This window comes from Lynx rufus, unplaced genomic scaffold (assembly GCF_022079265.1).
Source record: "Lynx rufus isolate CCGP_SWC_20201006 ecotype Redwood Valley unplaced genomic scaffold, mLynRuf1.p SCAF_1, whole genome shotgun sequence".
Lineage (NCBI taxonomy): Eukaryota > Metazoa > Chordata > Mammalia > Carnivora > Felidae > Lynx > Lynx rufus.
The window spans coordinates 239,029,233-239,166,632 of record NW_025814823.1 but is presented as its reverse complement, the minus strand read 5'-3'; the positions used below and the strand labels follow the sequence as shown (position 1 = coordinate 239,166,632).

Here is a 137,400-nt window from a genome sequence, read left to right as displayed (position 1 = left end):
GTTTCCACGTTTTTGTCTGCCGTGAACCTGGGCGTACGAACCTGTCCAAGTCTCTGCTTTCAGACGCTCCGGATGCGTGGCCAGGAGCGGGGTCCCTGCGCCACACGGTCACTCTGTGTTTAGTGTTTTGAGGAACCGCCACACTGTACAGCAGGTGCACGGTCTCGGTCCCCACCGGCGGCGCCCAGCGTTCTGATTTCTCACGGCCTCGCCAACACCTGCTTCTGTCTCTTTTGTATCGTAGCCATTCAAATGGGCACGAGGCGGCACCTTTTTGTGATTTTGATTTTGATGTCCTTAACGGTCGGTGATGTTGGGCGTTCTTTCCACGTGCTTACCGGACATTCTTATAAAGTCCGTTCAATGCTTCTCCTCATTGTTTAAACTGCTCTTTGCTGTTGTCAGTTGTGAGAGTTCTTCACATATTCCGGATATTAACCCCTCATCAGATACACCGTCTGCAAACATTGCCTCCCAATCTATGGGTGCTTTGGAGAGTGTCCTTTGACGCACGTTTGCATGTTTTAACCCTGTGCTTGTAGCTGCCTCTTGCCTTTTGCCACCCCCCCTACATATTTGTACAGTAGCCAACATCCCCGGACACACTTGTGGAACCCCTAGCCCGAGCCCACGTTTGCACGGCGGAGCCCTTGCTCACAGGGACAGGCCTGGGTGGGAGGGGAGGCGAGGGCAGAGCAGCTGGGCGCCCGGGGAAGGCCCTGTGCACAGGGCAGTCCTGGGCAGAATGGGGGCTCCCGCCGGGGTCCTGGGCCTGCCTGCACAGCCCCCGAGTGGGTTAACTGAATACAGACTTATCATGTAATTTTTTTTTTTAAAGTTTATTTATTTATTTTGAGAGACAGACAGAGAGAGTGAGCAGGGGAGGGGCAGAGAGAGACGGAGAGAGAGAGTCCCAAGCAGGCTCCGTGCTGTCTGCACAGAGCCTGACATGGGGCTCGACATGGGGCTCGACTTCACAAACCATAAGATCATGACCAGAGCCGAAACCAAGAGCCAGACGCCTAACCGACTGAGCCCCTCCCGGGCGCCCCATCATGTAATTTTTGATGTTTAAAGAGAATTGGTGTCTCCAAATCCACGACACCACCCCACAGAGAAGCCAAACTGGGCATAAGTAGCAAAGGAGGGAAGTGACGACATGCCCTGAGAAACCACCAAGGTGAGAATTCTCTGGCCAGTGACAAAGCCGAGCGTGCTCTGGGCAGCGCTGCTCCCTGAGAGCTGGAGGCGGCTCCCAGGTCTACACGACGGCCGCGCGCCATGAAATATTTAAGTAAAGAGAAAACAGAGTGTGCCCAGCGGGTGGCGGGTTCTCTGACACCAGAGCTAGGCAGCCCGCGCCCTGGGCTCCGGCTCAGCCTGCCTTCCCCGGCAGCTGAGGGCATCGCCAGGCCTCCTTCCCGACGAGAAAGTTCAGCCAGGGAGATGGGACTTTCCCCTGAAACGTCCCTGGAGCAGAAACCCATGACCCAGTTGTGAAGTTGCACCGAGTGTAGACGCGCCTTCTGGGGTTGGGGGGGTGGTGGGGGTGTGCTCTCCTGGGGTCCAGGAAGAGGGCCCAGCCCAGAGGGTGGCCTGGGGAGCCTGTTCCCTGGGGACAGCGGTGTCTGGGACCAGCACCTGGCAGAGGCTGGGCCAGCAGCGTGCCCGAGCACACTCCCGTCCTCGTCCCGCGGCTCCGCCCGGAGCCCTTGCAAGGCTGGGCGGTCAAACCCTCACCTCCTCCTGAGCAAGAAAGAGCCAAAACACACAGACGCGGACACAGACACACGCACACAACGCACACAACACACACACGCAGATGCACAAACGCACACGACACCCTGCAGCTGTCCTTCCGAGGCTCTGCAGGACTCTAACGCCCAACATCAGCTTCAGAGAAACAGAGAGGTCAGCTTTGCCGCGGGGGGAAACGGGCCTCTGCCGGCTCCGAGGGCAAACGCTAGGGCGAGGGTCCGCCTGACTCGGGGAAGCCCTGGGCTGCCCCCCCCCCCCGGGAGCACTGGCTCAGGGCAGCCCACAGAGGTGAGTGGTGGGGCGGGATGACCTCTCCAGAGACTCTCAGCGTCAGGCCTTTGTCTGATGGCCCCAGACCTGCAAACCGGTCCAGACTGGAGACAGGGAGGTGGCTGACGGGAGTCTGGCCCCTGGGGAGCCAGGCTGAGCTCCGAGGAGTGTGGCCCTAGGTTGGAGGGGCAGGCCTGTGGCTGTGCCTCCCCGAGGCCAACTTTGCTGGCCAACACTCTCTCCCTGTCTCCCTGCCCTTCCGGCTGTGGGCGGTGTCCCATGGCCTCGGGGTCTCCATTCTGGATGTGGGGCCGCTGTGCGATCCCAGAAAGGAACTGCGCCAGGAGCTGGCACCACAGCTTTCCTGGGAACAGGGGCACAGCCCTAATTCAGCCACCTCACCTTCTGGTACCGCGGCCCTGTCACTGCCCAGTTACACTCTCCCGCCTGGTGTGCCTGGAACAGCGGTGCGGCCGGGCCGGGAAGGGCGGGCCGGCAAGCCTCTCACCCCAGCTCCCGCCCCAACACAAAGCCCTGCCGCCCGCAGAAGGCTAAGGAGACTCGGCGAGCCGGGGTGTACCGGGGAAAGGCTGGCTGAGCCCGGGGCACAGGGACGGGGCGCCAGGACTGGGATCTTGTCCTGTCCCGTGGCGGAGAGAAGGGACACCCCGCCGACGTGCCCGTTCTGCACAAGTGCACCAGGGCAAACTCACTGGAGGGGAGCCAGTCTAAGGGCAAAGTCGGAGGCTCAGCCTGGCGGGTTCCTGCTCCGGCTCCAGGGGGCACAACGGTGACTGACGCAGTTGGGGAGCCTCTGAGCCTGGAGGCTGCCACCCTCCAAGGGTCAGAAAGTTCCCCTGGGTCACAAGGAGAAGTGGGAGGGCGACTCGGGACCAGCGCCCGCCCGCAAAGGCGCACCGGAAAACCGAGTTGCTTTTTACGCTCAGTGCACATTGTCATGGGCAGCGTCAGATAATCGGTCTTTTGTCCCCCCCCCCCCCCCCCCGGGGAGGGCACAACGGTGCCTTTGATCCCAACGGTGCCGCACGCACGCCGCTGGAGCCCGATTGTGGACCCAGCGTCAGCCTGGGGACCAGAGCTCAGAACCGTTGCCGCACCTGAGGGCTGAAGTGGGCGGAGGGGGTGGAGGGGGTGGCTCAGCCCCCAGGTGGGGGGAGGGGGGAGGTCTGACCCACAGGAAGAGGGGGAGGTGTGTGAGGGCGAATTCTAAGGTCAGGCGGGTGTCCCTGGCCCCAAACAGCCCCCTGCCTGCCATCTACCGCGTCAAGGACCCTGGTGAAATGCCCTCTCCCGCGTCAGCGTGAGGGTAACAGTATCAGTCGCCCGAGGAAGGGCAGAGGGACAAGCTGACCTGAGCACGTCTGGCACCAGACCCTCTCCCCAGGGGCACCGGCCAGCATACTGGCCACCCAGGGCAAGGGGCAGAGGGGGCCAGAAGGGGCAGTGAGGTACTGGGAGGACCCGGACGGTCAGTTTGACCCGGGGCCACGTCCCTGCCCGGGGTGGCGGGGCCTGGGCCCTGCTGGGCAGAACAGCTCCACGAAGGACGGTGCCCACTGAGAGTCCACGTTCCGGCCACACGGCCTCCAAGGCCCCAGTTCCTGTGGGGAAAACCGTGGCGGGGCCTCAGGGTCCCCCGGGGTGGGGAGTGGAGACCGGGCTCTCTCAGAGGCCACACCGCAGGCTGCCTGCCGCTGCTGGGGGGGTGGGGGTGGGGGGGCTCTTTCCTCACTCGTGCTGTCCCAGGTCCCCCGGTCTCTACTGACCTCAACTGTCACGGCGATTTCCCTTTTCCCTCAGAACAGAGGGACAGTGCGGCCCCAGAAGCAGTTAGCAGCTCTGACCCCTACTAACCGATGAACAGGAACAGCAGAGTCACTGCTCACAGAGAAAACAAGACGGGGCTCCCGAGGGCTCCCGGGTTAGCAGGGAAACCGTGGGGGAGGGCCCTGCCTGGCCCACAGCAGGAGCCCAAACAATGGCTCCCCGGGTAAGAGGCTGACGGGGAGGGAGCGGGACCTGAGAACCCGCGGCCACCAGAGTGACAAGTGTCATGGCGACCCCTGATGGAGACACACCCCAGCGCCCACCACGTGTCCTACCGCCAGGGTCTCGGGGGTCTCGGTCTCGAGAGAGAGGGCATCTGCAACCTGTGTGCACACGGAGTGCCCGCCACTCCCGAGGGCCGCCCGCTCGGGTCTCATCGTAACGTTAAAGGTCCCGAGTCAACAAAGGCCTTGCTGGGAAAGAATCTGAGATCTCCGCTCTCTGTTTGGAGCTGGTCCTCACCGTGAGCGCAGGCCAGGCTCTCCTGTAATATCCTCCCCGCTGGGGGCCGGACTGAGGCCCTTCTGCCCAGAAGCCCACGGACCCCCGTTGACCTGCAGGAAACCTCAGACCCGGCACCTGAGAAGCCACAGGTCGTTGGGACGTCAGCCCAGAGGTGGAGGCCACGCAGTCCAGCAGGGCTGGGTGCCCCCAGGAGCGGCCTGAGGCTGGAGGGCAAGGCCTGTCCTCCCCCTCTGCCCCCTCCCCCACCCAGGGCTGTGGGCTGCCAGGAGGGGCCCTGTCCGTACACCCCAACACACCGACGGCCGAGCCGGGACCACCCGGGGGCTCGCTAGCACTTCGCGACGCCACAGCACCGCCCTCAAAACCCAAGGAAAGTCGCTGGTACAGGCTAGATGATTAAAGGCGAGGGAGTGCGGGGCCCACGGGGAAGAGGACACAAGCCTAGGGACTGACCAGAGGGCCGTGGGGTTCTAGAAACACAGCTCTGACCCAGGCCTCCCTGACCCTGGGCCGTCTTCACTCCGAGGAGGGGCCCAGCATTTCCCCGGCGGTCTCCAGGCGCCCCAACTCGGCCTCCGCACTCCAACGTGACTTCCCTGGACGCTCCGCGCTCCGGAGGCAACGAGGTCAGAGGATGCCAGGAGCTATCACCCGTCAATCCCCGCCCCCCCCCGCCCCGACAATGGCCCCAGGGACGCACACCGCCCTCCAGGACGCACGACAGGGCAGAAAGGCGGCATCGGGGCCACAGCCACGGTCCCCAGAGGAGCGCGCGGGGCACGCGCCACACCAGCTCGACCCCAGCGCTGACGCCGCCGCCACCGCGGCTGTCCCCAAGGCCGGCGCTCCGTCAGCGCTCCCGCAGCCCCGGCCGGCGCACAGACGAGGTGGCCGGGCGCCCTCGGTGGGCGTCCCCGCGGGCCGGCACCTACCGTAGCGGCTCGGCTCGCGGCAGTAGCGCAGGATGGGAAGCGCGTCAACCCTCGGCGACTCGGGGGCGGCTGCGGGGTCGAGGTCCGCGGCCCGGCCGGGGCTGGGGAGATGGTCGCCGCCGCCCTCGGGCCTGGGCCCCGCGTCCCCCGCCCTGCTCGCCGCGGGGGTCACCATGAATCGTTGGGACATGGTGGCCCGAGCGCCAGCACCAGCCTCCTGGTCCCCGGGCGCAGCCAAAGCTGAGGGACTCGAGCCCCGCCAGTGCGCCCGCGGGCGGGGCCCGGGTCCGCGCGGGGAGGGCGGGGGCGGGGCGGTGGGGGGGCGGGGCCCGGGTCCGCGCGGGGTGGGCGGGGGCGGGGCGGGGCGGGGACGGGGCCCTGGTCCGCGAGGGGAGGGCGGGGGCGGGGCCGTGGGGGGGCGGGGCCCGGGTCCGCGAGGGGAGGGCGGGGCGGGGCGGTGGGTGGGGGCGGGGCCCGGGTCCGCGAGGGGTGGGCGGGGCCCGGGTGCGCGCGTGGGGGCCGGGGTCGGGGCAGCGGTGGGGGCGGGGCGGGCTCTAGGGGTAGAGCCCCCCCTCGGGGACCCGGGAGGCGGCCGGGGCGCGGGAGTAGGGGACCCGGCGGCGGTGCGCAGCGGAGAGGGGTGGCCGCAGGGACAGCTAGGAGCGGGGGCTTCAGGCGCGGTCACCGGGGAAAGGGGCACATTGGCTTCGTGAGACACGGAAGTCTTGATCTCCAAGCCAATATGTCCCTTCAGAACAGCAGAGCCTTGGGGGTCTGTCTGCAAGGCCCTGGAGACACCCCTCGCCCAAACCAGGCCGCAGGGGTCAGCGCCAGGGCCTGGGAAACACGGGAGGTCTCCTTCTGGTCTGGGACGGTGACCACCCCAGAAGCAGACGGGCCAGTCGGGGACCACTCACAATGAGGCCAGGGCCAGAGTTTCCTGGAGTGGGCGAGGGTGGAGGCATCCTGGACTGAGGGTCTCGGGGAGGGACCCCCTGGCCTGGCATGCCCCCATCCCCTGCCCCCATCCCCCTGACTCTGACCTTTGGGGTGTTCAGCGCTTGGCCGGGGAGGTCGGTCTCGGTGGGGCAGCTGGCCTCAGCCGCGGACTCCTACCGGGATGGAGCGGAGCTGAGGAGGAGGAGGCGGAGGTGAGGCCTGGGAACAGTGGCCAGGAAACTTGGGGAAAACTAGCCCGTGTGTTTCTGGGCGCCTGCAATGCGCCAAACCCGCCACAGGTTAATTTTGTGTTAATACTGCTACCACTTCATCTTTCAGGAAAGCACTTTACAATTTTCACTGTCTCTTTTAAAATGTTTATTTCTGAGAGAGCGCACGCACTTGTTGGGGAGGGGCCAAGAGAGAAGGAGACAGAGGATCCCAAGCAGGGTCTGCACTGAAGACAGGCAGCAGGTCACCCGGCTCAGACTCAGGGACCAATGAGATGGTGACCTGAGCCGAAGTTGAATGCTTAGCCAGCTGAGCCACTCAGGTGCCCCTATTCAACGTGTTTTGTACGTCTATTTGTTCAACAAATATCCCTGCCACTTTGAAGCACACATTCTGAAAGGGAGGCAGAGATCAGAGCTGTGATGGAGAAACAAAGGGTCTAGAAAGGTGATATTGTAAATGGGGCGGGCATCCAGATGATCTCTGAGCAGCGACTTAAAGAAGGCCAGTGATCAGCTGTGTGTGATTTCTACTCATTTGCCTCATGGCCCATGATAGCTGCTCCTGGTCCAGCCATCATATTTGTATTCCAGCAGCAGAGGGAGGAGACAAGAGAAGGGCAGTTAGTTAGACAAGAGAAGGGCAGTTGCGTTCAGAAGAACACAACTCAGAAGTCACACACGGTACCTGTGCTTGACCCAAGAGCCAGAACTTAGTCATATGGCCACATTTGCCCGTGAAGCAGGCTGGGAAATGTCCCTGCTGAGGTCTGGGGGGCTCTGTTAATGAGGAATAATGAAAGGTTAGGTATTAGGGGCACCGTGAGCACAGGAGGAAAGAAAGATCCAAGGTTTTGGATGTTGAGAACTCCTTTCGGCACCCACCCTCTCCTTACTTCCCCCACCACCACTCACGTGGCACAGAGGGGACAGCAGGGGCCTGAGTCCTCACCCTGGAAGGCACACCTGGGCACACCTGGCCACCGCATCCCATTCCTGGACAACCTCCTTGGGCTCATCTGGGTGCTCTGGAGGCCGTCCAGGCGAGGGGAGGGGTCTCCACAGACCCCGGTTCTCCGGCACAGACGGGGACCGCAGCCCTGCCCCTCCCCCACCGTTCTCAGCCAATATTTTCTAGGCCCTTTCCGCCCATTCTACTTTTGCCCAAGATGAGCATTTGAGTTATTTGGGGGAAGTTTCACCCCAATACATTTATGCTTTGGTTGAAAAGGCACCCGACCTATATAAGTAACTTCGCTGCCCCAGGGCCCCCCCGAGAGCCAGGGCCGGTATGAGGCCCTGCCTGCCCGCTCCCCCAGCCCAACCCTGGGCCCCACGCTCAGCCATGAGCACAGACGGGGCCACACGTGGGGCCCAGGGGCCCAGCCACGAAGGCTGGTCGGGCCCAGGCCCAGCGGCCGCGTCCCCGACCCGGCTGAGCCGTGCAGTCCTGGGCCGTGGCTGGTGGTCCACGCTGGGCAGGCCGGGCCTGTGCAGCGAGGGGTCTGGGCCGCGTGGCACAAGCCACCGCAGTGAGAAGGAGCCGCTCCAGGCCTTCCTCCGCACCTTTATCGCAGGGACCTGAGCGTGAGCCAAGTGGACAACCTGATCTGATGCCCGTCCCCCCGCAGCTCAGGCGCTAACCCTTCCCGTCCACCCCCAGCCTGTGTCATTTTGAACAGAACCTCAGCCATCAGAGAGTCTCCCCTGTAAATATTCCGCGGGTGAAAATGAGCCGAAGCGGAGCCTGGAGACCGGGAGGCGAGGCGGGCAGCCAGCCAGGTCCCAGCATCAGCACAGTCGCTGGCCCGGCCGGAGGAAGGCGTCCACAACGTCTCCTCCAGGAAAGCGGCCGACGGGAATCCGAGGACACCCTGAGCTCCGCTTCTCTCCAGAAAACAGCTCCTCCCACCCCCCTCCACAAAATGAAGGTGCTCCCCCTTGTCGGTCGGACTCGCGTCCCATCTCGCTCCAGCTGGCAAGTCCTGAGCCGTAGTTCCCTGCTGTTCCTGGATAAACCCTTCCTCAAACATTCGAGTCCCGTTAACCTACGGTGTTACTCCTTCCGGGTGCACAGTAGTCATCGGTCACTTCCGTACAGCACCCTGCGCTCGTCTCAAGGACAGTCCCTAGTCCCGTCACCTATTTCCACCCCCACCTCCCCCCTGGTGACCAGCCTTCTCTGCAGTTAAGAGTCTGTTTTTTGCTTGTCTCTTTTCCCTTTGTTATTTGTTTGTTTCTTAAATTCCACATATGAGTGAAATCATATGATATTTGTCTTTCTCCGACTTATCTCGCTCAGCATAATACCCTCCAGCTTCGTCCACGTCGTTGCAAATGGCAAGATTTCATTCCTTTTGATTGCCGAGTAATCCTCCGTTGTATGTATAAAGCACATCTTCTTGGTCCATTCATCCGTCGATGGACATTGGGGCTCTTTCCATACTTTGGCTACTGTCGATGGTGCTGCTATAAGCATTGGGGTCCACGTACCCCTTTGAATCAGCATTTTTATGTCCTTTGGATAAATTCCTGGTAGTGCAATTGCTGGGCCATGGGGTAGTTCTATTTTTAACTTTTTGAGGAACCTCCACACTGTTCTCCAGAGTGGCTGCACCAGTTTGCATTCCCACCAGCAGTGCAGGAGGGCTCCCCTTTCTCCACATCCTCGCCAACATCTGTTGTTTCCTGTGTTATTAGTTTTAGCCATTCTGCCAGGGGTGAGGTGGTATCTCATTGTGGTTTTGATTTGTGTTTCCCTGATGACGAGGGACGTTGAGCATCTTTTCATGTCTGTTAGCCATCTGGATATCTTCTGTGGGGAAATGTCTGTTCATGTCTTCTGCCCATTTCTTCTTTTTTTTTTAACGTTTATTTATTTTTGAGACACAGAGAGACAGAGTGAGCAGGGGAGGGGCAGAGAGAGAGGGAGACACAGAATCCGAAGCAGCTCCAGGCCCCGAGCTGTCAGCACAGAGCCCGACGCAGGGCTCAAACCCACCAACTTCCAGATCATGACCTGAGCAGAAGTCGGATGCTTAACCAACTGAGCCACCCAGGCCATGTTTCTGCCCATATTCTAACTGGATTATTTGGCTTTGGGGGTGTTGAGTTTGAGAAGTTCTTTATAGATTTTGGATACTAACCCTTTATCAGATACGGCATCTGCAAATGTCTCCTCCCATTCCGTAGGCTGCCTTTTGGTTTTGTTGATTGTTTCCTTCGCTGTGCAGAAGCTGTTTATCTCGATGAGGTCCCAGTAGTTCACGTTTGCTTTTGTTTCCCGCGTCCTCTGGAGACGTGTCACGTGTAAGAAGTCGTGCTGCCGAGGTCAGAGAGATTACTTCCTGTTTTCTCCTCTAGGGTTTTCATGGTTTCCAGGCTCACATTTAGGTGTTTAATCTGTTTTGAGTTTATTTTTTGTGCACGGCGTGTGGAAGTCGTCCAGGCTCATTCTTCTGCGCGTCGCTGTCCAGTTTTCCCAGCACCTTTCTTGCAGAGAATGTCTTTTCCTCATTGTATGCTCTCTCCCGCTTTGTCGAAGATTAACTGACCACGTGAGCACGGGTTTCCAGATAAACCCATTTTTGCTGGAAGAATAACTGACTTTTATTTTTCAGGCTCCAAGATTCGTGGCGCAAACCCTGCCCCCAACCCGTGAACCGTTATTCTCAAACAGCCAGCTGGAGGTCGAGCCTCCCGGGCTCGATGATGGAGGGCGACAAGATCCCACTTGGGATCCAGGCTCCGGGGAAAGCGGGGCACCACCTTTGTGTGAAAGGCACCGTCCTCTTGTGAGAGCAGGGAGCCCCCCTCATTCCTGCAGGGGGGCGGGAGGGAAGGGACTTGGCGGCCACTCTGGGGTGTTCTCGGGTTCCCCCAGGGGGCTCGGAGGCTGTGGGATCCGATTTCCCTCTGCTCCTTCGCTTTTTAAATGCTGCCTGGCCTTCCTGGGCCCAGTCCTGGCTCCCACAACGGCGCCCACCCACCCTCCCCAAGAGGCACAGGAAGCCTCCCGTGTGCTCTGGGCGGGCCTCCACAAACGGGCTCCTTTCGGGGTGCCCGGAACCGTGTGCTGAAGGGCTCTGGCCGGTGCACATGCTGGGTCCAAGGCGGCCAGCTCGGGCTAACTCCGCCGACATCGCCCACCCTCCTTCCCTCTGTGGCCCCAGGGGCTGGTTTCCATTCTCACCCTGTCACAGACTCACCCGGAGAGTTTGGCCGATGGTTCCGCAGACACCGCCCCCTGCCCGCCTCTCCCAGGGTCAGGGGCCGCACTGCCCCTGTGGTGCTGGGCCGGACAGGCGGCTCGCTCGGGCCGATGGTGCGTCAGGTGGGACTCGACCTCTTCTGTCACCGCAAGGAGAACACTCCTGGCTGGCCTCTGCCCTCGGAGGGGGAAGAACCCAGAACAGCCCCAGAGCCAGCCTGCAGATTGGGGCAGGCTGGGCAGCCACGGACTGGGCCCCGGCTGGCCCGGCCACGCAGGCCCGAGGGGGTAGTCACAGCGCTGGGCGGAACGGCTAAGTGACACCCCAGGAAAATCCTCGCGAAGGCTGGGTTTCCTCCCGTTTGGAAAGAGAATCGGGAGGGCACCTTCCGCACAGGCCTGGTGCGGAGGTGAAGTGTCTCGGGTCACGGGAACTCATTGCACAGCACCGGTGACCACTGCTCCCGTCACCCACTCTATACGCGGCCGGGACCGGATGGGCCCACGGGCCACTGGCCGTGTCCCGACTCCGTGAAGAGTGCGGTGCGATGTCCTGGCTCGGAGCCTGTGTATGGGGTGGCTGTCACGCGTGCCCTGCTGCGGGGAAGTCCCGATTCCTGCTGCAGCCCGCGGTCACTCGCCATCGGGAGTTCGAGGGACAGATGCAGTGAGCGGGCACTGGGGCAAAGCTAGGGGCGAAGGGCGGGGTGGCCGGTGCTGGGCGTGTGCCGGGGAGTGTTCACACTCAAGACCCAGGTGGCGGCAGGGAGGGTCTAACCAATAACCCACCCTCTCCCCGCCCCTTCCCCCCCCCCACTGACTTTGAAGGATGCTTCCTGGCTGAAGGGTCCACACTGTACCAACAAAGGATCTGTCGGCCATCTGGGGGAGACAGAGCCGGGCCCCATACACACGGGGTCCCCAGGACAACCTACGGGGAGTTGTATTTCTTTTGGTGTCACTTCCCCACTTTTTAACGCCCACCAAGATGGCTCCCGCCAACCCAGCACACCTTCTTGGACAGAAGCAGCTGAGTGTGGCCCTTGGTTCTCCCAGGAGACACTTCTGTGTTAGTTCCCGCTTTGCTTCCGCATCCAGGATGGCATACGGTGCCTCTAACTTTCCTAAACCAACATGGAATGATGGCTAGATGGATGGCGGATGGATGTATGATGAAGGGATATATGGATGGGTGCGTGGATGGATGGGGAGCGGGCGGAAGGGTGGAGAGATGATGGAGGGAGGGCGGGAGGGCTGACGGATGGATAGGGGAAGGGATAATAGAGGAGGAGGATGGTGGGTGAATGGCTGGCTGGCTGGAGGAATGGAGGGATGATGAATGGTGGATGGAAGGATAATAGAAGCATGGGTAAATGTCTGGAACTTCCTTACAGAAGGGCTGACATTCAGTGAATATTCATTCTCGGTAGTATTTTCTTCTGGAAAGTGTTGGAATGGCTACTGCCTGCCCTCCATCCTCAGGGCTATTTGGCTTAACTTTTGTGTCTCCCTTGAATTGTGTGCTAAGGTAGGTTAAACCCTCAAGGAGTTTAGTCTAGCCAAAGAGAGGGGAAAGAAGAAAGGCAAGGAACCAGGCACATGGGAGGCACATGTGGCAGGATTCTGCTGGGGAAGATGCCGGGACTGGCTCCAGACATGGTGAGCTGTCTCTAAGGCTGGCTGGGATCATCTGATGGGAACGGATAGAAGGCAAAGCCAGGGGCTGGGGGAGGCCACACAGGAGCACATGGGAGGGGCAGTTGAGCCGCAGGCAGTGGCCCCGTTGCCCTCCAGCCCTACGGCCATCCCTTCTTGTCATCCTACCCCGCTGGGGGAGCCTGGGTCTGTCCAGATGCCTACCTCGCTGGCTGGACTCCCGCAGGTGCTCGCAATCTGGGCCTATCTCCGTAGCCCCAACCAGACCCGCCCTCTTGCTTTTGCCGGATCTTGGTGTGGATGGATGGCAAGCGTCTAGACAATGAGCCGTGGGGGTGGATGTGAGGGGCAAGGATGGGAGAAAGAGGAATTGCTTTCTGGGAACGATTTCTGTGGGGCTAGGTGACGATGTTCCAGCTAGAGTGGCGGTCTCCTCTTCCGGCCCAAGGCAGGGGTGTGGAAACCCCTGTGCCTGGGTATGTGGTCCATGTGCTTATACCCTGTGGCTAGCACAGTGGGTGGTACCCTGGGCGTTATTTGGGCTCATTCAGCAGCAGTGTCGGTGCTGTGGGGGTCAAGCTGGGCAGGTCAGCCCAGGTTCTGAAATCAGTGTCGGGGGATCCCAGGATCAAGATGCTCAGACGGCCCCATGATGGACACCTTGTACCTCTCCTGCCTGGAAGCCCCCGTCCCCACCCTGGCCACGTTGCTCCCAGGTCACTGGGTCGGCACTTGGCCGTGGGCCCCTCTCTATGGTGAGACCTGCCCCACTTGGACGTGTAAACACGGAAACTTGGGCCACCCGACCTGCTGCCTTGCTCAGCATAGTGACCCGATCCCCTTGGGCTCCTTTGGTCCCTCGGTCCCCTGGGAGGTCAGGTTTCCTGGGCTGCACATCTCAGCCTCTCAGACGAGGGGTGCCTGGGGTAACCTTGGCTCTGGGCCTTCCCAAGCTACTTCCCAAGGTTTGGGGCCCCTAGTGTGTCAGAGCCTGTGGCCCTCAAGCTTCAAGGGGCTGCAGATCCCAGTTGGATTTGCCTCCCATTCTAGGTGGCCTAGGTGCTGCCCATGGGTGGGCAGTCTGAATCTCAAAGGCTTCTCACACCACAGATCGTCTACTCTTTGAGAATGACTAAGACAGGACACATTCAGTACATGCAATCTACTTCTCATCACCCATCCATCCACCCATCCATTCATTCAACATCCACCCATCCACCCATCCACCCATCCAACCATCCATCCATCCATCCATTCATGCATCCAGGCACCCATCCACCCATCATGATCCATCCACCCCTCACCATCCATCTATTATCCCTCTATCCCGCCTTCCATCTATCATCCAGCCTCCAGCATCCAATCATCCATCCATCCATCCACCCATCCATTATCCATCACCTATCTACCCATCACCCATCCATCCATGCATCCATTCATCTATCATCCTTCCATCCATCATCCAACCATCCATCCATCCATCCATCCATCTATGCATCCAGGCACCCATCCACCCATCATGATCCATCCACCCCTCACCACCCATCTATTATCCCTCTACCCCCCCTTCCATCTATCATCCAGTCTCCAGCATCCAATCATCCATCCATCCATCCACCCATCCATTATCCATCACCTATCTACCCATCACCCATCCATCTATGCATCCATTCATCTATCATCCTTCCATCCATCATCCAACCATCCATCCATCCATCCATCCATCCATCCATCTATGCATCCAGGCACCCATCCACCCATCATGATCCATCCACCCCTCACCATCCATCTATTATCCCTCTACCCCCCCTTCCATCTATCATCCAGCCTCCAGCATCCAATCATCCATCCATCCATCCACCCATCCATTATCCATCACCTATCTACCCATCACCCATCCATCCATGCATCCATTCATCTATCATCCTTCCATCCATCATCCAACCATCCATCCATCCATCCATCCATCTATGCATCCAGGCACCCATCCACCCATCATGATCCATCCACCCCTCACCATCCATCTATTATCCCTCTACCCCCCCTTCCATCTATCATCCAGTCTCCAGCATCCAATCATCCATCCATCCATCCATCCACCCATCCATTATCCATCACCTATCTACCCATCACCCATCCATCCATGCATCCATTCATCTATCATCCTTCCATCCATCATCCAACCATCCATCCATCCATCCATCCATCCATCTATGCATCCAGGCACCCATCCACCCATCATGATCCATCCACCCCTCACCATCCATCTATTATCCATCTACCCCCTTCCATCTATCATCCAGCCTCCAGCATCCAATCATCCATCCATCATCCAACCATCCATCATCCAACCATCCATCATCCAACTATCCGTCCATGCATCCATTCATCTATCATCCTTCCATCCATCATCCATCCATCCATCCATCCATCCACCGTCCTTCCATTCATCCATGCATGCATCCATCATGGTACAGGGAATGAAGAAAATTAGAACCTACACAGGGCTGGGGACACAAATGGGGCCCCTGTGGCAGTTCTCCTGATAGAGGTAACTCTACCAGGAGGAAAGCAAGGGGAGTCAAGGGTATGTGTGAGGGGCCCAGAGAAGGACAAAGCTGTGGTGAGCAGTACAATGGGGAAGGAGCATGGGGTCCACCTGCCTATCAGGACAAGATGAGGGGAGGGTCAGAGCAGTTAGGAAGAGACAGAAGTCGTCTGTGCTGAGGCCCCAGGCTACAGGCAGCTTGAAGCAGAGGAAAGATGGGAGACTGGTCCTGCTGTCAGTGTCCTGACCACGTTCTGCCTGTCACACTCCTGAGCTGAAGTGGCCTCTTTCTTCTGTTGTTGAGACATTTTCAACTTGTTCATCTGTCACTTGGGGTCCGGAGAGTGATAATGAAAACAGAGGGCGTGACCTCCTTGATCCGTGCTTCCCGTTTCCTCCACTCAGGCTGCCCTCCACCTGGGTCGTTCGGTGGCTCCCTGTTTCCGAGGCTAACTCCCGTGTGGCTGTCGGGGCTCCTGGGGCTCCTCCTCCCCGCTCTCCATACTGCATCCACCTCACCCTCCCCTCTGTGGATGCCGTGGACGCCAGCCCTGCCCGTGAGGTCCATCGCCGGCCCCCTGGCTCGCCCCCAGAGATGATTCCTCCCCCAGGGTTGGCTCGTTCCCAGCCTCTCCGCGCTCCTCCCTGCCCGGCCCCCGGCTGTGGCTCCCGCACCCCCGGGGCGTCCACGTGTTCTGCCGTGTGGTCCAGCCTCCCGTCTCGGCCCAGATGCGCCGGGGGCCCGTCCCGCACGGGCCGTCTTGGAGCTCCCAGGCCAGCGCTATGGCCGCAGGAAAGGTCGTGCCGCCGACGCTTCCAGGCCTCCGTGTGGCAGAAACGGCCGGGATCCAGGGACCCGCGCGCGCGAGACATTTCAGCCCTGGGCGAAGGGTCTTGCCGGTGGACGGGATCCAGAGCTGGGTGTCCCTTCAGCCGCTCTCGGCAGGTCTCAGGTCACGGCCCTCACCCTGGAGGCGGCACGAGGCTCAGTGTGTGTCCGGGGCCAGACGTTGCCAGCACCAGCCGGCGCCCCGTGGGACTGCAGGCCTGTCAATGGAGTCAATCGGACTTGCCGATGATCTAGCAACGAGAAATCGGTCTCAGCTGTTATTGCTGAAGAGCGTTCTCCCGCATTCGTGTGCCGAAGTCCTACCCCCAGCACTGGACAATGTGACCGTTTGGAGATGATGAGGTCTTCGGGCGGGCCCGCTCCGTACAGAAGGGGCCTCGGGACCAGGCAAACCCGGGGAAGGGCCGCTTGGGGGCGGGGGCTCGTCTGGAGAGGACCAATTCCACATGCAGACTCTCCCCAGGGGCCGTCTCGAGAGTCGCTGCATTTGAGGGGACCGGCCTCCTGGGGGCTCTGTGGGGTCCTTGCAGCAGGGACAGTCGGCCACCAGCATTCCTGGGGCCCCTTCACGCCTGGCCCCTGCCCAGCAGGGCTGCTCGCTGGGAGCTCACCCTTCCTCAGACACGCCCCTGCTCCCCGTCTCCACCTCTGCCCCGTCCGACCCCCCGACACCAGGCCTTCCCCTGATGGCCCTACTTCCGGCCTGTGTTCCTCCGCCGCCTGGCTCAGGGTCCCCTCTCCGGGCCTCAGCCCCGGTCCTCTGGTTCCCAGGGCACCGGTGGGCCTGGACTTCGCCCCACCAGCCCTGGGGGCGTGCTGGGCCCTGCTCCCGGCCGACCTGGGGCTGCGGTGGCCCCTGGCCTTACCATCTCCACGTTTGTTACGGATCCACACGCGTCCACGGCCCACTGCGGCCGTCCACGGTGTTCTGCCAGCCTGGCGGTCCCCTCCCGTCCTCCCGCCCCGAGGGACCTGGCGCCCTCAATGCTCTCAGACTTCACGGAGGCCTTGGACGCTCTCAGGAGCTCCAGTCACCTTCCATAAGATAGGATGTTCTGGAATGTGAGGGTCGCCCAGAAGGGGCAGTGGTACCTGGGAGCAGAAGGCAGAATAGGGGGGTCAGACAGGCGCGGGAAGCCCAGTGCCCTGTGCACGGCGGGCTGCGGCCGCCGGTGAGGCTTCAGGGAGGCGCTGCTCACCTGCGACGACACCAGCAAGGAGAGGAGACTGGAGAAGTCAGCTGACACGTCTGCTCAGCTGTGTTCAAACAACGGCAACTTCAAACACTGAGCGGCGGCGATGCGCCCGTGGGCCCGCGGACCTGCCTCCTGCTTCAACCGTGTTTGGACACAGCAGACCCGGGGACGCCCCGTCTGCCGGCCTCCGACCACCCTCCAACCTGTTTTCCGGTCTCCACCTTCGAGCCGTCTTCCCGGCCACCCCCTGCAACACCCTGTTTTACCGGATTCGTCAGAACGACTCCCCCGAGGTGGAGACCGCGGTCAACCGCCTGGTCCACGTGCACCTGTGGGCCCCCTGTCTCCCTCTCTCCGGGCCCTCTTCTGTCTCCACCACGACCACGTGGCTCCGGAGGGCGTGGGCATCTCTCCAAGACACAATATCAGCGCGACGGCCGTGCCCTCTTCCAGGATGTGCAGAAACCGTTCCCGGACGAGGGGGACGAACCCCGGGCGCCGGGGAAGCCGCCTGCTTCTGGAGAAGAGCCTGAACCAGGCCCGTTTGTCTCTGCGTGCCCTGGTCCCTCCCACACAGCCCCCCAGCTCTGTGACTTCCTGGTGAGCCCTTCCTGGACGAGGAGGAGAACTGTCAAGGAGATGGGCGACCCCCTCACCTACCCCTGCAGGCCGGCTGCCCCAGGCTGGGCGAGGCCAGCATCCCTTTGAAGGCCTCACCCTCAAGCACGACTGGGAGCCTCCGAGCCCGGCAGCCTTTGAGGGGCCCCTGTGGTGTCCCCCTGGAGCCGCGACTGGTGCCTGAGCCTCTCCCTGTGGTCACTTGACAGTTTTCCAACCGCGGGAGCCGGCTCCAGAGCCATTGACCAAAGGGAAACAATAAAGCTCTTGCAGCAGGAAAAAAATGGATGATAACCATAAAGAAAAATACAAACTGAGCTGCAAAGCCTTCCGTGTCCAGGTCCCTCTGCTGTGATAATCCCCAAGAGCCCTCCCGGTGGCACCCCCCCCCCCGGCCCCCGGTCAGCCCGGCTGAGGACATCGCTTCACATGTCGCTCTGGCACTGGGTGACCCAGCTGGGGGCTCAGCGTCAGCCGCTGCGGAGGCGACAGGGTGTGAGGGGGCCTCGGGGAGCTGGCGGGAGGCTGGCCACCGGCGGCAGGGCGTCCGGAGACCCTCCTCCTTCGGCTCCAAGTTCGGCTTCACTGGGCCTTCCCCGGGGTCTGCGCCGCTGAGGCGCCCCGACCCGGGCTTCACGCGGCATGGGCACTGTGGAGGCCCAGGGCCCACGGGTGGTCTTCCAAGGAGGCGGAGGCCGGTCGTGGGCATCAATCGGGGGGGACCTGGGGCAGAGCTGGCTGGGCTGCGGGGCCCCCTGGCCGGTTGCCATAGACGACGGGCTGCAGGTCACGGGTCAGAGGGTCACTCCTCCCGAGGGTCGGTCTCGCACAGGTATATTACCAGGGAGGGCAACATCTGTGGGAAGTGTCCCGCCCCCGGGATCCCCCCTCCGCTGTCCCCACAGCAGGTGCTTGAAGCCCCTCTTCCCAGCCCGTTTCAGGGAGCTCTCTGACCCGTCTTGCGCCCACCTCCCTTCCCACGGCCCAGCGGCCCCTTTCTTGCCTCCAGAGGCCGCCTGGGCCCCAGTTTGGGGAGGGGCCGGGCGGAGGGAATGGCGGAGGCCGCCCTCAGACCCCCACGTGGACAAAGAAAGGCAACCCCTGGTCCAGGAAGCAGGGTCACTCCGAGACGGGGCTCCGCCTGACCTCAGCCTGCAGAACCCGGGGTGAGGGGCTCCCAACCAGCCTCCCCAGGGGCCAGGCCACGTTCTCACAGAATGTGACCCTTTCCCTCATCCTCAGCCACCGTCCTCGAGGCCGAGAAGCTCAAGGGCAGATCACATCTGATGGCCGTGCTCTTCCTGGTGCCCAGTGACGTCACTGCCTCACTCTGTGGTCTGTGAAGCTCGCATCTGTGCGCTGACCGGTAGCGTTCATAACGCCGGGACTTCTCAGTGCTGGTAGATCTGTGCAGCTTTCGTCGCTGGTCTACAAACTTCAGTCCCAAGGGGAGTCCGTGGGGGCCGTGTGTGTGCGCGTGCGCATGTATGTGCACCTGCAGGTGCGTGTGCACGTGCGTGTGTGCACCTGCAGGCGTGTGTGTGCATGTGTGTGCACCTTCAGGCGTGTGTGTGTGTTCACCTGCAGACGTGCGTGCACGCGCGTGTGTGACCTCGTTTTCTCTGAGTGTGTGCGCCCTCTGCTGGTTTATGCAGACAGCGCATCAGCAAAGCTTCCTGGAGGACAGTCACTGTTCCGCCAGGAGAGGAAGTGCACGTAACCCCCTCTCCTGCTCCCCCCCAAGTGCCTTAGACTCGCCCAAGCTTGTTTCTGTCTCATCAGAGAAGCCCATAGGAGGGGCACAGGGCCAGTGCAGGGCTCCAGGTGTCAGGGACACAGGCTCCTCGCTCTCTCTGACTCACTGCTCCGGTGTCAGCAGCAGGGGCTTCATCCTCATGGCCCAAGATGGCTGCTGAGACTCCAGTCATCCCATGTGCCTTCCAGCCAGCAGAAAGGAAGAAGGGGACGGAGAGGGCCTCCCCTCCCTCTAGGAACGCTCCCGAGGGGTTGCACACCTGCCTTCCGTATACTCTTTCTTGTGGACACCCCTAGCCCCAGGGAAGATGGGATGTTGGCTCTTTATTCGAGGAGGAGGTCCTGCTCAAAGGGTCACTGGTTTCTGGAAAACTTCCCCCACGTGCCGCCTTTCGTCCCCACCCCTGCCTGGGCCTCGGGGCCACGAGGACACCTCCCTGGGCTCCAGAACAAGCCCCTCTGCAGGGAGCTGTTTGCCAGGATCTGCGCAGTTATTCCGTGTCGTCTCTGCTCCGGCCCCCCTTGAATCCCGCTCAGCTCTGTGCGCTGGGCACGCACCTGCACGCCCCTTTCTCCCCTGTCTCCTGGGCCTCTGTCCAGAGGGGCTCTGGGGGACTGCAGGGCTGAAGTGGGGGCTGGGACCCACGCAGCAGGTCTCCTCCATTTGCTTCCTTGCCCTGCTGGGCGCCCTTCCCGCACTGCTGGCCCAGTCCCTGGCACGGATCCCCGTGCACCCCTGTGTGGAGGGGTCTGGGGGCGGGGCTGGAGCTGGGCCGTCCGTGAGCCTGTCCCAGACCAAGTCCACGAGAAGCTGTGTCAGTCACGCGTCGGCCGTTCCCGCGCGCATTCGTTCACCCGCCATCCCTCCGTCCACCCGTGCTCCCACCACTTCATTCAGGCACCAGACCTGACTCAGGTGCTCTGGGGTCATCTCCGTCCTGGTGAGGAACACGGACGGGAGCAGAATGGTTCCCACCCTCCAGGAGTTGGCAGATGGGCGCGGGGGCATGACCGGCCATGATTCGGGACCAGGTCTTTAACGTTGTCGTGCCTCAGTTTCCTCATCTGGTAAGTGAGAACACTGGCAGCTCCCACCTCCAAGGGCATCGGTGCATGTAAAATGCACAGGGCTGGGGGGGTGCACGGTGGGGCTCCCCGGGGGCGGGGCACCGAGTCCACGAGGACCTGTGTGGAGAGCTCAGAGGGACGGGAGGCCTCCGACAGCCAACCCAGCTCTCCTGGAAGGGGAAGCTGCAGTGGTGACTTCTCTATCGCCCATGCTGCGGCTGGCAGGGCAGGAGCAGAAGGAGGCTGGGAGGGAGGGAGGCTGGGAGGGAGGGAGGGAGGGAGGGAGGGAGGAGGCTGGGAGGGAAGGAGGGAGGGAGGGAGGGAGGAGGCTGGGAGGGAGGAGGCTGGGAGGGAGGGAGGCTGGGAGGGAGGGAGGGAGGGAGGGAGGAGGCTGGGAGGGAGAGAGGGAGGGAGGGAGGGAGGGAGGAGGCTGGGAGGGAGGGAGGCTGGGAGGGAGGAGGCTGGGAGGGAGGGAGGCTGGGAGGGAGGGAGGAGGCTGGGAGGGAGGAGGCTAGGAGGGAGGGAGGGAGGGAGGGAGGAGGCTGGGAGGGAGGGAGGCTGGGAGGGAGGAGGCTGGGAGGGAGGGAGGAGGCTGGGAGGGAGGGAGGCTGGGAGGGAGGAGGCTGGGAGGGAGGGAGGAGGCTGGGAGGGAGGGAGGTCGGGAGGGAGGAGGCTGGGAGGGAGGGAGGAGGCTGGGAGGGAGGAGGCTGGGAGGGAGGGAGGGAGGGAGGAGGCTGGGAGGGAGGGAGGCTGGGAGGAAGGGAGGGAGGGAGGGAGGGAGGAGGCTGGGCTCTCACTGATGCCGTGCCTTCCCCTGGTTGCCCTGCTTGTCCCAACACGACACTCAGATCCGGAAGACCGTCACTGGGGTCCCATCCATGTCTGAGGTGGGGCTGGTGGCACCCTTACTCTCCAGCGTGTGCTTCTGAGTCTGTGAATGTCACCAGGCTGGCTCCCACGCTGCCACCCGTCAAATAGAGACGCCAGCGTTTACTGTCTAAGCAGAGCGTGAAGTCAGCGAATAGCACACAGCTTAGAGGGGGCTTTCAAAACACATGGTGGCCTTTAACGGTCCCTGTCACAGAGGAGTCACTTAAACTATCACCGGAGGAGGGGAGCAGGCCCAGAGGGGGGCCCTAGCTTCGCAGGTGGCAGGAGAAGCCCCCCGACCCCACGCCCTCTGTGCCCACCTGCACCCCTGTGGAAAGACGGAAGGCAGTCTGGGCAGCTGCATCGGGTTTCCCGATGGGAGAGAAGAAGCAGGCCTCTCCCCATCCCTCCCAGGGGTCTCCCCCGGGGCAGAGATGCGCCATTCCTGGGGTCTGGTCACCCGGGTCACACACTCCTTGTTCTGGGTGTATCTGTGCTGCGGTGGGGGGTTTCTGCTCCACGGGGTCTCCTCTGCTGCCTCCCCCTCCACGGGACCCCTTCCCCCTCCTTAGGGACCCCTCCCCCTCCCCCCTCCTCAGGGGCCCCTCCCCTTCCTCAGGGGCCCCTCCCCTTCCTCAGGGGCCCCTCCCCTTCCATGGGATCCTTTCCCCCTCCTTGGGGACCCCTCTTCCTCCTCAAGACCCCCTCCCCCTCCTCGGGACCCTTCCCCCTCCTCAGGGACCCCTCCCCCCCACAGGACCCCCTCCCCCTCCCCTTCCTCTGGGACCCCTCCCCCCTCCACAGAACCCCCCTCTCGCTCCTCGGGGACCTCTCCCCCTCCTCAGGGGCCCCTCCCCCTCCTCAGGGACCCCTCTCCCTCCACGGGACCCCTTCCCCCTCCACGGGACCCCTCCCCGTCTTCAGGGGCCCCTCCCCCCTCCTCAGGGGCCCCTCCCCCTCCTCAGGGACCCCTCCCCCTCCACGGGACCCCTTCCCCCTCCACGGGACCCCTCCCCGTCCTCAGGGGCCCCTCCCCCCTCCTCAGGGACCCCTCCTCCTCGTCAAGACCCCCTCCCCCTCCTCAGGACCCCCTTCCCTGAAGCCCCCTCGGCTGAGCATATCACCCCCTAGTGCACAGGGTCTGGGGAACCTGAAGGGACAGGGCCCCATCCCCTCCTCCAGCAGGAGGGGCTGCCCACAGAGGTGGTCTGGCTGCCTGCTGGAGTATTTCCTAGGACGGCGGTGGCTCAGAGCAGAGAATGTGCCGGGACCCTCCTTTCCCCGTTACTGCTCAGCCGGTGGCTTTGCTGGAACCAAGGGCAGCCGACCCTCCCCTGGCGCCCCGACCCCTGCACGCTTCTCTGGCTTGCTGCCGGCCGGCGGGGATGGGGGGCGGGTGGGTCCCTGGATGGCCCCGCGGTGATGAGAAAAACAACTCCTTCTGAGCTGCTGCCCGGCCCGTGACGAGTGGCCACCTGCTGGCATCCGGAGTGTGGACATTCGGACACGACCCGAGCTCGGGAGCCCCCTCACCCGTTCTGGCTTGCTCTTCCCAGGGCAGCTTTTAAAGTAAGCACCGAGAGCTGAGCGCTCTCGAGTCAGTGACCTCGGCCAGCGCCGCGTAAGCGCCAGGGGCTCCTACCCCGCCGTCCGTCTCCTGCGGGCTGTGAGCCCCCAAGTGTCCCCCAAGTCCCCGGGGCCTGGAGGGTGTACACCCTTCACTCTGTGGGGTGAGTGCCACCCGTCACCACCGCCAGGGGCCCCTCGTCCCCAGGGGCCTCGCGCCCCTCACGCTTCTCCAGTCCACACGCAGGCTCCGCACGCCCTCTGCGGGCCATCCAGTCTTGCGGGCAGAGTCCCGGATGGTCTGAGTCAGGCGTGCGGCTGTCCTGGGGAGCTTGCCAGGCAGGCCAGCCTCGGGCTCGGAGCTGTGCTGATGCGAAGGACACAGATGGCCCCAAGCTGGTGTGGAGCCCACACCTGCACGTGAGCTGAGCTTTTAAAGTGAGTTTATTTTGAGACACAGAGGGCACAAGCGGGGGGTGGGGGCGGGGGGAGCAGAAGAGAGGGGCAGAGAGAGGGGATCTGTCAGCACAGAGCCTGACTTGGGGCTTGAACTCACAAACTGAGATCGTGACCTAAACTAAAACCAAGAGTCGGGCCCTTCACCGACGGAGTCCCCAGGCGCCCTGGGACGCGAGCTTGCAGACCTGCCCAGCCGGCACATCCGGTGAGGATCACTGAACCTGCACCCAGCACCCAGCACGGTGACCTGTCTCATGTAGACCCACATTCGTTATATTTGCCTGCACCAGTCGCCAATTCTTTCTTTTTTTAATTTTTCAATGTTTTTTTTTTTTTTTTTTTTTTTTTATTTTTGGGACAGAGAGAGACAGAGCATGAACGGGGGAGGGGCAGAGAGAGAGGGAGACACAGAATCGGAAACAGGCTCCAGGCTCTGAGCCGTCAGCCCAGAGCCCGACGCGGGGCTCGAACTCCCGGACCGCGAGATCGTGACCTGGCTGAAGTCGGACGCTTAACCGACTGCGCCACCCAGGCGCCCCTCTTTTTTTAATTTTTAACGTTTGTTTTATTTTTGAGAGTGAGGGGCAGGAGGGGCAGAGACAGAGGGAGACACAGAATCCGAAGCAGGCTCCAGGCTCCAAGGTGTCAGCACAGAGCCCGACGCGGGGCTCGAACTCACGGACCATGAGATCATGACCTGAGCCGAAGTTGGCCTCTCAACTGGCTGAGCCCCCCGGGCACCCCAATGGTGATTCTTTCCAAAGGACTTCCTTAAGCCTGTGGCTCTGGCCCTTATAAACTCTCTGCCGCAGGGCACTTTCTGTCTCCATCTCCCAAGACCCAAAAAAGCTGTTCCAGTGTTTTACGGTTTCTGCCGGGTTTTCGCTGAAGTTGAAGGTCTGTGGCGGGGTTAGGCCTTGCCCCGCTGAACCCGGAGGGATGGGTCTCGGGGGCTGATCCTAGACGGAGTCCCCGGCTGGTGGCAGGGGGAGGGGAGGACCTGGCTTCTCTCACGTGACGCGATGCCAGCAAGGAGCCTGTAGTTGTCCCTGGAGAGACACTTGGGCTCCTGAGCATGGAGAGAGAACCAAGGGGCGCTTGGCTGAGAACATTAGGAAGGTGTGTCCCCGGATGCCCCTTGGACTTTAGGGTCTGCCCTGCTCCCCGCCATCACTGACTCTGCCTTTCCCAAACCGCCGCCCAAGCTACTCCTCTCCCTCCCTCTGACCTCTGACCTCTGACCTCTCTGAGTCGGGGTCCCTCCTCCTAAGACTCTGGCCAGGCTCTCTGCCCTATGTGACAACTTTCTCAGCTCCTTACCTGTTCGGAGAGCTGACTCAGGCATTGCCCACCCCACCCTCCAGCCTCCCAGCCAGTGACCTTGCCCTCTGAACCTTGGCCACCACCAAAGACCACACCCCAGGCCTACCACTCCCCACACCCACCCCCTGCTCCCGGGGTCCAGTCTGACCCCCAGCCCCTAGTCCGGCCCAGAGTCCAGGGCTATGCTGCCAGCTGGCCTGCTCAGTGCCCTTGGCCTCTCCCCAGTCGGACCTTGGCCAGCCTGCCTCAGGGCCTGACATCCTGGGCAGGCTCGCCTCCGTCGTCAACCTTCCCCCATTGCCCTCACCTGTCCTCATGCTCTAGAACCTGCTCCCAAGCACCAACCTTAGACACAGCCCCGGTGAAAGTGCGAGGGCGGTGGGTGACCCTCCTGTCCCCATCCTCCAAGCTTCCTGAATACCGCTCCAGGCCGGCCCCACATCTCCCCCAGGGGTGCTCTCTGACCCTCTGTCTCGAAAGAGGGTCCCCAGGAGCTCTGGGAGCTCCTGCTTGATTTACTGCCCCCCTCCTCCGCCCAGCCCTTCAAGGTGCCCACACCCCCAGACCTGCCGGAAGCCTCCAGAAGGCCCATACCCCCAGACCTGCCGGAAGCCTCCAGAAGGCCCCTACCCCCAGACCTGCCGGAAGCCTCCAGAAGGCCCCTACCCCCAGACCTGCCGGAAGCCTCCAGAAGGCCCCTACCCCCAGACCTGCCGGAAGCCTCCAGAAGGCCCCTACCCCCAGACCTGCCAGAAGCCTCCAGAAGGCCCATACCCCCAGACCTGCCGGAAGCCTCCAGAAGGCCCATACCCCCAGACCTGCCGGAAGCCTCCAGAAGCCTGGAGTGGCTCTTGACCCTCAGACCCACCCCCTCCGCCCCTCCGCAGCCCCTCCCGTGCCTCTCTCGGCCTCTCCCCTACAGCCTGAGGGGCAGGTGGGCTGAGGACCCAACACCTGCCTGTCGCCTGGCTTGTTCTGGTCTCCTCTCCCCTCGGTCAGGGCAACTCTCCTGAAGGAATTAACTTCTGTCTTCATGAGCTCCTGGGAAAGGTGCGGTTTAACGTGAGGAGGTGACGCTCCATTCGGGGTGTCCTCTCCATCTTACTCTTCACTCACCTTTTAAAGACCCACTCTGGCTTCTAGCCGCGGGCGCTGTGACCCGGTCACTGACCCCCAGCCACCTCCATTCTGCGTCCTCCAGCAGCTGCGATGGAGTCGCGGGGCACACCTGCCACGCCTGCACCTGGGACTGGGGGGGGAGGGCGCTGCGTCTTCAGGAGGACACCTCTGCACCTGTGCTGGGGGGGTGAGGCTGGGGGGGGTGGCTGCCTCTTCAGGAGGATGCCTGCACCTGTGCTGGGGGGGGTGAGGCTGCAGGGGAGGGTGGCTGCCTCTTCAGGAAGATGCCTGCACCTGTGCTGGGGGGGTGAGGCTGGGGGGGGTGGCTGCCTCTTCAGGAGGATGCCTGCATCTGTGCTGGGGGGGGTGAGGCTGGGCGGGGGGAGGAGGGCAGCTTTGTCTTCAGGAGGACACCTGCCACACCTATACCGGGGCAGCTGCATCTTGGGAGATGGGGTCTTCTTAGCCCACTCCCCTTTGCCAATCTCGGGTCCCGTCTGTGCCCAAGTGAGCCCATCCCCAGTGCTCCCTCCCTGGGCCAGGGCCTCCCCCTGCCCTCTCCATTCATACTTCTCCCACAGGCGGGACCTTTGAGGGGTCTCCTCACCCCGCCCCCCGGCGTGGAATAATTCTCACTCTCTGGGTGATGAACCCCCCCCTGCGGGCCTGCCCCCTGCTCATCTCTCTGGCCTGTTCTCCAGACCTGACTCCCGTGGTCATCCTTGACTGTGGGGTCCCTGGGGCTCCCCGGGGGCTCCTCTCCACTCCCGCTCACTTCCGCGGACGCAGGCAGTGATCGTGGCCGGTGTCTGCTGTCCCGTCAGGCACACAGGGCGCCCGCACAGAGCGGTGCCCGGGGAGCGCTTGGTCACCCCCGTGGGAGGGCCGCCCCGGGCTGTGGTGTGGGGGGTGTTATGAGCACGGCCATATAGACGCGCCCCCGTTTGCTCAGCTGTGGCCCCTCGTGGAAGGCAGGCGAGTAAGTGCCGTGGGAGCACAGCAAACCCAGGCGGGCACGGTGCGAGCATCACCGCTCCGTCCCGCGGCCCGCCGGGCTCCGGGTGCGTTCTGCCGCTTGGTGCCTTGCGCACAGCCAGCCCTGGTCCCCGGAGAAACGGTGCTGAACGCGCTCCCCACCCCCACCTACATTCCTGAACGTGCACCTGTTCACAGCAAGGCTGCCCCACAAGCTCACCCTGCCTGTCAAAGGTCCACACGAGGAGCCCGAAGCCAAATGTCCTTTTAGTGACCGACGTGCTCACGCGCGGCTGCCCTGCTCCCCGGAAACCAGCTGGCTTGCGCCCTGGTGCCCTGCCGAAGCCTCCGTGGTCAGCTCGAGAGCACAGATGCACTGACGTGTGGGCTCGGGGCACCCCTCCCACAGGCAGAGCCCCTGGACCTACTCTGTGTCATCTGCGTGCACCTAAGGGTCCGCAGTGGGGAGGGAGTCGGGGGCAGCCCCAGGGCCGGGTCCCTCAGGCCCTGAGGAGGGATCTGGAACATCACTGAGCGGTGGGAGTGCGGGAAGGCACTGGGGGTGCTCTGGACTGAGCCTGGGTGGGGGGGGGGGGCGGGAGGATTGGGGAGAAGGGGCCTGAACTGGGAACTGGGATGGTGCCTTGCGGGGTGCTGCGGGGGGACCCCCATAAGGCCGCAGGTGCAAAGGTGGGGTTCCTGGACTCCTTCTGCCACAGCTTGGGAACTCTCCCCAGGGACACTGGGTGGGGACTGGGGCACAGTGCCTCTGGAAAAGTACCAGCCCAGAGTCCACTGAGAAGTCATTCTCCCAGGTTGATGGTTAATCGAGTGCGTCCCCTTGAAAACAATTTGACCGGGTTCTGGGAATGCCCACAGCGGGGAGGACCTAGTGACAGCGTGTGGGCAGGACTGCCCTCTGCCCCCACAGGCCCTGGGGCCAGGTGGACAGATGTGAGGACCCCCCTACATGTCAGGGCCCCCTGGAGCCCAAGGCCCACTGTCCTCTGACTTTCTCTGGGCTCCTGCTCTGGGGTCTGGGCTTTTTCACCAACCACCCCACCCCCACCCCCAGCCCTCGATGGGCCCTGGATCCCCCAGGGGGGAAGGGTGCCACCCTGGGGAGAGGCTGGTGGAACCTCGTGGGGGGCTGGGGACAGGCAGGGGTTGCCGTCAGAGGGGCCTGGTGGCAGCAGCAGGGAGGAAAGGAGCCAGGGGTCGGTCTCCGCTCGGCCTCCAGCCTAGGAGGACTTCATGTGCCCAGGACTCCGTTTCCCCCACCCTGCCACCCTCCTGCCGAGGTCTGTGTGAGGGGAGCAGGGGAGCAGGGGTGTGGCACTGGGGGCACCCATTCCCGGCCCCTCCCCATCCTCTCACGTCATCCCACACGGAGGCAAAGTGTCCTCTCTGAGCCTCACTTGAAGTTCCAGAAACTGCTCCAAGGCATGACTGGAACCCCCAGACCTACTGTAACGTCCCTCCTTGAAGTTTGGGCTCGGCCGTCGGTGGCCTCCCCAGTCCTGCTCGCGGATCGCGCCCCTGGCAGACACTGCCTTCCTCGGCGGCGTCCAGTCTTCCGGAAACCAGCTCCTGGGCCCAGTGACCACACAGGGTAGACGTGGGAGCAGGATGGCCAGGCAGCCCCCCGTCTGCCCTCTCCACAGCCCCGGTCTCCGCTGCCCGCTGCCTCCTGGCCCCGCACACGGGTGCTGCCCCAGACTATCCGACGGTCTGATTTCCCCCTCCCTGGGCCCTGGGCCCTCACACGGCGCTGTCCTGCAGGCCGGGCTCCCTCCCGGGCCCCTCTGGATTCCTGGGCTGCCCTCACCTGGCTGGACCTTCACCTGCATCTGTGTCTCCTGCGGTCCTCAAGCCGACACTGTCCTCCTCCCGGGCACTGATCCCATCAAGAGCTCCAGCTGGGACGCCCTTGGGATTTCTATGTCCACAGGTGGGAAGCCCACCCTCCCGGCCTCTGGGCGCTTCTCACTGAGGGACAGCGTCTCCCCCAAGAGTCTGGCTCGGGGACGCCAGCCCGTGGAGGTTGCTGACAGCCCAGGGGGCTTGGGGGCCATCTCGACCGGGAGGTGGGGAGAGAGGTCCGGAGAGGCCCATCCCAGAACCCGATCACGTGGGGAGGAGGGACGGAGGCCCAAACACATGAGGGGCCAGACAACTACCCAGAGGCCCTCACTCCAGAAAAAGGGGGCCTTGCAGTTTATAACGGACATTTTCAAATAGCTAAAGAAACACACGAAGAAATAAATAGTATAGCCAGGAATCGGACACACAAACCAATACTGTAAGATACCAACTCCTACTCGTTGAATCGGCAAAAATTAAAACGATACCCACTGCTTCCAAGGCATCGCGTGAAGCGGACGCTCCTGCTTCGAGATCTTTCCAGAAAGCAGTTTTCATAGTCTTCTATGTAGAAAAATGTGTCCCCGAAGTCAAAAGATGGGGAAAAGGGTATTTAAACAAAGATGTTTAGTGCAGCGATATTTGCAATATATAAAACCCAGAACGACATAACTGCCCAGCGGTAGAGAAACAGGTAACGAAGGGTCCCAGCACAGGCCCCGCGCGCCGTGGGGTTTTATGGGGCGGGACGAGCACCGTACGGTAAGCACAGACCCCCATTGTGAGTACGTGTGTCAGAACGTATAGGTGGCTGGGGTGCACGCGCACATCTATCAGAAGAAAATGCTGTCGTGGGATTTACCCACACCCCGTGCCCGGTGAGGTAACGAACACCCTTTACTCAGCTCCTTTCTGCATTTGCCAACTAGGTTACAAAAACGTGTTACTTTTGTGATCACGAAAGTTATAGAAGTAGAAATGTGCCCAATTACTACTCATTGGACAAAACTACCCCAGACCCTCCATCCAACCCCATGTCTGCTTTCCCAGCTGCACGATATGCTGGGGAGGCTGTGCCTGGGCCCTGGGCCTCCCGGGGAGGCTCCCCGCCCCCCACCGCCCCCACCAGGGCCGCTCTTATCACAGCAAAGGCAGAATCGGGGCATCCCTCCCAGCCTATCTGGGGGGATGTCCTCAAAGACCCAGGTCAGTAACAACCGTTTCTCTTGATAACTCGCAGTAAACAAACAGGCAGGGATGGGACTCCAGGTGACTCTGGCCTCCCTCTGGGCCAGGGTGAGTGACAGCTGCACTGTAGGGGGGTGGGCAACTGCTCCAGTGAGCACAGCCCGTGGGCACAGAGCCTCCTGCCAATGCGTGCCATCACCTTGGGCACCTGCTGGTGCCGGGCAGCAGGACAGAGGGACACCAACTCTCCGTCTGTCTCCATCTCTCCCCCCTCTGCCTCCTCAGCCCCCTGCCCCTGCAGAGACAGTGCTCCCCCTTCCCCTGGGAAGGCAGAGGCACAGGAAAGACAGATAACAGATCAGAGGCGACTCCGTGGGGGTGAAGATAACCCTTGGAGTCCAGGAATGGGGGGGCGGGGAGGCAGGGAAGCATCAAACATCCCATCCCGTGACTTGTGATGACTCAGTAACTCGGCTCAGGCTCCTTCGTGAAAACAAACCACCCCGTGTAAGACAAAGGTTAATGACTTTGGTGATCACGGGACAGCCCAGGGCCCGCCCTCACCTGCTGTGGCCGGTCCTCAGCTCCAGGGAACAGCAGAAGCCAGCAGAAGCTGGGCGTGTGTCACAAGCAACCAATCCCCTCCCCCCCCACCATGCCAGGGGCCCCAGGGCTTCAGGGTGACATCCTGTCCTTAAAGCCCTGGGGGAGGGACGTCCCAGGGCGGTGCCCCTCCCCTTGGCTTCCTGCCAGCACGCAGAGGCCTCCACCCATTCTCCATGATTTCAAAGGGGGGTATCCTCCTTCCCCGAAGACTAAGGTGTAAAATATCTAATGCCGAACGTGTGGCCTGTTGAAATAAAATCCGGCACACCAAACCACAAAGTTGATCAAGGATCAAATCCACTTTGTAATGGCTTCCACAGCTGTCTGGTCCCTGTCAGCCACACGTTTTGTTTGTTTGTTTGTTTAACGTTTATTTATTTTTGAGACAGAGAGAGACAGAGCAAGAACGGGGGAGGATCACAGAGAGAGGGAGACACAGAATCCGAAACAGGCTCCGGGCTCTGAGCTGTCAGCACAGAGCCCGACGCGGGGCTCGAACCCACGGACTGTGAGATCATGACCTGAGCTGAAGTCGGATGCTCGACAGACTGAGCCACCCAGGTGCCCTCACAGGTTCTTAAACTTATGAAACTAGCAAAGATTTCTGAGTGAAAATTTCTATTGTTAGTGACAATGCAGTGAGCAGGCCAGCATGTGACTCACCGGCCCTGGTCCCCTGGTTCCGCACAGCCGGCTGCCTGGTGGGGGGGGGGGGGGGGACTCCGATTGTGGATTGACTCCCACGGTCCAGGAACAGTTGTAAAAACCACAAACTAACCTGGCTAAACCGAACCCGGCGACCGAACGATTGTGCGCCAGGGACAGTGGCGTTACTCTAAGAATGCAAGACTGTTTCGCGGGGCAAGGTCAAGGCGTGTAATTGCCACATCGAGAGGATGAAGGGCGGCAAGTTGGTAACCCTCTTGCAAACGTAGGAAGGCGTTTCATAGAGTTGACACCCGTTCACAATCACTGGTAAAGCTGCTGCTGGGAGAAGGAAGGCCAGTGGGTGTTTGTGCAGAAGTCCCCGCCGTCCTTGACGGGCCCAGGGGTGACGGCGGGAGCGTGGCTCGCACCGCGTGTGCCCGCGTCGTGCCCGACGAGCTGTCATGAGGCAAGAACAATGAAAGGCAAAAGGATGAAAAACCGTCGTTTCCATCGGTGTGATTTTGTGTTGAAGTTATCTGTAAAAATCAAAGATCACAAGTCCTAGAACCGGATTTCCATGGGAGGGGAGGCCGTCGGGAGGCAAACGCTGAGAAGCCACGCGGTTCACAGCAGCGCACACACACCCCGGACCGGATCTCGCGACAGGCCTTCAGGACCTCCACCCCCAAGCCACGGAGCTTCCAGAGGAGGAGGAGGCCTGGATTCCCGGAGGGACCTGCTCCTTTGCGGGAGGAGAGCCTGCTGCTCCTTGGGCCCATGGCCTCCATCCGAGGGCCGGCAGGCGCCCAGCACCGCTGCAAATCCGGCAGGTTCTCCGTGGGGGTGGCTCGCTGTGGACGTGTGAGCCACGTGTGGACGTGTGAGCAGAGCACGTCCAGGAAGGAGAGCAGAGGGGGACACGCTTTTCCAGGCGCCCTCGCTATAAGGCCACACAAGTAAGACGTGTGCCCTCGACAAAACGTGCAGAGGAGCTGAGGGAACAGCAGAGTTGGGGAGACAGGAGAGACGTAAGAGACAAGAGACAGGAGAAGGGAGAGATGGGAGACGGGGCAGCACCAGGAGTGTGGGCCGAGCGGCCCTGCGGAAGGCGGGGAGGCCACGTCTAAACAGCCCCGGGGTAAACCCCTCTGGAGAACCCACTGCCCTGGAAACAATTCGAGGGGGGGCACTTAGTCTCAGGCAAAACCCCACTGCTTCCAGAATAAAGCGTGAGGGCATCTTCACCATCGATCGTGTGGGCAGGGAGCAGGGAGACGCCAGGGACAGCGAGGCCAGGCCAGCGGCTGCGTGGGGAGGAAGCTCGCGGCACACATGTTCCGGAATGTTTCAAGCCGCCCTGCAGGTTGACGGGAAGGGGCAGAGCCTCCAGAGACAAGGACACTTGAGCAGGCATCTCAGAGGGAGGGAAGGAAGGGACAGCCCACCAGAGCTGAGCCCCCTGTGCGGTTCTCTTGGGGGTGGGGGCGCTGGGGTTCTGGAATGTTCTATGCCTTTGTCTGGGTGACTGTTACCCGGATGTGCCTGCTTTATGGAAGGTCATCAACCCATAAGACAGTAACAAACACACGTACGTACAAATACATTTATTTCGGGGAAAATGGACACCGCGGGGATGAGCCACATTCGGGAAATTTGCTATAATCACGGAAGGTACTCTCAACACACTGAATACTTCTCGTGTTCCACATCAAACATGGCATCGGAAAGAAAAATTTAATAGAAGGTGAAAAAAATGAAATGAGTGAAATTGTACATTGTTTAAAATTTTTTTAATTTAATAAAAGGAAAATAAAAATCGTGCACAGACGGTATAATTTCAGGCAGTGAGGGTGCATGTGTCACTCACACACGTGCACACTTATCCAGGTGACCCTCGGCCCTTGTGCACAGACCCTGCAGTAGAGATCCCGTGTGCAACTTTTGGCTTCTGGAAACTTCCCTCCTCGCAGTGTCCTGCGGCCTGGAAGCCTGACCGATGACACAAGCAGCGGATGGACACGTGTCCTGTGATTTACGTGTCCCCTGTCCCCTGTTCGTACAACAGAGCAGACCAGCCGAGTTAGGAGAACACGTTCATCGTCCTGTCCCGCGTCTATCAGGACCCGGAGTGGCCCGGGGCAGCTGGTGGGCCGTGGGGGGTCCTGGGGTCCACGGGACAAGGGGAGGGGACGCTTAGCTCATCCGCCGTGGGGGGCTGAAAACGCTCAGAGGCCTTTACCTTCTTTTGTAAAAGAAGTTGTTGGGCAAACGTGGGGGAGGGGCCGCGGTCTGAGGTGGGGAGGGGGGGCGGGAGGGGCTCCACTTCGGGGTCCTCGCCGGCCCCACGACAAACCTCCGTTTGCTCACAACGCGCCCTCATTTTTGTTGGGCTTCGAGGGAGGTGTCCACCCCATGCAGCTGAGGGTGGGGCCGTCACTTTTCAGGCCCCGGGACCCGGCACCCGGACAGGGGTCAGGAGGTGGGGATGCTTTTAGCGCCTCAGTCTGTTTCCAACCACGACCGTAGTAAAAGCAAAGGCTCATCTAGTCGGTTCACCTGTTCACCGGAACTGCCTGGCACTTCCTGCCACGAAGACCACTGAGCGTGGCTGCGGGGCTCCCGTGGCCCCTGGGCAAGCGAAGCTGGGGACGGAGGCCCAGGTGCCTATCCGGCCACCTCCCTGGATGCACCCATCTGGGGACAGCCGCGGGACCCCTTCATCTGGCCAACCGTGAGAGCCCAGGATTCGGGCCTTCGGGGGAAGAGAGAAGAAAAGCAGTTAGAGAAATAGCAGGATGAACCGCACCTCAGAAGGAAATGATGCCACCAACCAGGGAAGGAAAGCAGAGAGGGGAGCAGAGGGGCGGGCAACGGGCAGCCCTGCGTGCTCACGTCGCCACTTGACCATGGGGGACCGCGGCCTGGTGGACCCGCAGGGAGCCGGGCAGTGGGGGCATCCAGAGCGCCAAGGCCCTGGGGCAGATGTGGGCCCGGTGGGCTGCAGTGGAGGGACAGGGTCGGGGTCAAGGCGGGTCGGGTGGGACTCCTGGCACTGAGACCCTTGGCCTTAGAGTGCAGGAGCTGATTCTAGGGGGGCAGGAGAGGGCGGGGGGGGCAGGAGGGGGAAAGAGGGGGCAGGAGGGAGTGGGGTGGGGACAGGAGGGGGCGGGGGGGCAGGAGTGGCAGGAGGGGGCAGGGGGAGTGGGGGGAGGCAAGGGAGCACGAGGGCCCGCAGGCTCATGGGGGCTGTGGCAGAGCCCCCCCACCTCCTGCTGGGTCTATGTCTGTGCCCCGCATTCCACACCCCAATTCCGGCCCCCCACCTAGGAGGGCAGAGCCCGGAGAGCCCGTGGGTGGCACCCGGGCACCCGGCCTCGGGGGCACTCCGCTGCACCCCAGGGCAGGGCAGAAAGTACTGCTTTGCTGTGGGGCCCAAGCAAGCTCTGGGGCCTGGCTGGAGCCTCTGTCCCTGTTGTGGGGACCCTGGTTGCTCAGGCCTAGCTCTCAGGCACCTGGCCTTCTCTCGCCCACGTACACTTTCCAGATATTTTCCCGGCAGATAGCCGCGGAGTTGGCTACCGCGATCACGTTTTACAGACGGGGAAGCTGGGGCTCAGAGCCCCGAGACCTGATCTGGGGCCGAGGCTCGGTTGCAGGGGTGGGGGCCTTGGCCGCCACAGGGAAGGCGGTCCGGGTCTGGGTTCCTGTGGAAGCTTCCGGAGAGAGCTGCCCGGAGGAAGCCCTAGGTACACCCCCCAGGGGGGCCTGTGGTGGGGCGGGGACCCTCCCCCACACCAGGGCTCCTGTGGGGAGGGGCCCCCACTCCGGACACACCCAGGACAGAGCCCTGGGCTGCTCCCCACCTCAGCCCAGACTCCTCTCCCTCCTCGCCCTCGCCCTCGGGGTCCAGGTAGCACCTCCGCCCTGTGTCCAGACCGTCCGCCATCCCCGTCCCCACCCCTTGGACCTGGGCCAGCCTGGGGCACCTCTTTCCTCCCTGTTTCTCTGTTCCTCTGTCTCTGGTCTCTCCCTCTGTCTCTCTGTCTCTCCCTCTGTCTTTGTCTCTGTTCCTGTGCCTCTCCGTGTCTCTCCCTCTGTCTCTGTCTCTCCCTCTGTCTCTGTCTCTCCCTTGGCCTTTGTCTCTGTTCCTGTGCCTCTCCCTCTGTCTCTGTCCCTCTGTCCCTGTCTCCGTCTCTCCCTCTGTCTCTGTCTCCCCTTCTGTCCGTCTCTCCCTCTGTCTCTGTCTCCCCTTCTGTCCATCTCTCCCTCTGTCTCTGTCTCTCCCTCTGTCTCTGTCTCTCCCTCTGTCTTTGTCTCTGTTCCTGTGCCTCTCCCTCTGTCTCTGTCCCTCTGTCCCTCTGTCCCTGTCTCTCCCTCTGTCTCTGTCTCCCCTTCTGTCCATCTCTCCCTCTGTCTCTGTCTCTCCCTCTGTCTCTGTCTCTGTTTCTGTGTCTCTCCCTCTGTTTCTCCTCTGTCTCTGTCCCTCGTCTCTGTCTTTCTGTCTCTGTCTCCCCTTCTGTTCCTCTGTCTCTCCCTCTGTCTCTGTCACTTCCTCTATCTCTGTTCCTGTGTCTCTCCCTCTGTTTCTGTCCCTCTGTCCCTGTCTCCATCTCTCCCTCTGTCTGTCTCCCCTTCTGTCCCTCTGTCTCTCCGTCTCTGTCTCTGCGGTGGCATCTGTCTGCCTGTCCTGCTCTCGTCTCAGGAACCAGATGCACCTAAATTCTAACCTGATTCCTCCCTTCCGGCCTCCACCCTTCCCCAGGCCCCCTGTCCTAAGGGCAAAGGTCGGGCTCCTGACTCACCCCTCCCGAGTGACCCTCACCTGCCTTCCCTGGATTGTTCCTCGAATGTCAGCATGAACCAGTCAAGTGGGGTGGGGTCGGGGTCAGGCAGCCCCGGGCCGGAAGGGACGTTATTGTCCAGTGGAGCGGGTCACTGGGGAGACAGATAAGCAAAGGACTCCCAGCCACAGAGCCCATCCCTCTGGGAAGGACCAGGTGGGAGTGGAGGCCGGTCAACAGGGCCATCAGAGAGGGCTCTGCACCCAGCCGACCCCGCAGGCCAGTGAAGGGAGCTCCCGAGGGAACGGCCCCTAGGGGGCTGGGTGTGGCCTGGTCAGTGACCCCAGGAAAAGTGGCAGCGGGCCAGAAGGATTGCCAGGTGCAGATCGCTGGTGGGCACGCCCCCACCCACACTAACTTTGTCCCAAACTCTGCTCTGCCTTCAGGATGGGCTTGGCCGTCATAACCTTCAGGTGGGGTTCTTCCCTTGCTCTCCCAGGCTAGAGGCCAGGCTGGGCTGGAGGGCACCCGGGGCCAGAGGGCACCAGGTGGAGGCTACGACACTCTCTGCGTGTGCCGCGGGCCCCCCAAGCCTCCCTGCTTGACCGCAGCGGAACCCCGTTTCCCACTGCCGTCCCCCCACCCCTCTCGGGGCCGCCCCATGCCCGGCGTTGGGTAGGAGGACAGAAATCCCGCAGCTGCCCGGAGAGGCTGGGGGACAGCCGGGTGAAGACCCGGGGAGCCGAGCGCCCCGGGGGCTGCTGTGGGTCCCAGGGGCCCACCTACAGGCACCCCGCATCTGAAGGGGCTTCGGTACCCAGATGCCAGCGGGGACCCAAAGCTCCCTGGGAGGCTGGTTAGAGCCTGGTGCTCGGGGCCCGGAGGGGTCCAGGCAGCTCCAAACTCCGAGTGAGCAGGGCAGTGGGCTGCTCCCAGGGCCCAGGTCCACCTCGCGGCCCTGGACGGGGTGGGGCGGGGCAGGGACGGCCCCGCACATAGCCTGCTGGCAGAGAGAGCCGGGGAGAGGGAGGGCCGCCCCACCTCCTCCTGCCACTGGGGAGCGTGGCGGTGAGCCGAGCATCCCAGGGTCTGGAGAGCAGCGGTGTCCTGCAGGGAGGGGGGGGACCCCAGCCTCGGGAGCACCCCGGGGGCGGGGGCGGGAGCCTTGGCGGCGGCTGCGTTTGCTCAGTGGGAGGGGCCGGCCAGCGCCTGTGGGGCAGTCCCGAGGGTCTGCGGCGCCTCCACAGATAAGGCATTAACAGTTGGGGCGGACTCACCTCCAGATCTGCTGACGCCAGGTGCTCGGGGCGAGGTGCCAAAGGTTCCCTATAAAGTGCTGGGGCTCTGGGCCTGCGGCCACTCGCCCTCTGGCTCCCGACCCGCCTGGGCCACCAGGGACCGGCCCTGCGACCACCATGGTGAGGCTCGTGTTGCCCAACCCGGGCCTGGAGGACCGGATCCCGTCCCTGGACCAGCTGGAGAGCATCGAGGCCAAGGAGGCCGGCTCCCGGCCCCAGTGGGACAACAAGGCCCAGTACATGCTCACCTGCGTGGGCTTCTGCGTGGGCCTGGGCAACGTGTGGCGCTTCCCCTACCTGTGCCAGAGCCACGGCGGAGGTGAGCCCCGGGCTGGAAGGGGGTCCGCCTGTGAACCACGGGATGGGGCCCCGGACCGAGGAGCCCACTCGCAGGGAGGGGGAGGAGGCCCCGGGGGCCGTGGTCACACACGCCGCCCCCCTGGAGTGCCACCTGCCTCCCCTGTGGATTCAGCCTCCACGTCCGCAGCGGGGGCAGGGCTGGGCAGGGTTGCAGGGCGGTCCGGGCCCCCACAGCGCTCTGCTCTTGGCTCGTGGGGCCGGCGAGGGATGTCTCCCGCCCGGACCCGCACGTCCGAGCGTCTGTGTGCGTCCTCGAAGAGCACACCTGACCTGGGTGTGAGGGGTCTGAGGGGAACCGGCCATTCCTCTGGATGGAGCCCCCTCTCTGAGAGCGGGAGGGGCAGCGGGGGACAGCCCTTCGCAGGGCCACCACGCGGGCACCGCACTCCTGCCTGGACAGAGGAGGGAGCTGGGCCGGGAGCGGGCGACCCACAGAAGGACCCCCTGACCTCAGGCCGCCCTGCCACCCCCAGGGCCTTGGAGGGCCTTGCCTGGACCGCAGGGGTCTCCTTCCACAGGCCGAGGCTGCCCCTCTCCCTCTCCCCCAGCCCTGTGGCGCCGGCTCTGTGCCCTCACCATCGTCGCTTCACCCGCCTCCGGTCCCTGGGGGAGAAAGGGACGGGACCCCCATGAGTCCGTGGCCGGGCCCTGGGCCCAGGGAGGGGTGCCGCGGCCCTGGGGAACCCTGGGCTGGGGCTGAGCTGTAAACAAGGAGGGGTCTGGGGCAGGGGCAGGGGCAGGTGCTCACTGGGGAGACGGGCTTGCAGAGCGGACGGGGCGCCCCAGTGGTGTGTTTGCGGGGCTGTTTGCTTCTTACTCTGAAGCACCCGCAGGCTCTCACCTGGGCTTTGTGATCTAAAAGCATCCCCGGGAAAGGCAGAAGTGCCCGTTCCTGGGTCAGCCTCAGGGGCCCTGAATTTCCCAGGGTTGAGCTTCCCAAGGTCTGGGAGGGTGTGTCTCACAGACCCCTGGTCCAGCTTCCGACTCCGGAAGCGGAAGCGGAGGCGGAAGCGGAAGCGGCAGCCACAGCACCGGGGAGCCGGAGGGAGGAGGGGCCCCAGCAGTGCAGCCTCCGACGTCCGTCCGTGAGCCTGCCTCCCAGCTGCCTCTGGGGCCGCTGCCCCTTCCTTCTGTGACTTCCCGCTCACGTGCTCCCCAGGGCCACCCTAAGAGAGGGTCCCAGCCTGCTCCTGCTCACTTGTAACTGGGAGCCCAGCACCCCGCAGATCTCCTGCCCCCTGCACAGGGAAGGGGGCTGGCTGCACCCCTGCACTGTGGTCCTGGCGCTGTATTCACCCGCGGGAACCGTGCCCCCAGACCCTGCAGACTGACGGGGCTGTCCCCTAGTCAGCCCGGGGAGCGGAGGCCTGCCCTGCGCCCCCACGGCGAGGTTCCACGCTGGCGGCGGGGCTGGGGGTCCGACCTCTGAGCTCTGGGACCCTCCGTGGCTCACGCTCTGTCCCGTCCAGGCCACCCACGCCCACCGGGAGGCCGGCAGCGGAGCCCAGGAGGCGGAGGGCCGCAGGGAGGTGGCCGCAGCCAGTGACCCTCCGCGCGACGCCTCCCACGCCTGCGGCCCCAGCTGTAAGGGGTGGGGGGGTGGCGTGACTTGAGGGAGCTGGTTCCGTGAAGACGTAACGCTTCCAACTACTTCCAGGACTTTTGGGTAATTTGCAAAGTACGACAAATATTCATTTACTTTATTTTTAACTTTATATTTTGGGGGAAAAAAAGTCAGAAAAGTAGACAAAACGACATCCCAGACCCTGATTTCGATTCAGTCGACAACGTTCTGCTGTATCCGCTGTGGCCGCGGCGGTGCGCACGCACGCACCCACCCGACACTCCTGCGCGCACACATCCCGCACTGACGCACATGCCCACACACCCGCGCGCGCACGCACCCACGCTCTCAATGCGTGCACACCGCACGCACCTACACATGCGCGCGGCCCACACCCACGCGTGTGCACACACGCCCCCGCACATCCGCGCAACACCCACACGACACGCGCGCGCACGGTAGGCACCCACACACACATTCACACGCCCGTGCACCCACACACGCACGTATGCATGCATGCACACACCCACTCACCCACGCGCGCGTGCACCCACGCGCAGTGCCCCCTCTGGCGCACGGCGTTAGGAGACTGTGTGGTCACTCGAAAGGTCCCCAACGCTGGGTCTCTCTGACTGGGGTCCCCGGGGCAGCGCTGTGAGGGGCGCAGGTGCAGGTGGTTCCCGGGTGGGCTGTGTCCTCCTCCTGCACCACCTCAGGGGGCTGTGTTTGGCTAGTGCTCGTCCCACCTCAGTGGGAGTTGGGCACCGGGCTCTGCGCTCGCCTGCAAGTGACACAGCTCCACGAGCCCCTGAAGGGCAGGTTTATCCCCACATCACATGGTGGGGTGGCACACAGCCACCCCACGCCCTGACCCAGAGCAGGCACGGGGCTCGCGCCCTCACAGGGAAGCTTCCTGGGGCCGGAGAGAGCGTCGGAGGGGGGTGGGGTGGGAATAGGATGCAAATGGCATTAGGGTGGGACTAGGGTGGGACTGGGGTGGGACTGGGGTGGGTATGGGAAGGTGCTGCAGGGTTTGTGGGTCACGCTGACCTAGGAGGAAACCCGTGTGTGGACGTGGGCCTGGGCCGGGGCGCTGGGCAGGGGCACATGAGCCGAGCCCAGAGCTGGCATCAGGAACTCCTCCAAGGGTCCCTGTCTGTCCCCTCCCCCAGAGTCCCTGCTGCCACATGTCAGACGCGTCTCCAGGTGCACTTCTCTTTAGGAGTTTCCTCCTCTGTGAGCTCAGATAGTATCGCCCTCTGTGCCTTGGGGTGACCCCGTGCTGTCCTCCCGGGCCTGGAAAGGACCTGGGCACGGGCTCTAAGGGGCAGGTCCCAGGGGCAGGGAGGGCAGAACTGCTGGCCCAAGATGGCTCTCTGGCGTTTGGGTGATTTCTGGAGAGTTCAGTCTGGTCTGGACTGTGGACGGAAGGCGGGAAGGCCCGGGGGTGGGGGTGTGGGGGGCAGCAATCCATATCTGCCTTCAGGATGACAGTGACAGGGATGGAGGGGAGGGACCCTGGGGGTGACAGTGAAAGGGCTGGCGGGGAGGGACCCTGGGGGAGGCAGGCAGTGTCCTGGGAGGCTGGTCCCCCACCCGCACATCTGTCGCCATCGCCTACGGGAGCCTGGGGAAATGATGCCAGTTTCCCGGGACCAGTTCCGTGATGAGTGCCACCCACATCCCACAAAGCCCCTGGCGGCCTGTTGAGAGTATGGTTACCCCTCAGGACTAACACAACTGGGCCTCCCGTGGGTCTCCAGACTCCCCGCCCTGTTTCCCGGTTCCTTAGAACGCAAGCCGTGCTTCCGCACCAGCGGGTCTGTCCCCCTTGGGTGCCGTCCACCCCTCCCCCGTGCAGCGGGCTGCCTCTGCGTGTGTGTGCACGCGTGTCCACCGGTGCGGAAGCCTGGGCAGCACAGGGACGCCCGTCTCCAGGGACCTTTGGAACCACATCGGGCGCCACGGTGCCTGCTGGCCGCTCTCCCTCCTCTGCCCTTCCCTGCTTCCTCCACCTTTACCCACGGGAAGGAAAGAAGTAGCTGGGTTTAAAAAAAAAAAAAAAAAGCCACGTATCCCCCAGGGCCTAACATGTAAAGAGCTCTTGGCCTTGCTGGAGAACATTCTCATCCCTGGAAAGAGCACGGGGCCGAGGGGCTGCTCCAGGGGCACAGACGGCTCATTTTGGGGGTGGAGTGGGCATGTGCCTGACCTCTCCCCCCTTCACCTGCTGGCTGTGCCCACCGGGGCGGAGCCTCACACTCAGGGGAGCCGCCCGCCTGGAGGACCTTGTGTGAGGGAGGGCGCCATGAGAACCGAGGTGGCTTCCTGGAGGAGGGGCTATCCAAATGGGGTTTTCCAGGATGAATAGGAGTTTCCTGATGGGGATGGAGGGACCGGAAGGCTGGTGGGTGAAAGTGGCCTCACGAGAAAAGGGGAGATTGAAGGACATGCTGGAGCCTTGTCCCCAAATGGACTTGTTTTCTTGGTAATTTTGCTCAGAGATTTTTTCTTTCTTTTATTTAAAAAAAAATGTTTATTTTTTTTTTAATTTTTTTTTCCAACGTTTATTTATTTCTAAGACAGAGAGAGACAGAGCATGAACGGGGGAGGGGCAGAGAGAGAGGGAGACACAGAATCGGAAACAGGCTCCAGGCTCCGAGCCATCAGCCCAGAGCCCGACGCGGGGCTCGAACTCCCGGACCGCGAGATCGTGACCTGGCTGAAGTCGGACGCTCAACCGACTGTGCCACCCAGGCGCCCCAAAAAATGTTTATTTTTGAGAGAGATAGAGCATGCGAGGTGGCGGGAGGACAGAAGGAGAGGGGGGCAGGGTATCCAAAGTGGGCTCTGTGCTGACAGCAGCGAGCCTGACGCAGGACTCGAACTCACAGTGAGATCGTGGCCCGAGCTGATGTTGGACTTTTGACCGGCCGAGCTCCCAGGCGCCCGCTTAGAGATTCAAATCAAGCCCCTAAGAAAACGTTGGAGAGGCAGCTCTTTTATTTTATCTTAACCCTCACGGACACGGTGACACGGTGACCCAGTGAGCAGGTCCTGGTGGGGTGTAGGTGGCCCCTTCCCGTGAGCCTGTGGCCGGGGCTGGGCCCCCAGACCCAAGGGGATCCAGCTGGTGGGTCTTCCGTTCCCCGTGCCCGTCCTCACTCTTTGATTTTCTGTCATTGTCACCTTGAGGGCCACATCCCCAGTCGTGGCCCATGCCCCTTGCTGTCCTGGAATTTTGACCTCGGCATCCGAAGGGGCCTGTCCCTGGAGCCCCGCGTTGGGAGGGAGGCCACTCAGGCAGTCCAGCACGCAGACCGAGGATGGCCCACTGCGGGGTGGGAGCGCCACTGGGCTCCGCGCGGGGGGCGGGGGGGCTGTCCCTCCCAACACAAGGGCCCCCGCAGAGGAGAAAGAGGCAGGGAGCGAACCCAGGGCAGAGGGGGTATAGGCTGATGCTGGCAGAGATGGCCCAGGAGAGGGACCGAATGCTCGCCCCTCCCCCGCCCCCCGCCGAACGCACCAGTCAGTCCTGAAGCCATCGGTGTGTCCAGACCCTCGTCAGCAGTCCCTACAGCGCAGCTGCGACCTGGCCCGAAGTCCACGCTCTGCTGACCTCGGCTGTGCTGGTCTCTGCTAGGTCGCGCTCGGCCTGAGGAGGGAGTGGCCCAGGGGCCCCGAGCCTGCCGCCTTCACTAATTTCCTGTCTCAACCTGCCGTCCTGCGCTGAGCCAGCCTGGTCCTGGTGCCCCCAGTCCCGGGGGTCCCTGCATCCCCTCATGTGGTCGCGGCTCCGGGTCAGGGCCCTCGAGGCCCTCAGTGTTCCCCAGCTAGCCTCCCGAGGCTCAGATCAAGGACCCCGGCGTGCACTCCCCCCGGGTCGGTGTCTGAACCCTCCGCTCCCGTGACCTCTCCCCTCTGACCCTCGCACCCGGCTCCCCCCGGCACGCGGACGCCTCCGCTGATTCTGGGGGCTGCCGTCACGGCCCACGGACGCCACCGTCGGGAGGTGGCGCGTGGTGGCTCCCTGCGCGGCGGTGCTCGTGGCCTTTTGGTCGGGAACCTCCCAAGTTTGTGTCTCTGCAGGTGCTTCCTACAAACGCCTGAGTCGCCAGGGGTGGCCCGTCGCCCTCCCGTGAGCCGTCCTCTGACACGCTGTCGCTTCTGCCCACACAGGGGCCTTCATGATCCCGTTCCTCATCCTGCTGGTCGTGGAGGGCATCCCCCTGCTGCACCTGGAGTTCGCCATCGGGCAGAGGCTGCGGAAGGGGAGTGTGGGCGTCTGGAGCTCCATCCACCCGGCCCTGAAGGGCGTAGGTGCGCCGCCGGGCTCTGCCGGGTCCCGGGTCCCGTATTGGCAGCAGGCGCCCCTCCTTCCTTCCCCGCCTTCACTGCCTGATTTCAGGGAGAGGAGGGGCCCAGCGCTTGGGCCCCGCCCCCCGGGCCTTCGCAGACCCCTCCTTACAAGCTCAGGTCAGGGCCTGGGTCACTGCTGGCCGCCAGGGGCCAGCGGGGCAGCGGACACCATCCCGAGTCCCCAGGCGCCCAGCGGGTTGGAGTGTGTAGACGCACGGGGAGAGTAGAGACCCCGCCCCTGCCGACTCCCTGCCCTGATCAGGGCTCGGCAGTGGCTGATGGCCCGGAGGTGGGCTGACTGCTGAGGCCACACTCTTGCTCTCCAAGTTTCCTCCGTCCACTCCTTACGGTCAGCAAGGAGGTTCCTCCCCAGCAGTGACACCTCAACCGGCACTGACCCCTCGGCCGGCACTGACCTCTCACCCGGCACTGACCCTCACCCCAGCACTGACCCCTCGCCCGGCAGTGACCCCTCGCCCACCAGTGACCCCTCAGCCTGCACTGACCTCTCACCCGGCACTAACCCCTCACCCCAGCACTGACCCTCACCCGGCAGTGAACCCTCACCCACAGTAACCCCTCCCCCGGCACTGACACCTCGCCTGGCACTGACCCCTCGCCCGGCACTGACCCCTCACCCCAGCACTGACCTCTCAGCCGGCACTGACCCCTCGGCTGGCACTGACCCTTCGCCCCAGCACTGACCCCTAAGCCAGCAGTGACCCCTTGCCCGGCACTGACCCCTCACCCAGCACTGACCCCTCGGCCGGCACTGACCCCTCATGTAGCAGTGACCCCTCGCCCAGCACTGACCCCTCGCCCAGCAGTGACCCCTCGCCCGGCACTGACCCCTCACCCAACAGTGACCCCTCGCCCGGCACTGACCCCTCACCCAGCAGTGACCCCTCGCCCGGCACTGACCCCTCACCCCAGCACTGATTCCTCACCCAGCAGTGACCCCTCACCCAGCACTAACCCCTAAGCCAGCAGTGACCCCTTGCCCGGCACTGACCCCTCACCCAGCAGTGACCCCTCGCCCGGCACTGACCCCTCATGTAGCAGTGACCCCTCGCCCAGCAGTGACCCCTCGCCCACCAGTGACCCCTCAGCCAACACTGACCTCTCACCCGGCACTGACCCCTCACCCCAGCACTGAGCCCTCTCCCGGCAGTGACCCCTCGCCCGGCAGTGACCCCTCGCCCGGCACTGACCCCTCACCCCAGCACTGACCCCTCAGCCGGCACTGACCCCTCGGCTGGCACTGACCCCTCGCCCCAGCATTGACCCCTCGCCCGGCACTGAACCCTCACCCCAGCACTGACACCTCAGCCGGCACTGACCCCTCGGCTGGCACTGACCCCTCGCCCCAGCATTGACCCCTCGCCCGGCACTGAACCCTCACCCCAGCACTGACACCTTACCCAGCAGTGACCCCTCACCCGGCACTAACCCCTCACCCAGCAGTGACCCCTCGCCCGGCACTGACCCCTCACCCAGCAGTGACCCCTCGCCCGGCATTGACCCCTCACCCCAGCACTGATTCCTCACCCAGCACTGACCCCTCACCCGGCACTAACCCCTAAGCCAGCAGTGACCCCTTGCCCGGCACTGATCCCTTGCCCAGCAGTGACCCCTCGCCCGGCACTGACCCCTCACCCAACAGTGACCCCTCACCCGGCACTGACCCCTCACCCAGCAATGACCCCTCGCCCGGCACTGACCCCTCACCCCAGCACTGATTCCTCACCCAGCAGTGACCCCTCACCCGGCACTAACCCCTAAGCCAGCAGTGACCCCTCGCCCGGCACTGACCCCTCACCCAGCAGTGACCCCTCGCCTGGCACTGACCCCTCACCCAACAGTGACCCCTCACCCGGCACTGACCCCTCACCCAACAGTGACCCCTCACCCGGCACTGATCCCTCACCCCAGCACTGACACCTCACCCAGCAGTGACCCCCACTCCTGAGCAGTGACGGTCTGGTCCCTCCAGGCATCGCGTCCATGTTCGTGTCCTTCATGGTGGGCCTCTACTACAACACCATCATCGCCTGGGTCATGTGGTACTTCTTCAACTCCTTCCAGGACCCCCTGCCCTGGAGTGAGTGTCCGCTCAACGCCAACAGGACAGGTGAGCCCTGGGCAGGGCCGGGGAACTGGGGAGCTGCCACTAGCAGGGTGGGGAGGCCGCACCTTTGATCACGCGGGCTGACCGTCCACGGACACTCGCCCTCTGATTTTCCAGATTTTGGATGCCTGGAGCTCAGGTCGGGCAAAACCCAGGGCACACTTAAGGCAACAGAGCATTAAAAGAAGGGCACGTTGCAGGAGAAAAGCCCTTAAAAATGGTGGCTTCTCCGTCAGGAGGGGCGGTGTGGCCCAGGAAGGGGGTGCTGCCCATCCGCCTGGGCCTTGCAGCGAGGACAGCCGTGCATGGGGTTCTGAGTTGCCGGTGGGGTGTGTGTGGGGTGTCCCGGAAGCCACTCCCCGACATTGTTGGGACGGCGTCGTGAGCCCTCCCCGGGCCAAGCCTGTGGGGTTCTTGTCTGCCTGCAGCAGGGACAAGAGGGAGAGGGCAGGCAGTCAAGGCCCGGGTGCACACCCCACACATGCACACGTGTGTGGGTGTGCATATGCGCATGTACACATAGGTCTGCGTGCACGTGCACACATGCATGCATGGGAGGTGTGTTTACGTGCAGGTACACTCGTGTGCACATATTTGTGTGAATGTGCACCGTGTGTGGGTGCATATGCATATGTGGGTGTGCATGTGAGGGTGTGGGTGTGCGGGTGTACGCGTGCATGTGTAGGCGTGCGTTTGTGGGTACGCCTGTGCATGTGTATGCGCGTATGTGCGGGTGTGGGTGTGCATGCGTGGGTGTGCGGGTGTGGGTGTACATGTGTGGGCATGCGGGTGTGTGGGTGTGCGGGTGTGTGTGCATGGGTGTGTGGGTGTGCGTGTGCGCATGTGCGCGTGTATGGGTGTGTGTGCGGGTGTGCGTGTGTGGGTGTGCACGGGCACATACAACGTCCCCGCTGTCAATGTCTCAAAAACACGACCTGTGTTTCTCGTGGCTCGGGCCCCGGTCCCCCTGTTCCCCACCTTGGCTCGCACCCCGTGCCCGCTCTGATGTGTGTGAGTGCCCGCCCCCAGGCTACGTGGAGGAGTGCGCGCGCAGCTCCTCCGTGGACTATTTCTGGTACCGGGAGACCCTCAACATCTCCACCTCCATCAGCGACTCCGGCTCCGTGCAGTGGTGGGTCCTGCTCTGCCTGACCTGTGCCTGGAGCGTGCTCTACGTGTGCACCATCCGCGGCATCGAGACCACCGGCAAGGTGCCCGCGGGGCTGGGGGGCGCCCGTGTACCTTCAGCCGCTGTGAGGGTCGTGACCCCTCCCCCCCACCGCTGTCTGGGCGGGGCCTCTGCTGCCCACGTGCTCAGGAAGCCGTGGGACCCAAGGTATCCCCAGTCGGGAGGCACCAGATGGTCACAGTCACGCAGAACGCTGGGAAGTGGAGGGCCGGGCACACCTCCCTGCCTGGAGTCTGGGGGCCAGGGGCACCCGGGAGGGCGTCCTAACCCGCAGCCCTCTCTTCCCACCCCCCTGCACCTGCCCCGCCCACAGGCCGTGTACGTCACCTCAACGCTGCCCTACGTCGTCCTGACCATCTTTCTCATCCGGGGTCTGACACTGAAGGGAGCCACCAATGGTATCGTGTTTCTCTTCACACCCAACGTGAGTCCCCTGAGGTCCGCTCAGAGGCAGGGGGTGGCCCGGCTGGGGGCGTCAGGGGCCCATCAGCTCAAGTACAGCTGTGTGGACAGAGGGTGGCCGCCACCGGGCCGTGTGTCAGCCAACACCTTGGGAGTGAGGCTGAGGGGTCTCTGTCCTGCTACAGGTCACAGAGCTGGCCAACCCGGTCACCTGGCTGGACGCGGGGGCTCAGGTCTTCTACTCCTTCTCGCTGGCCTTCGGGGGTCTCATCTCCTTCTCCAGCTACAACTCTGTGCAGTGAGTGTGGGCGGGCCTCCCTACCAAGGGCGGGGGCGGCGGGTACAGGGACCTGGGTCCCAGCAGTGGGGGTGGCCACAGGGTGCATAGAGGCGGGCTGGTGACTCCAGAGGGATTTCACCAGGGGGGTCCCTCCAGTGAGGCCCGTTTACGACCCAGCCTCCCCTTGGCGCCTCGGTCTCCGTGACCCTGAGCCCTGGTGTTCAACCCCCCTCGCCCCCAGGCACCCAGGACCCCCAGGGGCGCCCGTCCCTGCAGCCCAGCCCAGGCCGACACCCACACGGCAGGGGCCCAAACCCCCAGGGTCTCCAGGACCATCGGGTTGGGACCAGTGGTCCAGCAGAGAGCCGAGCGAGCCTCGGGAGCAGACGCGGAGGGGGAGGGGTCATGGTGCTGGGCGGGAGGGACAGGACACGCTCCCCCCCCCCCCCCGCCCCGGGCCGTTCGCCCGCTGGGCTCCCACGTTCCCAGGGTCGTGCCACTGCCGCCTCCAGGCCCCGCAGATGCCGCCCGCCCCAGGGAGCCCCGTGCCCCCTCCCCTGAACCAGCCACCGCCTCTTGGGCTGTTTCGAGGGCACGGACACCCGGGAGCCGTCCTCTGCGTCTGGTTTCCGTCACCGCACCATGTCCTTGGGGTCCGGCCCTGCTGCAGCCTGTGTCGGGGCGTGCTTCCTCCCACGACCGAGCCACGCCCGGTGTGTGGATGGGCACGCTGTGTTCACCCAGCCGTCCCGTGGCGGGTCCGATTTTTCCACACCCTCGCCAACACCTTATTATCCCACTTTCTGATGCCGGCCATCAGAAGCATCTGGAAGGAGGGTGTTGGCATCAGCGGGTGGGGGTGGGAGGTCAGGGGCCATGTTCTGGGCCCTCCGGGCTGCAGGGGGGCTTTGGGCGTCCAGGGGGAGTTGGGGGTCCTGGCCAAGCCCAGCACCTCGAAGCCTCACGACCCAGGGGAGTAGGGATTTGAACCCGGGGTCTCCAGGACTGGCGGCTATGGGGGCGTGGGGAAGTGGCAGAAGGGCAGAGCGGGGTCGGGACGCAGCTGCGCCGTCTTCGCTGAGCGCCGACACGGGCCGGGCGGGCGTCCCCGGCCGTCAGTGACCAGCCCGTGCTCTCGCTGCAGCAACAACTGTGAGAGGGACTCGGTGATCGTGTCGGTCATCAACGGCTTCACGTCCGTGTACGCGGCCACCGTGGTCTACTCCATCATCGGCTTCCGTGCCACCGAGCGCTTCGACGACTGCTTCAACACGTAGGTGGCTCGCCCGCCCTGAGGAGCTTGCAAACTGCCTCCAGGGAGCCCCCCCCCCCCCCCCCCGCCCCGGGCCTGCAGCCAGCCTGGTTCTCTTCCAGGAACATCCTGACGCTTATCAACGGCTTCGACCTGCCCGAGGGCAACGTGACGCAGGAGAACTTCGCGGAGGTGCAGCAGTGGTTCAATGCCACGGAGCCCGAGGCCTACGCGAAACTGCATTTCCAGACCTGCGACATGAACTCCTTCCTCTCGGAGGTCGGTGCCTTGGGTGGCGCCCCTGCGGTTCGGGCTCTGGGGGCAGGGGGCGGGCGCCGAGCTTCCCCTGCGAGCCCGGGGCCCACGGGCCCGGCCTCCTCCAGTGCCTCACGTCAAACACGTGAAAACACCCCGTGGGCTACTTTTACTATAGTTCCTCCTACAAAAACGCCAGTGTCCTTATAACCGTCCCGCAACCTCGCCTGATTGGCATATGTCACTCGGGGAGGCTGACGCATCTTAGTACAGCTGCAAATCTGCTCTGCTCTGCCACTGCCTTTGAACTCCAGTCTTATTTTCTTTCTCTTTGATTAAAGACGTGTTTTTAATATCTTCTTTTTGGGAGAGCGCAAGGTAGGAAGGGGCAGAGAGAGGGGGACGGAGGATCCAAAGCAAGCTCTGCACGGATAGGCTGTCTGCACAGAGTGTGACGCGGGGTTCGAATTCACAAACTGCGAGATCATGGCCCGAGCCGAGGTCGACGCTCAACTGACCGGGCCACCTGGGCGCCCCTCTAAGTCTAGTTTTAATGATGAGTAAGGTTTCCATATCGTTAAGGTTTATGAGCCCGAATTTATCAGTTTTAATTCTGCAATTTTCTTATTTGGAGCCGCACGGTATTTGGGGGCATGCCACATGCCGCCAGGGCCCTGGCCACGAGTTTTCCATCAGCAGTGGGTCCCCGCCGCCCCATCCCCATCCCCAGGCCACCAGGCTGCTGCGTCTGCCTCTGGTTTTGCTGCAGTCTGTGCCCCGAGGCTGGCTGGGCTCGCCCGGTCATCCTGAGTTTCCTCGCATGGGCGCACCGCTGCCCTTCGTTACCACGTCCTCCCGAAGTCCTGGCTCGCCCCGCAGGGCGGAGCTGGTGTGTGGAGGGCAGCGGCACGTTTTCCACAGACTCATGTAGATGCCGTGAAGTTACTTTGGGGTCCCTGACTTCTGAGTGGGTCCCCGGGACCGGAGCCCGTGACCTGCAGGGAACACGGGGGCCCCGGGCTCCCGACTTAGCCTCTCAGCCCCACCAGGAACACCCGCTGCCTGGAGGGACGAGCCAAGGCAGAGGTCTCACTGACCCACGTGGGGCCAAAGGCAGGGGCACGGGGTCAGCCGGGGTGCCACGCGGAGCCCTGGCACTTCTGCGTCCGCAAGCCCGTCGGCGCGCACAGCCTGGGCCACTGTTCATAGCCCTAGGGCGTCTGTTCGGGACGCGTGCTCAGGCTAGTAAAGTCATCCTGAGCTCTGACCCAGCTGTGTGGGGAGCGGCTCAGGAAGCGTCCTGTGGGGTGACACCTGTCAGCGAGCAGACGGTCTGCCGTGCCTGCCACATGTCTGTCTGGGCCGCGTGGGGCCCTGACTGCTGCCAAGCAGTGCCACCCGCTTCCTGGTGTTTGAACTCAGTCAGCTTTTAAAAATGCAGTTGGGCCCAAGAGATAAGTTCTGGTGGTTTTCCCGGGTGGCTGAAATCAGCGCTTTCCTTGTGCGGGGGGCGGAGGAGGGGTGCTCAGCAGGTGCAGGGACGGGGAAGGACAGGGGCCCTCGGGGGGGCTCAGCAGGTGCAGGGTCAGGCAAGGACAGGGGCCCTCGGGAGGGCGTGTGCCTTGCTGATGGAGCTGCCCACCCTGCAGGGCGTGGAGGGCACGGGGCTGGCCTTCATCGTCTTCACGGAGGCCATCACCAAAATGCCTGTGTCCCCGCTGTGGTCCGTCCTCTTCTTCATCATGCTCTTCTGCCTGGGCCTGTCGTCCATGTTTGGCAACATGGAGGGCGTGGTCGTGCCCCTGCAGGACCTCAAGATCATCCCCGAAAAGTGGCCCAAAGAGCTGCTCACAGGTATGTGGGGCCGGGACAGCCTCCAGGCTGCAGCCTCGGCCGGGGCGCGGTGCCTGGGTCCGCAGCGGCCGTGTTCTCTGTCCCGAAGGCCTCATCTGCCTGGGGACGTACCTGATCGCGTTCATCTTCACGCTGAACTCGGGCCAGTACTGGCTGTCCCTGCTGGACAGTTACGCCGGTTCCATCCCGCTGCTCATCATCGCCTTCTGCGAGATGTTTGCCGTGGTCTACGTGTACGGTGTGGACAGGTAGGAGGGAGGCAGGAAGTTCCCGTGCTTGGGGCAATGGGAGACGGGCGTGTGTGACGCGGGGCCGAGCGTGCATGTCCCTGGAGAGCGCGCGGGGCATGGGTCGGCGGGGCCGTGGGCAGAGGAGACGGGCCGCCCGGAGCCGTGTGAACTTCCAGCCGTGGGTGCTTCCAGACCCAGCACGGATGAGCACTGATAGGCCACGCAGTCTTGGGGGTGGGAGAGAGGAATCGGCGACCACCCGGAAACAGACCCCTCCGGTCTGACCATGCGATTGAAAATTCCTAACTGAGGGGCGCCTGGGTGGCTCAGTCGGTTGAGCGGCCGACTTCGGCTCAGGTCATGATCTCATGGTCCGTGGGTTCGAGCCCCGCATTGGGCTCTGTGCTGACAGCTCAGAGCCTGGAGCCTGTTTCGGATTCTGTGTCTCCCTCTCTCTCTGCCCCTCCCCCGTTCATGCTCTGTCTCAAATATGAATAAACGTAAAAAAAAAAAAAAATTAAAAAAAAAAAAAGAAAATTCCTAACTGAGGACGAGGACAGCTGTGCCACATGGAGGCGAAGCACTGTCGTGTCTCACAGGCCGCGAAGCCTGAACTACATGAGACGCGGGCGCAGGTGGACCAGGAGGGGCTGAGTAGCCGCGGGGCCGGGGCGCGAGCAGCAGAAGTGAGAGCTGGACACGGCCGGGGCAGGGCGCTCGCCGTGGGGAGCAAGGCTTCCCTGTGGGGCCCCGGGGCTGCCGGCCCGGGAGGGGGGTGCCGTGTGCTTCACTACAACTAGGGGCGCGTGGCCAGGGGAGCTCCGTGGCGCGGGTGCTCTGGGCCTTTCTAGGGGAGACGGTGCCACGCAGCCAGACGGAGCCCCAGGTGAAGAGAGGTGGTGAGTGGGCCTGTCAGTGGTCTGCTCGGCCGGACGCTCAGGGCATCACGCCCCGCTCGGAGGTGAGCCGGGGCCCAGAACGAGGCCGAGGTGCCCTCGCCAGGGGCCGGGCTCCCCAGGGCCTCAGAGACCGCCGGCCGGTGTCCAGCACCAGTGCGCACGCACGAGCCCTGGGAGGCGCGCCGATGTCGGGATGCAGCCTCTGTACCCGCGAGAGCTTGCCCGTGCTGGGACATAACACGCTTCGAACCAGCCCGGGGGCCACCGAGGAACGTGCCCCGCGCTCACTGCTCTAGCAGACTCGGGGAAGAGAGTTGTGATGCAGGCCCGTGACCGAGTGAATGAGGGCACGGCCATCTGTGAGCGCCCCGGGACGGCGCGGAGCCGGACGCTCGTGGGGGTCGCTGCACGACACACGGGGGGACGGACCGGCACAGAGGAAATGCACCACGGCCTCCCTGGCCCTGCTGGGTCCAGCCTGGGGCTGAGGCCTGGGCAGCGGTACCTTCCCAGAAATGTCCTCTGGATTCTCTGTGTCCTGGGCAGCTCGTGGCCACGCTCCGTGGGCACCATGCTCATTTCTGCGGAATGCAGGCTCTGGTGCAGAAGGCAGTCCGGCCCAGGGCGGGGGTGGGGGGGGTGGGGGCTGTCCAGCCGTGGAGTCGCCGCCCTGCAGGGAGGCTGGGACGGGACGGCCTCCCAGCCTGCCCTTCGTCCCCGGAGCTCTAACCCTGCTCAGCGAGGCCTGCCGGGACCCCCACGTGGCGAGTCTGCGGGCTGGAGCCCTGGGCGGTGGCGCCTTGGGCCTCCAGAGGCTAGTCCCTGAGGTGGCAGGTCTCTGTGCACAGGGACGGCCGGGACTCCGGTCAGAGGAAAGGCCAGGCTGTGGCTGCAGACAGGCCAGCCGCCCTCGGCCTTGAGGGGACCGTAGGCCTGACCGTGTCCCGGTGACAGCTTTCTTCCCACCTCCGTGTCCAGGTTCAACAGGGACATCGAGTTCATGATTGGCCACAAGCCCAACATCTTCTGGCAAGTCACGTGGAGGGTGGTCAGTCCACTGCTTATGCTGGTCATTTTCCTGTTCTTCTTTGTGGTCAAGGTCAATGAGGAGCTGATCTACAGCGTCTGGGACCCTGCCTATGTGAGCCGAGGGGCTGCAGCGGAGGGGGCAGTGGGGGTCTTGCTCCCTGTGGGGTTGGGAGCCCAGGGTGCCCCTCCCCTCTGCCACGAGGGCCGGGAGGTGCCCTACGGGGGGAAGGGCGTGTACCCTGTAGGAGACCTTGCTGGCTGTACACGCGGCTGTCACCCCTGCTCTCTCCCCAGGAGGAGTTTCCTAAATCCCAGAAGGTCACGTACCCAGGCTGGGTGTATGCTGTGGTGGTCATCGTGGCTGGGGTGCCCTGCCTGGCCATCCCTGGCTTCGCCATCTACAAGCTCATCAGGAACCACTGCCAGAGACGGGGGGACCGCCAGGGGCTGGTCAGCAGGGTGTCCACGACCTCCATCAATGGGGACCTGAAGTACTAAACGGCCTGGCCCAGGGCGTGTGGCCGTCGGAGTGAGGGGGGAGTCCAGGCCACACACTTGAAAGTGTGTGCGTGTGTGTGTATATACACGTGTGGGTGTGTATGTGTGCACGGATGAGTGTATGCATGTGCATACTGTGTGTACATGTGTGTGCACGCACAGGCACACGTGGACATGTGTGTGCATGCACACGTGAACATATACACAAGTGCACGTATATACATGTGAGCGTGGGGGGGTGTATGTGAGCACGTGTGCATGCCTGTGTGTGTATATATGTTGAAATATGTGTGTGTACACGTGCATGAGTACGTGGTGGGCATGTGTATAATGTATTGTGTGCACGAGTATAAATACGTGCATACGTGTTTGCGTGCACACGCTCCGAGGACAGTCGGAGCTGCGGCGTCCTGGGGAGGCCGCGTCTGCACCGCTCGCCTGCGCCCCTCAGGACCGGCCTCGTTGCCACCCACCTTCACCTTGCTGTCGACCCTTGACCTAGGAGGTACCTGTGAGGTCGGGACACTGGTGCCCCACCTGAGGATGGCCCTCCTCAGGCCCGTTGGCTGTGAACCTGAGAAGACTCGGCTGGGTCCTTCGGAGGCCTGACCACGCCACTGCCCCACCCCCCCAAGCTCCGAGCTCTGGCAAAGTGCCAGCTCGGTGAATTCCAGCGAGTTCCAAGCCAGTTAATCATTGCTTCTGCCGCCGCAGGTAGATGAGCAGTTAGACGGAGCTCAGCTCGGCCCAGGCCGAGGCGGAAACCACCTTTGTGTTTTCCTTAAAAGGAAGTGAACCGCATGAACGCTAGCCAGGTGTTGGAAAGGCCGGTTATACGGTAACTCGGCCGTGGCCACCACGGTCGAGGACAGTCCACGGTCCCAAGCACGGCAAGGACCGGGAGGCCTAAGCGCTCGGTGCCACTCAGTGAAGTCGGGCTCTGGCTCTTCCCTCCCTGTCTCGTGAAGGTTGTTTTCTGGGATTCGACCCGCAGTCTCAGACAGTCACGTGGCACTTGGGGTGGTTTTCTTTTTTTTTTTTTTGAGACAGAGAGACAGAGCATGAACGGGGGAGGGGCAGAGAGAGAGGGAGACACAGAATCGGAAGCAGGCTCCAGGCTCTGAGCCATCAGCCCAGAGCCCGACGCGGGGCTCGAACCCACGGACCGTGAGACCGTGGCCTGAGCTGAAGTCGGACGCTTAACCGACTGAACCACCCAGGCGCCCCCTGGGGTGGTTTTCTTAATGGGCTGGTCGCCTCCACCCTCCACAGAAAAAGCCTGGAGACTTAAGTTAAACTGGACTTTCTGAGGATCCCCTGGGCAGGGGTGGGGACCTGGGTCCTGGCGCCGTGTCCCCCCCACCGGGACGTCCCTGTCCCGTCGCCTCCCATCTGGCGGTGACCACGGAGCGGAGCCCTGCAGCCCCCGCTACGAACCTGCAAACGTCGGGGCGTGTCCGGTCCTGTGCCGTCACCTGGGGAATCCTCGGGGCGGTGCGGGCGGCGGGCTTGCAGCCCCGCGTGCCGGGCCTTCCCGGGACCCCCGCCCCGCCCCGCTCCGGCCTCCACCCTCCCCTCGGCCTCTCCTCCCCGAAGCCTTCCCGCCCCCGCTGTGAGAACACAGTTGCAGTAACCGTCCGTGCGCTGCCCCCTGGGGCGTGTGGAGAGGATTCTGGGGCTGTGACCCGGGGGGGGATCATCCGGTCGTCCCACCCCCGGCCAGTGCCTCGCTCACAGACTCGGCGTCTCTGAAAGTTGGTGGAAGCGCAGGTCTCGTGGGCATCACGTGTACCGGTCTAAATAAATCGCCGTTTCGTATTCTCGGCCTAAACGTTGTCTGGAGGCAGAGGGATGAGCAGATGGCGGAGCCCCAGGCGCTCCGGGCGGCGTGGACTGCGGGTCTGGCGGGGGGCGCCACGTGGACGCCACGTCCACGTCGCTGTGTCCGCGGAGCCCGGGGCGTGGCGAGAGGCCCTGTGAAGGGCAGGCCGCGGCGCCCTGTGAGGTCAGAGGTCAGGTGGGCTGGGCGGGAGCTACACCCCCCCCTCGCCTTCTCACTCCCCCTCCCACCCAGAAAGGAGCCCCTGGAAGTGTGTCCACCAGGGTCCCCGCCTGTCCCGCAGGCGTCCACGGGGCGCCCACGGGTCCGGAGCCTCAGCGGGTGGCCCGGGCTGAGTCTGCTGCGCCTGCCCGTCCCCCTCGAGCCCACCGCGCGGGGCCCCCGGCCTGGCCGAGCCCACCCCTCCCCCGTGCTGTGGGCGTCACACCATCCCACCCGCTGCCTGCGGTGCCGGTGGGCGCTGGGAAGCAAGAGAAGCGCCTCCACCCCCGGCCCTGACCCCTGACACTCGCCCCCCTTGGGGAGTCCCTCTGGGACACGGGCGTGCAGGGGTGAGGTGGACCTTCAGCTCGTGTGCTCGTCCCCGGAAGAGGGACATGTGCCACCGGCCAGAAGTTTGCACTCAGTCTCCGGAAAATGAACGTGGCTTAGGAGTGGACAGGACACCAGAGGCCACCTGTTCCCTCCCTGGACGTTTGTCCCCCGTCTGCACGAAGACCACGCCCTTCTGCGTGGTGAACGCACTGTGCACCTCCACGGCCACCGTGAGGAGGACAGCCTGGTGGCCGTGCCCCCGATGGGCCGCCTGAGGTCACGGCCGCGTGGCGCAGGCCCGCCCCCAGGTCCCACACGCGGGTGCCGCTCACATAACCTTCTTGAGATGACGGTGCAGTGCAGAGGAGAGACGGGGCCGGGAAGGACCCTCAGGTGGCGGGCGTGTGCCGAGGTGACCGGCCAGCGTCCCACTGGGACTGGACAGGGTGTCTGCCATCGGGGGAAAGCGGGCGAGGGCGCGGGGCCTGGGCTCGGCCACTGCTCACGGCGACGTGTGAGGCTGCAACCGTGTCTCAATCAGTTGATGAGAAGGGCAATGATTTTCATAAAACAACCCAACGTGCCCCGGTGCTGGGGGCCTGCAGGTCCCCGACAGGGAGCAGGAAGCCCCTGAGGGCATGTTCTCGAGGTGGTGGCACACCAGCCGGGCAGGAGCCGGGGGGCGGGGGGGTGGGTGGTGGGCAGAGGCCGTGGGGTCAGGGAGCAACCGCCCGAGTTAGAGCAGGAGTCGGGCCCGAGTTACCAATTAACTGGCTCCACTGGTTTTCCTTTAAATAACACGGACATACGTGGGGTGTGAGGGGGACCGTGAGGGAGCGAGTGGCAGGCATGGCGTGCACCCTGGGCCCAGACCCACGCGGGGCCGGCGGCGGGCACGAGAGGCCCAGCTGGGACAACAGGCTGCAGTACCTCCTGAGTTGCATCGGCTTTGCCGTGGGCCTGGGCAACATCTGGAGGTTCCCGTACCTGTGCCAGACGTACGGGGGAGGTGAGCCGTGGGCTGGGCCTCCGGGCCCGTCCCCGGGGGGCATCCCGGCCCTCGAGGTCCAGTCCGAGGGCGTCTCGGCCTTACGGGACTCAGGGGTGCTTTCTGCACACCGCCCTCCCCCGAGTTCCCCTGAGGTTTGCAGGTGCGCGCTGGCCGGGCCGCCTACCGCCCGGCCTTTGCACGGCCAGACCGCCCTCATCTCTTCCCAAGTCCGAGGTGGTGTCAGGCAACCGCCCTGTCACCCAGGGCCCTCGGGAGCTGACACGGAACGTCGCCCGGGCCAGGCTGGTCCTTTTCTGGGGTCCCACCTTGGGCCCCGTCTGGTTTCGGTGCCAGGTCAACTTGCCCTCAAGCCTCCTTCTGCACCTATAAGACCCGAGGGCCCCCAACAGTCCCACGGGGCAATCTTCCTGGGTCCCCCAGGCGTCCAGTTGGCAATGTGGGGAGCGTCTCCTGCAGGGGAGATTCGTCGGCCCCCCCAGAAGAAATGGGAATCTGCACGGGTGACCCCACGCCACCCTTTTCCGATGGGGAGTCGTCCTTCCCGCTTTCAAGGGCACACAGTGGCCCCCCTGGCAGCGGTAGGCAGACAGTGGTCAGGCCATGGTGGGGGAATGTGGGTGGGGGTCTCCGGCAGCCGCGTGGCCGGGCCACCGTCTGGCATGGCTTCCCTGTTTATGAGGATACTGCTTCTGGAAGGTTTATTAGTTTTGTTCTGATTACCAGAAGCTGGAAGAGACCCTGTCCTGGAACCGCTGGCCCACAGGTGTTGGAGCTTCCGTGGGGGCGGGGGCGGGGGGGGGCGGGCGGGCGCCTGAGAGTAGAGGCTCCTTGGCACGGACCACGCAAAGCCCGGGGCGGAAGACCGGCTCGCTCCCTAGGCCCCCGTGCAGCCCCGTGCGCCATGTCGAGCCTACACAGACGGGAGCCCGTTGGCTCAGCGCTGCGACGTGCCGGGACCGTCCAGGGACGTACCTTCCGGAACCCTCATCGCCGCAGGCCATGCGCCGGGCTGCCTTCCCCGAGGGTTCAGGGTGTCTGAGTCCCCGGCACCTGGGCTCTAGGGGGTCCTGGGGTCTAAATGCTTCCTTTAGGCCCTATTTCCAGGTGTGAAAACTCTCGGTGAAATGTCGGGAAATACGTTTCAAAACTCCTACTTTTCCTGAACAAGGAACCCTCACGTGTGAGAATGCCCTATTTTGTCTCACTTTGGCCACTACTGATTATTTCGATAAGAAGATGTAAGTGATAAGCAGATAACAGATCACATTTTTATTTTGCAAGAACTCACGCTCCTGAGGCTGGGTACTTTCTCTCTCATTAGTGATTATTCAGGTCTGTAAAGGGCAACATCGTCACAGAATTGAGCAAAACCCTTGGGCGCACCTCCACGTGATTCTCTCACACCCACCCGGCTTCTTGGTGAGCGGTCAGCGCTTCCCAGCGAAAGGGACGTGGAACCCGCTAGTGGCCTCTTCGCGCACCTGCCGGGGTCTCGGGCTTCAGCCCAGGAACCCTTCTAACCGCGTCTGTGGCAACACAAGCGGGTGGCTCGTCTCGTAAGCGGTCCAGGATTTCCGCACTGCCGCGTTCCGGACTTCCGTTTCCGGAGGCTCCATCCAGGCGACAGAACCTTGCCCGGAAAGTCTCACGGAATTAATCACTGCGGTTGGCCGTCCCGTAGGGAGAGTCGCCAAGCTCCTCTCTTGCACTGGCTTCTGTGTTGGCTGTTGACCTCCCACGTGACCTTTATGGCCGGGTCGTCAACGCGCACGAGACTCTCAGGGCTTCGCAGGCATCGGGTGGGGTCTGGACTGCGTGGGGAAGGATTTCCCGCTGGCAACACCGCGTCAACCCTCCACACAGACAGCACATCACTCTCCTGTCTTCTCCTCTGTCCCCTGGCCGTTCTCTCCATCCTGATCTGCTGATTCTCAGCGGTGTGGGGCTCTGAACGCACGCGCCCTCTTTTCCTCCACCTGCTGAGCACGTGGGATGGGTGCACGTCGCCTCCGGCACCCTCACGTGGTGATGGCACCGGTGATGCACGGGGCTCTCCCAGACGCCCCGCGTGGGCACGTGAAGTGTGGTCTCAGCGGCCCCGGAGACCGGCGGGGACCAGACAAGAAAAGTTCCCGCTTCTCTCGAGCTCGGACGGCGGACGCGTGAGGGTGTTCGCCACGCCAACCGGTTCTCCGAGACTCGGCAGAATTTAACCCGTTTCCGCCGCATCTCCCTGAACTGAGCACAGACCCCTCAGGTCGAGGGCTCGGCCCACGGCACGGCCCCCAGCTCAGGATCGGACCTCAAGTGGCGGGTCCCCTGCTGACCCACAGCTCTTACCTGACTGTGCTACAAACTCAGGGCTGCGCCCAGCCCCACGTCAGGTTCACAGAACTGAAGAGAGCAGTTCGCTACTGTTACCAGATTTTTACAAGGAACACGGCTCAGGAGCCGCCAGACGGAAGGCGCGCACGGGGCCAGGTGTGGGGGTGACAGAGCTCCGGGCACAGCGCCCTCCCAGCACCGCCCGTGTTCACCGGCCTGGAAGCTCTCCAAACCGCGTGGCTCAGGGTCTCGTGGACATTCCGCTCGGAGGCACAGCCCGCCGAATCGCCAGCCTGGAGGTCTGGCGGGGCTCGAGTCCCACTCCTCTAAGCACATGCTTGGGTCCTCCTGGGACCAGCAGCCATCCCCCGACAGGCGCGGTTTTCACCTAAGCCGCGGTCGGCACGCTCTCCGGGTAGGGCTTACACGCCCCTCACGCACGGAGATGCCCCCTCCTAACCGCACGGTCTCTGTAATCACAGACCTGCTCTGTTTCTTCCCCCCCAAGCACGGCAGACTCAGCTGCACCAGCTTAGCTACGAAGACAAGCTCCCCTCCCCACCCGTCCCCGGCCCTGCCCCTCCTAGGTGCTCCCTGCCGGGCTGACCTCAGCCAGCCCCTGAGGCCCTGTCCCCTCCCCGCCCCTCCCCGGGGTGGCCACTGAGGCCGAGTGTCCTCAGAATTGTACTTTCCTGACCCTCCACCTGTTCGCTGCTACATGGACGACCCCAGCAAGCACTGTTTTGCCCCAAACACGGGAGCCCTGTGCAGAAGCTTATGTGGGCTGAGGGCTCTGTAGCCATGTAGCCCCGTCCGGGGCCCCAACTCCGTGTCAAAACGTCTGAAGGCGACCCAAGAGAGGAGGGGGAGGCCGGCAGACGATGAGGGCAAGCCCGCGGCTCATGGGGAGAGTCAGTCTCAGCCGAGCCAGGCAGACGCGGGGAGCACGGTCGCTGCCCTGCACCCATTTCGGCCAGTGTGGTTCCCTGGCGTTTCTGAGGCCTGTGCATGCAGGGGGGAGGAGTGGCTGTCAGTCCCGGAGCGTCTAAGGGCCAGTGTGTCCACGGACTGTGGTTACCTGGAAGAAAACGCGGCTCCCACCGTAGCGGGACCGGGACTCCCTCCCCCCGGCAGAATGAGAGCATCTCGGAGTCTAGCGGGATTCAGGGAACTGGCATCTCCCCACAGGAGCCCCCCCAGGTGACCAGGTCGGACCCCTCGGGGCTGTGGGCTCCAGGAGAGGCCGGGCGCCTCACTCCTCAACCCCGTGGCTTTTCCGCTCCTTCTACGGCTGGCTCACCGCGTGGAAAGGCATAGCTCCCCCAGCCACCCCAAGGGGTGCTCTTGGAGGCCCACCCCGTGTGGGTCCCCTTGGAGGCCTCTGGAGCCCCCGCCCCACACCTCCCGGCGCCCGGACAGGGAGCAGAGGCCCCGCTCGGCCCAAGGCGTGGAGAGACAGGTCCCAGCCCGTACTCAGGCGGGACGTCACCGTGCTCCAGCACTCCCCCAAGAGCACGGAGCAGCCCCACGTCACAGGAGGGCCCGCAACGGGGGTTCGGGGTGTCCCCGTAAGGACAAGACTGCCCTTTGTGGCGAGAAACCCTCCGCCACAGCGTCACGCGGTGGGACGTGTCGAGCAACTTCAAACGGTGGCAGAACCAGGGCCCGACGTGCGGGCCCGGGGCCCCTCTCAGGAGGCCGCGGGCACCTCTCCCCGAGCCCGAGGCCCCACCGGGCAGACAGTGACCCTCCGGCGACCACTGTGTCTTCGCAGGGGCCTTCCTCATCCCCTACTTCATCGCCCTGGTCCTCGAGGGAATCCCACTCTTCCACATCGAGCTGGCCGTCGGCCAGCACCTGCGGACAGGCAGCGTCGGGGTGTGGAAGGCCGTGTCGCCCTACCTGGGCGGAGTGGGTAGGCTGCCCCCACCCCTGCCCCCCCCCCCCGTGGCGGTTGGGAGGGCGGGAGACCGCGGGTCCCGCGGGAGCCCCATGTCAGCTCGTCACGCCAGGCCACGCTTGGTGGCTTCGCACCCGCCCCAAAGATGCCCTGATGTGATGGGGACGTGACCGGGCAGGACACGCACGCGGTGGCGCCCCTGTGAAGCTAGCTCCAGTCACGGTCTGAGGACGCCCATCCCAGGAGGCCGTTTTGTTCCCCCAAAGCCCAAGCGGGGACTCGGGTGCGGGGCGCCGTGTGGGGTGAGCCCAGAGAGCGCGAGGAGGAGGCAGGCAGCAGGCTGTCCCCGGTCACGTGGGTGTGTGTCCCACAGGCGCCGAGCCCACACATCCTGGGAGCTCCCGAGTGTCCGGGGAGGCCCCGGGCAGAGGAGAGGCCCGGGCCTGGGGTGCCTGTGAGGTGGGCGCTGCGGGGGTGGGGGGGCCGAGCGGCACCCCTGGGTCTGTGACACGACACCCCCCGCAAGGTGGCTACGGTGCCTCCTGACGGCCTCCCCGGGAGGCCAGCGGAAACGCAGACCGTAGTGCAGCTGAGGGCGGTGCCACGTGGCCGCGAAAACGGCGTGTGGCCCCCGAGTGCGTGCGGCCAGAGGCAGGCCAGAGGCAGGCCAGCGACGGGGAGGGCAGCGGGAGGCCTTGGGGACGGCAGGGAGCAGGAGCGGGGTGGCCGGGACCCCGGCGAGGCGCCGACTGTCGCCCGTCCGCAGGGCTGGGCTGCCTCACCGTGTGCTTTCTGGTCAGCCTGTACTACAACATCGTCCTGACGTGGGTGCTGTGGTATTTCCTCAACTCCTTCCAGAACCCGCTCCCCTGGGGCTCGTGCCCGCTGGACCTCAACCGCACAGGTAGTGCTGAGGGCTGGGAGGCTCAGTGCCCTGGCTCCCAGGGGCCCCGCACGGGCTCCCCGAAGCATCACATTTGAAAACCCGTTCTCACCCCACTGACTCCGACCCCTGATGGACCCGGGGCCCCCAGGGACCCCTGTACTCACAGCACAGCTTCGTGCTTGCCCGGCGACGGGAGCGTGAGTGGCTGTCACCTCGGCTCTTGCTGACTTAAGTCCAGACCTGGGCCAAGCGCTCCGTCGGGGGACACTGTCAAAGCTGTCTTCCAGTTGGCTTGCCCAGCTGTGCTAACTCCCTTCCTGCCTCTGCTGATACTAACTTGAGTTCGGCACGTTCTGAACAAGGCCAGCCTGGGCGGGGGGCAAGTCTGGGCCCTGGAGCTTCCCGGGTCAGCCCTCTAGGCCTCAGCTGGACACCCTGGGCAGCAGAGGGCACGGGTCTCACCTGCTGTGCCTGGTGCTCAGCCAGCAGCCCCAGGACAATTATCTACGAACTGCACCCCCGGGCGGAGGCCTGCGGAGCCCGGATCCGGGCCCGAGCCCCGTGGCCAGCCCTTGACGGGCCCTCCCGGGTTCCAGGGTTCGAGGCAGAGTGCCAGGCCAGCAGCCCCGTGAGCTACTTCTGGTACCGGCAGACGCTGAACGTCACGGCCGACATCAGCGACAGCGGCTCCATCCAGTGGCGGCTGCTGGCCTGCTTGGCCGCGTCCTGGGCCGTCGTGTACCTGTGTGTCATCAGAGGCATCGAATCCACGGGGAAGGTGAGCCCCTGGGGCGGACCCCACTGCCCAGCTCCCTTCCGCTCAGTGTTTGCTGGGAGGCTGTGCTGGGAGGGTGCAGATGTGAGGACCCTGCGCCGCTCTGTGAACGTGGCAGGTGTTTCCCTTTCTCCTTTTAACCTGTTCGGGTCTCTACGTGTCAGGTGTGTTTCTTGTCGACACACCCGGTTCGGGTCTTGCTTTTTTTCCTGGGCTGGCAGTCCCTGCCCTTGTTTGGCTGTTCAGACCATCTGCGTTTGGTGCGACTCTGAATCTGGTCTCAGCCCGCCATCCTGTGTCCCGCGGGTCCCCTCCGTTCTCCGTCCCCGCTACTCCCAGTCCCCGGGTATTTCTGGTGACGCCCGTCCACGTCCTGTGCCAGCTTCTCAGCGGCGACCGTTCAGTCTCAGGGATGGATTCGGGGATTCGGGGCTCGGCCATCAGTCCCTCTGGGAGCGATGCTGCCCACCGAGTGAGGCAGGGGCCCTCGCTCCCGCTGCACTGCCCCCTCCGCTTTCCCCCGACTGGCGCACATTTCACAAACACTGGTGTGAGCAGCGGGTGCGTGGCTGGCACATTTGTGTTCAACAGCGTACCGTCTTGTAGCGATAGTTACGTGGTTCCTGAGCAGAGAGGACCCAGGGGGGCCCGGGCCCGGGCCCACGAGCCCCCCTCGGGCGTGCACCCTCTCTTCTCCGGGGACACGGACAGGCCCGGGGCTTCACACATCCCCCCTCACAACGCCAGCAACGCGGCTCCCGGCACACAGCTGTGCCCTCTCACACAGATCCTGGCGTGTGCACGTGCCTGCACACTTACTGTCGGGTGTGAGCATTATAGTTGCTCTCACGTGAGCATCTTCATGACTTAGAGGACCGGAATGACTGAATTAGACCAAAGCAACCGTGAGGCCCAACAAGCCAGCCAGAAACTCCAAATGACCCTGCGGCAGACGCCCTAGAGAGGCACCCGGGCGACTCCCCAGTCAGTCTGTGCTCGGGGACCTGGGGGCGGTGGGGAGGGAAGACCATCCGTCGTCTGCGGATTCCTTCTGTGTGGACCCCTGACCACACCTGACGGGGCCCTGGTCCTAGGCTGGGGAAAGGGGTGCGGGTGGGTGTGTGGTCCCTGCAAAGTGGCCACGTGTGGGCACCGGGGGCGGGGGGAGGAGGGAGGCCCACCTGCCCCGTGGGGACCGTGCCCACCCACAGACACAAGGGCGTATGTGAACCCACGTGTGACCGTCCCCGTGAGCCCCCAACCCTCAGAGACTGACTGGGGCCCACACCCCCAGGCCCCGGGCTGCTGGCCGCCTCCCCCCAGCCCGAATCCCGGATGAGAGACGGGAGCCTGGCCACTGAGGCGTTCACGTCACGTCTGCCTCTTAAAGGTTTTGTACCGAACAGATACCGTTGCAAAGTCTAACGATTTTTTTCTCTTAAGGTAATTTATTTCACAGCCCTGTTCCCTTACCTGGTCCTGACAATCTTCCTTATCAGAGGACTCAGCCTGCCCGGGGCGGTCAAAGGGTTAACGTACCTGTTCACGCCAGATGTAAGTTGGTCCGAACTGAAGTCTGGGCTCCTGGAAACACCTGAGTCAGACCCAGAGCCCAGCCCAGCTCACTCCATCCCCTGGCCATGTGCATGGCCGTGAGCCACAGGCCAGGGCACCCGGGGCCGTGTGGGGGTGAGGGCGGGGGGGATGCTATGGGGTCTCAGGGAGGAGGGTAGGGTCAGAGTGCAGGGAGCAGACGGAGGGCTTGGTTCGTGACACGTGGACTTTGGTGCCTGAGGGATGTTGCGGGTGGGGTTCAGAGGAGAAGCCGGCCGGGGCCCCGGACGTCCCACCCCTAGTGCCCAGACCCCCCCACCTCCAAGGGCTTCTCCCGCTGCGTGCACCCCGCCAGGTGAAGGGCCGCAGCCCGCACCCTCCTAGACCACCCCACGCTCTGTGGGCCCCCGGCGTCCCCTGGGAGTTTCCGGGGGCCGCACAGGGTGTGGGCTCGGCCTGCCCGTCCCGTCCCCCGCAGCAGAAACACCAGGGAGCGCGTGCACGTGTTGCTGCCGGGGCCCTTCAGTCGCTCAGAGCCCCCACGTCTTCGAGGAGCGGAGGAAGCACGCCCGCGTCTTGTCACTGGGACCTCAGCCCTGAGAGGCCTGTCGGCCGCGTTCTCAGGGCCCGTGTGCCCCACGCAGATGGGAGCCGTGGGTTTATTTAACATGTCCCGTTTGGGACATCCGGGGCTGCGGGCTCCCCGGTCAGTGTGGCCCGTCTGCTGCACGACGGGGTCCCCCTGTCTTTCCAGGTGCGGATTCTCCTGAGCCCCCGCGTGTGGCTGGATGCAGCCACACAGATATTCTTTTCCCTGTCCCTGGCCTTCGGAGGACACATCGCTTTTGCGAGTTACAACCCGCACAGGTAGGGGCCGGACTCAGGGCGGGTTCCGGGCCTCCTGTCCCCAAGCTCCTGGGAGCAGCACAGAGCGCCCGCGTCGGGACACCCTGCGCAGGGGGAGGGTGAACTGCTGTGAACCTGTGATAAGAAGGGACTCGTGGGGATTCTACCAGTTACTCGGCCATCCCCTGAGGGCTGGGGGTTAGGGCCCCTACGGCAGCTTCTGGCGTGTTCCGGAGGAAGAGTGCCGGATAATCAATCCCAGGAACAAGGCCGTAACGGAGGCTGACGCCAACGGGACCATGTGTGTGTGCCATGCACAAGGCCAGAAAAGCAGAAATGCAGTGTGTGTCAGCCTCCCTGGTCACTGCTCACTCTCCCACCTCGTGGGGGAGACCCGAGCCGCTCGGTCACTAACGCACCATCCGCCGTGTCGTCAACCAGGCCACCGCCACACGAACATGGTTCTACGCGGTGGCCAGAACCTCTCCCCTCAGAGGCGCAGGGGTGGGGATGCGGGTGCTGGGCCTGGGTGCTTCGCACGACTGCCCCTGACAAGTGGCCGCCCCAGCCTGCTCCAAGGGGCTCGGGTGCTCTCTCACACGGAGACCATCTCAGCAAGGCTGCTCCATGGTGCCTGTGTCATCCTCGGCGACCTGTGCCCAGGCCTTGGGGGCAGGGTGGGGGCTGAGGGCTTTAGCCAGTCCACGGCCCCGAGTTGGGGTGGGTGCGTGGCAGGGAGGCTTTTGGGGAGGGGCTTAGCAGGGAGGGGGTCAGCGGGGAGGTGTGGTCAGGGAGGGGTCAGTGGGGAAGGGGTCAGCAGGGAGGGGTCAGTGGGAGGGGTCAGCAGGGAAGGATCAGTGGGAGGGATCAGCAGGGAGGTGTGGGCAGGGAAGGGGTCAGCGGGGAAGGGTCAGTGGGGAGGGGCTCAGTGGGGAGGTGTGGTCAGGGAGGGGTCAGTGAGGAAGGGTCAATGGGAAGGGGGTCAGCAGGGAGGTGTGGTCAGGGAGGGGTCAGCAGGGTGGTGTGGTCAGGGAGGGGTCAGTGAGGAAGGGTCAATGGGAGGGGGTCAGCAGGGAGGTGTGGTCAGGGAGGGGTCAGCGGGGAGGTGTGGGCAGGGAGGGGGATCAGTGGGGAAGGGTCAGTGGGGAGGGGCTCAGCGGGGAGGTGTAGTCAGGGCGGGGTCAATGGGGAGGGGTCAGTGGGAGGGATTAGCAGGGAGGTGTGGTCAGGGAGGGGTCAGTGAGGAAGGGTCAATGGGAGGGGGTCAGCAGGGAGGTGTGGTCAGGGAGGGGTCAGCAGGGAGGTGTGGGCAGGGAGGGGATCAGTGGGGAAGGGTCAGTGGGGAGGGGCTCAGCGGGGAGGTGTGGGCAGGGAGGGGTCAGTGGGAGGGATTAGCAGGGAGGTGTGGTCAGGGAGGGGTCAGTGGGGAGGGGCTCAGTGGGGAGGTGTGGTCAGGGAGGGGTCAGTGAGGAAGGGTCAATGGGAGGGGGTCAGCAGGGAGGTGTGGTCAGGGAGGGGTCAGCAGGGAGGTGTGGGCAGGGAGGGGGATCAGTGGGGAAGGGTCAGTGGGGAGGGGCTCAGCGGGGAGGTGTGGGCAGGGAGGGGTCAGTGGGAGGGATTAGCAGGGAGGTGTGGCAGGGAAGGGGTCAGCGGGGAAGGGTCAGTGGGGAGGGGCTCAGTGGGGAGGTGTAGTCAGGGAGGGGTCAGCAGGGAGGTGTGGTCAGGGAGGGGTCAGCAGGGAGGTGTGGTCAGGGAGGGGTCAGTGGGGAAGGGGTCAGCAGGGAGGGGCCAGTGGGAGGGGTCAGCAGGGAAGGATCAGTGGGAGGGATCAGCAGGGAGGTGTGGGCAGGGAAGGGGTCAGCGGGGAAGGGTCAGTGGGGAGGGGCTCAGTGGGGAGGTGTGGTCAGGGAGGGGTCAGTGAGGAAGGGTCAATGGGAAGGGGGTCAGCAGGGAGGTGTGGTCAGGGAGGGGTCAGCAGGGAGGTGTGGGCAGGGAGGGGATCAGTGGGGAAGGGTCAGTGGGGAGGGGCTCAGCGGGGAGGTGTGGGCAGGGAGGGGTCAGTGGGAGGGATTAGCAGGGAGGTGTGGTCAGGGAGGGGTCAGTGGGGAGGGGCTCAGCGGGGAGGTGTGGGCAGGGAGGGGTCAGTGGGAGGGATTAGCAGGGAGGTGTGGTCAGGGAGGGGTCAGTGGGGAGGGGCTCAGCGGGGAGGGTTGGTCAGGGAGGGGTCAGTGAGGAAGGGTCAATGGGAGGGGGTCAGCAGGGAGGTGTGGTCAGGGAGGGGTCAGCAGGGAGGTGTGGGCAGGGAGGGGGTCAGTGGGGAGGGGTCTGAGCCAGTCCGGAGACCGTCGGGAACAGCGCCGGCGCTCAGGGCCGCCGGCATACCAGCTCCGTGTGCAGGGTGGGGCATGGGGGGGTGTGTGCGTAGTGGCCCGGAGCACAGCGGCACAATGTGCGTGTGTCCGCCAGGAACAACTGTGAGAAGGACGCAGTGATCATCTCCCTGGTCAACAGCCTGACCTCCCTCTACTCGTCCATTGCTATGTTTTCCGTTCTGGGATTCAAGGCGGCCAATGACCATGGGCGTTGCCTGGACAGGTGAGCACGGTGCCCGTGGTGGCTCTGAGGGTGAGGTGTCCGCGGAGCACAGGGCCCCACAAAACCACCCTTATATCCCTAGGGAGTGAGGTGGAGAGTCCCCAGAAGCCCGCGTCCACCCGCAGCCTGGAACGTGACCTGATGCGGACGTGGGGTCTCTGGCAGATGTGGGTTAAGATGAGGTCATGCTGAGTGAGGACCTGACCCAGTGAGCGGGCTCCTCATGAGAGACAGGCAGGGGCATGCGTGTGTGCACACACGCGTGAACACGCACACGCAGGAGGCCGTGTGATGAGAGAGACAGGGGTTGGAGGGACGCGGCCACAAGCCCAGGGACGCCTGGGGCACCAGGGGCTGGAAGAAGCGGGAAGGACCCTCCCCTGGAGCCTCAGGACCTAGCGCAGCCCTGCCCGCACCCCTACCTGGGACTTCCGGCCTCAGAGCTGGGGGAGGATGAATGTTGCTCCGAGGCCGTCTGTGGCCATTTGCCACAACAGCCCAGGACATGGAGGCGGTCGGGATGACCTCACATTTGGAGCTACTGCATCGACGGCCCAGCTGTGCCAAGACGGCTGATTCTAGCTTGCAGACGGCGGTGGCTCACCCGCCAGAAACCGGAGCGGAGCAGAGGCACACCCTGTACCAGCTGCCAAGCGCCCACGGCGCCCAGAGTGGCCCCACGACCAGGCCCCTGTCCACAGCGCCACCTGTTCTGACCACGCTCGGGCCACGCTGAGGGCAGAGGGGGAGACAGAGCGGCTGCGCCACGGGCAGCCTGAGCTTGGGCACAGCGGGGTGCGTGCACCCTGAGGAATGTTCCAGAGGCTGCAGCGCCCACACGGTGAACAGCGTGACCCCCAGTGGGGGCCGGGGGGGGGGTCAGTCCTTCCAGCTGTTTCCACGGAGCACTGTGAACGAGTGTCGGTCCGTGGACACTGCCCAGGGTGGCGGCAGTGACTCCGGCAGGGCTGACGAGGCTCCCCTGTGCGCCCGGCTCGGCCGCCTGGCACGTGGGACACCAGACAGCACTGGAGCGCCGCACTCGGGGGACATTTTAAATAGCAAATCACCGGCAAAGAGCACAAAAGCGCGATCACAGCGGCGCTGAGCGGACCGTGAAGGTGTTCGCGGGAGGCAGGGCGTCGGTGCAACTCTGGGCCCGGCCGCTGCCAACCCCAGAAGCAGCACCGGTCCTAACGTCAGGGTCACGGACGCACACGGCAAGTGGGCAGATCGAAACGCCCGGGGACGCCCACTGGCCTGTGCGTGAGCCGCCAGCCTTGAAGACCGGGAGCGACTGACGGAGGCAGCAGGCGGCCGGAAAGCAGGGGCCCCGGTTCTTCCTGAAACACTTCCAGGGCGCCGCCCCGGGGCCCAGGTCGAGGAGGCCAGGGTGCTGCCACCACCCCACTGCGGCCCTTGGGGAGCGTCCCCGCGGGCCCGGTCCCTCAGCACCCCCTGCGAGTGCTGCTGTCCTCCCGGGTGCTTCCGGGGTGCAGGGCGCCCAGCCCATCGTGCGCCGGCCTCTGTCTCTGCAGAAACATCCTCCGGCTCATCAACGCGTTCGAGCTCCCGGACCAGAGCGTCAACAGGGACGACTATGCTGCCGTCCTCACGCACCTGAACGCCACCCAGCCCGAGACGGTGGCCCGGCTCTGCCTGGAGACCTGCCGCCTGGAAGACTTTCTGGACAAGGTACCTGAGGGGCCGCAAACCTTCTCCACAGGCCTGGCCCAGACCGGCCTGCGGGCTGTGGCTAAAGGACACTGGGCCGACCCCGTGCCTCGGCCAGGCTTGGCTTCCAGAGCGCCTGTGGCCTCAGATGCAGTGTGTCCGGCGGGGGCAGCAGGCTGGGGTGGGCCGTCAGAAGGCGGGTTCTTGGGGCAGCTGACGGGCACCTGAGCCCAACGTCCCGGGGCCCGCGGTCACCCGCTGGCTGCGAGGTGTTAAAGGGGAAGGGGTTCTGTCCCCTCGGGGCACAGCTGTGGCTGGTCCTGCGGCCAGAAAGGGCGGGGCCGCTGTCGGTCACCACGGTGTGTCACCTGGGGCTTGTTGGCGCACGTGCACTGCAGAGCGCCTCCGGCACGGGGCTGCCCTTCATCATCTTCACGGAAGCCATCCTCCACATGCCGGGGGCCCCCGCCTGGGCCGTGCTCTTCTTTGGGATGCTGTTCACCTTGGGCCTGTCGTCCATGTTCGGGAACATGGAGGGCATCATTACGCCACTCCTGGATATGGGGGTCACGCACAGATTCATCCCCAAGGAGGTCCTGACCGGTGAGTGGACGGGCCCATCCCCTGTCCTCCCACCCGCCGTCCCGATACCCTTCGTCCACGGAGGCTCTGGGGCTGTGGCCCGGTCCTGGGGGAAGGCTGGGTCTGGCTCGTCACCCCTCAGGGCCGGTCTCGGTGGCTCTCTCCCTGACCCAACAGCCCACGAGGGCCAGCACAGGAGAGCAGGGGGTCGGGCAGGCGCAGACCGGCCCCCCCACCCCCGACCGAGCCTCCATCCCGTGCCCTCCTGTCTCTGGCCACGGCGCAGGGCGGCGGCGGGAGGAGCGGACGAGGAGGGGGGCGCGCGGGCCGGGGGCCGCTCAGACCAGGGGGCCCCGTTCCCCCAGGGCTGGCCTGCCTGGTCTGCTTCCTCTTGGCGATCTGCTTCACGCTGCAGTCGGGAAACTACTGGCTGGAGATTTTCGACAACTATGCTGCGCCTCTGAACCTCATGGTCTTTGCGTTCTTTGAAGTGGTCGGGGTGGCTTACGTTTACGGGGTGCGGCGGTGAGTGAGCCGCCCCTCGGGGCCCCGCCCTCTGCTCCCCGCGCCCCTGAGGGCACGGCGTCGGGGCATCCAGCAGCTGGTCTCCCGGGCAGCACAGGACGGGGCGGGACCGCCTGAGCCTCTCCCCAAAACAAACGGGGCGGCTCCCAGAGCTCCCAAGAAGCGCCCTGGGGGCCCTGCTCCACCTGGCTGCGTGGCCTTCGACCTTCTGCGGGGCGGGGGGCCGTGGTGGTGGCAAGATGGCTGGTCTCCAACCAGGCAGGTCAGGTTGCTAAGGTCGCCCCCATCCCAGAGGCCTCTGAGAACGCCCCTCTCGGTCCCGCCCATCCCGCCCGCGTCGGCCCACTGCACACCTGCGCTCACACCTGTCACACCTGTCCCCACATCCGTGCCCATCTGTCCCACTTGTGCTCACACTTGTACTCGCACCTATACTCACACCTGTCAGTCTCACCTATCACACACCTGCTGCCCCAACCATAGCCCTGCTCAGATGGTCCCAGCAGTTGTGACCTCTGTCCTTGTTCCTCAAGGGGTCCCGGGAGGCCCTGCATGCCAGGGCCTTCATCGCTACTCTGTGGGTACAGGGGCCAGAGGTCTCGTCCCAAGGAGGGCCGCTGGCCACCTAGAGAGGCAGGAGCGGGGCTGGCCCACAACGTGGGGAGACATGGTGAGCCCTGGGTACAACCAGCCATGGGGTCTCAGGACGGCTGGGGCCCGTCGGGGCTCCACTGCCCACACTGTCTCTCGGCAGCTGGAGCCTCCCTCAGGGGGAGGTCCACGGGGCCTGCCCGGGGCAACTTACTAGGGCCCGGGCCGGCCTCCTCCTTGGGGTTGGCAGAGGCTGGGAGGCCCCAGGAGGCCCGCCTGTCCAGCCCTCTCCCCTGACTGGTCGATCTGATTGCTCGGACCTTTTCCACGCAGGCCTGGGGGGGGGTGGGGTGAGTCCCCGTCAGGACCCGAGAGTGCTGCCCCAGCTGGCGGCGGCTCAGAAAGTTCAGCGCGGAGGTGGGGGACGGCCCCGTGGGCCACATCTCAGTAGCCCTGTGAGTGAGCCCGAGCCCGGCGTCCCTGTGGCAGGTTCAGTGATGACGTAGAGAGCATGACGGGGAGGCGGCCCGGCCTCTACTGGCAGGTGACCTGGAAGGTTGTCAGCCCGCTGCTACTGCTCACCATCTTTGTGGCCTACGTTGTCACCCTGGCCCGGACGCCGCTCAGCTACAAGGCCTGGGACACCCAATACGTACGTCCTCTGGGGGGCCTGGCCTGGCCCTTCCCCGGTGCTGCCCTATGTGACCCTGTGGGCCGCCTTTGCCGAGACCCTAGGCTGCCGGAACTCCAGCGTCCCACGGGGCGTCAGAGCTGACTCTGGCAGGGGCCGTGGGCCCCGGTCGGTGGTGGGGGGACCAGAGCAACCCTCAGATCCTGGAGCGGCTCACGCAGGGACGTGGCCTTGAGCCACCCCTCGCACACACCTTGGGGCTGGCCCACGGATGCCCACTCCTGGTCCGAGTTGAAGGAAGGTGTGCAGGATGCGTGTCACTGAGCTGCCACCAAGCCGCGTGAGGACAGGAGCATAGGTCACTCCCTGGGGCCAGCCCTTGTCCCCTGGGCTGCACTCGGAGCTGTGACGCCCTGACCGGCCACCACCTCTGGCCCCTCAAAACTTCGTCTGTGCTGCAGCGTCTTCTCCCCAGTGTGACATTGCCAGACACTGCAGAAGGAGCAGTGGCACATTTGTCAAGAATTTTCACGAATTTTGCCCTATCAGATTCACACGCTAGTGCCTCACGTTGGCCTCAAAAGAGGTGCCTCAAGTCAGGTGGGCGGTGTTGCCCCGCCTTACAGAGAAGGGAGCAGGGGGCGGGGGGGGGGGCACAGGGTCCGCCCGCGTCCAGCAGGTCGGGCTGGAGCAGCCCCTCGGGCCGGTGGGAGGCTCTCTGCAGGGCACAGTGTCCCGAACCCCAGACCCCCAATCCCCACGAGGCTTCAGGGCCCCGTACCGCCCCCCTCCCCCGGAGAAGATGCAGGGCGAGGCCGCCCCACACCGCTCAGTCACCGTGGCCGCGTGTCCCTCTAGGTGCGGTTCCCGTCGCGGCAGAAGAAGTCCTACCCGGGCTGGGTGCAGGCCGCCTGTGTCCTCCTGTGCTTCCTGCCTATACTGTGGGTCCCGGCCGTGGCACTGGCCCAGCTGCTCGCTGCACACAGACGGAAGAAGGATACCGGGCGGGACAGGTGCCCGAAGCTGTAGGGTGGAGGGGCCTGCTGAGGGCTGGGCAGGGGGTGGCGGGGAGGGCCAGCCCGTGTGCCACGTGCTCACATTACACCTGCCCCGATCCTGAGGCCTGTGGTTGCTGCTTCCCAACACCGTCGCGCTCCCCAGACCCTGCTCTGGGTACAGCCTGCCTCCATCCCCATGGTCCACACTGTCCTCCAAATGGGAGAGAGCCTGGTGTCCAGCTCCTGGGGCCCTGCCACCTGGGTGGCCAGACGCTGAGCCCAGCAAGTGCATCCACGGGCAGAAGGACGGGCGGGGTGGGGGGGGGTTGCTGTGCAGACATCTCAGGGCCTGTGCAGCCGAGGGCCTGGCACCGTAAGAGTTGAGGGAGCCCGAAGGGTGACCTCCAAGGAAAAGTGGAGGCTGTCCCCATGGTGAGCTTGAAGCGAAGCCTTCGCCCACAGAAGCCCCTTTCTGTGCCTGGAGCACTTGGGTCGTGCGTGGGCAGAGTCTGCTATGACCGACGTGCGGGGAGCCCTTGCAGAGCGATGGCCCAGCCACTCCCATCCCAGGATGGGTCCTCCCTGCGTGAGCACAGGCAAGGGCTGGGGTCTGGCTGGAGCCACAGCCAGCGCCAGCGAGTGCTGGCCGCTCTCCCGACCTTCTTTCTGAGAAACACTACCTTTGTCCTTTAAACACTTTCTCAGAGACTCGAATATGTGTTAAGAAGGAACAGAAACAGGTTCCTACCGTTTCCAGAGGAGAGTGGCACCACTCACTGCACACCACGCCTCCTGCAGCCTCCGTGCAGGGGCGCCTCCTCATTTCTCAGCTCCAGCGTGCTCACCACCTCCACCGGCCCTCCCGTGCCCCCCTTCCTCCAACCCCTTCCTTCCATCCATCTATCCATTTCCTCCCTCCCTCCCCCATCTCTGTCCTTCCATTCTTATTTTTTTAAATATTTACTTGTTTATTTTTGAGAGAGAGAGAGTGAGAGCAGGGGAGGGGCAGAGAGGGAGGGAGAGAGAGAATCCCAAGCGGGCTCCTCGCTCAGCATGGAACCCAACACAGAGTTGGAGGAAGGGGTGCACAGGAGGGCACAGGACCCTGGGATTAAGACCTGAGCTGAGATCAAGAATCAGATGTCTAGCCCACTGAGCCACCCAGGTCCTTCCTCCCTCCATTCTTCTATCCATCCAGTTCCTCCCTCGCTCCCTCCATCCATTTCCTTCCTCTCCTCCTCCTCCCCTCTCTCTCCCCTCTGACAACACTGTGAACCAGGCATCAGATCTAAGGAGGTGGGCCCCGACACACAGGCTTGCTGTGTGACTTTGCCACAGGAGACCACGGATGGCCTTCCTGTTGCTGGGCAGGACAAACGCTGTCCGGGGTGCTGAAAAGTCCCGGCCGACAAAGTCTCTTGGAGGGTCACAGGACGCCTGTCGCGGCTGCTCTTGCCCCCTCCCCCACTCCCAAGTGGAGCTGAGTATTACAAAGGATTTAACTCCAGAGTGCCCCCCCCGAAATGTGCCCCAAGTCCCACGGGCAGCTCTGCGCCTTGGCCCCCATGCTGCAATCCTGGGCTCGTGGCCCCTTCCTGCCTCGACAAGCCAGTGAGGTCAGCGAGTCTTTTCCCCCCGCGTTTCTCCGTCCTCCTTTCACCCTGTGATCTCCCTGGGTGCACCTGGGTAATTCAGGATGATCTCCCCATCTTGAGGTCAACTGATAAGCTACCTAATCCCACCTGCACACATAATTCCCCTTTGCCATGTCACACAACACTTGCAGGTTCTGGGGTTAGGAAGTAGGTGCTCTTGGGGGGGCACTACTCCACCTCCTACAGTGCCTGGGCAATTCTGAGGGCACCCAGGTTTGGGAAGCCCTTTACTCTACAGTGTCCTCCATAGGAGAGTATCCACGTGGCCAGGTGCCAAGCACGCACCCAGGGGTATGGCAGTTGAGGGAGGGGCGGGAACCGGGGCTCAAGGGGTAAACCACTCAGTGCTTCGGGGGTCCTGGGGACACCATCTATGTCTCCTCTTGAGCTACTCACCTTGAACTCACCTACTGCACACACGTTTGCAGGGTGCATGAGTGAAAGAGCTTCTCTACATGCAGCTTAGATCTAAGGAAGGCCAGAAAACTGAATCCCTTTGCCTTTTACAAATCCTACTTCCACGTTTCACCTGGAGGAGGTCTGGCAGTGCGCACGGTGGCTTTCGAAAGAGGAAAACCAGGAAGTTTCAGTGACTGAGCCTGACCAAGCACATGCCTTTTCAAGGGTTTAACACTTCAAAACAGATTCGTGATCCTGAGCCAAATGCCGACAAAATACCTGTACCAGAAGACTCTGGTGTGTGTAGAGGATGAGTGGGTGCCGTCTTGGGTCTGGTCTGTGACGGAAACGTCAGAACCGGGCCCCTGGCACGTGAGTGGGTGGGGGCCGGCGGCGGGTGCCCAGACGCCCGGTGAGGGGTCCTGGGGGCGTCCCCCGTGTCGGGCAGTCTGTCCTCCCTGTGTTTACAAAGCAAGGGCACCACGGGGCTGGCCGGGGGGGGGGGTTGGGTGGGGCTCAGTTCTGCACTGCTCACCTCCGGTGCGCTGACGACGTCCTCCCTGGACTTGGGTCGGCCATAAACGTGTCAGCTCGGTCACCTGGATACTCAGCCTGGCAGCGGCCATAAAGACAACACCCATAAACCCCAACAGGAGACACATTCGCGCCCGGATAACTTGGGCTGCATTAGCACCGACCCCGTCCAAGGTCCAGTTGATGGTATCCCACCACATCTGCCATGTGGCCCCGTCAGGGACACCCTGGAAGAAAGCCTTGGGAACTGCTCGTTTATGGGTATTCCCACTGCCGCGGGGGACAGGGCAGAGAGCCAGCTCCCTGGTGGGGCCCTTTCTTCACAGGCTATGCCCCCTTTGAGCTACCCTCTGCGCAATCCTTCCAGCTTTTTCCATCTGTTCAAGGACGTTTGTCCAGCACCCTGCATAGCCCCACATGCACAGCACAGCCCCCGCCTGGGGGTCTGCAAGGGCACGTGAGTGTCTCCCACACGTGGGCTCATCCTTAATGGACGGGAAGCAGGGCACCCTGAGAAAGCCCACAGCCCCAAGGACAGCACATCCTTTCCTGGGGCACCTCCCAGGGGTAGTGAGCCCGGGGTGGCCTATTGGGTGAGGGTCTGACTAGGGAGGCCAAGGGGCCGGGGCGGGGCTCCTGACCCTCTACTTTCTATGAGGCCTCTCCAGGACCTCTGGTCACTTCCCCGATGGCCTCAGCTGCGTCCCCCAGGACCTTGCCCTCTACACACCTCCAAACTCCTAACCCTGACCTTGGAGCCACACTGCCTGCTCTGCCCCGGGGGGCCACTCACTGCTTAAAAGATGGCCCCACCCACCCTGAAGTGGTTCTCAGCATGGGGTCCCCCATGGCACCAGCCTCATTTAGAACTCCATAAAGGTGCAAATCCCAGGCCTTCCCCAGATTTGCTGAATCAGAAAGTTGGGGTGGGGAATGCCTGTGTGCAGTCACACCCCCAGGACATCTACCACCTCACCTCCCCGGGTCACCTCTAACTGCTCTGCCTCCCCCAAAAGGTTGTCTGGGGCACCCTGCTGCTGTCCAGCCGGGGAGGCCCGCAGGGGTGTGAGCAGGATCCCCTATGGAGTTCTCACCCTCGGGGACCCCGCTCAGGCAGCCCAACCTGCAAAGCCATACGCAGGACACCTGTTCCCAGGCCCCCGTGCTGCTGGCCGATGGTCTGCTCTACACGAGCACGGACAGTCCGGCTAAACCGATGTGACCGTACACGAACTAAGGAGCCCCACGGCGGTCAGGATGTGCAAATGGGAGAGTGACAGAGGGGACAGACGAGGGCAGGCACACAGGCACATCCACTGGCCCAGGTCCAGAACACAGGGCTGGATGCAGGGCAGTGGGCTACCACCCACCCCCCAAGCCCCCGTATCATGCCCCCGCTGTCCACTCCGAGGAACCCTCCGGAAGGCGCCGATCATGTGGACGCTGAAGCTAGCAGCCGGAGGAGAAATGTGCTTGGAAGTCCCGGTGTCCTGGGCACAGGCCCACCCCCCTTCCAGGGCCCACCGTGCGGCCAGAGCCGGCTGAAGACGGGGTGCGTGCTGGGCTGGGGCCTTCCCTACCCAGCCGCACCTGCCCCGGGGAGGCGCCCCTTCCCCCTCCCCCCTTCCACATCCCTGCCCCAGAAGCCCCCTGGGACCCCTGCCAGGCCAAGGACCCCGCACATCATGCAGGGACACAAGTGTAAGTCTCTGTGATTAGAGACCGGCATGGATACCTCACACAGTGTGTGCTTTAATGCAAACGTGGGAACATTTAAGCCTATGAGAACAAGGGCTCAGAGTGTTCTTCCCGTGGCCCCCAGGAGTCACAGGGGAGGTGGCAGGTGCAGAGGTAGGAGGCCACGCAGAGGAGCACCCCCAGGAAAACCTGGGGCCACCGTGTGCTGAGCAAGGGCCAGCAGGGAAGAGTCCGGAAGTGGGGGTGGCCGTGGACAGGGCGTGCCAGACACTCAGGCTCCAGGAGGCCGGCGCGTGGTGGGAGGGGCAGGGCACGGTCACAGGCAGGGGCAGGGATGGGTCTCAAACAGCTGACTGGGCCCTTGGCTTCTGAGGAAGAAAGCTCGATGGGGCACGCATCTGGACGCAGCTCAGGGAAGGAGCCCACATCCACCGCCGAGCACCCCACATGCCTCTCTGCGCCCGCACTCCAGACTGGGGCTGCCCCACAGCAGGGGGTGGGATGGGGGCGTGGCAAAGGTCGGGACGTGCTCTATTCAGACGGCCTGACGCCCCGGCCAGGTTCTGCCACCTGCCCCCTCCTTTGGTCAGCAGCTGAGGGACAGGACCCCAGTCGCTAGCTGGTGGTGGGTGGGCTCTCTTCCACAAGGACACGGGCACCGGCCTGGCCAGCGGTGCGTGGTCAGCTGGCCCCCCCCACCCGTGACGTGGAGCCACGTGGAGCCCGCCCCGGCCTGCCAGGAGGACGGGGGCCATCAGTCCAAGATGGTCCTGAAGTCTGCGGGCAGGCCCGGGGAGGCTGCTGCCTCCAGGGCATCCAGGGTCACCCTCGGGAGCTGCCGACACAGCTGTGCTTTGGCTGCAAGGGACAAGTGAAATCAGACCGGCCTGGAAGAAACGCCTTCCCCAACCCCGGGCCTCGGGACTCCGCCGAAGGCCAGGCAGGCACGGTCTGTGTGCACAGGCCAGGCTCTGGGCACCAGGTGGGGAGGGCAAGAGGGGCGTTCGGGAAAGACTTGTTGCTGGGGGCCCTGTGCCAGTGTCGGGGCAGGGGCCTGGGGGACTCCCTTGTGGAGGGAGGGGGGCCTCTCCCCACGGACAGCAGGTGTGGGGAGGTGGGGTGGCCGGCGGGGGTCCAGGTCCTGCGGTGAGAAAGAGCCTGCAACCCGGGACGCCTGAACCCCATCACCTGGGCTCCAGACCCAGCCACCACCAGTGAGACGTGGAGCGGCCGCGCTGCCCATGCAAGCACATGGGAGGACAGGGCCCCGTGCCTGCCCAGCGGGGCGCCCCAGGGGCTGGCGCTCGCTGTGCCACTCACCCGCCCGGAGCGGTCCCAGAAGACACCTGTAGGTGCCGCTGTGACGAGCCAGCTTGAGCAGGAAGGCGTGCAGGCAGAGCCACCGGGCGGCCTCGGAAGGAAACGGGCCGGAGGCGCCCTTGGCCCCTAGGGACAGCCCTGGGGGGGGGGGGGGGGGAGACACAGGGACCACTGAGGCCCCGCCCGCCCTCTTCCCCTCTGATGCTCCCGATGCCAGCTGGGGTCCCTGCCCCCCACCCCGAGCCCAGGAGCAGGGGCAGAGGCCAGGGGTCAAACAGGTGATTTTGTTTCAAGGACGGCCCCAACACAAGCACCAGGGACCCTGATGGCTGAAATGCTTCCTTCCACTTTTCCGAAGAAACTTGCACAAAACGGAAAACAGCAAGGACCCTGGGGACACGGCTCGGCCTGGGCTGCCGACGGACCAGAACCTTCTGCGAGAGGCCACGGGGAGCGGAGACCATCCTTGGGGGTGCCCGGAGGAAGGCCGAGCTGCGGACGGGGAGCCCCAGGCAGAGGCGGGCCAGCGGCCCACGTGGGCGCCCCTCACGTTCCCCTGGGATGGGCAGCCGGTGCGGGGGCCGGCCCCCTGCCGACCCCTGGCCCGCCCTTGCGCAAGTGGCCGGGGAGAGGCGTGAACGCGCCCGGGCCTGACGGAGGTGCCCACCAGGAGGAGGCCAGGAATGACCCTCACACTCCCAGCACACAGGACTGCTGCCCTCGGGCAGAGGGCGGGTGAGAGGCCGGTGCGCCGTCGGCAAGGGCCACCGCATCTACAGGCGGCACGAGCCGGACTCCCTAAGTCCCCCCCCTCCCCCCGACGACTCCGCTGGCGGCAGGTGCGGCACGGGGGCTCCTGGAGCACACACAGCACCCGGGATCGGAAGCAGGCGGGCGAGCAGCCTGGGCTTTGCCGGCACCCCGAGTGACCCCCCCGAACCCGCCAGCCGCCGGCTCACTGCGCACACCTGTGTTCTTGGCTTTCAGGAGGGAGTAGCAGCGCGACGCGGTGTCCGCGATGACACGGAGGAAAAAGGAGGGGTTCTTCCTCACCGGCTGGTTGAACGGAAACTGGAGCACGCACGCGTGGAACCTGAGTGAGGGACACCGGTCAGCGCGGCGTCCCCTGGCTGGAACGTGCGTGTGCACGCGTGCCCGGCCGGCAGGCACGCGCACGGGCATGTGTGTGCGTGGGCGCACGTGCACGCGGCCGACCACACGACAAGGCCTCGCCAGGTGCTCACTGACCACCTGGGCCCCTTCTGCGTGCGCGTCGCCCCACCAGTAACCGGTCTTCACAGGTGTGGCAACCATGTTGGTGTGCGAAATACTTCCCACCTGCAGGAACCGGAAATGGGTTTGGAAGGCACAAACGCCCCAGGGTCAGGGGAGGGGAGCACGGTCCCTGGAGCCCTGGGGGAGGGCGCTGGGGGGAGCACGGTCCCTGGAGCCCTGGGGGAGGGACCTGGGGGGGAGCGCGGTCCCTGGAGCCCTGGGGGAGAGCCCTAGAGGGGAGCATGGTCCCTGGAGCCCTGGGGGAGGGACCTGGGGGGAGCACGGTCCCTGGAGCCCTGGGGGAGGGACCTGGGGGGAGCACGGTCCCTGGAGCCCTGGGGGAGGGCCTTAGAGGGGAGCATGGTCCCTGGAGCTCTGGGGGAGGGTCCTGGGGGGAGCACGGTCCCTGGAGCCCTGGGGGAGGGACCTGGGGGGAGCACAGTCCCTGGAGCCCAGGGGGAGGGACCTGGGGGGGAGCACGGTCCCTGGAGCCCTGGGGGAGGGCCCTAGAGGGGAGCATGGTCCCTGGAGCTCTGGGGGAGGGTCCTGGGGGGAGCACGGTCCCTGGAGCCCTGGGGGAGAGCCCTAGAGGGGAGCACTGTCCCTGGAGCCCGGGGGGAGGGACCTGGGGGGTAGCTCGGTCCCTGGAATCCTCGGGGAGAGCCCTAGAGGGGAGCACGGTCCCTGGAGCCCTGGGGGAGGGACCTGGGGGGGAGCACGGTCCCTGGAGCCCGGGGGGAGGGCACTGGGGGGTAGCTCGGTCCCTGGAATCCTGGGGGAGAGCCCTAGAGGGGAGCACAGTCTCTGGAGCCCTGGGGTGGGCACTGGGGGGGAGCACGTTCCCTGGAGCCCTGGGGGAGAGCCCTAGAGGGGAGCACGGTCCCTAGAGCCCTGGGGGAGGGACCTGGGGGGGAGCGCGGTCCCTGGAGTCCTGGGGGGGAGCACGTTCCCTGGAGCCCTGGGGGAGGGACCTGGGGGGGAGCGCGGTCCCTGGAGCCCTGGGGGAGGGCGCTGGGGGGGAGCACATTCTGCAGGTGGAGAACCCCTCCTGAGTGGACGCTGCTCTCCCAGCGCCTCCAGCCCGACGCCCACCCTCAGCTGTGAAGGAGCTGAGCCCGAGGGTTCCGATCGGACACTGCACGAGAGGGTCCTGCCCCAAGGGCCACGTGGACACACACGGCCTCGCCCACTCATCACCGGCCAGCCTCACATTTCCACACTCCCGCCCCAGAAAGGGTGGTGTTTTTAGGGCCTCCCACCTGCCACAGCCTCTGTATTTGGAAACGGCCGATGCTTCTGCATGTGGCCAGAGAAGCCATTAGCTCTGGGTACCCGCCGTCCGGGGGCCGCATGCGCCCTCACGAGGAGCACAGAGCTGCCGAGGGTGCCTCGCCTGAACCCAGGATTTGAATATGTTCCCTGGTGGGCAGGTGTCCCGGGCCTGGGCTCACGAGGAACAGGTCCACAAGTGGGGACACGAGAGTGGGGCCCCTCCTTGAGGTACACATGACCTGGCCACCGGGGCGTGGAGCTGGCCGGGGGACTGGGCTGCCCTTGCAGGAAGGCTGCAAAGCAAGGGTGTGTCCACCTCAGTCTTTAGCTGTGTGTGGCGGGGCGGGGGGGTGGGGGCACCTTCATGCTTATAGCGAGCACGTTGTCAGAGACCTCCAGGCAGCTCGCCCACGAGAGCAGCGGCAGGGGGTTTGGAAGACGCAGGGAAAGGCAGCATTACAAGCACAGAGCACAGGACAGGAGCCCTGAGCGAGGCCCTCCCGGGACACGACGGTGGACGAACGCCGGGCAGGCTCCGCCCCCACGGCCGCAAGGGGCACAGGTGCTCTGGGGCCTGGAGGGGGTTTCTGGGAGGAAACCCAGCCACCCAGCCGCGCCCAGTTCCCGTGAGACAGTTGCCTCGTTCCACAACAAACACACAACCAGCTAACGCGGACTCCGGGGGGCTCTACACTGATGCTCGGCCCCTGTCTGGCCCCGTGGTGCGCACACCTGTCTGTCCTGACTGTGGGTAGAGGCTGCCTGCTCCCCTGAGCTGAAGCAAAGCCCGACTTTGCGACCCTGAGGCCAGGGCCGGTGATGTGACCTGAGGCATCGGCACAGCCTGAAGGGGGAAACGTCCCCCCTCCCCCGCCCCACGACTCAGAAAAGCACAGGCACGGAAGGGATCCACGACTGCCCAGCCACGTCCCCGTTCTCAGCGGGACGACCTGGAAGCTCCCAGGGATGGAGAATGTTCCAGAAGCACATGATCAGTGGGGCGAGAATAACCGCTGGGCTCTTCGGGAGCCACGTCCCACCACCCATTTCCGGGGGACATCAGAGGGCTGTGGACCCTCACCGGTACTGGCCTGATCCTCTCTGAGACCCGAGGCCCCTGCGAGGTCCTGGGTCAGGGCACAGGAGTGGGGACACCCCAGGCCACGCTGGCCACCCCTCACTGCCTGGTGACACAGGCACTTCCCACACTGAGAAGCACCCGTGCACATGCACGAAGCCGAAGCGTGTGCGACTGAAAACTCTGCAGATACTGGGACCCAGAGGGTAGGGCGTGCTCCAGGCCGAGGGAGGCCCAGGGCACAGAGGGTCCTGTGGCATGTGGTGGTGTGGCTGGTGAACCCACCTGTAGGCCTGCAGCAAGAAAATCTTGTAAATGTTTGTATAAACCGTGTGGATGCTGTTTACCTGGGTCACAAAGAAAGAAAAACATTGCAAATGCCTCCGGAACGTCAATTTCTGTCACAGGCCAAATGGAGGCAGAAGGAAGTGGCCTGGGCGGCCCCGCCCTGCCACGGTGGCAGGGGCTGCTGGAGGGAAGGACAGTCAGGGAGGGACAGGACGTGAGCGCCCAGTGGCTCTAGAGCCTGAGCCCCAAGGCCTCGGACCCCCACCCCTCCGTGGGGAGGGACCCAGGTGCCCAGGACGAGGGGCCCAGGCGGGGCTCAGGGCATTCATACCCGTGTGTTCACACCCGCACACACACAAACGCTCATGTATTTAACGCGCGTAGCTCTCAGCGGGCCGGGCTGAGCTCGGGCACCTGCTGGCGCCCCCTGGCCGCGGGCTCACCTGCAGATCCAGAAACACGGCGCAGCACTTCAGCCGCATGACCGCAAGCAGCTTGCGACGCATGTTCCTCCCGGGCCTGGTGCCCTGGCTGAAGGTCAGGCTCGAGCGAATGGAGGTCTGGGCGTAACTGCGACACAGAGGGGAGCCCCTGAGACTCGAGAGCGGGGGCCCCCGAGACTCCAGCCCTCCGCACACGCCAGGCGCGCAGTCGGCCCGCCCGCACCCGGCCCCGCCCGCGTGTGAAGCCAGGGCCAGTGGCAGCGGCAGACGGCACGAGGACTCAGACGGGGTGGGGCACCCACGCACCACAGGCATCTGGGTCACGGTGCGGGTCATTTACGTGTTTGTTATTGACAAACGGCACACAGCACCAGCAAGATCTGTGCGACTCAACCAACGCATTGACCACACACAAGCACGCGCCTTCCTGGGAGAGGGTCCAGGCTGGCTGGGGTCTCGTCAGGCTCGGCCGGGCAGCTGGGGCCTTGAGGCCACAGCCTGGTGCCTTCCGACAGCCCCGAGGGCTTCTCGGAGGAGGAGGTCGCCCCACAGACAGCCTGACCCCTCTGATGTGGTCTCAAGGTGGGAAATGCGGAGGACACGGGCAGTGGGAGGAAAGTCACCCACTCGGCAGCAGTGACACCTGTGGGCATTCCAGCCACACCGCCTCCCTGCACCTGAGCCCCCACAATGAGCCCTTGACCGGCGTGACACGTGTCCTGGGACGTGTTCCTTTGTACCAGCTTGGGACACACTTATCTCGAGTCCGAGTTCTCATCTTATTAAATGTTATTTGACAGCAATTTTTTAAAAACGTCTATATATTTTCAGAAAGAGAGAGGGGGACAGAACCCCAAGCTGGCTCCGTGCCGTCAGCGCAGAGCCTGACTCAGGGCTCGGACCCAGGACCCCGGAATCGTGACCTGAGTTGAAATCAAGAACCAGATGCTTAGTTGACTGAGCCACCGGGCGCCTCTTGACAGCAGTTTTAATGGCAGAATAAGGTTTCTTCTTGGTGAGGCATCAACACCTACGCGGCCACGATTTAGGTCGTTTCGCCGTTGGCTGTGCTAAGTCACGCGGCCCAAACGGTCAGGTGAGATCTCTGATAACATCCAGGAATTTTTTTCTGGAGGACGGGTTTCTGGATGTGCAATTACTGGGAAAACGTATGAACGCTTCAAGGACCATGATGTGAGTTTACTGCTTTGCAGAGAAGTCGGTCCAGTTTGCCCCACCCTCAGGAATGTGCCCGCGAGGCTAGCCACAGCGCTGCCGAGGGGCCCGAGGGACGGACGGGGCCTGGGCGCCCTAGGTGGGTGGGCAGAGCCTTCCGCCAGCGCCTCCACGGGCTGGTCCCGGCCGACCGCACTCAGGACCGCCGCCCTCTGCTCCGTGCCGGGTGGCTACCGTGGTCTCTTGCTGCCGTCTGCTACAAGCCCCCGCGTCCACCCGTGCAGAGCTCGGTGCACGGAAGCGAGAGTGCTGGAGCCGGGCCCGCGTTCGAATCCCGCTCCCTGCGACGCTGGGTGACCCGGGGCGGGTCCCTAACCCGCCCCCGAAGGACATGCCCAAGACGCAGCTGTGGGCCCCAGACATCGGGTTCAGCGAGGACACGTGGCTGCGAGGTGGCCTTCCCTTCCCCGCTCACAGGTGCTCAGAGCCGCTCCCCGCCTCCCCCTGGCCTGAGGCCCACCCAGGCTGCACGCCCCACCCCCGCCCCCGGCACCAGGTAGGGTGGCCTCCACCCACCTGCTGCGCTGGGTCTGCTGTTTTGTCTCCTGGGCGCCAGGTGGCAGGGCTGGGGCCGACTCGCCCAGACATAAAGTCACCCTGGCTCCACCCGCCGCACCAAGGCGAACTCGCCTGTCACCGGGTGTGACTGCCCGGCACCCCCCCCACCCCCCCACCTCGCCTGATGTGGGGTTCGGGGAAGACTGGGAGGTCTGCATTGTCACTGTCCTTCCCGAAACGGCGCTCACCCTCCTCCTCGGCCCGTCGAGCCCTTGCTTCGAGTGCCGCCACGGGTTCCCAGGCGCCTCTGCCTCCGCGGCTGGGCCTTTGGGGCCGCTTTTGTGAACAGGCACCTGCTGACGGGGCCCGAGGGGGCAGAACGCCCGGCGACACCCACCTGCTCTGGGGCATCGTCCTTACCCAGGGACAGTCCCCGGACGGGATGCTGTCCCCAAAATGGCCACAGCTTCTTGGGGAGCAGGACACGGGCCTGCAGTTTACGACCAAGTGGTGTGGTTGGGGCACAGAGAGCCGGGCAGTGTGATGGGGCCCAGACGGCAAGGGAGGGCCGGAAGCCGGGGACAACCAAAGACAGGGGCGCCGGGGGAGGGGGAGAGGCCAGGGCCCCCCCGGACGGAGCACGGATGAGGGCCGGAGTGAGGGGCGGGGGCAGCAGGGCTGAGGCAGCGGGGAGCGTCTGCACCCGCTTCTCCCCAGAGAGCACCCCTACAACGGGACCGAGTGTGACCGGGGGTGTTCAAGCCGGGACAGCTGGTCACCAACACAGCAAAGCGGAAGGCCCGCCATCCCCCGCTGCCTTGGAATCTGCAACCTGTACTTTTTATTCAGAAAAAGGCAGATTCGTGCATTCCGCACCAGGCCTGAGCTCAGCCTGGGAGCTCGCGGGCTCAGGGAAGCTGGCTGTTAGGGGTTCAACTGTGTCCCCAAAATCCATGTGTGGCAGCCCTGACCCACGCGACCCCAGGGTCTTTAAGAAGTGATTAAGGCTAGGGCCATAGGCCCAGATCCAACAGGACCGATGTCCTTAGAGGAAGAAAAACACACTAGTGACCCTTGAACACGGGGGGCAGGAGGTCCGAGGGGGACCACGGCCGTCTACACACCAGGGAGAGAGACCTCAGGAGAAACCAGCCCACCCGCACCTGGATCCCAGGCTCACGGCCTCCAGGATGTGAGTGCATGAACACCTGGTTTAGCGGCCCTGCCCGTGGTATTTTTCCCGGCAGCCTGAGGCGCCACGGTATTGTGTCCAGAGCAGCCCCCATGCTCCACGGCCCCGCTCCCGAGGGGTAAAGGCGACCCAGCGAGGCCACGGTGGCCGTTACGGCGTGTGCCCCGGTCCTAAAGAGACCTGTGCCCAGCAGGTCCCCGCAGAACACACTGGTGACCCCCAAGTCTGCCGCACAAATTCCTGTTGCCGGGAACAAGCCCAGGAAACCGCTCACCTGGCGAGTGCCCACCGCGCCCTCTGAAGCTGGGCACCCCTGGCCTGAGCTCTCGGGGTCACGCGGAGGCAGGAACGGGGAGTGCCGACCGGCGTCACACGCACCTGGAGTAGTCGCAGAACACCTCCAGGGTCCGCGTGTCCAGCAGCAAACCGCACCAGGGGAACAGGCAGTGGGCGGGCAGCTGGAGGGGGGCCGCACTGCCCGGGGCGCCGGTGTCCACGGGGAAGTTCACTGCCGTCTTCTGCAAGTTGGCTGTGCAGCCATACTCAGGAACACCGCTGACCAGGGTCCTGGGGCAGAGAGGCCGCATCAGCCACCCGGAGGGGGTCTGCAGGCCCCAGCGAGGTGCCCGAGGAAGCCAGGCAGGGCCCTGCTCTGACTCCAGGGGCCCGTCCCCACAGGCTTCTGGGTGAGCGAGGCCAGCGCCCAGAGCAGGGTGGCTGGGCCGGGGAAGGGCTGAGGCTGAAACCTGGGGGACGAGCAGACACCAGACGACCCTGGTCCCAGGTCCCAGGCCCCAGGTCCCAGGTGGGCTGTCAGCTCGGGACCAGCTGACCATGGGGGAGGCGGGGCCCCGGGGGGCAGGCCGAGCTCAGGGGCTGAAACCCTCTTGGGGACAGCCAGCCGCGTCCACATGTACAGCTACAGGTCACAGTGTCACAGTGGCGGCCGACAAGGTCCACAACTGTAATATGCCAGTTTTAAAGGAAGTGACTGTCTGCCATGGGGCGGGCTCTGCATCAGGAAGGGCCTGACACACAGGATGGGTGAACCAAGGAGGGAGCGTCTTCCTGAGACCACAGCCCCAGCGCCTGCCCCGTGGACCTCCGGCCTCCAGGCCCACCCACGCCGGTGCCAGGGCTGAATGAATCCTCAAAAATCTCCCCCTGGACACAGGATGTCTGCCCCAAGTGGTCTGCATCCTGGGTGGAACCCCGACATACACTGAGCCACCTGCCTGTAGCGTCATCCCTAGAACTTTCTGTGATGGCAGCAGGACCCCGTGCTGAAGCCCCAGGCAGCCACTGGCCACGTGTGGCTAAGGAGCTCTTAGAACATGGCTGTGCCCGAGGATCCCGAGTTTGTCATTGGGCTGAACTCTGAGGAGCGCACGTTTGTGGGAATCCTGCCCCGGGCTGCCGGGAACCCCTGCGGGCAGGCTCGGGGTGCAGGGACGCTGCCCAGATGGCTCTGTCCAACGACAGCACAGTGACCGGAGCAAACACCCCTGGGTTTAATGATCTTCTCCTTCTCTGGAAAAGCACACTTGAAAATCAGCCCCGGATTCCTGGGGCCCCGGAGGGGCAGTGCTGGGGATGCCCTTCCCAAGGCAAGGACCCCAAACTTGAGACTTCACTCTGGAGAAAGGAGCCGGCCCCCCACATGTTCACTCTGCAGACATGAGCCAGCCCCCTACGTGGTCCCAGGCCCCGGAGCACCGTTGAACCCGCTGTCCCTCCCACGTGGCCTGCAGAGAGAAAGATGCCCCAGGAGCCGTATGGGCAGGTGCAGCCCTCACCTCTGTTCCCTCCGTGTGTGGCACAGCCCCATCGGGGGTGTCCCTGTCCCTTCTGCTGTCTGCCCAAACAGCGCACACCCTGACTTGCAGGGGGCCTCCGGGGACACAGTCCCCGCCCGCCCAGCCATCCAAGCCCGCTCCCCTCCACCCACAGCAGCGCGCACGCCTGCCGCCACGCCCGCGGCTCCAGCCCCCTCGAGGCTCAGCGAGCGTGGCTGCCGCCTGGCTCTCAGGACAGCCGGGACGCACAGTGCGCCGTTCGCCCGAGGCCGGGGCACTTGGGAGGCACGGCCGCCAGGCGAGAATCACTACTGCTCCGCCCGTCGAGTCGGCGAGGGCTCATGAGCCACAGCCGAGCCGTGGGACACGGGCAGCGCCCCTACCTGAGAAAGGCTTGGGCTTGCGCCAGGTGAGGCGTGACCAGCAGGAAGTCGTCCACCAGACGCAGGAGCACCCTACGAGAGGACCGCCCAGCACTGCAGCGGGGGACCCCGTGTCGGGGTTCACCAGGACGGGAACGAAGTAACTCTCTCCAGAGAACCTGACCCAAGGCTCGCACCTCAGGCGGGGCGGGGCGGGGCGGGGGGGAGGCCGGGCGGCGGCCGGGCTCTGGGGCCAGGGTGCGGCTCCGGCGGGAGCCCGAGCCTTGGCCGCATTCGCAGCCGCCTGCTTGCTGCCCACCACGTGACCCGACACAAAGACGAGAGGGTGGTCCGTCCGCGTCAAGAGGACCCGAGACACGAGGCGGCTGGAGGCAGGACCACACACACACGCACACAAAGGGGACCCGTACCCGTCCTGCTGGATCCCAGAAAACAGCCTGCTCTCCATGTCCCCGTAGCACAGGCTGCAGAGCAGAGTGGACAGGATGGAGCCCTGGGGGATCCCCTGACACTGCACGTAGGACCTGGGGGATGGGACGTGGGTAGCGGCGGGTGGCAGCAGGCCACGGCGGGCCTCCTGTACATCCCGCGGACACGCAGGCACGCAGACCCGGGGGCGTGTGAACCGGTCTGTTCACACGTGCGATGGCCACAAGGGGCTCGACCCTTTTCGTAATGATCGGAGCAGACAGCAAGTGGGTGTCACGGGTGTGGCCCCGTCCACGGAGAAAGTCCCCTTCTGACCTCGGTGCCACTCACATGCACGTGCAGGTGCACTTCCTTCGTCAAGGCTCACCTTGCTGTGCACTTGTGAGGGTGCTTTTCAGGAAGATGCTGGCTTATCCTCCTCACGTAGTTACGTTTTAATAAGAACTACGGTCATTCATAACATAACAGCCCCTCCCAGAAAGCTTCCCACCCTTAGTGCACAGGGCGTGGTCCCACGGAAGGTGCCCACCCTCCAGGCCGACCTCCAACAACCTTGGCTGTGAGCCTGAACCCCCAGGACCTGCTCTCAGCAGATGCACCCTGAGGTCCTCGTACAATTGCTTACCCAGGGAAGCTAAGTCTTGTTTGCACAGACAGAAAAATTATCTACCAGCATTTAAACGCCAAAGGGCTTCTGGAACCCCGGGAGCCTCGCTTCTGCTATGCCGGCCGAGTGGCCACAGCGCCCGTCCGGACCGTGACCCCACCCAGCACAGAGGGTTTCACAGGACGGGAAGGTGCCAAGGACCCGACTTACTTGCCCCCGATCCTGATGACGTGGTTGTGCACCAGGCGCAGGAAGAGGTGGAAAAGGCTGTGGCCAGTCTCGTTCAGAGAGGAGCTCTGGGGGAACAAAGGGAGACACGGGCGGGCGAGGGCGCGTGACGCACACAGGCAGGTGCGCCGTGCCGGACGCTGCTCCGGGTGGCCCGTGGCCCCGGCCGGGCTCCAGCCGCGCAGGCCCAGACGGCACGCGCCAGGGTGTGACCTGCATCACCCGGTGGGGCCCCGGCTGGGGAGAAGGGGTCGGGACGTCAGAGCCTCAGTGGGGGGGCCAGCTTGTCCCCGATAACTGGTTCTGCACAAACCAGTTATGGTGCTGCGTGGGCTGGTCCGTCACCGAGGGCCCCGCACTCAGGAACAGCCCTGCTTACACGCAGGAAAAACGGGTTCCCACTAGGTGGTCGATCCCAGGTGGGGCTACAGAGCAAGTCCGACTTGTCCCAAGGAAGGGGGCACCTGTTCCTTCAGCCTTGGTCAAAGCTGAGGGGAAGGACGTCTAGCAAACTGGACTGCAGCAGAGAACCTGGCCAGGTGGGAAAGGGAGACAGGCAGCCACAGACAGCTACAAGCCTCCGGCAGTGTGGTTCACTAAGAGGCCGCCCTGGGGGCTCCTCCGGCCGGACGGTGGCCTCAGCCACGTCCACGCCCCACGCTGGCAGCGAGCTGCGTGCCTGACCCCCACCTGCTCGATGACCACGGCATCCCTCAGGGAGCTTGTCTCCTGTAGATGCTCCACGAACTGTCGCATGTAAGGCTGGAGGTCCACGAAGGTGGACACCTGCAGGCAAAGAGGAGGGGGCGTGAGACGGGTGCACACCCCCCGGGGCCGGGAGACCTAGTCGCAATGAGGGGCAGGCAGGCGCCGTCTGACAGTGGAGGTTGGGAACGGCCCCGGGAGCAGGTCACGGCCACAGACCGCAGAACAGCCCCTTGGTCAGCCCCTGACAACTGAGGCCATGCCGAAGGAAGCCGCTGGGGGTCCAGTCTTTGGGGGCAGCCCACCTTCCCGAGACCCCTCTGTCGTGGCAGGTGGAGCCCGAGCGGATGGCGGTTGGGGTCCGGGGCCACCTAAGCAGCCAGGATGGACGGGGGCAGGTCCGGGGAGGAGGGACTTCAGAGAAATGAGCCAATGTCGTGATTCCCTCCGGAGTCCTACCAACCCTCAGTGCTAGGTGCCCGAGGGGCTTGCTCCGGCTGCACAGGGGCAATGACCACAGCCCGCAGCTGCCACCTGGGGCCTGGAGGGAGGAAGCCAGGTGAGCACAGGGGGCAGTGGTGGGAGGAGGGGGCTGCCCGGTGAGCACAGGGGGCAGGGGGAGGGGGCTCCCAGGCGAGCACAGGGGGCTGGGGCAGGGGGAGGGGGCTCCCCGGTGAGCACAGGGGCCTGGGAAGAAACACCCGCACCACAGACACCCTCGGTGTGGAACACAGGCCCCTCTGGGTCTTACGTGTCTTTTGAAGGACTTGCGGACGTGCCCCTGGGCGGTTCTCTGGACCACTGCATACTGGCGCACGCAGTACGTGTTTTCTTGAGGCCTGATCACGTTGGCGATCACCTCCACCAGCTTGTCCTGAGGGAGGGCATCGTAGGCCCCCGTCACGTCCACCTGTGTGGGAATGGAGGCGTCTGTTCACAGCTGCTCGTGTGCTCACCCGGCCCCCGGGGTTCCCAGGTCCTGCCATCAGCAGACCCAGGTAAGAGACCCTGACGCCCACTGACAGCCCCATTGCCCCCGCACACACCTGTCCCGTGGCCCCCAGACTCGGCACCCCAGCGGACGCCTGCGTCCTTCCAGGTTCCCCGAGACGTGACGTGGCTCCACCGAGGGGCGCCTCACTGGGGCGAACGCAGGGGCCTGAAGGCCAGCCGCTCCCACCCCCTGGCCAGAGCCCACGGTGCAGGGCCAGCTGGTGGGGGGGCCGCTCCCATGGGCCTCGTGTCCCCGGCTGGCTCTCCCTCTGGTGCGGTGGGACCGGAGCCAGGTGCCCACCTTGACAAAGTACAGCTGGGGCGCTGGGTCCTGAGCCCGCACGCGCAGCACAAAGCTACGCCAGACCCTGTGGATGTCGTCCATGCCCAGCACAGAGGCCCCTAGGAGGCTGGGCCGCCGGGCCCGCTCGTAGTTCAGCACACTGAACAGGTTCTTCACTTGCGAGGTGAGGTGCCGGACCTGTGGGGCCAGCCAGGGACACGGGCAGCATCATCAGAGAACTCCAGGCAAAAGGGGGCCCGGGTCGGACCTCCCCGCCCCCACCTACCGGGCCCCCAGAGAGGAGGCGGCTCCCTGCCTCTGCACGTCCCCTCACCCACCCAGCGCCCAGAAGGGCCAGATGGCCGATCCCACCATGCCCCACCCCCGGCCCCTGGGGCCTCCCTGGGACCTGTCCCACGATCCTGGAAACTACGTATACAAACTGTAGCTGGTGACAGGGCTCACCCTTCACCTGCTGAGCCCCCGGCCACAGACGGGGGGTGGGGGGACACCTTGGGCGTCTCCTAAGACAGGCCTGCCACTGAGCTCCTTCTCCACACCTGGATGGATGGCCCACCCGTGGTGCTCTGCCCTCCTGTGGATCTGTCAATGCCACAGGCCCCTCTCTGGGCCTCCTGTCGGCCTCAAAGCCAAGCTGGGGTTTAAATGCACTTTGCTTAGAAACGAAACAATAGCGATGACCTTCTTGTCTCTGCGGAACGTTCTGGCTCCCACAACGTAGTCCATGTTCACGATTGGCCGAAGCCCACTGGGCTTGGGGAGGAAGCGGAGTTTGGATGTCAGCAGAGTGGGTCTGGCTTCCTGGTGTCTCCTGACCTCTGCTTCTGACAGTTCTCGAAGATGCACACTATTGAAGTGTTGTCTGAAACAGAGAACCTCGTGGGATACGGCTCAACGGCCCTGCCAGAGCCCGGGGTGGGCAAGCCTGGAAGAGAGCACCAGTGCTCGCACGTTGGCACAGTCAGGCGCCCAGCGACCCAGGACGCTGTGGCTGTGGCCGTGGCCGGCCGCCTGCTGGAGCGCCCTCCCGCCGAGGGTGCCGGGACACCTGCTTCCTTCCAGCACAGAGCCGCCAGTGGCACAGGCTGGGACCAGGCGGGACCTTTGGGCAAGGGTAGGGGGAGGCGGTGACTGGTGTGGCCCCCACAGGGGAAGAGAATCATCTCTCTGCGGACCTGTCGGCTCGTCACCTGTGGCCTTCACCCTTCCCCCCAAAACCACCCACAGGCGGGGGCAGGTGCTCCCTGGGCTGGTGGCCCGCCCAGCCCACTGTGGTAGTCACATGCCCCCCGGGGCAGGGGGATGGTTTCCACAGTCCCCTCAAGAAGCCTCAATGGCTGCTTTGGGTCTGGCACCAGGAAGTATTTAAGTTATTAAATAGGCCGTGCTGTCTGCTAACTCAAACCTACGATAAAGGCCTCCAGACCCTCTTCCAGATGCAGGAGGACACGGGCCCCAGCGCCACACGGCTCAGGGGACTCCGGCCCAGCCTCCTCCGCAGAAGACAGCTCGACTCAGGTCGTGGGCTTGACCCACAGGCCAGACACGGCTCAGCACCCCTGGTCCCGCCATTAGGGTCCTTGCCAAGGCCCGAGAGGACGCTGGGCACGTCGGCCGGGCTGCAGAGACGCAGGGCTCGGGTTTCCAACAGTCACGCCATCCCCTGACCGGACCCCGTCCAGCCTACGTTCACCACAATCCTTCAGTCCTTTACGTAAAACAGCCTCTGGGCGACGGAGACAGACGTCGCAGCCACTTGGAGGCCACTCAAGCGGGAGCTCACTGCGTCGGGGCAGTTTCACGAAGATGCCTCTGTCCCCAGACACTTCCCCCAGGTACGTTGTCAAATAGGCCGGGTTTTACCAACTTGTGACACAGTCCCATTTATTCTGTGTGAACGAAAACAGAATCTGAGCCGTAGGCCAGGGGTGAGCCAACAACCTGTCTGTACGGTTGTTTCCACTCGGCACAAACTTGTGCTTTTGAGGCCCTAGAGCCCAGCTGGCCCAAACTCTGACTCCACGGGTAAGCGGCGGCGGGAGGGGGCCGGTGCCAGGAGTCTGTGCCCAGCGTGGCTCCCCCAGCAAGGGGCCCGCAGGGAGCCCAGAGCCCGCTGGGTGGGCAGGACTCGGGGCTCTCGTCTGCACGGAGCGGACAAGACACGACCGAGCGACGCTGACTAAGACACCTGATTCCTATGCTCTGCAGCTGGCTCCAGATCCTCTTCCGGTAGAAGAAGAGCCGGTTCTTCTGAAATGTGGTTTCCGTGACGTAAAAAAAGGACTTGAGCAGCTCAACCACGTACGTGCCCATCAACCAGCACAGGAGCTTGGCCAGGACCTCCTCTCTGCGGCGGTGTTCGGCGGCTGGGACACAGCGGGCCCCTGAAACGGGAAAAGGCACAGAACCCGGCCTCGGCCTCGCGCCCGGTGAGCTCCCCTCGCTGGCACTGCCCATGGCGGCCACCACTGGCTGCTTGGAAGGGGGCGGGGGGCCTGGGACGCAGCCAGAGGAGGGGCGCGCGTCAGCAATGATGCTCCTCGCGATCGCGTGCCGAGGGGAGAAGGTTCTGGGCACGCTGGGCTTTAAGAAAAGACGTCAGTAGGTTAGCTCCACCTCTCCTTGTTTACTTTGTAACGTGGCCACCAGAAAGCCGAAGTTACCCGTGCCCCCGTTAACGTTTCTACCGGCCAGAGATGACGAGGCTCCATCATCAGTCCCGGCTTACAAGCAGGGTGACGGAGAAGCAGAGACGTGCTCTCCACACGGTGACGCACGGACACTAAGCGGCATCACCAGCCGCAGCAGGACCCAGAAACGCCTGCGGTTTCCCAGGCCGAACCTGCGAAGGTTCAGACAAGCAGAGGTGGCCACACAGGAGCTAAGGGCGGGCAGACGCCGTGGGGCCGCGAACACTCACACGGGGCTAGGGACGCACACCGGGGCCCCCTCGCCTCCTCGGGACGCACGCCAGGGGCCCAGGGACATGAACCAGGGCCCCCCACCCTGTGGGACGCACAGCAGGGGACGTGCACCCAGAAACGTCACGAGTAGGTCTCACAGTGTGAGAGGCGGTGGCATGTATACGGCTGGGGGCTTCACCACCAATAACTGACACAGAAGAAACCGTAAAGGAGAAGAAAGGGGGTCCAGAAGCTGGTCCGGGACAGAGGACACAACGGTGAAAGAGGGCAGGGCAGGGGACAAAGCTCGCCCACACTGACCACAGAGCACACGACGACCCCCGGCTTGGGACAGAACTAAGGCAGTGGGGAAACCGAGGTGGGGGTTAGGCCCTTGTGCTGCTCAGGGGGAGGGACACCGAGAAGACGCAGAGCACGGGGGCAGACCGGGAAGGAGGACCTGCGTGGGAAAGGCGGCCGGATCGGGAAGAAAGGGGGGGCGTCCAGGCTCAACTGTGGTCACGGGAAAGACACGAGAGCCTGCAGGCCAGTGGCAGAGATCACCAGGCTGGACGGCAGGGAGGATGAACACTCCAGCTCGTGCTGCTGGTCTGAGCCAAACCACGAGGCCGTGGGAGGGCCAGGCACGAGCCGCAACGGATCAGAAGTGTGCCCGAGGCAAGCACCCTCCCAGAGAGAGCCAGCGGGCGCCCTGCAGGCACGAACACACACTTCAAGGGAACAGGCACTCGGAGGCGATCGTCAGGGACATCAGGATTCTGAAATGTGCTCCCACCTGATAAAACCTACGAGCCCACCCCCGAGGACGCCCACACCCCCGTCAGCGCCTCCCCTCGGGGAGGGAGACGCCTGGGGCACAAGCACCACAACCTGCCGCGGGCGACCAGCTGCCCACGGAACACACGTCTGCACACGGAACACGTGTCTGCACAGCTTCAGAGAAGTGGGTCTAACACACACACTGCTGCACAGCGCCTGTTGTCGATAAAACCAGTAACAAGGGGCGCCTGGGTGGCGCAGTCGGTTAAGCGCCCGACTTCAGCCAGGTCACGATCTCGCGGTCCGTGAGTTCGAGCCCCGCGTCGGGCTCTGGGCTGATGGCTCAGAGCCTGGAGCCTGCTTCCGATTCTGTGTCTCCCTCTCTCTCTGCCCCTCCCCCGTTCATGCTCTGTCTCTCTCTGTCCCGAAAATAAATAAAAGTTGAAAAAAAAATTAAAAAAATAAAAAATAAAACCAGTAACAAGCAGCTGAATAACTGGCTGATGGAGACTGAAATGGGAACACGATGCGTCACGTGGAAACCTGGGGCACAGCTAAGGCACAGCCAGGAGGGAATCACAGCCGCTCACCCCTGAGAAGTTAGGAAGGGAGTCCGGGTGGCCCTGGGGGAAGGTGGGATGCGGCCCCCAGAGACCCAGCTGAGCCGGTGAGGCCCTGAGACAGCATTTTCTACTCCAAGGGTCAAAGGGGCCCCGGCGGGGGGTGGGGGGCACACTCCCACCCACAGTTAGGAAAAGCCACCGCGTGGTCACAGAGAAGTCAACGGGACGGGATGACGGGAGCAAAGCACAGCCTACAAGAGCCACGTGAGCCCAGGGTAAGGAGACAAGGGCAGCCGCCAGCCCATGGTAGGTTCCGGGGAACAGGCAGTGAGCGGGAGGTGCTGAGGCACCTCCAGAGTTTCCACCAGGAATCCACCATGTGACGTCTAGCAACACCCGGAGGCAGACGTGGACAGCCCGGCCGTCTGGCCACCAGGGACGGGGACCAGGTTTCTGACGGGAGTCAATAGGCAGGACAATGGTCAGGGCTGGCTTGACAGAGGCAAGGGAGCCCGGGGGCTGCGAAGTGAGCACCTGCACAGAGGAAGGGGTGCTCCAGCAGTGGGGAGGGGGGTGCAGGGGGTGAGAAGACACGACCGCCAGAGCAGAGCTTAGAGACCAAGGCTGTCCCTGCATCGTTTATCCGGCCCGGCGGGCAACTGGTGCGACCACGGCCTTGGGAAGGAGCAGATGGCCAGAGCCACAGCTCAAGTGTGCAGGGACACGGGGAGGTGCAGGGGCTCGGCCCCCCCTCCCCAGGGGAGCACCAGCCCCCTTCCGTGTGCGGTGCACAGAGGCACGGCAGACCTCGTGTGAAGCTGGGGCAGAGCCACAGAACTCAACCCTTTCCACAAAGTGAGCCACGGCCCGAGAGCGCAAGCCCTGTGGAGGCTTGTCCGAGGGTGCCGGACCCTTCGAGGCCCATCCACGTGGCACGGGGCAGGGAGCCGCTGGTTATGGATACATCAGCACGTCAGGCGAGAACGTTCTAGAGGTCTGCCGTGTGACAGCACGCTTACGCTCGGCAGTGTCTCCTGTGCAGTTACGTCTTGGGAGAACAGGCCGCTGCTGTGTGTTGTTCTCCCACAGTTTAAAAAAAACAACTTACAAACCCAACTTATCAGAAGGTCGCCCTGGCTGCCTGCCATCAGCTGGCCCCAGAGCCTCCAGGGAACTGCCCCCCGCAGAGGCCACTGGAAGGGAGGTCTTTGGAGATGCCAGCCCTCCCCACCACCGGAGCCTGCGACATACAGCCCAGCTGCCAACCTCCGCGGTCTTCTTCGATCTAGACGTCTGGGAGCTCGGGGGAGGCCAAGTGGCAGACACCCGGTCTGTCCTGGCCGGTCCCTGGCACTCCCGGCACCGGTGTGCCGAGCAGGAGGGTGCTGGCCGGCAGGGGGGCTGGATGGTGGCTGGACCGGAGAAAACTCAACATCAAGCCCAGACAACGAAAGCGGGAGGGAGGCCGCGGGCCCAGCTTCAGAGTCAAGGCCCCGCAGGCAGCCCACTTCCCTGAGGCAGGAGAGCACCCCGCTGCTCCCCGGGGACCCCCTTGTTCCAAAAGATGGGGCCGGGGCCCCATCCTCCTCTGCCAGCCCTGCCGGGGCGTTCGGACCCGCATGCTGGCTGAGCGGATGCGTGTGGAAACCCTGGAGCCTCATCTCCCGCCCCCAGAGGAGCGGACTCTCGTCCCAGCGGCCACTCCTATCCGTGCGGCACCGTTTCAAGGTGCTAAACCTTGAAGTCAAAAAGGACGACGAACAACGTGCAGGTACGCTCGTGAGAGCTTCTGGACACTTCCGTCTGTTGCCATAGCCCTGCCCGTGTGTGTGTCACGTCTGATCGCTGCCTGTCCCCGGCACCCAGGGCCTGCCCGAATCCGTCAGAACCTCGAAGGTGCATGCAAACAGGCCGGGAGGGGGTCCGAGGTGGAGTCAGGTGGACCGCCCACCTCAGGCAGGAATCCCCTGGGCGGGAAGGCCGGGAGGGGTCCAGCAGGCACCCGCTCGCCCGGGCTCCTCACCTGGGCTCCCGCGCAGCCAGGCACAGTCCTGCACCCGCATCTTCCAGGTCAGCTCCTGCAGCGAGAGCTTGGCGTGCTTCCCCAGGGAGACGAACTTCTTCACGTTCCTCAAGAAGCGGCGCCGGTTGTGCCCGGAGCCCCAGAGTCCAGCGGGCACGAGCCTGCGCAGGCAGGCCCGCAGGAAAGCGTACACCTGCCAGGGGCTGCTGTGCTGCCGGAGAAGCTGGAGCAGGCCTCCGGGGGCTCCCGGGGGCCGCCCCAGGGCGCAGCCGCCCGCCCCCCCCGCCCACCCCGTGGCTAGACGCCTCCGCAGGGGCCGGGGCCCGAAGCGGGCAGTGCGCCCTGAGGAGCGCGTCGTAGGGGCACCGGGCGTGGTTGGCAAGCAGCTCTCGGAACAGGGGCCGCATCCGCCAGTAGCGAGCGGGCAGGCGGCGAGGCCTGCGGGCAGCCCCTGGCCGCGGAGACTTAGAGCCCAGAAAGATGGCCTCCAGGAGTGTCCGGGCCCCTGTCAGGCTAGGCTGCAGGGCACTGAGCAGGAAGGAGGGGCGCAGCCGCTCCTTGCCTCCCGGGCAGTAGAGGAAGTGCTTGGTCTCAGGGTGTGATAGGTGTGATAGGGGCACGCCCTGGGGCCGAGACAGCCGCGCGCCTGCGGAGGTGAGCCGAGTCCCAGGGGGCCCTCCCTCCCCGGAGTTGGCCTCCGCGGCGGCCCTGGCAGATGTCACTGCGCCAGGTTCGCCGCCACTCAGCCCGTGGGCCCTGCCCGGGGGGGCCCGGGAAGGCGGCCTGTCTGGCCCCCGCTCGGGCTCTGGGGTCACGTCGTGCCTGGGCCTCTTGGCTAGAGGCGGGCTGCTCCCGCCGCCGCCCCGACGCCGCCTCGCGCCCGCGTTTCGGGCCTGGCGCGTGGGTCTGAGGTCCATCCGGGTCCCAGGCCGGTGGCCGGAGGTGGCGAGGGGCCGGGTGGCGGCAGGTGCACAGAGGTCGTAGAGCGGCGGCCCGCACACCTGATAGGCGCAACTCGGGGCCACCAGAAGGTAGAGCGCGCAGCGCGTCAGCAGGTGGGCGAGCACATCGTCGCCCACACGGCGCAGCAGCAGCCCCCAGGCGCCGCTGCCGCGCAGGGTCTCGGTTACCGTGTTGGGCAGGTAGCTGCGCACGCTGGTCGTGAAGGCCACTGGCGGCCCACCGCGGGCCCCGTCCAGCAGGGCGAAGCCGAACGCCAGCACGTTCCTGGCGCCGCGTTCGCAGAGCCTCTGCACCACCCTGGCCACCAGCTCCTTGAGGCAGGACACCTGCGGGGTGGAGGGGGCCTGAGGTGCTGGGGACGGAGGCGCCCCGGGGCCTCAGCGCGCAGCCCTCCCTCTCCCACCCCGGCAGGCCCGAGCGGGGTCCCCAGGGCAGCCCACCTGGCGGAAGGACGGGCCGACGGGGGCCGGCCGCGCGTCCCAGGGCACGCACACCAGGCACTGGGCCACCAGCGCGCGGAAGGCCGCCGGGTCCCCGCGCCGCACGAGCCGCCGGCCTTGCGGCCCCAGGCGCCGCATGAAGGTAGCCAAGGGCAGCACCTCGCGGTAGCGGCCACGCAGCAGGGCGCGCACCGCTCTGCACCTGGGCGCGCGCGGCATGGTCGGGGAGGGGCGGGGTCCGCGGGAGGAAGGGGCGGGCCCGGAGGGGGGGGTGAGGGTGTCGGTGCGAAGAGGCGGGGCTTCGCGGAGGAAGGGGCGGGGCCTGGCCGGGGAGGCGCCTTTCGGGGTGTTCGCACCAAGGTGTGGCGAGCCCCCTGCGTCCCTTGACCGCAGCCTCCCCGCGCAGGGACCACGAGCCCTTCCAGGACGCTGCGGTCCCAGCGAGGGTCGCACAGTGGGCAGCGATGGAGTCAGGGGGGTCACCTGGGGAGTACCCCGGGGGGAGCCCTAACGTGGGGCACCTGGTGCGCGCTCAGCGCCTCCTGAGAGGGGCCTGTGGTTTGTCACTGTCAAGTAGGCCGTGGCCCAGGCGCTGAGCTGGGGCTCCAGCCGGGGGTGGGAGTGGGGTGGAAGGAGCAGGGTTGCAAATGTGCGAAGATGCGCAAGGACCAAGGTCGTCAGCGCTGGTCCACGTGGGCCTGGGGGGTAACTGAGGGCGGTGGGCAGTGAGCTGGTGGCGGCAGCACTTAGCTGCTGGCACGGCCTCCTCCTGACCTGGGCTGTGGGCTCTCTTTTTCAGGTTCTTAGGCTTCTGTTGCCCCACCGTAAACAAAAAACCTAAATCAATTCCCTCCTAAACCGTGTCCAGACAGGAAGGGGAGAGATCGGAGGCCCACGACCCCCGCGGCATCATCTGCAGGCTCCTTTCAGACCCAGAGCGTCCGCCGGCAGGTCACGGACCTGCCTGCAGCCTGCAGCGCCCCTGGAAGAGCCAGAAGCCCCCCGTGCGGCCCGGCTAGAAACTCCCCACAACACTGACCGCCCCCCACCCAGACCAGGGGGCCAGTTTTGACAATGCTGGTCATGACACTCGAACAAGGCACGTCGGAGGAGCCCCCCAGATGAGATTTCACCTGAACCCAGGTGCCACCGCGTGTCCAAGTTTGACTCCTAAGAAGCAGACAAACCTCTGGGTCTCAGGAGGCTGACGGGGACGACGTGCCCGAGCTTGGCGAACACTGGATGGCCAAACACATGTTACCCTTTAATAATGTAAGAAGCCGAGTTGGGAAATTGCTTTTATTCCTGGCTGTAGCGTTTATACAGGCCTCGCCTCTGGGCCCCGAGGGGGCAGAGGGTTTGCATAGTCACTGGGCTCGCTGGGCAGTCTGCCCTTCTGCGGAATACTCGGATTACGTGCTGCTGTTCTAGAATTCTGCGGAGGGAGCACTGGAATCTCCAAGGTTGTTTGAGAACCGCTCATTCCGGCCACTGGAGGGTTGGCACTGCTGGGGGAAATTTGTTCTTTTCCAAAAACGAAGTTACTCTGGTTCATCTGGAGAGACTTCAGAAAACATATTTAAGAAGGAAAAAGGAGGCTGGGAGAAAGCGAGGCAGAAAACTACCGGTGTGATCAATGCCGTGTTGACGGTGAGGAAACGCCCCCCGGCTTGAATGGAAATCACTCCTCTCCAGGACACTCCCCCTGGCCGTACGTGTGTGGTTAACCTGTCTTGAGAAGTGGGTGGTCTTAAGTCACTGCGCCGTAAACATGAACAGTGTTCCAAGGAGAAAGTTGTGCTGTTGGCTTAAGATAAAGTACGACGGTCTCGTGCGGGGCCTTCTGGGAGGCAGCCTGTGGGCGTCACGGCTCCCCCCTCCAGGTTTCTAAACAGAGTGGCGTCTGTGCCAGGAGCCCAGAATGCCGCCGTGCTGTCCGTTCGGTGCATGAGTTGCAGGGCCCCCCAGCCCGTGCACGGGGGGCGCGGCACGTGCGAGAGAGGCTGACGTCAGGGGACGGCTGACAACGTGTGCAGGGAGCTGGGGGAGGAGCTGCAGGGTGTCTGTCCATAGGCCGTCTGTCCCCGGTCTACGAGGGATTCCAGAAAGTGACGAGGGTGGTCTGAGCAAAGGGAGGAAAACGCCGTTCTGTAAGCGCCAGCCCTGCTGGCCTGACCTGAGCCCTGGGGGGGAGGGGGGAGGGTCAGTCCGTGGTTCCCCAGCAGGCAGCAAGGTGGTCCGCACGCTCGTGGGCTGCCACGGGGCCGAGGGCCTGGGGGGCTGGCGTGGGCAGGCCGCCCCGGCAGGGGAGCCGGCTCTGGGTGGCAGTGCGGGGAGGGGCTTGCAGGGGGCGGGGGGGGGGGGGGCTTCTGGGGGGCATGCTGGCCAGGCGCCCTCCCCCACCGGGTGCCCTCCCCCTTACCTCCCAGGCAAATACGCATCAACTCCCGACAGGTGTCAGCCCGTTAGGCCACGGCCAACACGAACACAGCGCAAGGCGGCGTCTTCGTGGAGGCTGTCCGTGAAGGCAGCACAAGAGAGAAATGGGGTCCGAGAGACGGGCCCGTGCGATCCGAGCCCTGCTGGTCCCTGCTCCCGGGAAGGGCCTTCCGTGCCGCGCCCTCCAGGCTGCTGTGATGCCAGCCTCTGCCTCAGCCTGCGTGCCCCCGACTCTGGCCCTCCTGGAGAAATGCCAGCTGTGAGTCCCTGGTGCCAGGCAAGGCCACATGCCCAGGGTCCGGGACAGGACGTGGCATCCTTGGCCCACTGTGGCCTCGACGCTCAGCGTGACAGAGAACACAGCTGTTAAAAGGCTGTGGCTCCGGGGGCTGGTCCTGGTGCCCCGACGGACGATCTCCCGGACCCGGCTGACCCTCGGCCAGAGCCAGCACGCCGAGCCTGGGGCGGCACGTGCACAGAGCCCGCTGTCCTCTCTCCGCCCTGTGGGCGTGACCAGCGCTGCTGTCACCATGCGGACCGGTGCCACCAGCTCCATGGGCACCGCGCTGCTTCTCCCCCGCCCTCGGGCACCCGAGCCCCAACCGCCGGCCGGCTCTGCAGCCAAACTGTCGTTTTGAGGATTGGATGTAAATGGAGACGGGCTTTCTACTCAGCGCCATTCTTGTGGGGGCAGCGCGGTCCTGTGCCGGGGACGCACGTTAACGTGACCGCGTGCCTCTGGAAGGACATCTGGGACCCTCTGCCTCAGAGCTGTTGCGGATAGAGCTGCTGTCCGTGTTCGCAGACGGGCTTTTGTGCCTGATCACGTAGCTCGTCGTCTTCCTGGATGAAGGTCCGGGGGGGCCGTGTCGGGTCCCACCGTCCACTGTGTTTGCAGGGCTGAGTGTTCCCAGCGGCACCGGCCCCCAGAGGGCTCCGCTGCTGTGGCTTCTCGCCAGCACTCGCTGCCCTCACCGTTTCTTCTGGGGGCCTCTCCGAGGTGGTGTGGACTGTCTGCAGGCCGCCAGGGAGGCACGGGGGCGCCTGGGCGTGGGCAGCTGCGACTCCGGGACCCCGTGGGCAGGGAACGCGGCTCAGGGAGCGCAGGGGAGGAGTCACGGGAGGAGCACCGTCCAAACCACACGGGCTGAAGGGAGGGGCGCAGAGGGCAGGGTCGGGGACCTGGGGCTCGGGGGTGTTTTCCGGAAGCAAAGTGGGCGGTGTAGCGGGACCTCCGTGCGGCACCCCAGGGACCCAGAGCCGCCACATGTCCCCACTGGGAAGAGGGTTCTTTTGTCTGAGGCAAACCGCCCTCGGAGACCGTCACTGTCTTCCCACGAATCTAACACAGGCTCGCTGTGGGGGTTCTCACCCGAGCCGGCCGTGTGTGCGATGACGTCTCTGAATAAACAACGCGGGAACAGCACACTGAAGCCAATGGCAGATGGGTCACACGTCACACTAGTGTCCCAGGCAAGGGGGAGATGGAAGGAATAGTGTCCGACTCACTTGGGGTGCACCTTTCTACGAGTGGGTTCCCAGAGGTGTCGACCGAGCCAGCCGGGAGTGGGCGCCGCGTCGGCGGGAAGGGGACCCCTTCTGGGCAGCTGCACGGCTTCACCGCGGTGGCAGCCGCCTGGCCGCGGCCGAGCTGTTTAGGCCGGCGGAGCCCGGCCTTGCCGGATCCGGGAGCCCCCCTAAGTCCCCCCCCCATCGGGGCCGCTCTTCCGTGCGCTCCCATCTCTGCGTCTCTGCGTCCCCACCCACAGCTGCACCCGAGTGCTTCTCAGCCACAGGTGTCTGAGACAACACCCCCCATCAGCCTCCCCAGAGTAAAGAAATTCACCCTGACATCAAGACAGCTTAAGTCACAAACAAGTGGATTTGAAATCGTAACAAACCGACACGTAACGGGGACGGAGCAGAGGACACGGGCCGCGTGCCTGGCAGCGTGGAGCACCCACGCGGGCAGCAGCGGCCGCCCGGCCAGCCCTGCCGGTTTCCAGTCGCCCAGGTGGCGGGTGGCCCCCGGAACCTCGGTGTCTGTCCGTCTCCCAGCTTCTCCGGATCCGGGGAGCCCCTGGTTCCTGCTGCTACTCTTACCCCGACCTGGGGCTGAGAGCAGCCCCCGTTTTATTTTCCGTGCCCCGTTCTGCGGGACAGGTCCCTGTGAGCAGGGTAAAAAGGTGTCTGCTTGGCGCCCGCGTCGCCCAGGCCCATGGGTTGCTGCCCTTACTGGTGAGCCGGAGCCGCAGAGGGACAACGGGCCTTGTTGGCAGCTTTTCGCACATTCGCTGCTGTCTCTGAGCAGCCTGGGAAGCATCGTCCTTTCCTACAGGTTCGGGGGCGGCGGCTTCCCCAAATCCCCCATCACTCGGGGCGGAGCCAGACACAGACCCAGCTTCTCCAAGTGCAGCGCGCGCGGCCGGTGCGGGGCCTCGGGAAACGCGGCCCCGGGGGCCGGGAGGCCGGGTGGCAGCTCCCGGGAGAAGGGCCGTGCTTCCCGTCCCCTTAGCGGAAGACGCCGCTCGCGCCCTCCCCTGGCTGCTCTGCCACGTTAATCCACGCTGACCTACTTCCGCGCTCTGTGTACTCTCTCTCCCGCCCTCAGCCGCCCGAGGAAAACCAATAAAAAGCACTTAGGGCTAAAATCCCTCCGAGTGCAGGTATCTGGTTCTCGCGTCTTGGCAAACAGCTCGGTTCCTGTTGTGTGCCCGGCTCTGGATTTCCGCACTCTTAAAACTTATTTGTCGAAATTTAAGAAAACGGTAAGATAAAATTACCCACTTGGAGGCTGGAAGGTGGAATTTACTTCCAGAATCATGTCCTTAATCTCTCATGTTGCGAACAGCACGCGCCCCCCGCCCCCGCCGGCCGCGTCCTGGCTCCCTGGCGGGCAAGGCCCAGCGACAAGGCTGACTTCCTGGACACTCAGGAAGGGGCAAACCAGTGACTGGCCGCTGGTTGCCGTCGGCACGAGGTGGGGAACGACAGGGAGCAGGGAAGGAGGTGAGGGCAGCAGACCCGGGCGTCTGCCTGTTCCCCCAGAACTCCCGTGGTCACAAGGGGCACGGCTCTGCCGCCGTGAAGGATAACGATCAGAGCCACTGGTCCAGACGTGCTCGACTCCCCTGCTTCACCTCCTACTTGGTCGGCTGCAACAGGCTTCCTATCTCGCTCACCAACACCCCCCCCACCGCCCCCCGCCCCCAGCCCCGCGGCAAACAGAACGACTTCGAAGAGCAGATAAGAACACGGCACGTCTGGTTGTCCTTGTTAACATCTGCTCGTGGCTCCGGGAATAGAGTCTACACTTTTTACTGTAATTTTCAGAAATCTACCTTATCTGGTCTCTCCACCTGTGTGGCTCAAGGCCCCGGGAAGACCCACACATCACATGTCCACAGAGACCCTGGCTCCCAGCAGATGTGGACGGCCACGCTCCAGCTCCTCCTGGAAGGAGTCTTCAACGTTTTGGGTTTCAGGATTCCTGCCGTCAGCCACATGTGAACACACAATCAAAACCCTCCAAGCGCACGACAAAGCATGACTGAGGGTGAGCAGGGTCAAACAACAAAGCAGCAGAACCAGATACGCAAATTCTGCAGCTGTTGGGAAGGGTCCATATTGTAGCGGGACTTGTTTTCTGCATCTGGGAACGACAGCGGAAGGTACGGCGTGAGTACAGGGCCAGCCCCTGAAATCAGGCCAGGCGGCTTGAAGGGAGTCAAATAGAACGTCTGGAATTATATGCGTTAGCAAATAATACAAGATTAAATAGGGAGAATCAGGTACCAAAGGAGAGAGACTTAGCAACGTGGAAAACAGGACTGAAAGACGCACAGAGAGCAGGAGGCCGGACACAGGAAACAACCGATTAAGAGGTCAGAACAGACCACAGTCCTGGAAGGAAAGACCACAGTCCTGGAAGGAGAGAACAGGAAGAGGGGAGAGGCGCTCTCGGGGAGACAGTGGCTGGGATTTCTCTATTGTTGAAGGAAGACGTGAATACTCTGCCGGGATGGACAGAGGAACACGGCGTGACTGCAGGCTGATGAGGACCCACCGACAGTGTGGGGGTGGGCACCCGGGAAACACGTGGCCTTTAAAGATGAGGGGCATTAGGACATTTTCATCTGAACCAACCTTGAAGGATTTTGCCAGCAGCCAACTTTCTGAGGAATGGACCTCGAGAGGGATGGCCCTTGATGATGGAAGGCAATGTGAGCAGGGATGCGGACGCACGAGTGTGACGCGGGACGGGAGTGGTGGCGGGTGCAGTGGTTGGTTGGAGTCACGTGTTCGGCAGGCACCGTCCATAGTCTTCTTTTCCGGCAACGTCTTTGACACGAGGGTGCGGCCAGATGGGAGGCGCTCCATTCTCCTCAGTTTTCTGGAAGACTCTGTGTGGCGTTATTATTTCTTCCCTCAGCGTTCAGTGGAATCCACCCACGAAGCCATCTTGTCCTTCCGTCGTGGGAAGATTTTCACTACAAATTCAACGTTTTAAATAAATGGAGGGCTACCCAGGTTCCCTGTTCTTCCTTCATGAACTTTGGTGGTTTTTGTGTCTCAAGGGGTCTGTGCATCTGTCCGGATCGTTGGCCATATTGGAATAAAGTTGTCCATCCTGTTACTGTTCTGTAAACACGTGTGGCCTCTGTAGTGAGGCCATCTCCCTCACACGTGATACCAAAATGCGTGCTTTCCTTTCTCCTGCTTGGCCTGGCTACAGGTTTATTGGCTGTATCATCTTCTCCAAGAACAAGGCTTGAGTTTGTTAACTTTTGGAATTACTTTTTCTGTTTCATTGATATTTATTGTATTTTTTGACTTACTGTGGGTTTAATTTGCTTTTTTGGTGTCTTTAAAAAAATTTTTTTAATGTTTATTTATTTTTGAGAAGGAGAGAGACAGAGCATGAGCAGGGGAGGGGCAGAGAGAGAGGGAGACACAGAACCCAAAGCAGGCTCCAGGCTCCGAGCTGTCAGCACAGAGCCCGATGCGGGGCTCAAACTCATGAACTGTGAGATCACGAGCTGAGCCGAAGTTGGGCGCTCAACCGAGCCACCCGGGCACCCCATACTTTCTTAGTTTTTCAAGGTGGAAGTTGAGACCACTGAAACCTTTTCTCTGTTCTAGGTTTTTAGCACAAGGTGTGTCCCTTTACATGCAGATTCAGCTGGACTTTGACCTCACTATCAAAATATAACAACCTTTACCTTCATTCGGTTCAAAATACCTTCCAATTTCCCTTTTGAGTTCTTCCTTGATCCACGGGTTATCTCAGAGCGTGATATTTAATTTCCAAATATCTGGAGGTTTCCCAGAGGTCTGTTTCTGGTCTCTAACATAACAGAATGTGTCTGAGTGGAACGATTTACACTTCTTTGGGCTTGTTTCGTGGCTCAGAACAGTCTTTCTTGGTAACTGTCCTGTGTGTGTTCTGGTGCCGGGTGGTGCGTCTCTGTGGGTCACGCAGGTCGACTGCTCCGTGTTCTTGCGTATCTGCTGTGTGCCTGCTGCATCGGCCCATCAATCACCGAGAGACACTGAAGTCGCCCACGTCTCCCTGCAGTTCTGACAACTGTTGCTTCATATATTTTGAGGCTCTGTTATTGGGCACATAAACGTTCAGGATTATCTTGTCCTCTTGATGAACTTATGATACCTTTATTTTGATGCAAAGACTTTATTTCCTGGTAATATTCTTCCTCTAAAATCTACTTTCCTGATGTTAATACAGTCACCCCAGCTTCCCTTCTGTGAGTGTTAACATCGTGGGTCTTCTCTCAGTGTTCTATTTTGAACCTGTCTGTGTCCTTGTATTTCCAAGGGGTGGCTTGCTTATATGCAGCACACAACTGGGCCTTACTTCTTCATGCAGTCTGGCGGTCTCTGCCTTTTAACTGGGGTGTTTGCACCATTTACATTTATTGTGAGCATTGCTGTGACAGGTTGAAATCTGCACTGCTGTTGGCTTTTCTGTTTGTCCCGTCTCTTCTTTGTTCCTCTGTTCATATTTTTGTGCCTTCTCTTGCATCGAGTACTTTTCAATGATGATTTTATCTCTTTTGGCTTAATAGCAGTAACTGTATATTTGAGAGGCTGCTGTCGGGTTTATAGAATGTGTTTAACTTCTCTTCATCTACCCGAGAACATATCAGTCCTCACATCCGGCGTGAGACCTCACGAGTGTCCGTGCACAGCCCTCCTTGCACCTGTGCGACTGTTGCAGACATGTTACTTCCACGTGTGAGGAACTCCACAGAACATTGTCTGTATGTCAGCTTCAAGTGGCCTGTTATCTTTTAAAACAACTTAAGCAGTAAGAAAACAAGTGCCTATATTTGCCCAATAGTTACTATTTCTCAGGTCAGAGTTCCATCTGCTGCTGGAAGGACTCCTCTGAGCACTTAAAAAATTTGTTTAATGTTTACTTATTTTTGAGAGAGACAGAGCAAGAGCAGGGGAGGGGCAGAGAGAGAGAGAGAGGGAGACACAGAATCCGAAGCAGGCTCCAGGCTCCGAACTGTCAGCACAGAGCCCGACGTGGGGCTCGAACCCACAAACTGCGAGATCACGACCTGAGCCGAAGTCGGACGCTTAACCGACTGGGCCACCCAGGCCCCCTGAACACTTCTTATAGAACAGATTTGCTGTTCCAGCTTCTGTCTGTAAAAGCCCTTAATTTTTAAATATATTTTTAAGTAAATATATTTTTATATTTACTTATATTGGGTAAAGAATTCAGTTAGGCTTTTTCCCTTTCAGTATTTTAAAAATATCTTTTCACTCGAATTGTTTCTTGGGAGAAATCTCCTGTACTGGTTGCTGCTCCTCCGGCACAGTTTTCAGTTTTCCTCCTGTTTCTTTTGCTTGGTTTTTGGTAAGCCTCTTGCATCTTTTAATCAAATCTGACAGGTTGTCAGATGTCATTTATTCAAACGTCTCCCCAGCTCCTGTTCCCTTGCTGGGGGGAGGTCTGCTAACACACAGCAGCCCCCAAGGTGCCCCCCCAGTTTACAGATGCTGTTTTCTCGTCTTTCCTCACTCTTTTGTTTCATTCACACAGTTGCCGTCTTAAAACTCATTAATCTCTTCTTGTGCAAGACCTCATCTTCCAGCGATCCTGCCCAATGTATTTTCCTGTTTCCACTTAAATTCTTTAATCTCCCAGCTAGCTACTTGGACATGTAGAATCTGTTTAACAACTGCTTCAATAACCTTGTCTCCGTATCTGGTTCAGCTACAGTTGACCGACTTTTCTCCTTGTGGATTCATTTTCTTGCTTCTTTGTAGATCTGTAATTTGGATGCAGACATTGTGAATTTCACCTTGTTGGACGAAGGGTATTTTTAAGGTTTTTACTGGGAAACGCTAAGTCCTCGGAAACAGCTTGATCCATTTAGATGTTGTCTTTAAACTTTGTTGGTGGGACAGGAGCAGTGCTTAGTTTGCGATTAAGTCTCCCCCCAAGTACTGAGGCTGGACCCCTGCAAGTGCTCCTGACTCGTGAGGCTTCTGCTCTGGCTGATTCAACTGCAGTTCGTGTGCGAGCTGCACGGACCATTCCTTCAGATCCTGGCCAGTGGCTGTCGTTTCCTGACATACACACACGAGCAGGGGGCCCCGTGCAGCCCCCCCCCATCCAGCACCGGTGCTGAGCACCCTGGTCGCCTCGGCCCCCGAGACTCCCGGCCCCATCTCTCGCAGGGAGACCTGGGGCCCCGGCGCACCCCCCGCCCTCCGTGTCTGATGTCCAGGTTTTCAGGACAGTCACCTCACATATTTTGTCCCACTGTCGTCCTTTTGGATGGGACCCTGCTGCCTCTCCCTGTCCAGAAGCAGAAACTCCCAAAACACAATTTTAATGTCTTGTTTGAGAAAAAGAGAGGCTGAAAATTAATGAGCCAATTAACCATCTCCAAAAGTATGGAAGAGGGTATCGAAATACATGGAATAAACATACAGAGAAACCCGTAATAAAGACCTGAGCAGAAATCTGTGAAGGAGAAAACAAAATATAAAGAACAAGCAAAGCTAAGCTTTTACTCTTTCTGGAAAAACCCGTAACAACAAGACTGACAAAGGCAGATTAATGAAGAAAAAAATACAAATGCTTTTGTCAGAAGGTGTTAGGGTCGTGGTGGCATCCTGACCTCCAAGGCCACGAGCGTGACCTTGTTTGGAAACGGGGTCTTTGCAGGCGGCCGGGCCCAGGTGAGGTCTTCACGGTGGGCCTTGACCTGACGTGACTGCGTCCTCATCAAACTGGGAAACCTGGAGACACACACTCGGGGACAACGTCGCGTGGGGGGGACGGTGGCCGTCTCTCGGCCCAGGAGAGAGGCGGGAACAGACTCTCCCTCTGCTTCAGAAGGAGCCGGCCCCGCGGCCTCAGCGTCCGAGCCTCCGTCTCCAGGATGGAACAAATGCCGTTTAGGCCGACAGTTTTCTAGAAGGACCCCCCCCCCCCAACCGGCTCCACCGCCAGCTGCGGGGTCTGAGGGCCGCCCGTGTGACGCCTGCGGCACACCAGCCCGCTTAATCATCCAGTGGCTCACCACCCAGTCTGTGGGGACACGACCACCCAGGGGCGGAGGGCAGACACGGCCCCACAGGCTAGAAGCACAAGAGGGTGTTATGAGCAACTTAGGCCAGATGGACAAATTCTTTAGACAGACGGAACAGAACTTCCAGAGGAGCATGCCCGTGTGGGACTCTCACCACAGCAGAGACGCAGGCAGCAGTGAAAGCCAGCAAGGACGCCCGGGGCCCAGAGGCTCCAGCGGTCACAAAAGGGAGGTTTTCCGGAGCAGAAAACAGGGACGCGCACTCCTGGCCTTACGCGAGGTCGCTCCGGCCAGCAGGGCGGCGCGAGTGCGGTTAGAAACAGGATTACAGGGAAAGAGAGAACAGGCCCTTCATCCAAGAAAGGTGTGGAGATGGACAGGAGGAACACGAGAAGGCATTCGGCACCATCTGTGGCCTGGGAAATGCGAACCCAGGCCTCGGTAAGGTCGCCCTTCGTGGGCACCAGATGGCAGCACTCAGTGCAAGGCAGGTGTGCCGCGGGGGGCTCGGGGGCGTCGGCTCTGCTTCGCCAGGACCCCCGTGTCCACAGAAGACACGCCCACGCACTCCCAATAGCAGAGTGGGCCAAACCCTGCCGTCTGTCCACAGTCTGCTAAAGACTACGTGGGCCAAACGAATGCCATGGCCACGGCTGGGATGAGGGTCGGGGAGAATCCTGAACCAGAGCAGCCAGGCAGCCAGAGTCGAGCGTGGGGTCCCGGGCGGGGCTGGGAACAGGCCCGGGAGCCGACGGGCACAAAGGTCGCCAGGTGCTTTCCGGGGACGAGCACCCAGGAGGGACGCGGGAGCCCCACCTGGGTGGTGGGTGCAAGAACACACACGTGCTCCTGCTCCACTGTCCCTGTGCCGCGTGAAGGGAGACGGAGGGAGGGCTCCCCCACAGTGTGGGGCACAGAAGGCACTCTGGACGGCAGGACACAGAAGGGTGGAGGAAGAGGAGGCGGGGCGCCAAGGAGGCACCGGAGGACCGCGGCAGGCGCGTGCCACCCCAGGCCCTGGGGACGGCAGTTGAGACTGCGGTACGGCCCGGACACGGGGGGACGGCCCTGGATCGCCCCGTGGCCGGACGTGGCCACCACAGTGCAGGGAGGGGGGATGGGAGAATGGAGGCGGGAAGCAGGTGTGGAGGGAGGGACCCAGACAGAGGACGCGGCCCCTCCAGGAGCTGGGAAAGGCTGGGCTCTGGCCGGGTGCTCCGGCGGTGTGTGTGTGTGTGTGTGTGTGTGCGCGCGCGTGTGCTGTTGAAAGCCACTCGGTGGTGCTGTCCTGGAACCTGCAGGGGCCCCCTCGGCGGAACCTCCCAGGCCCCGCGGGCCCCATGCACAGGTGGACACCCGGACGTTCTCACATACAACGCAGTCAGCACCCGGCAGGTGCCGTGCCCCCAGGCCGAGCCAGCAGGGACGTCTGCACCCTTCTGAGCAGCTGGCCCTGTGGGTGCAGCAGGCGGGTAGTCCCCGGGGGACGCTGTGCGCTCCTTACCGGGCTCCTGACGCGTGCTCACACCGAAACTGAATCAGGGTAACGTCAACTGTTTTCCTGCCCTCGCTGCGTGCGGCTCACACAGCTGAGCCAGAAGCCGCAGGCTCCTGAGTGGCACGCACGTGTGGTTTCCGCCGCGAACAACCCCCGCGACAGTGCACGTGGCCTGTGGGGACAGGTAGGACGCACACGTGCTCCCTCAGCCCGGGCCTCCTCAGACTCCGACTGGCCCCACCTTTTACCCTGGGAGGAGGAGCCCAGCACGCCAGGGTGGACACAGCGGAAGACGGAGTTCACAGCCAGCCCCACGGCACACGCCGCCCGCGTGCTCACGGACACGTAGAGCCACGCGGAGGACAGGCCCGCCCGGCCACGCAGCTCATCTCCGCCTCAACCCAGAGCACTTCTGAAAAACACCGTCTGGGGGACTGGTGGTGACCGTGCAAAACACGTTCAACACCGGAGATTCAGGAACGTTTGTGATTCGAGAGCTGGGGAGGCGGTCTTTACCTCCGCTGCTGTGGCAAGCACACACGTGAGCCCACGTCGTGCGTGGGTTTCTGAGAACAGGAAAAGTGAGCCAGAGGAGACACGCTCCACCGGGCCAGGAAAAACATCACAGCCAAAGAAATTTATTTTAAAATAGAAACATACGTACATTAAGCTTTAACATAGTCAAATTTTAAACAAAAAGGAAAAAAGCCGTTTGATCCCAGTCTCTAAGGAATGGACTTAAAGAGCCACCTGCGCGTGTGGGGAGCACTCACGGACACCTCGAGAGGCCCCTGGCCCGGGCTCCCGCCCTCCGTGCCGAGCCTCCGATGGTCAGAGCCTGATGCGGGGGCCAGAAGTTTGTCCGCTGGAGCCCCTCCCTAACACGACGCAGAGGGACTCGGGGGGCGACGGGAAACGTTCAGGTTTTGGCAATGCACACGGTGTAATGTCCAGGAAATTCCGCCAGAAGCGTCCGAAAATACTCCGCCGACAACCCAGCCCTGCCGCACAGGGGCTAACCGCACGCGGCCGGGTGGGGACTCAATGTGCGTGGGGCTTCCGCTGGGGCTTCTCCTCGTAGGACTCCCCAAACTCGTTCACCCTGCTCTTATCCACGGGGTACAGCCTGCAAGGACAGAGGCCCCCCGGGCTCTGCCATCTGCGAAGGGGCTGGAGTCCCAGCAGTTAGGACACGAGACCCCAAGTTGCCGCAGGAGGGATGTCTGGAGTCCCCTCGTGCCCGCCTGTCGTGTGTTCACCGTCAGGACGGAGCTCCGTGCCCGTCCCCAGGCCCTGGGGTTGGCGGCCCCTCCGCGCTCTCCAGACAGTGCTCGTGGCGACTGCCGCCACGCTGGGGGGGGGGGACGTGAGCGGCAGGGACTGAGCGAGTCGCTCGGACAGAGACCTGTCCTTCCCAACTAGGCCGTGGGGTGGTCTCTCACTCGGCCTTGCAGGTGACACACGCCACCTGCAAACTGCCTCTGTGCCCACAGAAGACCCGGGAGGGGCGGCCACACTCACCATCGCTGGTACAGGTACACGAGGAACACCACGTCGTCCCGGAAACACGCCAGCCGGTGGGAGGTGGGCATGGTGATGATGAAGGCAAAGACGTCGTCGATGAAAGTGTTGAAGGCCTGCCACGTGGGATGGGGGAGGTGTGAACACCGGCCGTCAGGGTCCCCCGGACGCCTACCCAGCGGCCGGGGCCCATTCACCCTCTCACCGCTCAGCGGGGTCCCGGTGACAACAGACAAGAGAAAAGGAGTGAGTGCGGAAGGACCCTGGACACCGAGGCGCCCCCTCGCGCACCCCTGTTCTCCACATACTGCACCCCCACGAGGGCTGCCCTGAAAACCCCGGCTTCTTCCTCCTCAGAGCCACTCGTCTTACTTCACAGAACGAACAGGAAAACACACCTTAATTCCACCTGCCCTGACAAGCGTGTCATGGCACTTCACAGCCCGGCCGGTGTGCCCGAGCCCAGGATCTGCGTCCGCGTGTGGACGTGGGCCTCTGGGGGTGGCTGGGGGTATGCGTTCTCACGCATGTCCCCAAAAAGGAATGTGGCTTCGTCTCGTGCTGCTGTGACAGTTCGAGAACCAGCGTCCCTAAGTCACCACCAGGGGGCCCACGGTTGAGAAAACCCCTCCACTGGGTGTGGTGGCCCTGAGAAGTTGCAGGGGGGCGGGGGGGCACTGACCTTGTAGGTGAAGGCCTTCCAGGGCAGGTGCGCCACCGACTTCATCTGGGGGGCGAGACGCGGCAGATCAGCGGCCGGCGTAGGGAGGCCGCGGGCGAGCGCGGGGAGGGCGTGGTCTTACCTTGTAGTTGACAAAGAGCTGGGGCAGCATGAAGAGGAAGCCGAAGGCGTACACCCCTGGGGAGAAGGACGGCAGGCTGGGGTGGCCCCGGGTCCATCTCCAGAGACCGGCTCTCTGCCAGCGGCCCCTCCCACCACCCAGCGCGGCTGCCTATCACCGTGTTCCGCGCAGACGGCTCGGGCCCGCGAGTGCCCGCGAGGAAGCCAGGCCCGTCAGGTCCTGGGTCTGTGCCCTCCGAGGATGCGGACCCAGCCCACGCACAGGGCTCACGGGCCCCGTAGCCGCCCTCGGAAACTGCACGTCGGACGGCGTTACTGCCCGCCCGCCCCAAACCGCTTTCACGGGCAGCCTGAGCGGGGCCGCCACAGACAAACCAGGTGTCGGGGGGGCCCCGCCAAAGGGAGCAGGGGTGGCCGGCGGCAGAGGTCCTGCCTGCCCGTCCTCGAACCACACGGGCCACGTGCGGGAACCACAAGGAACAGCCACAGGCGCTACTGGCAGAGCCGAATCCCCACAACTCACCGTTGACGAAGCTATTGATCAGCCAAGAGTACCAGCTGCAAGAGAGAGACCGTGATCACCGCCCCTGTCCCGCGGCGCCCGTCCCCCCGGAAAATGCAGTGCTGGTGGGGGGACCCGCGGGGACAGCCCTCTTCCCGGAGCGCAAGTGTGAGGTGGTAGCTGCAGGGCTGAACTGGCCGGTGTCCTCCGTCAGAAGCCCCAGCCCTCAGGGCCGCGCCTCCGGGGCTCCTGTGTCCCGAACGCAGTGGCCAGGCCACCCGCCCTAGGCTCCCCTCGCCAGACACGTCCGCCCTCGTTCCTGACACCAGGGCCCCGGACACCTGCACCTCTGTGCCCGCTGCTGGGGAACAGGCCTGGGGAACACCACATGCCGGCCTTGTGTCCTCTGGGCAAGCCGTGTGTCTCCCGGGCGGGGTGGGTGGGGGAGGAGGGGCAGGCCCAGCACGGAGGCCAAGGGGCGTCCCTGGCTGCCAGCACAGAGGCTGGCTCGTCCTACCTCTTATACTTGACGTTCAGCAGGGAGTAGACGGCGCCACCGATGCACAGGGGGTAGAGAAGATAGGAGAGGTACCTCATGGCCTGCCGGGAACACGGAGCCTCTGTGACAAGCCAACTCGCAGCGGGGAAACCGGCAAGGAGGGCACATGGGCCACGACCTTGGGGACCTGAGTCCGGACAGGGGAACCGGCAAGGAGGGCACACAGGCCAACGGCCTTGGGGAACCGAGTCTGGACGGTGCTGGGACGGCAGACGCCTGCAGAACGAGGCTCCAGAAGCTAGGCCTGATGCCGCACGGACGTTCACAGCATCCGTCCGGCTTGTGAACACCCGGTCACTGATCAGGAGCGATGGGAAATGGATCTGGAGACGCCCGGCTAGAGCCGTGTGCATGGAGTGCCCTCGGGGGCTGGGGCTCGTCACCATGCTGACCCTGAGCTTTGCCTCGGCCCTGGCACACAAACACGTGCCCGTCCGAGCGGCAAGTAACACCGTCCCCCCAAGGGAGCCGTCTCCGGGCAACCCGAAAGCTGCAGCTACACCCGCACAGGGGGGTTGGGGATGATGAGGGTCACCGGGGTCTCGGTGACCACGGGAGATCACAGCACGTACCGCTAACTCCCCAGAAATAAATCTCGTTACAGGAGAGGAGGAGGCCTCCCGACCGCCCGCGAAGACCGGGCCCGGCTTTCCTGCGAGGCCGGGACGTGGAGCCGCCCCGGAGCCTACCCCCAAGTCCGAGAGCCCAGGCTGATTGGCATCCCCTCCCACCCCCGCCACTCACCTGAGTGTCGTACTCCTCTGTCTTCCTCTCGGACTCGCTGTAAGTGCCAAACTGTCACAGAACCCAACACGGTCCCGTTAGTTCCAGGCCGCTGGCGGGGACAGCTGCACATGGACTGGCAGGCGTGCACAGCCCAGCTGTGCGGTGTGCAGGGGGCTCAGCCCAGGCGGCCCCCTGCAGCCACCTCCCCGCAATCAGGGTCAGCCGGGGCCCAGACACGTGCAGAGGCACGCCCGCCAGCGTGTCCTGTTGGGCCACGCCCCCCCCCCCCCCCCCCCCCCCCCGCCCCAGCAATCACGGTGACGGCCACACCCCTGCACTGCACTCAGGTCAGTGAAGGCAGACAGGCAGACTCACAGAGCCAGTTCCCAACAGGACAAACTCTGTCCCGGTCCCCAATTTCCCAGTCAGGCTCAGGACCACAAACCCCAAAACGCCGCTGCACCCCAGCCCAGCCCGTCTGCCCGGAGGCGCAGCAAAATCTTGTCACCGGGGGCAAGGGCCAACCCAGAGCAGCACCACGCTGGCCTGCGGGCACGGGAGGAGCGCCCAGAGCCCAGCACGCCCGCATCCCATCCCGTCAGGGCAGGGGGAGCACTCTGTCCCTGACGGGGATGCCCACGTGGGGCCCACACTAGCCGCTGCCCACGCCGGCCCGCCAGGAGACCTCAGGGCTGCCAGGGGACCGGCCTCCACCGCACGATGCCACCTACGTCTGCCGAGGGGGGGCTCGGAGCCGGAGGCTGGCCGGGTGGCCCAAGGATCACCAGCCCCCGAGTGTGGCGTCCGATCGGGGCACAGCTAGCAGCCACAGGGCAGACACTCTGGGACATGAGAATGGGCTGGCGACCGGCACACAAGGGAACAAGGTGACTGCTGGTGAGGGTGGGGGGGGAGGCACAGAGCATCCAGGGCAGATGGGGTGGTGGGAGCGGGCGGGGGCGGTGCACAGAGAGTCCAGGGGGGCAGACGGGGGCCAGGGGAGGCACAGAGTGTCCAGGGAGCAGACAGGGTGGAGGGGGGGGCAAGGGGAGGCACAGTCCATCCAAGGGGCAGACGAGGAGTGGGGCGGGGGGAGGCACGGAGCGTCCAGGGGCAGATGGGGTGGGGGGACAGTTGTTACCGCACAAATGCCCACCTGGAACTGCGGTCTCAGGCCTCTCCAAACAACACTCATCTTCAAGGCCTTTTTCACCTTCCACAGCTGAAAGAAAGAACGAGAAACACGCTTTCACGGCTCTGAGACCCAGGAGTCCCCAGAACTCACCCCCGGGAGGTGACGGACCACAGCGTGTGCCTGCTCGCGCCCCCAGCCTTGACTGGTCACACCACCAAGCCTGACTGGTGCTCGTGGGCTCCACGCCAACATCGAGCTCGGCCGCCCTCTGCACCGACGGAACCGGCACTCGGCCTGGCTGCCGTCCTCTGGGCCGGGCCCCCTTCCCGGCCCATCCTGCCTGCCTCTCGATTCACCGGCCCCTTCTCCCAGGTGGTCACCGCAAGGCCCCTCGCCTCTGCCCTGAGTCCTGCCGTCTTTGGGGGACCTGCCTCCACAACCCGGTGAGCTGGGTCTCCGCACTGTGACGGGTGGCTATGGGGGGGTCCTCGCGGCACGGGTCACGGGCAGACCAAGTGCGTTCTCTGGCCCAACGGCCACACGTGCCGGTGCCCACGGCGCACGGGTAGGGCGGAGAACTGTGGCCGGGGCTGAGGCCCGGGACAGGGCAGCCCCAGAGGCCAGAGAACGTCCCAGCCCGCCACCCCCTCTGCTCCCCCCCCCGTGTCCTGGCCCAAAGCCACCCGCCCCACGGAACCGCTCTCCGAGCCCAGCTCGGCCCGGGCTGTCACAGGGCACCACGTCCCACAGGGCCTCATGCGGTGGGCGGCACAAGTCGTGTGGCTCCCTGCCTGACGTGGTAAAACACGTCGCGTGGACAGGTGTGATGGGCGGAAGCTCCAACCCCAGCGACAGGGCCCTCGGCAGCCGGGCTCTGGCGTTCCGGAACTGCGGCAGCTGCTATGCCCCTCCCTGCCTTCGGCAGGGCCACGTCTCTCCCGTGGTTCGGGACCGGGTGCGGCCAAGCACAGCCACACGACTCACCTCGATGGCGGCCCCGATGCCTGCGGGGACCAGCACCAGCAGGCTCGTCTGCTCGTCCAGCAGGAACAGGAAGATGACCACTGTGCTGAATCCACGCCAGAGCACTGGGGGCAGGAAAGGGGGCTGCGCTGAGCGGCCGGCCGTGCCCTGTCCACACCCCACCTGACAGGTCCCATCACGCCCCCACCCCCCTATGTGCACACTCACCCCCCTACCCGTACCCCCCCACCACACAGCGTACACAAAGCTTCAAGGGTTTCACCCCCTCCATCCACTGCACCGGACAAGGTGTATGTGACGTGCAAATGTTCTACAGCGACCACGGAGGCCACAGCACGGAACGCAAGGTCCCCTTTGCTACAGAAACGTGTGTGCAGGTACACAAACACACAGAGAGCACGCTGACCAGAGGGGTCACCGGTGGGGATTAGAACCCGCCTCCTTGACCTCTTCCCCTTACCTGTTTCCCTCCCAACTCCGTGAGAAACTCATCTTTTAAAAACTATACCTTCTCCATAAAGACCGAACTTTACAAAACGCTACAACTGAACGATAACATGCACCTTCCTAACGGCCTCTCGCGGGGCAGGAGCAGCGGGGCCAACCCCCGTGGGTGCCTGCCAGGGGGACACCTGGCTGCCCCGTGTGCACCGACGGGGACCCACAAGCCCTGCTCATGGCTGCTCCCCAGGAAGGGCCGGAGGACCCAGCAGGGGCCCTGTGCCCCCCGAAGAACACCAGAGGACAGGAGGATGTGAGACCCGGCTGACACCGGGGGCCAGCCCAGGTGCCCGGACCACCCCTGGGCACGTCATTTCTGTGGAAGGAAAAGAACTGCCTCTTGAGACGCTTGATTAGCAGCCAAACAGATGGAGGCCAAGATCCCGCGTTGGTGTCGCTGCTGGGGGGGCCTGGCGCGTGGCCTCGGGTTCACACGCCACAGACAGCCCCTCTGCGCTCGCAGAGGCCAGGCTCTGCCAGGCTCGCAGGCGCCGCCCGCGCGAGAGCCGGCTCCCTGACTGGCACGGACCAGAGACGACCGCAGACCCCAAGCTCCAAAGGGAAGCCTAGAGATCCGTATCCATCAACAGGACACGGCGCTCTGGGAATGGCCCAAACTTGAGGGCACCTACCTGCTTTGGTGGACATTCCAATCATGCTCCTCTTCTTCTTCCAGAAACTGATGTCATTTTTAAATGCCAAGAAGTCGAACAGAAGCTGGAAAGAGAAGGGGACGGCAATGTCCAGCTCGCGTCGCTCCGAAGGCTCGTCTCCGCCGAGCGAGAGCACAGGTGTGCGCGGGACCCGGATCTCAACGTCACAGCCAGGTGGATGCCACACGCCACACCTCGGAAATCCACGGCCTCGTGCCCACCCAGCACGCCGGGACCGCGGGGCATCCGACCGCCGTCGTGGGCCACACGTCCCGGCTCCCTCGCCGGGTGCTGCCGGCTCTGACCTGGTGCCCAGGCCGTGCACACGGGCTCATTCTCACACCCTGCTCCTTTAACAAAACCACTACTTCCCAGCACGGTTTTGGGAAGTTTAGCCAGACTGGCAGCCAGTCTCCAGGCACTGGGGGCCCACGCCTGCCCACCTTGACCTCAGATCTAGCACGTGGGGGACAGCTTTCCTCCACCAGCTGTAAGACTCCACGCTCAAAAAGGGATTCTACGCAAAGGCTGGGTTTTCAACATCGAAACCGCCGTGCTAGAATTACACAATGAGATACTTATTTTGCAAAGCCATTCACTGATCTCGTGGAGTTTGGGTTTCTTTTCAAAATGACCTCCAGGGCCAGCAGACAAACCCCAAGTCCTTAAGGTGATCGGCGCCCCAGGTGCAGACACCCCGTCCTGAGCCGGGAGAGGGACCCCCAGCGTGGCGGCCACAAAGTCTCGGGTCACCAGGCCGCACCACGCAAACCCCCGGCCCGGTGCCCACTCACGTGAAACGCGGCGACGAAGAAGGTCAGAGCTAAGAAATACAAGTTGGTGTCGACAAAAATGCCTTTCACCTCATCGGCGTCTCGCTCTGAAAACCCTGGACGGAAAAGGAAACAGCGCGAGGCGAGAGCCAGGTCAGCGACGCCCAACGCCGGACACGCGCCTCACGCTCACGGCCACAGACGAGGACAGCTCTCGGCACTGAGCGCGGAAACCCGACGCCCTGGCGGGAGCCGCGGCCGAGCACACCGGCAGGAGGCACCGAGGCGGGAGCCTGAGCACGGCTTCCCGGACGCGGAAGTAAAGGTCGGCCCGTGGCCTCACCGAACTGCTGCAGGGAGTGCACGGCGTCCTGCATGTGGATCCAGAAGCGCAGCCTCCCCAGCGAGATCTTGGCGTAGGACACGGTGAGGGGCAGCTCGGTGCTGGAGCGGCTTATGACCTGGAGGGGGGGACGGCAGGGCAGCGAGGCCGCGCCCCTCCCAGGTCCGCCGCCTGCCCCCGCCCGCTGCCGGCACTCACCCCACGGCTCACCCCACGCGTGGGCTCCCCGCCGACCACGGCTCCGTGCACTGCGGGCCGACGCTGCACCCCTGGGCCTGCTCGACTACCGTCTGTCCCACGTCCCAGGGGGCGGGGGGTGGGGGGCAGGCGTGGCCCCCACCTCCCGCCACTCACCCTCATCCCGGGCTCAAAGCTCTTCTGAGCAACGTGCTCTCGTCTCCCCTGCCACCTGAACCCCGTATCTCTCGAACCCCCGTGTCGGCTTGGCCCCGTACCCCGGCCCCTCGGCACGAGCAGCACCGGCACGCACCAGGAACCTGCCCTTGCGGACGAGCCGGGCACGGGCCCCACGGAGCCTCCACACCTCTCCGCAGGGAAGGGAAACGTGGCGGGTGGCACTCGGGGCCCTGGTGTGTGGGCTAAAGGCTCCAGGAGAGACTGACTTGTGGAGGGTCGGCCTGCCCCCCCAGGGGACAACAGAAAGCCTCAGGAAGATGCGACACCTGACCCGAGTGTGTGCGGAGGCAAGGGGCAGCTACGAGCGGCTGTGGTCGTGGGGTCTGGCGGCCCACGCTGGCTGCAGCGGCCTTCCACGCCTCCAGAGGCCGGTGAGTCCACGGGTACCACACGCCCCATCGTGTGAACATGGTGCCACCTGATCCCACCCACCGGAGCTCACTCAGCAGACCCTCCTGGGTGAACACCGACGTGGCCAGTCCAGCAACAGGAGCGGACCAGGACTGACCAGATGCCAGGCCCAGGCAACAGGCCACCCACACGAGGACTGACCAGACGCCAGGCCCAGGTGCTGGCCCCCCCGCCCCCCACCAGGACTGACCAGATGCCAGGCCCAGGGCCCCCCCTCAGCAGGACTGACCAGACTCCAGGCCCAGGCGCTGGGACCCCCCCCCCCCCAACCAGGACTGACCAGACGCCAGGCCCAGGCACCGGGCCCCCTCACACCACAGTGGCGCACTGGCTCCAGGGCAGGCAGACGGACGTGGGCCAACCCCACCCACACAGGTGCCACTGTCTAAACCCCAGCAGATTAGCTGTTCCCCAAAGATGGCATTCCTTCCAGAAAGCAGCCCTGATCCAGACAAAGCATTCGTGTCACGAAGACGCCACAGGAAACGCCGGCGGCCCGTGAGCTTGTTTCCACGTCTGAATAGCGGTGCCATGTCACGAGGCCGCTAAACCCACACGATGAGGAGAGCGCAGGCGCCCTGCAGACGCAGCCTCGGAGCTCCAGCGGCCCAGCCAGCCAGCAGCCTCTCCACACCACTGCCCGCACCATGGCAGCCCCGGGCCCCCGGAAAGCTGACCACGCGCTTCGGCAGAACCGGGCCGGCCCCAGGTCTGCACACAGCAGGAGGGAGGATGACGGTCTGCCCGGGGCCGACGAGCCCCGTAGGTCTAGGTGGCACCCCCAAAGGAAGCGCAGGACCCCGCGTGTTAGGGACCCCGTGGGGCCTCAGTGAACAGCAATTCAGTGTGACGGTCATTTCTGAGCTCCTTGGTCAGCAGGGGAGGCAGAGCTGGGGCGGGGGCCCGCGAGGCTGGGCCCCGGGTCAGGTGCCTCCTTTTCCACTCACTGCCGTGCATCCCACGGGGACCCGAGCTCTCTGTGCCCAGGCTGTCTCGTCTGTGAGCAAGGAGCACGGACTCCAGCGCATGGTAAACGCCCACAGACTGGGATGGCGGCCAGGAGTCACGGGGAGGGCGACCGGTCCGGCTCGTGCCACAGCCCATGGGGCGAGATCCCGGGACGTTTGTGAAGTGCTCGGCACGGTGCCTGGGGCACCGTAGGTGACCCTCCGTGTCAATGGTCACTGCTGTTGTCACTGCCCGGAAGTCAGCCGTCCTGCACTGGCCCTCCAATCCACCCTGCAGGGCAGGGCGCCAGCTCCCCTCCACTCCCACACTCAGCCCTGCCCAGGGCCACCCGAGGGTGGGGGGCGGGGGGAACAACTGCAGGCTCCAAGACAGGCGGTGGCACCGTGTGGGGCCAGCTCTAAAGGGAGCAGTTTGCTCAGCACCCCCTCTAAGCCCATCTGTGCCTTTGAGCCAAACAACTAGGGCTTGGTGGAAAAACCTTCATGAACTGTTTGAGCGACACTCGGTTCTCCAATGAGCTCTGAGACTCGCCATCCGAGCACTTAATACAGAACTGTTCCAGAGCCTTCCACCACAGAGAGCACAGGGGCTCAGGAAGGGAGTCAGAGGCAGACCCGGAGCACAGCTCTGCCAAGTCAGAAAGACGCAGCAAGCTCCTGTGGGAGGACAGCAGCCCAGAGTAGCCACACTTACCACGAGGTCCTTCACCCGATTGCTGAGCTGGTCGATGAACAGGATAGGGAGGTAGTGCACGGTCTTCCCGAGCTGGATCCTGGGGGATCAAGCAGTTCCCAGAGTCACCGTGAACACTTTCACTATTAGAGGAATCCGACGCGGCTTGGAGACGCGGCGCGGAGAAATCCCGCCCACGTCCTCGGTTGTCTCTGGGCACACAGCCCCGGGACACACCTTGCCCACAGAAGCCGAGGGCTCTAACCAGCTGTTCTTCCTTGAAGTCACAGCCGTGGGAGGGAAACCCCAGTGGCCACAGAGCGGAACACCATCCAGGCCGCAAAAGAGTGACAGGCCCACGTGTGCCCTGATGCGGGATGGTCAGGGATGCAGAGGGAGAGTGGAAATAAAAACCCCCCTGCCTTCCGTACCTTGGAGGCGGCGGGGGCCAGAGAACAGGAGTGGGGGGCTTTCCGTGACCCTTTGTACTGTTTACGTTTCTAATCGCGTGACTCTTCTGCACACTCAAAAGTGACATATACGCGTTAAAAAGAAAAAACCCTCACGACGACAGCACGTTTACAACTAACACGCGAAGGAAGACGAGTCTTAGCGCAACCATTTTTAGGTGCTGCGTGACATCGGTAACAGATCTTACTTTAACAGTGGGCTCCCCCAAAATGCAAGGCGGTCTAAATTATTCACACAATTTCAACGCTTATGTTTAACCAGTGATGCTAATGACTAAACGTAACGATCTAAAAACTAGTTTTTAAGTTAACGTAAACAAGTCAAGTTAAAACAAAACACGGGGTCCTAACAGAGGTAATCAGTACGCAGATGGGACAAAAGTCTCAGGGGGTGCAGCACGACACGGTCTCACGCCCTGGTGGCAGTCTCTATCAGCAAGACCTCGAGAGGTTCAGGGGTGCTCGAGGCAGCACTGCGGGCCCCCATTTCTGGATTCTGGTGGGCCACGACCCCCCAGGTGTCCTCCACACCCCACACGCCGGGGCCACGCCTGCACCGCCAGCTCGAGGCTGGGCACGGGGGCGTGCGCCGCGAAGAGCCACCCTCCTCCCCGGTGGGCCCAGCGGTACTTACATCTTCATGTACCGATGCACGTCGGCAGGCAGGGAGGCCCCGTCAAAGACAAAGTCGTCCACCATCACGTTCAGTGTCAGTCTTGGTCTCCAGTGAGAAACAGGCTCGTCCAGGGCACTCGGTGGCTTCTTCTCTGCCTCTATCTGCTGCTAAAGGAAACGAGTGGCTCAGCAGGGAAAGCCCAGTGCTGGGTGGAGGCATGACCGCCGGCTCCCCCAGAGCGGCACCCCTCACTTCCTTCTCTTAACACGAGCCAGAGGGTTGTCATTTAGATCCCCAACCTGAGCGGGGACCATGAGAAGAGGCAGTCCCAGGACACCTGCAGGAGGGGGCAGGCAATCGGAGCTCACAGCCCCTGCAGCTGGCAGCGAGACTGAGGACACTGGCCCTAGGCCCGGTCCGTCACGTCGTCTGCAAAGACAGGGTCAGGGCTGGACGTCAGTCGCACACAGAGCTCTATTCAGCAAAGAAGCTATGACTGCCAGGAAAATCTCCCAGATCTAACTGACAAATTCCACACTGCAGGACCATTGCGCATATCTCCCACCTAAATAGATAGAATACAGCTCCGGTAAGTTACGTTAAGAATGGTTTTCTAAGTAATACTAACCGCGAACGTTTATTTGTATGTTCCAGAGATCACTTCACCCACCACCTCACTGACTCCCTAGGAAGGCCCCGAGAGGCGGGGCCATACAGTCCCCCCAAGAAAAAGCAGCCGAGGGAGTCCTTCCAAGGAGACCCAGCATGGGGCAGCCTCACAGACACTTCCCATCTGTAAACGAGCTCACCTTCTAGTCCACACAGACCCAAAGACAGAATTCCTCTGCTTTACCCACAGTATCGTCAATAACCACTCAAGCCACTCTAGTTCCCTCGTATACACAGCTTTTCACAGCAGTATGGGACGTATGCAGTACGGGTATCTCTCCCGTAATCACAAATGACAACTGAAAAGATACACCGAAGTGCCATCCTGCCCTACACACAGGGTAGTGAGTCCCCCAGTTGTGAGCGAAGGCTGCGGCCGACTTTGCAGAAGGGAGGCCCCCACACCTTGATGGGGTGCACACACACTCCCTGGAGGCTGAGAGGGCCCGGGGCCTGAGAAGTAACCTGTCATTGCATTACTTAGAGTCTACGTCACTAACTTGGCAGAAAATTTATCTGCGAGTCACAGGAAGCAATTCTGCTGAAAGACAGACGTGCTTGTCCCTACATCAAACTGCTTCCCTTCCCAATGGTCACCCCAGCTCCCGGTGTAAGCTGCACGTGCAGAAACCTGTGGGTGTGAACTCCACAGGGAGAGCGCAGGCCTCATGCGGTCAGTGACCTAACAGGCACACTCACCTGTGTAGTGGATTCACCCGTGAGCAGGTTGACCTCTTCTGGTTTGGGAACCATGTAGGTGGTCAGAGGGCTCACTAGGTGCACCTGCTTCCCATCGTGCCACGGCAGAATGCCGGCATGATGGAGGAAGATGTACGCATACAACGTCCCATTATTTCTAGTTTTCTTTGGTACGGAAACGTTAACCGTCCTGAAAGAAAAGAAACGACCGTTTTACAACCACGTGCATGTTAGCTGCCTCGTATGTGCACACAGCACGGGTTACCCAAGTACCTCTATAAATCATGCCGTTTCAAACTAATTTTAGCTCGCACGTTCTGAAAACGCACCCACCTGCAAAGACTTTACCGAAATCCTGAAAGTGCAGATGCTCACAGACCGTTTTCTAAAACCACGGGCAGCATTTCCTGCCTACGTTTCACAGCGCTCAGGGAAGGCAGGAACTCGCCTTGGTCACAGGGCTCACGTGGCCAGGCAGGCAGTGGCTGACCCCAACCGCACCTACTTCCCCCGTCTGCTGCACCGCCTCCCGCAGCTCTCGAATGGGGCAGGCTGGCCAGAGGACGCTCATGCCAACGCACTACACATTCCCGCTATTTTGTCTGAAATCACCCAGACGACACACAGGAAAAAAGGAGACCCCGGACAAGCAAATTGCTTTTCGACTTCTGCTTTTGAAATCTTAAAACTAGAACGACACAGCAAGTATAACTTCCCACGCTCCCTCTTCGTACCTGAGCATTTACGTCACTACGCTGACCTAACTGGCAACTTTCGCCAGGAAGAGAGAGACAAGCTGCCTGCTGTGGGAAGCCACGTCACCCCCACCTCATCTCCTCCTCTGGAAACGCCCATGGCTGCCGTGCATCCTGGGACCGTCGGACACTGGAAGCTGCCTTTTAAGGGACAAACTCATCACCTCCTACTTTCACGTAGAGCAAAACTTGGCTAGTTTACGTATCACAAACGAGGGCAGTTAAAAGCCGCCCCACTCACGAGACAGAAGGGAACAGTGCTTCTCCACGCTAACTTCCTTACACATGACGCTGCCTTTTCCACAACCTAAACGTTACCAGCACTTACCCCATCACTGGCACGCGCTGCTCCCCAATCATACCTTTCAAATTTCGACTCCACGTCAAAGTCTTCCACGTTCAAGACCAGATCCACGTTGTTTTCAGCACCAAGGTTGGACCGCGTGGTGGTGTACACGCTGAGCTGGAAAGGAACGTCAAGAAAGTTAGCTCTGCAAGGACCCCCCACACCCCCCCTCGGCAGAAAACACGCATCCAACTGCTACACCCGCGGTGGCAATCTGACCAGCTACCAAATGGGAAAAGGTTTCACTTTAGCTCCCATCGCACCAGGAAGAGATCTGCTGTGTCCACTGCAAACAAGCTACTGAGGCGTGCAGCTGAGCAGAACAGGGCAGGGACCCGGGCGCCTTCAAGAGGCGGGTCGAGGGGTAAGGGGGCAGCGCCCCGAGCCCTCTGGGAGCCACCGTGCACCAAGACCTGGAGCAAGTGGGGCTGGGGGGCTGTCCTGGACCTGGCTCGGTAAGAAGGGGCCCCAGCCCAGCCCCCACGTAGTCCCCGCCGCCACACCTCCTCGTTGCTCACCTGCAGCTTAGGCCTCCGCGCCAGGTAGGGCTGGATGCAGTTGCCGTCGCTGCCGCACGGCCGGGTGTAGACGATGCCGTACATGACCCAGCAGGTGTGCACCACGTACACCACGAACACGCCCACGACCAGGCTGGTGAAGGAGCTGCGACCGCTCCACATGGCGCCGCCGCCCCCCGGGCAGAGAGCGGCGCCCACCCCGGCCCGGCCCGCCTCGCAGCCGCGGACCCCGCCGCCCGCCCGGCGCGCCGCCGGCCACTCCGGCCGCCGCCGCTCACGCAAGAGCCGCCTCGCGCCGCCGCCACCGCCGCGGGGGAACGAACGCACAGCGCACCGCGGGCCGCCGGCCGCCCTGCATGCTCCCGCCGCCCTCCGACCGACCTGTCGCCGCGGGATTCGCCGCCCCGCGGCCGCTTCCGGGTCCCGTGCCTCCCGCCGGAAGTGGGCGCGCCGCGCGGCCCCCTGGGAAACGCAGTCCAGCCAACGACGCACGCGCACGCACGCACGCGTCAGGGGCGCGACGCACGCTGGTGACGGCTCCCGCCCGCGTCCTCCTCCCGGCTTGCCTCGCGGGTTCCGGGCGCCTGGGCTGGGGCCTGTCGAGGGCGGAGGTGTCGCGAGGGGAGCGGGACGGGGAACCGGGTGGTGAGGTGGCCGGCAGGGGGCGCCAGGCAGAGGGGGATGGGGCGCTGCGGCGCGGCTGCGAGGCGGTCGCGAGGAGCCGGGGACGGAGGGGGCCGGTGGGGAGGGGCGTTGAGACGGGGGTGGGTCGAGGCGGGGGCGGGGCATGGCGGAGGCGGGGCATGGACCGGGGGCCGAAGCGGAGCCGTCGCCTTGGGGTCGCGGGGTCTCCAAGGCACCGCCCCACATCCGCGGACACTGGCTGGACCACCCCCTACCGCCCAGCCGTGGGGACTGCGCTGTCCCCAGGCCTACCGGGCCCACAAGTGGGTGCAATGTTGACATTTGGGAAAGCTGGTTGGAGGCGATACGGAGACCGTGTGCTGTTCTTGAAACCCTTTCGACGTCTGGAGTTACGTCAAAATAGAGGAAAATGGTCAATAGACTCCTGAAAATTAGAGACTTGATTTCAGGTGGTTGTTTCAATAGGAGCCTCTTGGGGGGGGGTGCGATTTGAAGAAACAACACCGCAGAGAGGGGGGCCTGGGGAGGGGTCTTCCCCTTGAAGCGCCCCTGCCCGCACCCGGGCTTGCTCAGCCAGGGGCTGTAGCTCCTAGTTCCCAGGTTCGGCGGCGCTGGGAACCTTTCGGGGGAAAGCTGTCCCGGTTCGCCCGCGGGCCCGCGCCCTTCCTGCTTCCATGCTAAGTTGGCAGAGCTCCCCGGCCGCGGGCCAGCCCTCTGCAGGGGCTTGCTTTTCCTGCCTGATTGCGGGAGACTCGCGTGAGGCACCTAGAGAAATGGGAAGCGCTATTCCTGGTTTTCAGAGGAGGAGGCAAACTGCTTTAGGGTGGGGGCTTGGGCGGGAATTCGTAGGGCAGTAGATTCGCTGTGGACGGGATGTGACTTCATGCAGAGATGGAGACCTCCGGGAACAAGGCACTGAGGCTGAGTGCAGGGAGGCCTTGGACCACCTGCTCCTAGGATCTGGGCCAGAGGTTGGGGGGCCACTAGGAACTTTCCTCCGCACGTTCTCCCTTGTAGAATCCACTCCTGGCTCTGTTGGTTCAACCGATGGAATGGTGTGTCACAGACCGTCCCCACCCTCCCCTATCTGGTCTGTCCTCTGCTTTAGCAAACCTGCCTCTTCTTACCCTGAGTGTAAAATCCACCCTTCTTAACAGGCTTACCAGTCCTCTGCAACCAAGGCCACAGAGCCACCTTTACCCCGAGCCATCGTGCTCCTGCCACACCTAAGGAGCCCCTGCTCGCACCCTGCGGCTTTGCTGTGGCTGCTCTGGTCTACACAGTGTAGGAAGGAACGCCAGGCTAATTAGTCTGCAGGGAACAAAGACCAGCTCCAGCTGTGTGAGCACAAGAGGGCATCAGCGGGACACGAGGGACATGGGGGGTCTTGTGGAATCTGAAGGCCAGGATGCAGCCAGGCCTCAGGAAGGGGCCACAAAGCCCCAAGAACGCTGAGGTTCATACCCCTCTCCCTCTCAGACTGACTTTTGATCTGGTTTGTACTCTGTCCCAGGTGTAGAGATTTATTGGCAAGTGGGGGCAAAAACCACACCCCGACCCTGAGTGTCCTGCTGCTCATGAATCTAAAGCCGATGCAGGCAGGTCAGGTCCAAGGATCCAGAGGGGGTCCTGCGGGACCAGGCACGAGTGTCCCCGGCCCTCTGCAGGATAGAAATTGAATGTGAGCCAGCAGGAGGTGAGTGCAGAGTGTACTGAAGGTATAGACAGAATGCAGGTACGGAGTGTCTGGGAGACTCCGGAAAGGAAAGGAGAGAATCTCATCTTGCTTGGGGCCTGCTGTGTAGGTCCCCTCGGTCCCCCAGCTGCCCTTCATCAGTTATTCCTCAGAGCCAGGGAGCCTTGGCGTCCACACGTCTGTTCCTGGTGGTCTGGTTATTCTCACCTGGTTCTTCCTTAGATGTCGTCTATTGTGCTGGAAGACTTGAGATAAATGTTAATTTCTTGTCCCTCATAAGGAGGACACACACTGTTGGTGCTACAAGGCATGTGTAAAGTGGGGATGCGGGTCCTAGCAGGAATAGGATCAGGAAAAGGAGTGAAAAGCAGATTTTTACAAAGTCCTTCAGTTTCCCTATGTCACAGCTATAAAAAGGCCTTGCATGGGGGCACCTGGGTGGCTCAGGTTTGTGAGCTCAAGCCCCCCATCAGACTCCAAGAAGACTGCGGAGCCTGCTTTTGATTTTCTCTCTCCCTCTCTCTCTGCCCCTCCCCCACTTGCACTCGCTCTCTCGCAAAATAAAGAGACAATAAATAAATAAATACATACATACATACATACACACACACATACATGCATGCATGCATGCCTTGCATGGCCTTCTGGAAGGTCAGATAGAAACCCGGTGCCGTGCGGGGACTTGGGGACCCAGCTTCTAGACTGCAGATCACTCCCGAGTGTCCAGCCCGGACCTGCCTGACGCTTGGCCCTCCTAGCAAGGGCATGGCTCCCACAGGACTTTCCTTCCCACCCATGAGACGTATCCCACTGTCAGTTCCTTATAGGAGCTCTTGTGTCTAGGGTTAGCCCTCCTGCTGCTGGTGGGTGGTGGGATACTCACGTGTTGTGCGTGGGTGTCTGGTTAGGGACCCTTGAAAGCTAACCATTCTCCTGCAAGGTGAGGCTGTTGTTCATTCCCAGGGCCCCTCAAAGGTGAGTCCAGGGTGACCGAGCGGAGCCTGACACGGGGCTCGGTCGCACGAACCGTGAGATCATGACCGAGCCAGTATCAACAGTCAGACGCTTAACTGACTGTGCCCCCCAGGTGCCCTTATTTTTAACTTTTTGAGGAGCCGCCGTACTGTTCACAGTGGCTGCACCAGCTTGCATTCCCACCAACAGTGCACGAGGGTTCCTTTTTATCCACATTCTCACCAACACTGGTTGTTTCTTCTGTTTTTGATTTTAGCCATTCTGAGGAGTGTGAGGTGCTGCCTCATTGTGGTTTTGATTTGCATTTCCTTGATGATGAGGAATGTTGAACATCTTTTCGTGTGTCTGTTGGTCATCTCTGTGTTTGGAGAAATCTCTGTTCATGTCTTCTGCCCATTTTTTAGTTGGAAATTTTGTGTTTTGAGTATTGAGTCGTATTAGATTCTTTATGTATTTTGGATCACGAACCCTTTATTGGCTATGTCATTGGCACATATCTTCTCCCATTCTGTAGGTTGTCTTTTAGTTTTGTTGACTGTGTCCTTCCCCGTGCAGAAGCTTTTTCATTTTGGTGTAGTTTCTTTTTGCTATTTTATTATTGGTGTCTCAGAAGACATCGCTGGAAAAAAGGAAAAAAGTTGCTATGGGCCGTAACAACTTTGGACAACAAAGTTCTATTCTGTTCTCCTGTTGCTTCCTTCTAACTTGTCATACGTTTCACTTCTATGTATGCCGTCAAGTCCACGATAACATCGTCCTTTTTGCTTTAAACGGTCAGCTGTACTTTGAGTAAGTTAAGCAGGAGCACAGATGTACTTGACATTAGTTCACATGCACCCACCTGCTCTCTCGGCTCCTTTGTGCGTGTCTTGATTTCTAGCTGCTCTTTACTCCTTTGCTTCCGTGGCTTTTTTAAAGCACTTCTTACGACGTAGATCCAGTGGTGGTGAATTGTGTCAACCATTTTTGAATGAAAATACTTTTAACCTGCCTTCATTTTTTTATTTCCTCAAATTTATTTTTCAGGAGTGACTAAAATAAAAAAATACAATGGAGTCCCACCATCATAGAAATGGCCTTAAGAGATAAAAGGGTCAGACAAACATCATTGCTTTCCATTTCCAACCAGTAGTTATCGTTGATAAATAGAGGGCCAACAGTCTGTCAAGAATCCTCAAGAGATGTTCTGTGATACAACATGCCTGTTCACAGGGGGAAACACTAGCGTAACTTGCACAAGCTTCTCGACTCGTCACACGAGACAAGCGCAGAAGCGCCCCATGCATCTGAGAACGCTGGACTAGCCCCCTTGTAGAAAGCTTTGCCTCCTTCCTTGCGGGGTGTCCTGCTCGGGCAGCGAAGCGAGCCTGTGGACCCGATGTCCGATGAACAGCGTCAAACAGATGGAAGTCAGCCCCGCAGCCGCTGTGACGGGTCGTGCCGTCATCCGGCTGAGGAACGTGTGTGTACTCTCGGGACCTGGGAGCGACCCCTTTGCGGCGGCACAGACGCTGAGGTAGGCAGCTCGGGACATGAGAACACCCTCCACAGCGCAGGCCCTCCATCCCATCGGATTTGTAGGTCTCACCCAGGCAGTCGTCGAGGCCCCTGGGTTCCCTCTCCGGTCCAGCTTTGCCCGCATCAGCTGCCAGACGGGTACGAACAAAATCCAGAGGATACACAAGACACGGGGATGTGGCCCCAGCGGCACCACCTGATGCCAGATGCCCTGCAAAGTAGCGCCGAACTGGGCTCTGTGGTCCACACCACCCGGGAGGACCCGCTTGTGTTTATCTTTGAAGGCGAAGTCGAGAGCCTGGGTGGGGAAGTATCTGACGACGTTGGCCGGTGACCATGCCAGGAGTACAGGACCCCCTGCTCCTTGGGGACACGAACCTCACAGCCTGTGATGCCCTTGCATCGCTGTCTGTGGCGACGTGCTTGCTGGCACCCTGCACCTGCGGCGGCAGCTTGACCCGCTCGGCGGGCACTGTCGTGGTCTCGGAGATGGTCTCGGGCGCTGCACCCGCGAAGGACACCGTGGCTTCTGTCACGTTCCAAGGAAAGAGGAGGCAGGTGACTGGGGGAATGTGGTAGGAACCGGCTGGAACTCCGGGCCCCTGGGCTGCCTTCGTTTTTTGGAAAGGTATTTTCAGTAATTGTAGAGTCCCGGGTTGACACGCGTGTTTTCTTCAGCGTGTGGAAGCACACTGTTGCAGTACCTTCTGGCCTGTGCTGTTTCTGATGAGAAATTCACAGTTATTTCTGGTCCTGTTTCTCTGCCTAGAGTGTGTCCCTTTTCTCTGGCTGGTTTTAGAATTTTTTTAAAGCCATTGCTTCTTTAGCAATTCGTCGGTGACGTGCTGTAGCGTGGTTCCTCTTGTCTGTCCCGCTGGGTGCTTACCGAACTCCTTTACTTCGGGAGTCTCATCAAGTTTGCAAATGTGCAGCCAAGAAGCCTTGAAATATTTGGTCTGTCTCCTCTTTGGAGTCCAGCTGTGTGTGTGTCAGACAGCTTGACGCTGTTCGATGGTGAGGAAGGTCTGTTTAGTTTTTCAGTTTTTCCCCCTTCCCATGCTTAGGTTTGGACCCTTTCTAATGTTATGTATCCGGGTTCGCTGACTCTTTTTTGTATTTTCCAAACTGTTGTTAAGCTTATCCTGTGAATTTTCCATTTCAGATGTTCTATTTTTCATTTCTGGAAGTTCCATTGAGTTTTACAATCTTTTGCGTGTCCTGGAGAAAACCCCATGTGGCAAATAGATCTCTTTCTTCTATCTTTGTGCAGGCACACTTCTCCATTTTGGGGGTATGACAGTTTATTCAACTACCTCCCTGTTAATAGACACCTGAGTTGTTTCTAGCCTTTAGCTGTGAAAACTTGGACTATAACGCGTGACCTCGAACATACGTTTTTCCGTGTCTTAATTTGCCAGTGTGTGTTTGAGGTAGATCCTTGGACGGGGAACTGTCGATTCAAACGATGGACGTGGGGACGCTTCTCCAGCGGCTGCCCGGCGCCTCCCCTCGGGTGGCAGGCTGCTGGTATCCTGCCGGCAAAGGCTGAGGAAACCTGTTTCTCTGTAGCTGTGCCAGCAGAGGACAGTGTCCGACCTGTGGAGTTCTGCCGGTCTGATGGGTGAGATGCTATCCCTTGAGTGGGGGTCGTTTTCCTTTCTGTTTCCCTGATCATGGAGAATAAGCGGCCTCGGGAGCAGGAGCTGTGGCTGTTCCGGGTCCCGGGCCGTGCTGTGCTTGCGGTGTTTCTGAGCTAAGGAGCAGCCCCCGCCGCGGATCACCGGGTCTCGGTGCATCGGAGACCCACTCTGCGGGGCTCGTCCAGTAAAAACAAGATCCTGTCGGTGGGCTGCTGGGTCCGGGAAGTTGGAAGCTGCAGTTGAGGCGCCACCTAGGTGCACACCTTAGAGAGAACAGCTGCCAGAGGCAGTTTGGGGTAGGGGCCCAGCTCTGCGCATCTTCTCTGGGATCGAGTGGGTTTCTTCGCGTTATCTCAGAAAGTCAGGCGGCCACAGCCGGGGAGCCCGGGAGGTGGCCCCCGTTCTCAGGTGAGGTGTGGGCTCCCTGGCGCTCTCCTTCATGTGGTCAGCATAGTGCGCCCACGGCAGAGCGGTCAGGAAGGGTAAGGATCAGAGGCCCCCGGAGTAGTGCCTGGCACGGAGGAGTGGCCACGTTGCGTGGACCACCCCCGTCATCTTCGCTGGTTAGAACGCCTGTGTGCGAGGTGTCGGGTGGGCTGGGGTAAGAGAGGGGAGGGCCAGGCCCTGGGCTCTGAGTGAGTTCTCGTGGCTGCCGTAACTGGGTCCCACAGGTGGGCGGCTTAGCCGTCAGACGTTTACTTCTCGCGGTGCTGGAGGCTGGGAGGCTGGGAGGCTGGGACACGGGTGGGGGCAGAGCGGGTTCCTCCTGAGGCCTCTCTGCTTGGCCTGTATGTGCCGACTCTGTGTCCTCACCTGGCTGTCCCCACGCGTGTCTGTGTCCGGCTCTCGTCTTCCTAGGAGGACACGGGTCATGTTGGATCAGGGACACCCTAGTGACCTGCTTTGGCTTGACCACCTCTGTAGACCTGACGTCCAAACACAGTCACATTCTAAGGGGTTAGGAGTCAGGGCTTCAACAGACGAACTTGCAGAAAACGATTCCTTCCATAGCAGCCCTCAGTTCTGTTGCAAATCCCCCCAGTGTGTCTCCGTAATTAATCCCTGTTGTTTTGAGGGTCGGAGGAAATGCCGGGGGCACGTGAGGTCGTGGGAAGGGGGGAGATGCAGGCCCAGCCAGGACTGTGTGTCCCTCTGCATCCCTGACACTTGAGTGCACACTGGTCCCCGGAGATGCTCCCCAGCCTCCTGTTGGAGGGGGCTGGTGTTGGAAAGGGGAGGTCCAGTGTCACCCCAGGAGGGTCTCAGGAGAAAGGGCGGTCCAGTGTCTTGCTAGGAGGTCTCAGGAGGAAGTTTGGCCTGTTCAGGTGTCGGGAGCTGGGTGGGGGGAGGGGTCCCTTGATTCCACTGCCCCCCAGGGCAGCGCTGATGGTCCCCAGGGTTAGGCCTCATCAACAGCCCCATTTCCCGGTGGAAAATCACCAAGATTACAGGTTTCAGTCTTAGAACACACGAGCACTATTATTATCTTACAAAAAGCCAGGCTGGCCTTCCCACAACGCTTTTAATACGACTTAGTGTCAATATTGGGGTTCGCGGTTACCTCAGGAAACCCGTCTTGAACAAATAATGGATTCTATTCTCTGGAACACACGGGCCGCCAAACGACGTCTGAAAGCCGACTGGCTCATGGAAACAGCTTTTTTAGTGGCAGGAAGAAGTCAGCCGGAGGCTGTGCCTGATGCTTGATCAAGCTTCCTTGTCTCCCATGCTGACATTTCCCCGACTCCCAGCCTGGGCTCTGATTGCTGGTGTAATTGCCCCTTGGTCACGAGTGGTAATGACCGCTCTGGACCTCCCACGTGGTAAGCCCAGGCGCCAGGGCACCGGGCCTCCCGGGAGCACGGGCACGCTGCCACAGGTGAGGGGCACCGGCGGACCCTCGGAAACCACGCCAGGTGCACGCGTGGAGCAGGGCCTCGGAGGTGGTGCTCTTAACTTGAGGTTCGGCCCCAGGGCACCCGACATTCCTGTCCGCTGGTCTGGAAGGAAGAGACGCCACGTGAAGGCGCCGTCCTGAGAACAACACGCATCGATTCTGTTCAGTGCCCACAACTTACCCACGTTGGAGCGACTTGCACACAAGGAAACTGAAGCAAGAAGCCTCTGGGGCTGGGGGCCGGGCCACCGACGCCCCTTGAGCAGAGCTCGTGCCGCCTGCCACCCCCTTGTGTGTGAAGGGCTGGATGGTGGATACGCGAGGATCTGGAAGGAAGGAAGGAAGGGGGAACTGGTGATGTGCGAGTCCTCCCCAGGCAGGAGAGCAGGGCTAGGGGTGCCTCGGGAGGGCACAGGGTCCTGCCTCTCTAGAGACCAAGCCGTCTAGAAGGGGTGGATATGCCTGTGGCTGCGGAGTCCCGGGGCTTCCCACAGGCGGGAGGCCCCAACATGGGCTGTGTCTCAGGTCCCGGAGCCGCAGGAGCTGGGCTGGACCGGAGCAGACGGAGCACCAGCGTGGTCAGCAGCGCCCCCATGCACCTGCAGACTCAGAGGCCAGTCAGGGAGGAGAAGGGTCCCCCAGCTGTGCCCACGTGGCACCATGGGTGGCCACGCACCTACAGCAGCAGTCACACCGAGAGGAAGAAACCACAGAAGCCAGGAAGGTGACAGCGCATCTGTGATGGGGGTAGAGAGTCGGGAACTCAGACGTGGCTTGTCCCAGACGTGGTGCCCGAGACCCGGGGTGAGGATAGGCAGGAGGGGCCGTGTGTCAGGCAAGCTGGGCCAGTGAGCGCTGGGTGCTTTGGTGGCGGCTGGGCAGGGGTCCCGTGCACGTCCCTGCCTGGCCCCTCCAGGGACTGACCCAGCTCAGAGTGGCCTTGGGGGCCCTCGGGGCGGGCAGTTTATGCCCATCTGCTTACTGCTGTTGGAGGGTTTTCCTTTCAAGCGACACGCCACGCAGGTAAACATCTGTAACCAGACTGAATTCAGCCCGGGGCTGCGGAGACGGGTTCCGGGCTTCAGACATGTCCACCGCTCATGACAACGCCCCGCCCCACCCCTGCAGCGCCCCAGACGTGGGCAAGCAGACGTCACGTGCAAAAGCAGGTTCCCACCGCTGAGGGCACCGAGGGCAGTGCTCTGGTGCCCTCCAAGGCGTGTCATGAGGAAACAGGTCGCGGGGCATGCTGCTGCCCTGGGGAGGGGCCGTGGCTGCGGCCACCAAACTGTCCCCGCAGCCCCAAGGCTGGCCATGCCGGCATCTGTCCTGCGCTACAGGGCACTCGCTGTGGCGGTGTTCGTAGCAGTGAGGATCGGAGACGGCCGGAACGTCCAAGTGCAGGAGAGCGCCGGCGACGTCCAGATGCTGGAGGGAAGGACGGCTGTGGAAGGAGCAGGCAGCTGTCTCCTGAGAGTGAACCGAAGTGAAAACAGAAGGTGTTAACGCACCTAGTGTTCATCCAGTTACAGGGAAGCGAAACGTCTGGGGGAGCGGCCACGTGGGAGGTGAGGCAGGGCTGGCGGGCCGGGCCTCTGCGGGAGGTCCACACACGTAGAATCAGAGAGAAGGAAGCAGGCCGATGCTAGTGTGGACGTCGGCGAAGTGAGCTGTCCCCGGAGCGTCTACAGATTGCAAGGCTTAGAATAAGAGGAATCTGGTCCCTTGAGTCCTGGAGGCCAGAGTCCACGGCCACGGAGTGGGGAGTGGGCACGTTGGCTGCGGGGGCTCTGAGGGCAAACCCCTGGGGGCCTCCCTCCCGCTCCTGGGGCTGCTGGCATCCTAGGTGTCCCTGCTTCTGGCTGTGTCAACCCTTCTCTACCTGTCTCCACCAGGTGTCTGCGTGTCCCTCTTCCTCCTGCGAGGATGCCAGGGGTGGGGGGGGGGGTCGGCCAGGACACAGCCGGCTCCAGGGCGGTCCCATGTTACCAGACGAGGCCCTGCTCTGAGATTCTTGGCAGACGTGGATTTGGGGGCCCCACTCCACCACTAACGGGTGTGGTGGGAGGCGGGGAGACTGAGCGAGAGAAGTGAATTGTCCCAGTGACACGGAGCATGGCACTGTGTCCTCAGTGGGATGGACTCAGAGGACCAGAGAAGATCTTTGTTTTAATGGTTTTATTGTCCAGCTTTTCACTCTGAAATCATTACTTACAAGATACGTTACAAAACGCGATGGAAGACGGACGTGGCCCACAGCGGCTCCCCGACAGCAGCGGCCGGGAGACCGGTCTCTGCAGCCTGCCCTGCCCTCCTTTTCCGGGCCGGGACCTGACCCAGGGCACAACCGCGTTCAGTGCCTCTTGGGTCTCCCCCGGGGGCGGAGCCTCGTCCTCCGCACGTTTGGGGGCATCGGCCATGGTGAGGTACGTGTCCCAGCCTGGGCCCGTCTGCTGTTTCCTGGCGGTCTTGCCGAAGCCCTGCCGGGCCCCAGTTGGGAGCGTCGTGGCCGGGCGCTCGCTGTGTCATCCTGACCGCTCGGTGACCCGGCGTCTGCGGCTTCTCTGCCGCAAAGTTACCACTTCCCGCTTCGGTACCTTGTGAGGACCTGCCTGCTGACTTAACGCCCCTGGGGGTCCTGCCTACGGCACGATCGCTGGCCCTGGCGTTGGCCTCGGGTTCTACTGTCCCCAGCACTCTGCCAAAGGAGGAGCTTGCCCCGCCTTCCCTCTGTTGTGGACTTGTGGGCACTTGTTTTGTTCAGTGGTGCCAGGGCTTGAACAGGTGTGTCCCCCGGATTTATGTGCCACAGCCCTGACTGTCGCTGTGATGGTCAGGAGGCGGGCCTTCCGGAGGCGCGTGGG

General features: G+C 63.0%; 4 protein-coding genes across 6 annotated transcripts; 2 read left to right on the top strand and 2 right to left on the bottom strand.

The window, feature by feature from the left end:
- The first annotated feature begins 37,059 nt into the window (after window positions 1–37,059).
- On the top strand, window positions 37,060–53,338 carry SLC6A19 (solute carrier family 6 member 19). Its single transcript, XM_047094353.1, has 12 exons — window positions 37,060–37,358; window positions 43,143–43,283; window positions 45,316–45,453; window positions 46,480–46,661; window positions 46,953–47,063; window positions 47,227–47,339; window positions 48,466–48,594; window positions 48,696–48,852; window positions 50,478–50,682; window positions 50,771–50,930; window positions 52,790–52,952; window positions 53,135–53,338. Exons 1-12 carry the CDS (start codon window positions 37,157–37,159, stop codon window positions 53,336–53,338), a joined length of 1,905 nt encoding a protein of 634 aa, XP_046950309.1. The 5' UTR covers window positions 37,060–37,156.
- A 3,223-nt stretch (window positions 53,339–56,561) lies between these two features.
- On the top strand, window positions 56,562–72,637 carry SLC6A18 (solute carrier family 6 member 18). Its single transcript, XM_047094346.1, has 12 exons — window positions 56,562–56,721; window positions 60,824–60,964; window positions 61,716–61,853; window positions 62,318–62,613; window positions 64,054–64,164; window positions 64,919–65,031; window positions 67,477–67,605; window positions 69,144–69,300; window positions 69,678–69,882; window positions 70,227–70,386; window positions 71,467–71,629; window positions 72,467–72,637. Exons 1-12 carry the CDS (start codon window positions 56,562–56,564, stop codon window positions 72,635–72,637), a joined length of 1,944 nt encoding a protein of 647 aa, XP_046950302.1.
- A 4,915-nt stretch (window positions 72,638–77,552) lies between these two features.
- TERT (telomerase reverse transcriptase) lies at window positions 77,553–98,830 on the bottom strand. Its single transcript, XM_047094314.1, is given in 17 exon segments — window positions 77,553–77,750; window positions 78,213–78,350; window positions 79,181–79,305; window positions 82,123–82,184; window positions 82,569–82,695; window positions 85,873–86,061; window positions 87,674–87,745; window positions 88,084–88,197; window positions 88,920–89,005; window positions 89,628–89,723; window positions 90,394–90,552; window positions 90,937–91,116; window positions 91,621–91,801; window positions 93,128–93,323; window positions 97,209–97,491; window positions 97,493–98,497; window positions 98,612–98,830. Coding segments are annotated over 17 exon segments (3,336 nt in total). The 3' UTR covers window positions 77,553–77,646.
- A 12,916-nt stretch (window positions 98,831–111,746) lies between these two features.
- Window positions 111,747–126,366, bottom strand: CLPTM1L (CLPTM1 like). Of its 3 annotated transcripts, none has more exons than XM_047094366.1 (17): window positions 126,166–126,362; window positions 125,664–125,764; window positions 124,547–124,736; window positions 123,197–123,345; window positions 122,114–122,192; window positions 119,624–119,741; window positions 119,302–119,396; window positions 118,487–118,571; window positions 117,354–117,457; window positions 116,391–116,456; window positions 115,253–115,303; window positions 114,467–114,549; window positions 113,971–114,005; window positions 113,449–113,504; window positions 113,328–113,372; window positions 112,646–112,761; window positions 111,747–112,250 (listed from the first exon to the last, which is right to left on the bottom strand). In XM_047094366.1, exons 1-17 carry the CDS (start codon window positions 126,325–126,327, stop codon window positions 112,166–112,168), a joined length of 1,620 nt encoding a protein of 539 aa, XP_046950322.1. In that variant the 5' UTR covers window positions 126,328–126,362; the 3' UTR covers window positions 111,747–112,165. The 3 variants fall into 3 exon arrangements, with proteins under 3 accessions (XP_046950322.1, XP_046950331.1, XP_046950340.1); XM_047094375.1 differs by having other exon boundaries at window positions 123,197–123,342; window positions 126,166–126,360; XM_047094384.1 differs by lacking the exon at window positions 111,747–112,250 and adding an exon at window positions 113,044–113,209 and having other exon boundaries at window positions 112,671–112,761; window positions 126,166–126,366.
- Window positions 126,367–137,400: the final 11,034 nt, after the last annotated feature.

Excerpts from the sequence above, each read along its gene's own strand:
- SLC6A19 (XM_047094353.1), top strand. The coding sequence starts at position 37,157 with ATGGTGAGGCTCGTGTTGCCCAACCCGGGCCTGGAGGACCGGATCCCG. Across the intron at positions 48,853-50,477 it reads TGAACTCCTTCCTCTCGGAG|GGCGTGGAGGGCACGGGGCT; the intron begins GTCGGTGCCTTG and ends CCCACCCTGCAG. Across the intron at positions 52,953-53,134 it reads GCGTCTGGGACCCTGCCTAT|GAGGAGTTTCCTAAATCCCA; the intron begins GTGAGCCGAGGG and ends CTCTCTCCCCAG.
- SLC6A18 (XM_047094346.1), top strand. The coding sequence starts at position 56,562 with ATGGCGTGCACCCTGGGCCCAGACCCACGCGGGGCCGGCGGCGGGCAC. Across the intron at positions 56,722-60,823 it reads GTGCCAGACGTACGGGGGAG|GGGCCTTCCTCATCCCCTAC; the intron begins GTGAGCCGTGGG and ends GTGTCTTCGCAG. Across the intron at positions 60,965-61,715 it reads GCCCTACCTGGGCGGAGTGG|GGCTGGGCTGCCTCACCGTG; the intron begins GTAGGCTGCCCC and ends GCCCGTCCGCAG.
- CLPTM1L (XM_047094366.1), bottom strand. The coding sequence starts at position 126,327 with ATGTGGAGCGGTCGCAGCTCCTTCACCAGCCTGGTCGTGGGCGTGTTC. Across the intron at positions 123,346-124,546 it reads CGGGTGAATCCACTACACAG|CAGCAGATAGAGGCAGAGAA; the intron begins GTGAGTGTGCCT and ends CGTTTCCTTTAG. Across the intron at positions 119,397-119,623 it reads GCACTCCCTGCAGCAGTTCG|GGTTTTCAGAGCGAGACGCC; the intron begins GTGAGGCCACGG and ends TTTTCCGTCCAG.